The sequence below is a fragment of the Phocoena sinus genome, chromosome 16, assembly GCF_008692025.1.
Source record: "Phocoena sinus isolate mPhoSin1 chromosome 16, mPhoSin1.pri, whole genome shotgun sequence".
In the NCBI taxonomy this organism is placed as follows: Eukaryota; Metazoa; Chordata; class Mammalia; order Artiodactyla; family Phocoenidae; genus Phocoena; species Phocoena sinus.
In genome coordinates this window covers 68,962,099-69,083,994 of record NC_045778.1, presented here as the reverse complement: position 1 = coordinate 69,083,994, position 121,896 = coordinate 68,962,099, and the positions used below count along the sequence as shown (strand labels likewise).

Here is a 121,896-nt window from a genome sequence, read left to right as displayed (position 1 = left end):
AAGACCCAACACAGCCAACAACAACAAAAAAAGCCAAATAATTTCTTTACTGTCACACTTTCACTGCATAATATGCTTTAATCAGTATCTTCATTTAAGGAGGGAGGTGCCATTTCCTGTTGAAAGGAGAGGAACAGAGTTACAAAATGTTGAATTTTTTAAAGTGGGGTTTGTTTTTTGGTTTTGTTTTTTAGGTTTTTCTTTTTGTTTGTGTGTGTGTGTGTGTGTGTGTGTTTTGCCAGCAGTTAGTATCAAAGAAGTTTAACCGAAAAAGAAGTTTTTCTTTATAAACTCTTGAATTGACTTGTCAGAATCAACTATATTCACGCAGGAGTTGTATGTAAGGTATCTTAAAGAACAGCACTTAACTGGACAGAGTAGGTTTGCAAACCCTCCAGACTGAAACTGCTCTCACCTTACTTCTCAGGACGCGATTAGGCAACTATATTGAATACACATCCTCCACCCACCCACCCACCCCGGCCCCCAGTACCCTTTTTAAAGTTTTTTGCTAATTATTGAGCTGCTCCAGCATGTCAACCCCCACGCTGCGTGCGGGGTTGAGGACACTTCCAGCGCTCAAGGCTCACAGTGCAGTACAGGACACGAACGCACCAACAGTTTATTATTAAACAATGGCAGTAGGAACCGCGTGGTGGACTCAACGCGGTGTTCTGGAAACCCCGAGAACCTCTCCCAGAGATGAACTGTCTGACGGGCAGGTAGGCTGCTCCTGCTGACGCCGCCCACGTCAGGTGCAAGACTTACGCATCAAAGCTTGTAAGTCACAATTTTGAATTCTCATTTTTATAACTTTATGTCCCTGACTATGATGAGTAAGGGCCAAAGGGTTCAGAGGGAACATCTCCAAGGAGCGCGCTCTACAGGAAGCAATAACCTGCTTGGGCCGGGGAGGGGCGTGAGAGATAGGTCGGAAGTAGAGGCGGGAGAACCGGTTCGCCGGGTCGACCGGGGATGCGGGGGAGTGGGAGGTGCCCAGCAAGTCTAACTCTCGTGCCTGGCGCTCCCGGGGTAGGAGACAGCGCTGCGCCGGCCCCGCCCACTGCAGACAGGTTACCCAGGCATCAAGGGGCGTCGCGTCACGCCGCCCGCGCGTGCTGATTGGCTTGTCCAGGGAGCCCCGCCCTCTCAGCTGTAGTGGGGCCGGCTTCAGCGTCGCCGCCATCTTTGTTGATGTGTCAGCTCTGCGGGGGCTTGGGGAAGTCGCGGCGGAGGGAGCTTGGTGTCGGCCCTGTTCCTCACCGCTGCCCCCTGCCCCCGCACTTCCTGTTCTTCTGGACCCCGTTATGGAGAAGTTGGCCCCTACGCGGGAATTCCAATGGCCTCTTTAGGGGTGTGGCCTAAGGCTCGAAGAAGTCGGGTAAATGCCTGAGGGATTGCAGGGGCGGGCCGGGGAGTCACGGTGGCGGCGCGGCGGGCTGCTCACCTTCCGCGCCGTCTTGCCCACCTTCCGCGCCGTCCTGCCGGTCCCGGGGCGGCTCCCTGCCTGGCTTCTCGAGGGGGCGAGGCGAGCGCTGGGGGAAGGAGTTCGGAATCCCCTCCTCTCCCTGCCTCCCTTCCTCAGTCCCGGGCGCCGGGGCAGGAGGCGGCCGAGGGGTCGCCGGGGGCCGTGAGGGCCGCGCCTCCAGAGCGGTGCCTAGAGAGCGGCGGAACTTGGGCCGCTTGCCTGGTCTCCTAATGCGAACTGTAGCTAAGCCCTACCTGCTCGGCCATCCCTCATAGACTCAGTCGCCTATTTCTCCTTTCCTCTCCAAGTTCACTGTGTATATGTTTTATGTTGACTGTTAGCGACTTTTTAAACTCTCTTCCAAACACTTCCATTACTGTGATTTTAAGTAATTTAGAGACGATTCTTTGGGATTGTGGATATGAGAGAAATCGTTCTTGGTGTTTATGTTGCCTTTTTTTCAAGGACATCAAGGCATTTGATAAACCTTGGTTGGTAAGGATCATGTTTCAAATTTGAGCCTCTCTCAAACTTGTAAAATGGTAAAACCCCTTCTACATGTTCCCTAGTAGCAGTCTTGGGGAACAGGTGTAATTATTGCTTGGCTGTTAACAGTTTAATAACTTGAGCTAATATTTACATTTTGATATTGTTTTGAGGAAAGAGGCCTGGATTTGGAACATCCGGATTACCTTTGACATGATAATCTTGTTACCTAGGAGCATTGTTTAGAAGGCCATGCAGCCCCAGGCGTTTGGCAGTTTTCTCCGTGTATGCGTGTGTAACGTACCTTTGATGCCTAGCTTTGTTATTTTTTCCGAAATGATAGGTTGGGAGTTTTTCTAAGGAAATTGTGCGGCAAATTAGTGGAAGTGTTTCAAGAGGTGTGTTGGTAGTCACTCAAAAAGAAAAATCTATTAAGTGTTTAGGTATGGTAGTTGTGGGTGCAGCCTTCCCAACTACTAACTACACTGTCATATTTGCAGTGTGTGGGAAAGGTTAAGGTTCAAGAGATATTGATAGTAAAACTGAACTATCTGCTTGTGTATAAAGTCTGCTCGTCTCTGTACAGCTACTTTCCAATTCTTTATCCATCATTACACAAATAGAAAACAGTGATGATTGGCCTCGTTCTTTTTTTTTTTTCTTCCTTTTTGGTCTTTTCCTTTTATTTTAAATTCAGTGACAGTATTGAGTGATTAACAAATTTTGCAGTATAAAGAATTAAAACTCCTTATTACATTGTAATAAGCAAGCATGTATAATTACTGAAGATTCTACCTGGAAGTGCCTGGATTGTGTTTATATTGGTTTTATTCTTTTTAAGACCTTGTCTAATTCCTAATACCTGGATATAAACTCAGAGGTTTCTTTAAACAGCGGAGATTCCTTAGAGTTTCATTGGTATTTCAGAGTCTTGTTCGTTGCTAACAGGAAAGGAGTGGTGTAGCACAGTAACCACTCTTTAACCTTTTAGTTCCTTCAACCATAAACTAAAGAGTTGTTCTTTGATGCTGTACAGTAACAGCATAGCTGATAATGATTACTTATTCACTTTAAAACCATCTATTTACAGCTACATGCTGACATCCTGGAATGAAGGTAAAACAGTGAAGTATACTCACTCTTTAGGAAGAGTGATAGGTTGAAGCAGCCTTTATTTAGAGATTTAGAAAAATCATCTTTCCCTTTGAAGGGAATCATCTTTCCCTAATTTGTGCTAGTTTTTCAAATTCATTTAACAGTTTCATGTTAAAGTAAGACTCCTTAACCTGAAGTTCTGTTTCTTTTCTTTCAGTAAAATTTAGGTCTTTCTTTTATCCCTTATCTCTAGCTTTAAATAATTAAAGCTGATTCTTGAGTTTCTCATAAACATGTCATGCTGCTTGCAGTGTTGGGAATGTTATGCTCAGTGTCGTTTCAGGGCAACCTTGGGAGCATAGATAATTTAAATTTGCAAATTAACCCTGTAATCTTATTATATTATTGCAAATGTCACCTTTGAACTTTATTTCTCAGCTACTGAGATTTTAAAAATCTATTTGGGCTAAGAAGTAAACAAAAGAAAAAGTATTGGCATGAAGGGGCAATAGACACAAAGTGGAAATCAAACCCAGCAAAGTATTGATTGGATTGTGAGTATAGTTGTCGTCGGTCATTAAGGCACATGAACTGTTAGTCTATTTCAGGGATGATTATGTAGTAGCTAATGAATAATTTATTTTTTTGGTAAACTACATTGTACCAAATTAACCAAGCCCAGGCCAAAGGTGGCTTCAAAATTTAAACATTAATCAGAACTTCTTAATATAATATAAGGCAGACTTAAAACTTAATTTTTTTTTAAAGTTATTAGCCTTCCTTTTTGAAAAGGGAGCTATAGGCCAGTTACCCCCCTTTTTTTTAGCTTTCAGATTTGGGGGGGAAATTAGCTGAAAATACTTTTCATGTTTTCTTAGACTTGTTAAAGTTCATTTGGTGAGCTCTGTACAAGTAGCTTCAAACTGAGATTTCTGTATTAAAATGTTCTCTATTTTAAAACTTACTATTAGAGGTACATAAAATTGCATGGATCTAGGATACCAAACTGATAATATGACATATACTTGATAATGTGATGTATGATGTGGCTACTTACTCTCTTTTTCCTGGAATCTTGATGGACTGTAATGTCTTCTGTTTTCATGTCACAGGATTTGGTACTGTTTGGGGTGGGGATGGGGTATCCTGCTGCATCTATTGCCCTGAGTCTTTTCAACATCTTTTTTTTTTTGGTGATATAGTGTACACACTGTAAAATTCACAATGCCCTAACCCTTGGTTGCAAAACTAAACAAATCCCTACAGGGATAATTGACCTTGGCCTCATATAATATGCTTTTTAACCTAGTGGACTAAAGACAACTTTTAAGAGCAAGTAATAATGTTTCACATAAAGGAAACTCAGTATATTAAATTTTACCCAAAAGCTTAGTTACAATGTGACTGCTTTACAAATATATCTTACTTTTGGTAAAACTAGAGTTCTTTGAAATAACCAGCTCAGTTTTTAATTGCTTCTGATTTTAATTGCCATTTTAGAACCTTGTTACAACTGGTCGGAAAGATAGGTCATTATTTTGTTTATGCTGCTTTCAGAGTGTATTCGGGGAGTGTGTAAAAGACCTTTGGATGTACTTACTTTTCCTTCAAAGGACAGTAAACCATTATATTGAAGAACAGGAGTGCCCTCACAGGCTCAACTTGCTTATCTTAATGGACATTATTTGAGAAGCTATAGCTGGTATTATTTGAGACTTGGTACAGTTTGTAAGTTTAGAATTTGTAGTTTGTTCTAAGTAACACTTATGCTGAACTGAGTCACATGTTTCTGTGGGACTTAAACACTCATGCATTTGGACTTAGACACTCATGCATATCTTATATAGCTTCTGATGGAACGCTGACAGACCTTCAAATTTAAATACTGTAAACACAAGAGCAAAAGATTTAACATAGATTTTATATGTTGGTCCACTACACCAGAGTGTAAACTCCAGAAGAGATATCTGTTTTATTCACTGCTGTGTTCCCAACACATAGAACAGTGCCTGAACATAATTATATGCTCAATACATATTTGGTGAATGAATGAATTAATATCTAGTTTAGAAATGTATTTCTGGCTTGGTACTTTTGTATGAGGCTTGTATGTTTGATAATCTATTACCAAATATCTGTGGATTGGATTCATTTGTATTTGCATTTATTGAATAAGCTTAAGTTCTTTTGTTGTTGTTATTTATACTGCTGTTTACTGAGAAACAAGAAATAGTACTAAAAGCTGTTAAAGACAGTGTTTTCGTTTATAAGACTTTTGCTTGGAAATAATTTTGTAGAATTGCTAGTTCTTTGATTAAGAAATAAAATCCAAGGTGGAGGGCTTCCCTGGTGGCGCAGTGGTTGAGAGTCTGCCTGCCGATGCAGGGGACACGGGTTCGTGCCCCGGTCTGGGAAGATCCCACATGCTGCGGAGCGGCTGGGCCCATGAGCCATGGCCCCTGAGCCTGCGTGTCCGGAGCCTGTGCTCCACAACGGGAGAGGCCACAACAGTTAGAGGCCCACGTACCACAAAAAAAAAAAAAAAAAAAAAAAATCCAAGGTGGATAATGGTTGGCTTTAAGGCAAGTAAATGTTTCTTGACCAGTTGCCTACAGCTGACGAGCTCCAGTAAGAGCGAAACCACTTCTCACTCCACTGAAACAATTTTGAAGTGTGAATTGGTCCTGTAGTACTGTGTCAGAAACAGAAACAACTCTCAGGGGGGAAAAAAGTGCTTGAATTAAGAGGAATTTTGTGACTGCTAAATTTAAATACAGTATTTCCCCCTAATGAGTAAGAGTTACTAAAAAGTCAAATAACCTGTGTTACTTCTTACCTCAAAAAAGCAACAGGTATTGTAATCTGTAATTGTAGTCGCTATATCTATATACATGAGTGTGAATTTGATTTATACAAGCACTTCTTAATTAAAACAATCTTGTAAACAAATGTCTAGTTTTACATCCTACCCCTTTAGTCTACTTCTAGGCTATTCAGTCCTCAGTAGCTTTAATGATAACTACCCCCACCCCCTAAGAAAAAACTTGGACAGCAGCCAAATTGGCCTATATCACCATTGCCAACTGGAGGCCCACAAGAGGAGTCAGCTGACTCTTTTTTCCCCTGGTTAATCGTGGACAATCAAGCTCATCATGGCTCCCCTCCCCGCACCATTCTTGTACAGTTATTTACTCTTTAGTGATGGCTTTTTACATATATACACATAAATCTTCTTTAACTTCTCTCCTTTTTCTTTTGCCTCCACTCAGTATTCATTTGAGCATCAGAAAACTATGTTTGCAAGTTAAGTGATTCTCAGATGCCAGTTCATCTGAAGAGTTTTTTCAAAGGTCATGGGCATATTACTGCTCAACAGTATAGAAAGTGCTTGTCTTTTTTTTTTTTTTTTTTTTTTGCGGTACGCGGGTCTCTCACTGCTGTGGACTCTCCCGTTGCGGAGCACGGGCTCCGGACGCACAGGCTCAGTGGCCATGGCTCACGGGCCCAGCCGCTCCGCGGCACATGGGATCCTCCCGGACCGGGGCACGAACCCGTGTGCCCTGCATCGGCAGGCGGACTCTCAACCACTGCGCCACCAGGGAAGCCCAGTGCTTGTCTTTTGAGGTTGAACTAAGCCTTCTTTAATTTACAGGAGGATAATACGTAAAACAGTCAAAGCTGAGGTAATTATAAAAAGTTTTTTTTTTTTTTTTACCTAGATGAATATCCAGCAGAATGAGACCTTTTTGTTATTCAGTACTGTCTTACACATGACAAGTCTTCTTACAACCTGGTTCCCACCTTCTAAATGTCCTTCAACTGCCCCCCCCCCAGCTCATTGTGTAAACCCAATCCCACCCTCACTGAGAACCACTGAACAGCCTTTGCAAGAATGACTGTAAAGGTAGTAGAGAATATATTTGTTAGATTTATCTATTTTTTATTACTATTATATTGCTTGAGATTTAAGAAGTTTGATTCAGTTCAGAGTGTGGTTCCTCTTCTTTGCAAGAGATCATTTAAAAGGCTGTTCAGAAATGTCACAAGGAAAAACAAAAACAAAACAAAACAAAAAAACAAAGAAATGTCACAAGGAAGGCTGCCACTATGTACCTGATGAGTATAAATGAAGTATGTTTTCATTTACATGAGAGATTATTTTTGTACTTCTCATGAGGGAAAATTTGAAGGAAAATGTGGCCTTAGAATATGTCCTTTAAATATAATTAGGCTCTGGATAGACTGAAGGGAAGAACGTTCTAGATTAGAGCAAAGCCATGGAAATGTTAATGAGCACACTGTTTGGAGGAATCTTGAATAGACTGGTCAGGGACTGGCAAAGTATAATACTATAGTGAAGTACTAGGATTTTAGGAATGTGTTGAGAGATAAGATTGGAAAAATACTACAACTGGTTTATTGAGGAATTGCAACTATGAGGTATAAACATGAAATGCTCACATCCCCTCCACTTCCCTCTGAGGTGCAGTCCTTCAATAATGTCTTGGTTTGATGTCATAACTCTTCTGCTGCCACTTTTGATAACCAGAAAAAACTTATTCCAGAAATTAAGACAGGTTTCAATCGCTTACAAAACAAAAGCAACAAAAAATGTTAGTCATAAACTCTGTCATCTCCCTAAAGAAGTGTTGAAGCTGTTAGTTCCCAGCTGCTTGGATTAAAGAAGAAGAGGTGTAATTTGGCTCTAAAATATGTTCCCTCTCCTTTCTCTAACTAGCCCTTTTGGAGTTGGGGGAAGAAAACCAGCCAGTGGAGGCGGAGTTCTCACTCTCTGAAACTTTAAAGAGGGAAGAGATAGCTCTGGCCTTACTCTGGTCCATCTGGTTGTATTTGATGGTGGTCTCTGGAGGTGGTATGTGTGGATTTCTGGGGGGCAGTGTTGTAGCTCCCTGGACCCTTGTGCCATTGAGGACTTGCTTCATAGGGCAGCTCCTGTTCCCCTTTGGCAGAGCCAATGTAGTATACTCTTCAACCCCTTCTCTGGATTGGGTGACACAGGAGGGAGGAATGGAGTGAGACTGAGAAACCAACAATTCAGTGTTCCAGGTAGGAAGTTATCAGGCCTGGGTTGGGTTGCAGGTTGGGGACAGTGACAGTAGAAAGGAGGGTATAATTGCAGGAGACATGAAATTAGTAAAAGAATATGAGGCTAAAGGAAAGGAAGGAGTCATGACTAAGAAAAATGATACCATTGACAGAAATAAAAAAAAGATTATCTGGGGGTACTCAATTTTAGAAGCTATTGTTATGATTTTGGATTTAACCATTTTTGAGTTGAGCCATTGGAAATGCCTGTATTCATTTGAGATTTTATTTTATGTAGAGATAGAGTGAAGACAAAGAGATAATTCATTATCTGTAACTCAAGAGCACAGGAATGAAAATAATTAAAGTGGGCATCAACTGTGAGTTTTTGGTTTAAGTTATCAAAGTGGATGAATTCTGGGAAGGAAAATAAAGTTGAGGACTGAACCCTGGGGAATATGAAAGCTGGATGAGAAGATAACGATTGTTTGTGTAATGCTTTTCTGTTCGCAAAGCATGGTGCACAGGCAAGAGCCTTAAGAGTTCTCAAATGAGAGTTTTTTTTCACTTGCTATCTATGCTGGAGAGTCACAATGCCTTCGTAGACTCATTCTCTTTTAAATAGATTCTTTATCTGCTTTCCATTACATTTGGTCAACTCTGAATTTGACTTCAGTAGATATCACATAGCATTGACTAGTTATGATGTTTCTAAATTAAGATTTCAAATTCAGCAGCAACACGTTCACAAGTTGTATCTTGAAATTAGTTACTTTGAGGAAGGTAACGTAGGCGGCTAATGTCCCTGTTTGAGAATTATTTTATTTTGTCCTAGATTTGGAATACAGCATACTCACAAGGCTTTTTGTTACTGCATTTATTTGTATTGCCTAAACCAAACCTTTATTGCTAGTGTGGACTTTGTCTTAGTATGCAATATATGCAGCAAGATAATAATGATAATTTGTTTGATTGTTTGGAAATATGTTTTACAGGTAGGTAATTTATAGTATTAAGGCCAACGTCTGTATTAGTCGATGCCAGAGTATTTAACAAACAAGCTGGTTTTCTTTTCCTTTCTTAGAATTATTCTTCCCATTTTCTGCGTTCCTAGTCCTCAAATACTGCTTTTCTCATATTACTTCTTGCTTTAATTCCACAAATATTTGAAAACCTAGTATGTGCTAGAAATTCTATGGTATAATCAAGTATACAAGTCTGTCATGATTTATCGTCCTTCTTAACAACCTTCACTCCTGCATATCATTCTGAGGATTCTACCTGACCATCTTCTCTTACCCTTTTTCACCATCCTCTGACCACCACCTTCACCACAGACCAACGTAAACATGTATCTTTCTTTTATTCAAATATTAGTCTTTCTGTTTTCCATTTATACCTTACATCTGGAAGTATTTTTTCCCTAGTTTCTTTCAAAACTATGATCTGCCCACATTTTTATCCAACCTCACATGACTCCAGTACATGCTTGGTTGATGTCTGACAAAAGAAGTTGACAATTCTTCTTCATCAAGATTGCTGGAATGTTTTTATATTTCTGTCTCAGGATAATTTTTAAAGTTGACTAATTTTCAGAAAATAGCTAGATTAGTAACCCTCATAAACAGCATAAAATATATTTTAACATTGTTGAATTAGTTTTGTAAATGTTTCTTTTATGACCTAAGCAATGTATATGAGGTCCATTTGAGTTGTACTGAACATTGTGTGTTCTTGATGAGAGTGTTTGGAAATCGCCATGATACTTCCTGCAACCCTGGGTGAAAAATGAATTCCTGTCAGGGATCCTTTACACCCTGACTTCTTTCAGCTCAGCTCTAGGTGTCTGGACTATAGGTAGCTGTGTTTTGTTATTGTTTAGTTTTCCTTTTGCAGTAAATATCATTGTTAATGTACATTGTTTTATTATCTTGATTTGTAATTTCTTGCCTCGTGTTTTCATTGCTATCTTATTTCCCCAATAGTTTCTTACAAATTCTTTAGGTAGTCTTTTTCCCTTTGTGGAGCTGAAGGAATTCTAAACAATTCTTGGGCACTAATCTTCCTGTTATTAGTATCATTCCATACCCAACGTCTTATGGGGGTGATTGGGGAATGCCAAACTGCAACTGAAGTGAAGCTGTAGGACTGGACTGAAGGAGAAAAGAGAATGAGCCTTTGTAGCACCTGACTGGTTGTGGCTCACGTGGGTCAGCTGTTATATTCTTCCCCCCACCCCCACCCAAGGAAAGAATTTTTAAAGAATTATTAGTGGTAAAATGTGCGGCCTTAGATTTTCCACATCATGGAATGTGTGCAAATACATATGGGGTCTTGGTTTAAAAAAACTTTTTTAAAAAAAGTTTATGTTTTGACTTTCTCAGATGTAAAACGAGGATCAGGAACAGCTTTGAAGAGATGCAAAGTGAATTGGTGCCAGTCAGCATGTCAGAAACAGAGCACATAGCCTCCATTTCCTCTGATCAAAATATTGAGAAAACATCTGAAATAAAGGAAGGCTCATGCAATTCGTTTTCTGGTGATGAAAACAGCAGCTTAGAAAATGAGTCCAAACTGTTGTCATTAAAGTTTGATAAAACTTTATGTCAGCCTAGTGAACACAATAATCAAACTGAAACACAGGAAAATTATATTCCAGATCATGGTGGAGGTGAGGATTCCTGTGCTAAAACAGACATATGCCCAGAAAATTCTGAACAAATAGCTAATTTTCCTGGTGGAGATTTTACAAAGCAAGTTTTGAAAACAAATGAAGCAGAACAAACAGTAACACAAATATTGGCAGAATTAAGGTCATCTACATTTACAGAAGCAGCTAATCAAAAGACCTATTCAGAAAGTCCTTATGATACAGACTGCACCAAGAAACTTATTTCAAAAATGAAGAATGTTTCAACATCAGAGGATTTGTTGGAAGAAATAGAATCTGAGCTCTTATCTACTGAGTTTGCAAAAGAACACCGACTACCAAATGGAATGAATAAGGGAGAAAATGCATTAGTTATGTTTGAAAAGTGTGTGCAAGATAAGCATTTGCAGCAGGAGCATACCATAAAGAAGTAAGTGTTTTATTCTTTCAGGTTATTTTTTTCCACAGGGATTAAAGATTGAATTCTTTAAAGGAAGGTATCATTTTATCTGCTTTTATTTCCACAATAGAGCCATGCACATGGTAGTTGAGCAGATGTCAAGTTTGCCTAGTTATTTAATATATAACTCTGTTTTTTCTTAGAATGTGGTATTGTATTTTCATTATTTTAGAAATAATAGGTAAACAGTGTTTTTTTTTTTTTTTTTGTGGTACACTGGCCTCTCACTGCTGTGGCCTCTCCCGTTGCGGAGCACAGGCTCCGGACGCGCAGGCTCAGAGGCCATGGCTCACGAGACCAGCAGCTCCACGGCATGTGGGATCTTCCTGGACTGGGGCACGAACCCGTGTCCCCTGCATTGGCAGGCGGACTCTCAATCACTGCGCCACCAGGGAAGCCCTAAACAGTGTTTTTATGAGAGTTATATATAATATACCTATGTCAAATACGTTAGCATATATAGAAACATGTATTTATGTATAAAGGCACTGTTTTGAATATGATTCAAAATTTCTGTTTTACATATGTCTTAGTGTATAAGTTTAAAAGAATAAATGTTTTATTAAAGTGTTTATTAAAGATCTAGAAAGATTTATAAAGAGAAATAAATTTATATTCTTTCAAATTTTTCAGTTTTGAAAGAATGTAAAGCATAATGTCAGAATTAAGATAAATTCAAGAGGAATGACAAGTTATAAAATTCAAAAAATTTTCTTAAAATTCCCACTGTAAATTCATTCGTTTAAAAAATTAAAATTAGAACAGAAGAATTGGTTTAGTGTCATTCAGTAAATAAGAACATAGTTATTTTTAGACTTCTCTTGGATTTATGGAGTTAATTTCTATTTTAACAACAGTTTAATTTCATTTTATCTTTTCCTAATAATATTATATTACTCTTTGTTTTAAATTTATATATGTGAGTGATGCATATGTTTAGGTACTCCTATAACCTTTAAAAAAGGAAAATAAAACTTGCTAGCCTTCACTAAAATACAGACATTCTCTTTTTAAAAAAGTGATACTTTAAAAAAATTTTTGGAATGGTAAAAAAATTTTTGGAATGGGAGGGGTGTGTGTAGAGAAAGGGGAGGAGGAAATCTACACGCTAGAGGAGGATGACAGAGGAAAATATACCATAATCCAAATATTGCTTGATATGCAATTGACTTTTAATGATCTCCTTGCTTCTAGTATTTACTCTTCCAGATTATCAGTAGATCAGTCTTCCCCAAGCCAGCTCACCCTTCATTGGTTTACCCAGTGAATTTTAATCTCAGCATCCAGAGCCCTTCTTTTTTCTATTTTTTTATTTTTCAATTGTGATAAAATACACATAACATAAAATTTACCATCTTAAACATTTTTAAATGTGTGCAGTTTGGTAGTGTTAAGTATATTCACATTATTGTACAACCGATCTCCATAGCTTTTTCATCTTACAAATCTGAAATTCTATACCTATTAAACAACAGCTCCCTATTTCCCCCTGCCCCAGCCCTTGGTAACCACCATTCTACTTTGTTTCTAAGAGTTTAACTGCTTTTGATACTATTTGCCGTTTTGTGACTGGCTTATTTCACTTAGCAGATGTCCTCAAGGTTCATCCATATTGTAGCCTGTGTCAGAGCTTCCTTCCTTTTTAGGGTTGAATAATACTCCATTTTATGTATACATACCACATTTTGTTATCTGTTCATCCATCAGTGGACATTTGGGTTGCTTCTACATTTTAGCTAGTGTGAATAACGTTGTTGTTAACATGAGTGTACAAATATCTCTTGAGAATCTAATACTTTTCTTAATACTATGCAAAAACCAATGTCAGCTACTCCTGCTCATAACTTTACTGGAATGCTGCTATTATTGAAAAAAGTGTGATTTTATACTTGAACCATCAGTATTTCTGCCATTCTTGCTTTTTAGGGTAACTTCCTCATTTTCCTGTTATCTGTGCTTATCTCTTAGACCTTCCCTTTGAGATCATCCTTGATGCCTCTACTTTCCTTAGATTTGGAGACTTAACCACTTTCAAGCTTCTCTTGTAAATTATAAGATGTTACAGATTTAATAATAATATCAGGAACACTTAAATGCTGTTAATTATGTGCCTGGCACTTTACATGTATTAACTCATGGAATCCTCACAACAACCCTATGTGGTATGAACTATTATTATTCCCATTTTACAGATGAGGTACTTGAAGCACAGAGAGGTTAAGTAACTTGCTTCAGGTCACATGCTAGTAAATGGCAAAGTTAAACCCAATTAGTCTGGCTTCAGTGGATTTTTTTAATGTGGTTATCTGAAATGAACAAGTTACATGTTATTAAATTTATCTAAAAACATTAGGAATACAGTAGAAAATTAATTCCTTTTTTGTTCCGTCATGTCAGAACAGTGGCCACATGGTAGACTGGGGTGAGCACAGTTCTGGTCAGAAGCCCAGAGTTGGAAGATTCCCATTACTACTTGCACGCTCTGTTTCCTTAGTTAAATCAACCTCTCCAAGACGAAGATTTTTTCATCTTTATGAGGGGACAATACTTACCTGATGGGATTGTTTTGAGGACATTAAAGCATTATAAAAATGTCAAATATTATTTTAAATCTAAGTTAATTTTTTGTTATACATGTAATTTTTTTTTTTTTTTTTGCGGTACGCGGGCCTCTCACGGTTGTGGCCTCTCCCGTTGCGGAGCACAGGCTCCGGACGTGCAGGCTCAGCGGCCATGGCTCATGGGCCCAGCCGCTCCGCGGCACGTGGGATCCTCCCGGACCAGGGCACAAACCTGTGTCCCCTGCATCGGCAGGCAGACTCTCAACCACTGTGCCACCAGGGAAACCCATAAGTGTAATATTTTAAATTTCAAATAAAATGCTTTGTGATTAAGGTTAGCTCTAAAACAACTCATTTTTTTTTCTTTTGCCTTCATTTAATTTTCTGTAAAGAAAACTACCTTTCAGTTCCTTTGGCTTAAATTTTCATGAATGCATCTATTTCCAAATGGCTTTGTTTATACATCCATTCCTCTATTTTCTAACATCAATATTATTGTCCAAGGTCCCAACCAGAATTCTTAATTGAGAAGAGTTATTTGTGTACAGGATATGCATTTGGCATGTAAGAATAACAATTTCAGGGCTTGCTGTTCTTCACTTCTCCCTCCCTAAATTGTTTACTTTCGAGGTATAGTCAGGATTCTTGTGTTTCAGGTTGTTTTTCGCAACAAATTGAGTGTACACCTTAATCATGTACATAAACAAAGTTAAACCCCTGTGCCATAAAAGGCTTGAAGAAACTTGCATGCTACACATTTTTTTCTTTTCCCAAACATTTTCATGACTTTCCTCCTCACTGCATTACTGTCCTCCTCAGAGAGGTCTGTCCTGGTTACCTTATGTACAATCACAGCTCAAGTCACTCTCCCTGTCCTCTTGCCCTCCTTTAGTTTTCTTAATAGAACTTAATCACAACTTGGTATTTCATTATATATCTATTTATTGTTTAATTTCTCTGTTAGAATGTAAGCATCATGAGGGCAGGGACAGTTTGCTGATGTACCCCCAACATATAGACTAATATAGGTACATAGTAGGTACCCAGTGAGCATTTGTTGAGTAAATGAGGGATCTTCAAAGGAGAAGATGGCAAGGAATTAGACCTGGGTCCAAATCTCAGTTCAACCGCTTACTAGCTATATAACCTGGAATAAGTTCTAGGCTTCAGTTTTGGTTTGTTTTCAAATTCATAAAGCATAATAATAATAATTTCATAGACTTATTAATTTATAGACCTGAGTGTTAAATAATGCATTTAAAGCTAAACTTAGTAAATAGTAATTGTGCAATAAATGTCAAATAATATCTGTTGCTAGTAATCCTAAAATATTAGCTGTTAACCCTCTTAGGTATCTTACTTTATAGTTCTGAGTACTTTTACAGGTAATTTTTAAGGTTTTATTTATATTTTTCTAAGGAACTCAAAATGAAATTTCTGCTTAAACTTTATTATTTTACATAGACTACTTTTGTAACTATAAGAATATCATTAAAATATTTTAGAAATCTAAAGCAAGATTTCTCAACCACAGCACTATTGACATATGGGGGCAGATCATTTTTTGTTGATGCTGGGGCTATCCTGTGCATTGTAGGATGTTTAGCAGCATCCCTGCCTCTGTGCACAAGAAGCCAGTAGCAACCCTCACCACTGTAGTGGCTACCAAAAAGTTTCTCAAGACAGATGCCTGGAGGGGAAAAATTGCCCCTGGTTGCCACTGACTGACCTGAAGGAATTCCAGTGCTGAAGGGATGAACTACATAATTAATATGCCTGTAGACATAAACTTAAAAGTGTGTGGTTTTCTTTATCTGATTATATTTATCTTAATTTGAAATAATACAAATTTCTAGGAAAAAGTTAATAGCCTGACTGGCCAGAGAATGTTTTGTAAAGTATAATATATCATTACAAAAGGACTACTTGGGAATTTTCATTTCTTAATCATAGGTATCTACACCCTAGTCTGCAAACAGAGTATATTACACATTGTCATTTTTAATTATGTTTTACTGATACTGCCTTTTTATATTTAGGTTAATTAAAGAAAATAAGAAGCATCAGGAACTTATCTTAGACATTTGTTCAGAAAAAGACAATTTAAGAGAAGAACTAAAAAAAAGAACAGAAACAGAGAAGCAGCATATGAACACAATTAAACAGGTAAAAAGACAAAAATCTTTAAAGTCTGTTCTTCAATATATAAAATGAATACATTCCTGAATATTTGTGTGTAAATTGAAGTTCTGTAAGTTAAATCATACTTTAAATGGAGAAGATTGCTTGGTATGTGAAGCATTCTCTTTTATGAACTGGGAATCATAGTTGATCTTTCTGTTTTATATAAATTAATATTTCTATGTGATATGTGTGAGTGTATTCTATATATAATAGAAATCTGAGCGGGAAAGACTATTTGTTTGGCAGTCAAATAGATTGTTTTGGAAGAAGCAGTATATACTTAAAAGTTTATATCTGGCATTAGAATGTTTTCAAGCTTATAGTTTAATATGTTTCCATTCTCAGTATTTTGTGAACTATACTGAAGACTGGCTCTCTTCAGACTTTATCTGGTGAGCTAGCTTCCCCAGCCTTGCCTTTTCTTTCTTTGTTTCTTTTCTTTTATTTAAATGTACTGTGATGCTTGGATTGACAAAGTTCATCTTTGTTTCTTTTTTTTTTTCTTTCTCTGTTTCTTTTTTTTTTTTTTTTTTTTTAATGTACTGTGATGCTTGGATTGACAAAGTTCATATTCAAGACTGGTAGCAAAGCTCAGCTGCTGTTTATCTTTCTGAGCTGCTTTTTCTTCTGTGGGAAGGATTAGAAACATTGTAGCCTTAAAAGTCTGTCTTTTTGCCTCATCTTTCACAGAAAGCTATATAATGAAAATAAAAGTAAACAGCTGGTAGTAATATAATAAAAAACCAAGTTTCACTTACCTATGCCTTGGTATACTTAATGAACATTTACATAGTTGGAAGGTGACCATATTTGTAAAATTTTACATATTTAATCCTGATTATTGTGTGGAAAGGGCTACTGCATGCAGACCAAACTTAGAATTTTAAAGTGTGAAGGTGCCTTAAAAGTAGCCTGAATCTATATTTTGGTAGGCAGGTCACTGCTGATGACCGGAAACTTCAGACTAAATAGATGGAGGTGAACCAGAGCTGTTCTTTTCATAAACTTGTTAGTGGTTGTGCCTTTTTAAAAGAGAAAATTCGATTCACCATTCTTTTGCTAGCCAGTATAGCAGAGTTTTCTTTCCTAATTTTATCTGTGAATCTGCACCACTTAATATGGCAGCCACTAGCCATAGTGCTATTGAGCACTAAAAGGTGGCTAGTCCAAATTAAGAGGTGATGTAAGTGTGAAATACACACTTAATTTCAAAGACTTAGTACAAAAAAAGATAAAATGGCTGTTTTTCATGTTGATTACACGTTGATATGATATTTATAGGGTTTAATAAAACATTTATTTCACCTGTTTCTTTTTGCTTTTTAAAATGTGGCTACTAAAAAATTGTGGCTTAGGGGCTTCCCTGGTGGTGCAGTGGTTGAGAGTCCGCCTGCTGATACAGGGGACACGGGTTCGTGCCCTGGTCCGGCAGGATCCCACATGCCGCGGAGCGGCTGGGCCCGTGAGCCATGGCCGCTGAGCCTGAGCGTCCGGAGCCTGTGCTCCGCAATGGGAGAGGCCACAACAGTGAGAGGCCCGTGTACAGCAAAAATGAAAAAAAAAAAAAAATTGTGGCTTATATTTTTATTGGACAGTGTTGCTCTAAATAATTTTGTCATAAGGATAATTAGTAAACATGTACTATATGTAAACTAATATTTAGGGTTTTTTATAACAGCTTTATTGAGATATAATTCACATACCATATAATTCACTTATTTCAGTATACAGTTCAGTGGTTTCTAGTTGTGCAGGGTTTGTCACAATTTTAGAAAATTTTATCATACAAAAAACTCTGAATCCATTAGTAGTCACTCCTCATTTCCCTCCAACACCTTGCAGCTGTCTCCCCCCAGCCCTAGGGAACAACTAATCTACTTTCTGTCTCTCTATATATTTGCCAATTCTGAACATTTCATATAAATGGAATCCTATAATATGTGCCTTTTCCTTCGTATAAGTGGAATCATATAATATCTGGCTTCTTTCACTTAGTGTAATGTTTTCAAGGTTTCAATCAAATTGTAGCTTGTATCAATACTTAAATTAATGGCCAAGTGGTATTCTGTTGTATAGGTATACAACATTTTATTTCCTTTCATCATCTGATGGATATTTGGGTTGTTTGCACTTTCTGGCTATTATTAATAATGCTGCGATGTAGAAGTTTTTGTGTGGACATATGCTTTCATTTCTTTTGGGTGTCTACCTAGGAGTGGAATTGTTGGGTCAAATGATAACTATGTTTAACTTACTGAGGAGCTGGCAGACTGTTTTCCAAAGTGGCTGCACCATTTTATATTCCTATCAGCAGTGTGTGAGGGTTTCATTTTCTCCACATCCTTGCCAATGCTTGTTATTATTGGACTTCTTTATTATAGCTATCCTAATGGTTGTGAAATGGTATCTCGTGATTTTGATATGCATTTCCTTAATCACCAATGAAATTACACATCTTTTCCTGTGCTTCTTGGCCATTTGTATATCTTAAATAGATACTTCTAGGGAAGTATTTTCTCTACCCATTTTTAAACTTTTTTATTGTTGAGTAGTGATAGTTCTTTTTATATTCTGGATTATAAACCTTTATCAGATATATGATTTGCAAATATTTCCTCCCATTCTGTGGATTTGTTTTCACTTTCTTGATAGTGTACTTGGACAAAAGTTTTAAATTTTGATGATGTCCAGTTTTATCTATTTTTTCTTTTAATTGCTTGTGCAGTTGGTGTCATATGTAAGACTCCATTGGCAAATCCACGATCATGAAGATTTACTCCTATGTTTTCCTCTAAGAGTTTTATAATTAGGCTTTTATATTTAGGTCTTGATTCTTTTTGAATTAATTTTTTTATATTGTATGATATACAACTTCATTCTTTTGTATATGGCTATCCAGTTGTCCCAGAACCATTTATTAAAAAGAGTATTCTTCCTCTATTGAATGGTCTTGGCATCCCTGTTGAAAACCAATTGATACATCAACTTATTTCTAGACTCTCAGTTCTGTTTCATTGATCTATTTGTCTTTCATTATGCTAATACCACACTATCTTGATTTCTGTTGTTTTGCAGTAAGTTTTGACATTGGGAAGTGTGAGTTCTCAAATTTTGTTCTTCTTTTCCAAGATAGTCTATTCTCAGTTTCTTGTATTTCCATATGAATCTTACTATCAACTTGTCATTCTACAGTGAAGCCAACTGGGTTTGTTAGGGATTGCATTGAATCTGTAGACTTCATTTGGAGAGTATTGCCATTTTAACAATATTATGTTTTTCAATTCACAAACAAGAGATATCCTCCCATTTATTTAGATCTTTAATTTCTTTCTAAAGTGCTCTGTAGTTTTCGGAGTAATTTTTGCAATTCCTTCATTAAATTTATTCCTAGGTGGTTTATTCTTTTTGATGCTATTGTAAATGGAGTTGTTTTCTTAATTTCATTTTCAGATTGTTAATTACAAGTGTATATAAAACTTTATTTATTTTGCTGCATTGACTCTTCGTTGCTGCACGCAGGCCTCCCCTAGTTGTGGCACGCGGGGGCTACTCTTTGTTGTGGTGCGTGGGCTTCTCATTGCGGTGGCTTCTCTTGTTGTGGAGCATGGGCTCTAGGTGTGCAGGCTTCAGTAGTTGTGGGTCGTGGGCTCTAGAGCACAGGCTCAGAAGTTGTGGCGCATGGCTTAGTTGTTCCGCAGCATATGGGATCTTCCCGGACCAGGGCTTGAACCCGTGTCCCCTGCATTGGCAGGTGGATTCTTAACCACTGCGCCACCAGGGAAGTCCCAACAATTTTTTTATATTATATTCTGTAACTTGGCTGTACTTGTTTATTAGTTCTAAAATTTTTTGGCAGATTTCTTAGGATTTTCCATATATAAAATCATGTCCTCTGCATGTAGAGAGTTTTACTTCTTCCTTTCTCATCTGAGTGCTTTTTATTTCATCTCCTGCCTGATTTCCCTGGCTGGACCCTCCAATACAATGTTGAGCAGAGGTGGCAAGAGTAGATATCCTTCTCTCATTTCTGAAGCATTGTCTTTCACCACTAAGTACGGTGTTAGCTGTCGGCTTTTCATAGATGCTATCAGGTTGAAGAAGTTCCTTTTTATTCCTAGTTTGTTGAGTATTTTTATCATGAAAGAGTGTTGAATTTTACCAAATGCTTTTTCTACATCTGTTGAGATGATTATGTGTTTTTTGTTCTGTCGATATGGTGTATTACATTAACTGATTTTTGGATATTAAACCAACATAGTTTTACTGTGATAAATCCCTTTTGGTCATGGAGTATAATTCTTATATATTGCAGAATTTTTTGCTAGTATTTTGTTGAGAATTTTTCTGCCTATATTCATAAGAGCTATTGCTCTTGTAGCTTTCTTTTCTTGTGAGGTCTTTGTTTGGTTTTGGTGCAGCATAGTACTGACTTCACAGATTGAGTTGGGAAGTGTTCCTTTTTTTGGAGGGGGACAATTTGTGAAGAATTAGTATTAATTATTTAAATGTTTGGTAGAATATACCTATGTAGTCACGTGGACCTGAATTTTTCTTTGTGGGTAGTTAAAAATTTTTTTTTTTTTTACTAATTTAATCTCTTATTACAAGCATGCCTTTTTTAAAATTGCACTTCACCATATTGCACTTCATAAGATATTGTGGTTTTTACAAATTTGTGGCAACCTGTGTTGTCAGATGGTGGTTAGCATTTTTTAGCAATAAAGTATTTTTTAATTAAGGTATGTACAGTTTTTTTTAGACATAATGCTGTTGCACACTTAAAAGACTACAATATAGTGTATACATAAATTTAATATGCACTGGGAAACCAAAAAATTTGTGTGACTTGCTTTATTGCAGTACTTGCTTTATTACAGTGGTCTGGACTAAACCCGCAGTATCTCTTGAGATATGCCTGTGTAGGTCTATACAGATTTTCTATTTCTTCTTGAGCCAGTTTTGGTAGTTTGTGTCTTTCTAGGAATTGTGCATTTAATCTAAGTTAAATTGTTCATAATATTCATTCATAATTATTTATTTCTATAAATTTCATTTACTTCTGTAAGGTCAGTATGTCCCTCTTTCATTTTGATTCTTGTGATCAATCTAGCTAAAGGTCTGTCAGTTTTGTTGATCATTTCAAAGAAGCATTTTTTGTTTTGTTGATTTTTCTCCATTTTCCTATTCTCTATTTCATTACTTTCCTCTCTAATCTTCATTATTTCCTTTTTCTTACTGGCTTTAGATTAGTTTGCTCTTTTTTTTTTTTCCCAGTGTCTTAAGATGAAAGTTTAGTTTTGATTTGAGACCTTTCTTGTTTTTCAATAGTGATGTTTATAACTACAAATTTCCCGCTAAACACTGCTTTAGCTGCATCCCATAAATATGTTGTATCTTTATTTGTCACCTTATTTTCTACTTTCTCTTTGATTTCTCCCTTGGTCATTTAGATGTTGTTTAATTTTTACATATTTATGAATTGTCAAGTTTCTCTCTGTGTTACTGAGTTCTAATTTCATTCCATTATGGTTGTCAAAGGAAGATACTTTGTGCGATTTCAGTGTTTTAAATTTATTGAGATTTGCTTTAAGACCTAGCATAGGTTCTGTCCTGAAGAATATTTCATGTTCACTTGAGGAGTAGGTGTATTCTGTTACTGAATGGAATGTTGTATAGATGTGTTAGATTTAGTTGTTACATAGTTGTGTTCAAGTCTCCTGTTTCCTTGTTAATCTTCTTTCTAGTTCTGTTCATTACTAAAAGTGAGGTATTGAAGTCTCCAACTATTATTATTGAATTGTCCACTTCCTTCTTCATTTCTGTCAGTTATTGATTCATGTATTTTGGTGCTATATTACTAGGTGCATGTATATTTATAATTACCATACCTTTCTGCTGGATTGACCCTTTTATCATTATGAGATGAATCTAAAGTACCTTATTTTTTTTTTTTTTTGGCTGTGCCACGTGGCTTGTGGGATCTTAGTTCTCCAACCAGGGATTGAATCCGCGTCCTCGGCAGTGAAAGCACAGAGTCCTAACCACTGGACTGACAGGGAATTCCCTAAAGTACCTTTGTAAATAGCATTTTGTTTTTTATTCTAGTCTGGATCTTGTTTTCTATTCCAGTCTGAAGATCTCTGCCTTTTGATATGATTATTTACTCATTTAATGTTACTGTTGACAGTTCGATTTTTGTCTACCATTTTTTAATTTTCTATATCTGTATTTTGTATATGTCTTTCTGTATGTTTCTGTTTTGTTTCCCTGTGTCTCATTTACTGCTTTATTTTGCATTAAGTAAATATGTAACATTAAAATTTTTTTCATGATATTTTCTGAATTATTTCATTGGTAATTACTCTAGAGCTTATCATCCATCTTATCAGAATCTGCTTCAGATTTATTCTGACTTAATTCTATTGATATATGAGAACATTGCTAACATTTACTTTTGATTTCTATGGCTGAAGTATATTCATTGCCATCTTTATGCTTGTTTACATTGTTTATATTTATTTGAAATATTGGTGGTCTGTTTGTTATAACTAAAAATAATCTGGAAATAATTTTCTTTACAGTTAGAATCAAGAATAGAGGAACTTAATAAAGAAGTTCAAGCTTCCAAAGATAAAGTACTAGCTCAAGACATTGCAACTAAAAATGCAATTCAGCAATTACACAAAGAGATGGCCCATCGGATGGAACAGGTATTTTTCAAGGCATTATTATTATTAACTTTCTGATGATTCTTTGTATATTAAGTAACCTTTTAGACAGTTTTGGACATTAGTATTAGGATTAGGATTTAAAAAATGCTAAAGCAGGGGGCTTCGCTGGTGGCACAGTGGTTGAGAGTCTGCCTGCCGATGCAGGGGACACGGGTTCATGCCCCGGTCTGGGAAGATCCCACATGCCGTGGAGTGGCTGGGCGCATGAGTCATGGCCACTGGGCCTGCGCGTCCGGAGCATTTGCTCTGCAACGGGAGAGGCCACAACAGTGAGAGGCCCGCGTACTGCAAAAAAAAAGAAAAAAAAAATGCTAAAGCAATACATAAATGCATGCTAACAACAAAAAACTTCAACCTTTATTCCTGTGATTCTTTACAATATGCTTACCCTGAGCATTACGAATGTTATATATTTAAAATTTACACTATCAGTTCTCAAACCTTTTATACTAATTAAAGAGAAATGTAGAAGATAAGACATTAAGAAGTTGTTGGTTTTAGTAGACCCAAACATAGCTTCATTAGAATAACTTAGTGAGCTTTAAAAATATATATATTCTTGGGGACTTCCCTGGTGGCACAGTGGTTAAGAATCCACCTGCCAATGCAGGGGACACGGGTTTGATCCCTGGTCTGGGAAGATTCCCCCATGCCGTGGAGCAAATAAGCCCATACACCACAACTACTGAGCCTGCGCTCTAGAGCCTCCGAGCCACAACTGCTGAAGCCTGTGCACCTAGATCCCGTGCTCTGCAACAAGAGAAACCACCACAATGAGAAGCCCAGGCACTGCAACAAAGAGTAGCCCCCGCTCTCCGCAACTAGAGAAAAGCCCGCACACAGCAACAAAGATCCAGTGCAGCCAAAAATAAATTTATAAGAGAAGAAATGTGTGTGTGTGTGTGTGTGTGTGTGTGTGTGTGTATATATATTCTTGGGGACTTCCCTGGTGGTGCAGTGGTTAAGAATCCACTTGCCAGTGCAGGGGACACAGGTTCGAGCCCTGGTCCGGGAAGATCCCACATGCCCCAGAGCAACTAAGCCCATGTGCCACAACTACTGAGCCTGCGCTTTAGAGCCCATGAGCCACAACTACTGAGCCCATGTGCCACAACTACTGAAGCCCACGCAGCTAGAGCCTGTGCTCCACAACAAGAGGAGCCCCCGCAATGAGAAGCCCGCGCACCGCAACGAAGAGTAGCCCCCGTTTGTCGCATCTAAAGTCTGCACGCAACAACAAAGACCCAACGCAGTCATAAATAAATAAATAAATTTAAATATTTATATATATTCTTTGGAATTATATTTTAAAATAGAAACAAAATGATAGTAAAATGTGCATAATAATAATTCAAACAGTAAAACATGTCTTCTTCCAAACTTCTTCTCCCACTCCGCACCCTTCCCAGAGGCAACCATTGATGCCAGTTTCCTGTATATATCCTTCTCAGAATCTTTGTTGCATGGACAAGCATGTATATATTTCCTTTATTCCTCCCATCCTCCCCCCTGTTTTTAAACAAATGGCAACATACTACACTCAGTACTCTATATCTATTTCCTCTCTCATGATGAGTGTAGGTGAGGTTAATGATAGTAGCTGAAAACGGTTTACAAGTATTCACTTATTTAATATTCAGGATAACCCTAAGAGGTGGGTATTATTATGTAGATTTTGGAGATTGTTCCATTCAGTTGTTTCTAGATTGGCTTCATTCCTTTTCTCCCCTAACTTTTCCTCTCAACTTTTTGATTTGAGAATTTTTAAGCCTGTAGAAAAGGTAAAAGAATAGTAAAATGAACACTTGTTTACCCTTCACCTAGAGTCACCAAACCTGGTGAGTTTCATTTAGAAATAGCTTCCTAGCATGAGTGTGCACACGTTCCTGCACACACATGTGTACACTCCCCAGTTTCATTTTCCAGCTTGAGGTTTCTCCATTTCTCAGAACAGATATGTAGAATGTATCTGAACCTCAAATTTACAGGAGGGTAGAGTTAGTTATAAATTCTTAGGGACTTTGTAGCATGTCTCCCTCAGTCCCACATGACCTCATATTGGTAAGTATTCAGCCCTAACGAAGCATTCTGGATTCCTGCTGCTTCTTAGATTTTTTGGCCCTGAAATTTCCCATACTTTCTTTCTTTTTTTTTTTTTTTTTCTGTATGTGGGCCTCTCACTGTTGTGGCCTCTCCCGTTGCGGAGCACAGGCTCCGGATGCACAGGCTCAGCAGCCATGGCTCACGGGCACAGCCGCTCTGCGGCATGTGGGATCTTCCCGGACCGGGGCATAAACCCGTCTCCCCTGCATTGGCAGGCGGACTCAACCACTGCGCCACCAGGGAAGCCCTCCCATACTTTCTTGTGAGCTCAACTCTGCATTAAAAAAACATTTGTTGTACTTCATCTAAAATTTTAGGTGTTTTGAATGGGGAGGGTTCATCTGCCATACTTGGAGAAGCAGAACTACTTCCACAGTTTATCATAATTTTAGTTGACTATTGAATCCTATCAACTATGTTATTCATATCTTCATCCAAGTCAATGGTAAACATCTTAAAACTAGTCAAATCCGAAGACTTTTACTGACTCCTCTTTATCTGTGCCGTAATGGACTGACTTTCAATAGAAGCTTAAAGAGTAGTCAATTATCTCATTTGATACTCCCAACAATCTATGAAGTAGGTGCTGCTATTATCTGGGGTGGGATATAGAAATGTGAACTCTTAGCACCCCAGGTTATTCTTTTTTTTTTTAATACATTTGTTTTATTTATTTATTTAAATTTTAATTTATTTATTTATTTTTGGCTGTGTCGTGTCTTAGTTGCGACAGGCGGGCTCTTCATTGCACTGCGCGGGCTCCTCTCTAGTTGTGGTACGCAGGCTTCTCTAGTTGTGGCACGAGGGCTCCAGAGCGCATGGGCTGTGTAGTTTGCAGCACACGGGTTCTCTAGTTGAGGTATGCGGGCTCAGTAGTTGTGGCGCACGGGCTTAGTTCCCCTGTGGCATGTGGGATCTTAGTTCCCCGACCAGGGATCGAACCTGCATCACCTGCATTGGAAGGCAGATTCTTTACCACTGGATCACCAGGGAAGTCCCACCCCAGGTTATTCTTTTGCAGCTGATTCAGGGATGACTCTGGGTAACAGGACATTCTGGTGCATATCCCCTCCTGTAGTAAGAACCTTGTAATACGTTATCTCATGTATTATAATTATCTGTTTTCTGCTTCTTATCTCTTAACTTCAGTGAAGTTTCCATGTTGCTACCAGGTATCTTTTTAAAACACAATTTAATTTAATAAAATTTAAAACACCTTTTATTAAATCTGTCTTTGGCTTCTCTTTGCCTGTAGGATAAAATCTCAAATCATTAGCATGACAAGAAGAGAAGTCCTTCTTCCTTTCAGGATCTGATCTCTACCTCCTTTTCTGTTTTATAACTACTTCCTCTCCACTGCAATCAACACACCAAATTTAATCACTACAGAATAATTTAATGTCCTCTAAATATATCATGCTATTTTATGCTTTTCGGCATTTGAGCCTAAAATAACCACATGATAACCACTCTAGCTTGAATTCCTTTCCTTGACTGATCCCTTTACTGAGTCCTTCAATGTCTAGCTCAAGTATAGCACCTAGTTCAAGTACAAATAGCATCTTTTACCCTTCATGCCAACCCTTCCCAGGGACTGTTAGTATTTTTGTATTTTCAAAGAACTTTGTACATTCATCCACTAGAAATTGTTTCATAATCTTCGTTTATGTGTTGTTCTTACTAGGTAGTGAGCTCTTCCAGGACTTACCATGGCTTATTCTTCATTGTGTTCCCAAAAGCTAATCCATTATCTAAGCATTAAGTTATCATGGAACTGGACTTCTTTTAAAGTTGACATTACCATTAGTTGACTTTTTCTAAGTACAGTTATTCAATTGTCTAAAAATCTAGCTAATTCTGTCAGCCAATTCCATCACGGTTTTGTCAATCATTTGTCCACAAGCATGTCATCAAATCCTCAGGGATCTCTGCCATCCCTATTCCAGTGTTTTCTTTAATTTCTCTTGAAAATTATTAGGCTATTTCAATGGGGGGAAAATCCCAATTGGATGATTTTTTAAAATACTTATATGTATAATATTTTGAGTGGTTACTCGATGTGCTTATCAGCTGTAGCAGAACTTCATGAAACATTTTTTGTCAGTCACTTTCATCAGAGCATAGGAGGTTTCCCCACATTATCCTAACGCTAAACCTACTTCAATTCAGTTATAGTATTAGTTGGAGTTTACCACTAGATGCCATTGAAGGTCTTAAAGTTTAAGGATCCATCTTCTGTAAAATAAGTATGTGCTTCATCATATTTGCGAACTATGAATTTACTTAAATGAAGGGCTATCTGTAGAAGTTTTCATTGTATGAAATTTCACAGTATGGAGTACCAGCTTATAGTTACAGAGAATTTTAAGTTAGTATATAGATAGATGTCACACCTAATCCAATTAGGTATTTCTTGTTAAAATGCCAAATACTTTTCATACAGAGGAACCCAGCGATCACTAATTAGCATATTACTTACTTTTTTGTGAGGGAGCTAAGATTATAGATTTTAGAAATTGTTAGCCATAGACTCAGGATCCTGACAGAAAAGAGAAACTGGTGATTTGGGGAGAATTTCATAAAAGGACTCTTTACAAAGGTATGGGTGAGATTTAGGGAGTCCAACCTGGGAAAATGCAGGATCCTGGGGCTGCTGGAGGAGCCATCATCACTCTTTGGGCTAAAGGAATAAGGAGACGGTGCAGGTAGTACAACCCAGAGAAGGTAGTTGCATAGAGAGGTCACCTGACAGGAACAGTGTATGATTCTGGAGGAGCCAGATCTCATTCTCTGCCTACCCTCCTAATCTTCTGCTTAGTGCCTCCTGTTGGCCAAACCCAACTGGAAGTATGAGGGCAAAGAAACTTGTTGATATGGTCCCTGATGGTCACTTTCCCAGAGCACAGGGTGGGCTAGGAAAGAATGGAAAAGTGATCTGAAGGAGTAAGCAGAAAATAGCAACCATATTAGCTAAAGGAAAAGGAATAGGAAAGGGAAGAAGCAAATATTAATGATATTAATTTGTTCATTGTATCATTTCTCTTTTTTAAAATTTCATGACACAGGTCCTGAAAATCTTGTGTAAAAGACCAAAAAATACATTGGTGATATTATAGGAAAATTTTGTTTTAATTAATTTTTATTTGAAAAATATTTTTTATTAATGCTAGATATTATTTTCAAAGGCTAACAAGAAATGTGAAGAGGCACGCCAGGAAAAAGAAGCAATGGTAATGAAGTATGTAAGAGGCGAGAAGGAATCTTTAGACCTTCGAAAGGAAAAAGAGATACTTGAAAAAAAACTTAGAGATGCAAATAAAGAATATGAGAAAAACACTAACAAAATTAAGCAACTTTCTCAGGAGAAAGGACGGCTGCACCAGCTGTACGAAACAAAGGTATAACTTTTGATATTGTATCTTATTTGAAACTTACTCTCTTTGCTTTTCCTTATTTAATCAAATAATCATAACTTAACATGGTTAAACCACTGTTAAACATAAAGTTGTTTTTCTTAGTTTACCTTCAAAGAATGCTTTAATAATTCCAATATCTTGTTACTTAGCTGCAAAAAGGTTTTCCTATGAAAAGATGAGAAACTGACGTGTTGTTTATTAGACAGATCTTTTTAAAAACTTTCTTTTAAAATCTACATGTTGAAGAAATGACTTTGTGCTTCAAAGGAAGATTTTATTTTGGTAAAAGATATACATGGTGTGTCAAAATGTGAGTAGTTTTTGAGCCAGAAGTATACTTTGACCAGAATCTTAATGTAACACTTACTTACATATCATAGAATTCATATTTTACTTGTAGAAAAACATGTTCTTACATGCTGTCCAAGGAGATTTAATTACTGTGCTATTTAGAATCCTTGCTATTAGCTAGCATCCTCATGGCGTAGTCTTGTGTCCAGTAGGTTATCATTTCTTGGTAATCAATGGTATTTTTTATTAATTAACTTTTAGTTCAGGAATGTTGTCATTGTTCTCAAGAATTCTGGCAAAACCAATTTAATTCATATTTCACCTTAATGTCAGCCAGTTGAGAAGAATCAGAAAGGTATGCTTATACTCACAGTGTACTAGTTGGTTAAGATATAAATGTTAATCACCTTATGTCTGTTAATTGGTTTTAGGCTTTTACTGTCCTCTTATGAATTGAACTTTAAGTCAGTTTATAGGCCATAATGTGCTAGCCCTGAATTATAGTGTTATTGCATTGATTATCTTGAGATATAAAAGATACACAAATGATTGGTTGGTTGTTTAAATGAAAAATATGACCTGGTGATATTATTTTAGGAAGGTGAAACTACTCGACTCGTCAGAGAAATAGACAAATTAAAGGAAGATATCAACTCTCAAATCATTAAAGTAAAATGGGCACAAAACAAATTAAAAGCAGAAATGGATTCACACAAGGTGAGTACTGTAATACAGTGGAAAAATTATTAGAATCAGTTTTAAGAGCACATGAAGTAATAGTTATTAATGAGGCATAAAGCTTAGTGACTCCTGTAGGATAGCTTGGGCCTGAATATTTGGTGATCATAAAAAGATACTTCCTTGCATAATTTACATATTAAATTGGATAGAATGTTGTTTTATCATTCATTGTTTTTAACCCCTCAATGACTTTGTTCTTTAAGCATTTTTAGTGTTCTATATTTTATATTAAACATTGTCAGGTTCGGGGGAAGAGAATATGTAGGTTATCAAAATTGAAAGTAAACTCTGGAAATTCTTAAAAAAATGTTAGTGATGATACAATTCTTATAATCAAGAAATATGAATTTTTATTTAAATATAAACATAACAAAGTAAGTTTCCTTATCTGTTTATTATGAATATAATTCTATTGGTATTGTGTATAATGAATATCATATTATTAAACAATATAATAAAAAGTGGTGATAAAGGCTGGTACCTGATGCCATAATTTTAAGCAGTAACTGAACTGGTATAAGCAGTAATAAAAATCTGAAGATGATAGAATGTGAAGTAAAAAAAAAACTTTGAAATATGATTTAAACAAAAGAGCCATGTTATTTATAACAGTTACCACGTTTTCAAAAATAGGCTTAATGATATTGTTTAAATTATCATTGGCATCTCTTTAAATAATCCTAAGTCGGTAGAACTGTTAACCTTCGGATATTTGTATATTATAATATCAGAGAAAACTGTAGGGAGAAGTGTCTGTTGACAGTGGTCAGAGATAGGTTAGAGAATGGTAGGTTTCTGAGCTAATTGCTGATCAGCAAATGAGTGTTAGGAAACTATATGGGCAGAGAAAGAACTGCCAGAAGGAGTAGGGGCAACAATCCTTAGGGCTCACACAGGGCTACAAACCATTTGAAATTGTATTTGACACAGGAATCTCTCAATTGCTATGTTTTGAATAAATGAAGTGAGTACCTACTATGTATCAGGCTCTGTTTTAGTTATTGATGATATAGAAGTGGGGGGGTAAAACAGATAAAGTTCTGTTCTCTATCTCTCTCTCCTTCTTGTTGTTGAGCTAATATTCTCATATTTTAAAAAACAATATTTGAAAAAGCCTTCAAATGTTTAAATTTTAAAAGTAACACAGTTTTAATATAAGTGAAATTATTTTTAAAAGACCTGCAACTGAAAGTATGTAAGTAGGCACTTAATTGTATGGTAGGTTTATCCAAAACCAAAATGATGTATAAGAAGCCGTGTGTGAAGGATAGATGCAACTTACATTAAGAGATGACAGGAAAGGCATTCCAAGTGGAGGAACAGCAAGATAAGAGAGAAAAGGGAGATGAATATTTGGTGTTTGAGAAAACCAACCTAACTAGAACAGAAGGTTTATGTTAGGTATTCCTTCGTTAATTCAACATTTATTACATGAACAATTAATATGTGGCAACTACTGAGCTAGGTGTTATCCAGAAGCTGTATCCTCAGTGGGGGAAGCATGTAAGCTGCTGTACAATGTATCAAGTGTTACAATCTAGGGATTCCCTGGATTCTATCTATGGGAAGGCAGAATAGCAACTTCTACCCCTTTCTGAAGGGAAGCTACTAGGAGGAGATGATACCTAAACTCTCATTTGAAATCCACATGATAGCCCAAATTATGGGACTGGATGGGTACTCTGAAGGAGAATGTTGGAGCTACAGGGTAGGGCTGTACTGGGACAGTCACCACAGGAAGTCTAGCTAGTCAAGGAGACAGCGAAGGCAATGATGAAGTGGGCAAAAACAGGAGTATGTTGTCTTGTAAACAGAGGAAGGCTATTCAGAGTCAGGAGTGATCAGAACTGGAACAGGTAAGTCAAGAAGACGAAATGAGAAAAAGCAATTGGATTTGATGAGAAAGTAGTCCCTGCAGACCTTCAGAATTGTTATTTTAGGAGAGTAGTTAGGAACAGAAACCAAATTGCAGCATGAATCTGTAAAAAAGTTTTGGATAGATACCTTGGCCATAAACCAAACAATTGACTTTTATATGGATCTACAAAGAACTGCTTAAACACTTTGCTCTTTTTGTCTTTTCAGGTTAGTAACTTCTAGTGATTTGATGAAAACTCTATCAAATTTAACTTTATTTAATGACTATCAATTAACTGTTCAGGCCACATTTAGTTTTTTGTCAGAAGCATAAAATGTTATTACTAAAATAGTATCTGACTCCAGTGGCAGTGCTACGACAAGAGCTTTCTCTACTGTCTGGTCATTGTTCTCACCATTCATCACATCACTATGCCAACCTTGTTGCTGTCTGTAAAGGAAAAACCCAGTTTTCCTTCATAGGGAAAAATCCAGTTCTCCCTACTGTGGGTTTCTTCCCTTTGTGTCTCTTTTACTTTTACACAGAACACTTCACTTCTGTCACTTCTGGTTACCAATGTGAGAAGGCTTTACCCCACAACAAGCAATTCTCTGTGATACCAGCTGAGTGGCCTGCAACTTAACTCAGTTTTGACACTATCGATCCAGAGATAGTGTCAGATCCCACAGGTTAAAGGCTCAGTCCCACAAGACTTCCCCCACCTCCCACTTCAGGCACCAGTCCCAAGCCCAGGTTATCACCTGTTCTTCTGATCAACTGGCTATAGATTGAAGGTTCTAACAACCCCCTTGCCTTGGGTTCAAAAATTTGCCACAGTACCACACAGAACTCAGGGAATGAGTACAGTTATCTACCTTTACCAGTTTATTAAAGGACATTATAAAGGGTCAGATGAACAGTCAGATGAAGAGATACATAAGGTGAGGTCTGGGAAGGTCCCAAGTGCAGGAGCTTCTGTCCCTCTGGAGTTAGGGTGTGTCACCTTCTCGATATTGGATGTGTGCACCATCTGGAAGCTCCCCGAGCCTCATACTTTTGTTTTTTTGTGGAGGCTTCATCACATAGGCTTGAGATTGATCATTAACTCCATTTTTACCCTTCTGCCTTCTCAAGGGAATGGGGGACAGGGTTGAAAAGTCCAAGCTTCTAACCATGACTTGGTCTTTCTGGGGACCAGCTGTCATCCAGAAGTCCAGTCAGAGTCACCTCAGTAGAACAAAAGACACTCCTATCACTTGGGAAATTATGAGGATTTCAGGAGTTCTGTGGCAGGAACAGAGGTTAAAGACCAGTATTAGAACAAGAGATGCTCCTAATGTTTTTATCATTTAAAAAATTACAAGGGTTTTAGGAGCTCTGTGCCAGGAACTGGGGACAGAGACCAATATATATTTTCTATCATCTCACATTGTCTTTTTGTCAATGCAGGAAACCAAAGATAAACTCAAAGAGACAACAACAAAATTAACTCAAGCAAAGGAAGAAGCAGATCAAATTCGGAAAAATTGTCAGGATATGATAAAAACATATCAGGTATGCTTAAATTTTTGAATAGATTAGTAACAAATTATGCCAGATATCAGTACTCTTGTTTCATAAATTTTTGTATCTACAATATTCGAAGTGTGGAATGGATTTGGTAGGGCAGCTAAATTAAATACAGGCTATTTCCTATGTTAAAGTACTTGCAGGTTAAATAGAGATCTTACTAGAGAAGTTTTTAACCAAATAAAAACACTAGAAAACGTTAGAAGAATGAAGAGTACAAGAAAATGTATAACTTAAAAAAAGAGCCCATTCTATTATGTTATATATGTTAAGTATGCTCTTCTAGTTGGTGCAAAATTGACGTATTTAAAATCTTTGAATACAGTCATCAATTTTACATACATGAGCTATGTATTTCACGATGAGGAAACTTAATTGCAAAAGCCTTCTTCACATTTCAAAGCATAAAACTTTAAAAATTGTCATACTTTTGTCATTTCTTTCCCATTAGGAATCAGAAGAAATTAAATCAAATGAGCTTGATGCCAAGCTTAGAGTCACAAAAGGAGAACTTGAAAAACAAATGCAAGAAAAATCTGACCAGCTAGAAGTGAGTAGCTTTGTTCTTTGTATACCTTGGATGGTATAATATAGAGGAGAGAAACAACAAGTACTTATTGCCAGCTACTTTAAGGCCTTCTGGAAGGAGCAGGTAATAAATTTTAGATCTGGTTTAGTATATAATGATTTGTGGTTTCTTTTAAACTTTTTTAAAGATGCATCATGCCAAAATAAAGGAACTAGAAGATCTGAAGAGGACATTTAAGGAGGGCATGGATGAGCTACGAACACTGAGAACAAAGGTAATTCAGTCTTTAGGCATGACTCCAGAGGAAGGATAACTATCTTTAATTTTGTACTCATTCTGATTTTTAAATCTTGGGGAAAGGATATTTATATAGAAATATTCCAAAATCAAATAGTAGCATGTCAATTCCCTAGCAACAAAATTGACTCTTAGAGAAATAAGTGTCTTCCATTTCAGTCCCTTTAAAGTGTTTGCCACACATTCCTGTTTCACAGCACATTTGCTTTGTCTATAAGTTATCCTTGGTCCTCTGTTACATGGGCTTTAGAGCTGTGTCAGAAAATAATAGAAAGGGACTGCCCTGGTGGTGCAGTGGTTAAGAATCTGCCTGCCAATGCAGGGGACACAGATTCGAGCCCTGGACTGGGAAGATCCCACATGCCATGGAGCAACTAAGCCCGTGTGCCACAACTGCTGAGCCTGTGCTCTACAGCCCGTGAGCCACAACTACTGAGCCTGCGTGCCTAGAGCCTGTGTTCCGCAACAAAGAGAAGCCACCACAATGAGAAGCCTACACACCGCAACAAAGAGTAGCCCCGCTTGCTGCAACTAGAGAAAGTAGAGAAAGCCTGCACGCAGCAATGAAGACCCAATGCAGCCAAAAATAAATAAATAAAATTAATTAATGAGAAAAGAAAAGAAAGAAAATAATAGAAAACGTTTACATTTCTCTAGGTATATTTAATAGTCTTGTATACAGTTTTTTAAAAAAAATGCTTGCTTGCTTGTTTATTTATTTATTTATTTATTTGACTGTGTTGGGTCTTAGTTGCAGCACACAGGATCTTCGTTGCATCATGCGGGGTCTTTCGTTGTGGCATGTGGGCTCTTCATTGCAGCGCGCAGGCTTCTCTCTAGTGTGGCACGTGGGCTCAGTAGTTGCAGCATGCAGGCTCTCTTAGTTGCAGGCTCTCACGTGGGCTCTAGAGCACGCAGGCTAAGTAGTTGCGGTGCATGTGCTTAGTTGCCCTGCAGCATGGGGGATCTTAGTTCCCTGACCAGGGATTGAACCCACATCCCCTGCATTGGAAGGCAGATTCTTAACCACTGGACCACCAAGGAAGTCCCTTGTATACAGTTTTAATTTCTAACAACCTCTTAAATCTTTTCCAGTGTTATGGTTCTCATTTTAAGAATATTTGCCCTTTTAATATAAGTGTGAAATATGTTATCATTATATATCTTTCATTTATTTAGAAATAGGCTTTTAGGTAACCACCTTGAATTTGCGATCACTTAATAATTTTTAAAGTGTCTTTCATGTACCTTTCTATTTGTTCTTCATGCCAGTACTTTGAGGCAGATAGGGAAGGTACATCCTCTTTTCAGACGAGAAAATGGAGATTCAGCCAGAATGAAGTGGCATGTTAAAAATCCCATGACTAAATCATGAGAAATCTGAGACTAAAACCCAAGACTGTTAACTTCCTATTATATTTTCTTCATGTTAATTAATATTGCTTCAGAATTTAGCTTAGATTATTAATGTATAACCACTGTCTGAAATAGCTAATAAAGAACAAGAAAATATTGTTTGTAGTTTAACTCAATTATGATGATTTGATAGGTAAAATGTCTAGAAGATGAACGATTGAGAACAGAAGATGAATTATCAAAATATAAAGAAATTATTAATCGCCAAAAAGCTGAAATTCAGAATTTATTGGACAAAGTGAAAATTGCAAGTCAGATACAGGAGCAGCATCAAAGGTATAAAATGAGCAACTTCTGTTTATGCTAATCAACAGGCTTTTTGATTCTATCTTGTTTCTGTTTTTAAATGCAATTGTTGCATTAAATAAGAGTAATTTTATATTTTACTAGATAAAAAAAACTTTAATTCCTGTCTTCATTTGAACTTATTTTGGGTTTTCTTTGTAGTTCCCATCACGGCTTCTAAAAATCAAAGTTTATATTCCCTAAATATTGGCAGTAGTTTTTTTTTTTTTTTTTTTTTTGGCAGTAGTTATTTATAAGACAGAATGGATTGTAGTTTTTTATCCATTCCTTAGCTTTCAAATTCTATTACTTATACACAGTAGGTTTTCTTCTAAAAGATAGATATGTATCTATGTCTATATCTTTGCATGCATGTAGCTCAAGGTCAGGAGGTAACATTATTCCTTGGCTTCTTTTCTTTTTTTTTATAAATTTATTTTATTTATTTTGGGGGGCTGCTTTGGGTCTTTGTTGCTACACACGGGCTTTCTCTAGTTAAGGTGAGTGGGAGCTACTCTTTGTTGTGGTGCGCGGGCTTCTCATTGTGGTGGCTTCTCGTTGCAGAGCACGGGCTCTAGGCATGTGGACTTCAGTAGTTGTGGTGCGTGGACTCAGTGGTTGTGGCTCGTGGGCTCTAGAGTGCAGGCTCAGTAGTTGTGGCTCACGGGCTTAGTTGCTCCACAGCATGTGGGATCTTCCTGGAGCAGGGCTCGAACCTGTGTCCCCTGCATTGGCAGGCGGATTCTAAACCACTGCGCCACCAGGGAAGTCCTATTCCTTGGCTTCTTATAAAGCCATTTAGCTAAATTCTACTTACGACATTACCTGAGAGAGCCTGGATTCAGGCTGGATCCAGATACCTTCTTCTTCATACCCTACCAACACCCAGGCTGCTGAGTGTTGCTGAAGAAATCACCAAGATCATCCAGATTGATGCTGCTATAAATTCATGGTTAGCAACCAGCCTCAACCGGGAATCCTAATGCACCTCCAGTCCTACCATATGTCCTTAGTCAGAGCCTTCTCCCCATCTTAGCATTATTCCAAACCTTACTGCTTTCTTCACACTTCTGATCTTCCCTCTCACCTTGCTCTTTACTCTTGTCAGGCGATTACCTCTTACTTCACAGAAAAAAAGGGAGCTGTCAGGTGACAGTTCTCTCAGCCTCTTGCTATCAGTCCTATGAACTTGCCTGCATCTGCAGTCATTTCTCTTTTCCTTCTGTTACTATGGAAGAAATGTTCCTATTCTTTCTGAATCAAATTGTGGTCCCTACTCCTACTGTGGATCCCATGCTCTTCTGCCTTCTCAGGGTCTTTCTTGATTATTCCTTCTTTATCCTTTATCTCTTACCTCCCTCTTTTTACTGACTTTTCTTCTTTCTACATTTAAATATTATATCTTAAAAACATCAAAACTCTTATGATCTCCTTTCTCCCTTTCTTCACAACCAAAAATGTCTTTATAGAATCATCTGTGCTTGTTCTCCATTTCTTCACATTTCTTCTTCTGTTCCTCTCCATTTATTCTAATGCCCCAGCATTCGATTACAAACTGCTAATGCATCCTTAAATATAGTAGATATTTCCCAGATTAAGCCTTGCTTGAATTTTCAGTATGGACACACTAAGCCCATTACCTTTCTTGACATGCTCTGTTCTTTTGGCTTCATTTCCTTGTACTTTCCTGGTGTTCCTCCCCACTTTCTGGCCAATCTTTTCTGTCTCCTTGGCAGCCTTCTCTTTATGTCATAAAGCTGTTTTTTGTTCTTATTTTATTATAACCCTGGGTGATGCTAACTCTTTCAGTAGTGTGCTGCAGGACCGTCAAGTTAATTATCATCAACCCTTTTTGCTGAGCTCCAGATACACAAGTATCAAGGACACCTCAAACTTATAATATGTCCAATACTGATTCATGTATCTTGTCCACAAATATGCTTCTCTGATGTTCCTGAGATGAATGATGAGTGTGACATCCACATGATTTTCCAACCCAGGAACCTGGGAGTTACCCTTGGCTCTTCTTTCCTTTCCCTCACACATGTAACCAGTCACAAAATATTTTTGATGCTAACTCTTTAATATCTTTCAAATTCATTTACTGTTTACATCCCCACTGCTGCTACCATTGTCCAACCCATTATCAGCTCTCCTGGCAAACTGCCAGGGCTTCTAAACTGTTTTGTTTTGTTTTTTTGCTTCCCTTTAGTCTGTTTCCTACACTATGGTTAGGATAATCTTTTTTACAAAGGAAATCTCAAACCTCTCAATGATTTCCCATTGCCTCAAGGATTGCCTAGTGAGTTCAGATGGCTTAACATGGCTTGGAAGATCATTAGTAACCTTGCTTCTCCCTCTGTGCCTTCTCCTTCTTTATTCTGTATTTCAGCAATAGTTGGTTATCAAATGTTAATTAATTGTCTCCTAGATGCCGAGCCCTGTGTTAAGTGCTAGGATATAGTACTGTCCTTATCCTCATTGGTATTGAACATCTGTTTGTTAGTACCAACAAGAAGTCATTCTCTTGTTCCCTTCCCAGCTTTGCACATACTGTTTCCTCTACCTGGAACATATTTTGTTTTCCCACTCACTGTTACTTTCCCTTTAGCTCAGGAATTAGCAAACTATGGCCCAGAAGCCAAATCCAGTTCACTGCCTCTTTCTGTCAATAAACTTTTTTTTGGGAACACAGCCACTCTCATTCCTTTATGTATTATGTGTGGCTGCTTTCACACTACAGTGGCAGAGTTATAAACAGTTGTAACAAAGGCCATATGCTCCAGAAGCTTACATTGTTTGCTGTGTGGGCCTTTTATAGGAAAAGTTTGCTAACCCTTTAAATATTAGTTTACTCATCACTTACACTAGCTTAGGTGACCCATTTTGTGCTTTCATCATCAAAAATGTTTTTTCACACTACTTGACTAAAAGCTCTTTGAAAGCAGGGGCCATGTCAGTCTTGCTTATGTATATTCCCAGCTCTTAGTTCCTAGCATATATTAGGCATTCATAGTAATCCAAATAAATATTTGGATGAATGAATAAAAGTACCTTCATAAAGAATTTCATTTGATGAAAATTCGCAAACCATTAATGTCTTTTAATAGTTTAATTTTTTTCTTAATTGTAAACTTTGTTTTCTAGAGGTAAACAAGAAATTGAAAATTTGAAGGAAGAAGTGGAAAGTCTTAATTCTTTGATTAATGACCTGCAAAAAGACATCGAAGGCAGTAGGAAAAGAGAATCTGAGCTACTACTCTTTACAGAAAAGCTCACTAGTAAGAATGCACAACTTCAATCTGAATCCAATTCTTTGCAGTCACAGTTTGATAAACTTTCCTGTAGTGAAAGTCAGTTACAAAGCCAATGTGAACACATGAAACAGACAAATATTAATTTGGTAAGTATAAGTGTACATTTAACTTTTAAAGCAACATAGCAAGTAGCACAAATTAAATTTCCCTAAAAGCATAAACTTAATGGTAGTTGATTAAACTCTTTTTTTTTTTTTTGGCACTGACTTTCTGATAATTTCAAATGCTATGAGAAATGTCAGTTTTTCCTTTCAACTTACGTAGTTTATAATAAAAATTTTTCCCTAACATCGTTAGGAAGAAATATTTCACTTTTGAAAGTAAGAAAACCAGGGTTTTTGTTATTCCTAACTGGATTTATTATATATTTCTTAAAAGAACTTTAAATTTCTGTATTTTTATAGCTTAAAAATGGTTTAATATTTCCAAGTAGTGAGAGTATCTTCAGGTTACTCATAAAAATAATTTGAGACTTTAAACCAGAAATAGAGACATGAAAAAAAAATACAGAGACCTGTATCACATGTTGTTTTACATGTATAGAATGGCAGATGCATTAATATATCCCCCTGCGTTACTGTATAAAGAATTTGAGGAGCTCAGTAAACAAAACCTGATAATGAGTGATGACAGAAGAATTTACTATGAAAGACCTAGTATTTTTAAGGTTTTAAAGTGTGAACAGTAATTGAAACAGATATTAAAGTTGGTATTTTTTATCTTATTTAATATTTAGGAAAGTAGGTTGTTAAAAGAAGAAGAACTGCGAAAAGAGGAAGTCCAGACTCTGCAAGCTGAACTCACTTGTAGACAAACCGAAGTTAAAACATTGAGTACCCAGGTCGAAGAATTAAAAGATGAATTAGTAACTCAAAGACGTAAACATACCTCTAGTGTCAAGGATCTTACCAAACAACTTCAGCAAGGTATAAAATTTTTCTACACTTAGACCTTGAATGTTTTTGTTTCTTTTCATTGTTAAGGATTTATAGAAAAAGTATATTTTACATCAGTTTCTCCCACATTGATTAGAGCTGTGTGTTCTTTTTAATGTATTAATGTTAATAAACCACATGGCTGACCTTCTTGTAGTTCCATGAATAGTTTATAGCATGTTCTATGTTAAAAGACATTTATTCACAGAACCACAAAATGTAAGAATTGAGAAAGTACCTTACCAAGGCAGTAGTGTCTAGACTTTGTTGATCACATACTGCTGTCAATAAAAAAGTATTTAAGTATTTGTTCTCTAATTTGTATCTAGTTATTTGTAAATTTTAAACATGTATTACTCTAGTTTATGCACATTAGAAAAACATGAAAAATACAAATTTAAAAAGATTAGATTAAATATAAGTATAAATAGAGTTCTGATATTTTCTCCCTACCCTTGTCTGTGAGTTGTTTTGTGCAGCATCTAGGGTACCTGCCCCCACCTTGTAGACCTCTCACTTAGAGATCATTGAACCCTAACCCTTATTCTTAGGGGAAACTGAGTCCCAGAAAGGTTATAAATTACCTGGACACAACAATTAACATCTAGAACTGGAACCCAGATTTCTTACATTTAAAAATTCATACAAATTGGGAGTCTGTGCTATGTGATTGGATACAAAGATGAATAAGAGATGTATTCTGACATCCTATTCTCTACTATTCCCCACTGCTTTATTTGTATTAAAATAGGGTGAAATGTAGTAATATGGTAAAAGAGACTTAGTATTTACTTAATATAAATATATTCAGATATTTGCCATAAGAATTTAGTTTGTTTTCATAGATGTGATTGAAGGGAAATTTGGGGGAAATTTGTGGTAGTGTAGAGCTCTTCGAAATCTTTCAGGACTCCAAAAGTTAGGTTCTGTGTACCTAAGTGATGCCTGTTATCAGTTGTTATCATAATGTTGTTTCCATATATTTTGTATATGACCTGTACATTTCTAGATGTCATTTTATATGAATGACCCTACAGCCCTTCTTTCGAAAGTACATGTTCAAGAAATTTCTCTTGTTGTTTATGCCATTTTGGCCTAAGTGATTTTAGCAATTAAAATCAGAGATAGTGGGGGCCAATGGTCATGACAGTTGTCACAAGTAATCCATTTCTTTTTTCTGCAGCACGAAGAAAGTTAGATCAGGTTGAGAATGGAAGCTATGATAAAGAAGTCAGCAGCATGGGAAGTCGTTCTAGTTCATCAGGTGAAAAACTAATGTTTTTACAGTTGTTTTTTAGTGATTGATTATAAAAAGAAATAGCATTTTTCGGGAATTCCCTGGTGGTCCAGTGGTTAGGGCTCTGTGCTTTCACTGCCGAGGGTGTGGGTTCAATCCCTGGTCAGGGAACTAAGATCTCATTAGCCGCGGCATGGCCAAAAAAAAAAGGAAAAGAAATAGGATTTTTTGTTTAAAAAGTATCGATATGCTTTTCTTTAATTTTGAATTATAAAAAGCAGTAGTTGTACATAATTACGTTGTAAAAAGTATTTCCAGTTAAATGTTTAATCATTAGACAGGGTTTCAAGTTTGTCATGGGTTTCTATACCATCTGTCTCCCTACCTCCTTTTCCGTACCTGCTTCTTTATTCTGTGCAACAGTTTACTCTTCCATTTTTAAATTCAGATTTGTATCCATCTATAGAGAGATTTGGTGTAGTATGCTCTTTCGTTTTCTTTTAATTTTATATTACTTTTAACACCTGAGAGCTAATGAAATGGTCATCATTATATATCAGATTTTATATATATATATGTATGTGTGTGTGTGTGTGTGTGTGTGTGTATTTTAAAATCTTTTTGCTTTTCTCATGGTAAATATACCTATAGTCTAAAGCAAAAATTGAATCTATAAAATTATGATCAGTAGCACTGTGAAAATTATAATTGGCAAAAATATCAGCATATTTACCATTTTTGGAATGCCAGGAACCGTGCTAAACGTTTTAAACATATCATTTACTCACAGAACAGCCATGTGAAATAAGTGTTGTATTCCCATTTTACAGATGGGGAAACTTAAGATTCATAGTGGTTGCATGACTTTCCCAAAATCCACAGTAACAGAACTCTCAGGCTCTGGAGTCTGCACGCCACTACATACACTGCCTCCCAGGAGTTGCACATTAGGGGAAAAAACATCAACTGTTACAATAGTGGGAAAATTGTGTAGTAGAAAGAACATGGGTTTGAGATTACACATTGGGTATTTAGATCCCAGCTCTACCATTTATTTGTGCATGACCTTGGATAAGATATATTACTTGTCTTAAATCTACATAATAGGGTTAGGAAAAAAATGTGTCTTTGTAGGATAAAAAGGATTAGAAATTCTTCTCAAATAATATTGGTAAAAATAATAGCTAACATGTACTTAGTGCATACTATGTATGCTGTTCATGCACTTCAGACATCTTAACTAATTTAAATGAGGATAACAGTCCTACGAGGCAAATCATATTATGATTCACATTTTGAAATGAAGTGACCTTGATACAGAGAGTTAACTTGTCCAAAGTCACACAGCTTGAAAGTGGAGAAGTAAGATTTGAACCTAGGAAGACTGGTTCCAGAGCTTAACCCACTGGCTATATTCTGTCTTCTGTCTTTATCTGTGTCTGTCTCAGTTTAATTTTGGTGTCACTTCAGACTTGTTTTTCTGACTTTTCTGGAATTTCTCATTTCTCTATTGCACTTACTCATTCTGTTCCTGAGAGACATACTAGACCCTTCTTCCTTCCTCCCTCCCTTCCTCCCTCCCTTCCTCCCTCCCTTCCTCCCTCGCTTCCTCCCTCCCTTCCTCCCTCCCTTCCTCCCTTCCTTATTTATGGCTGCCTTGGGCCTTCATTGTTGTGCACAGGCTTTCTCTAGTTGCCGTGAGTAGGGGCTACTCATTGTTGTGGTGCACGGGCTTCTCATTGTGGTGGCTTCTCTTGTTGCGAAGCACAGGCTCTAGGCACGTGGGCTTCAGTAGTTTTTTTTTTTACATCTTTATTGGAGTATAATCGCTTTACAATCTTGTGTTAGTTTCTGCTTTATAACAAAGTGAATCAGTTATACATATGTTCCCATATCTCTTCTCTCTTGCGTCTCCCTCCCTCCCACCCTCCCTATCCCACCCCTCTAGGTGGTCACAAACCACCGAGCTGATCTCCCTGTGCTATGTGGCTGCTTCCCACTAGCTATCTATTTCACGTTTGGTAGCGTATATATGTCCATGCCACTCTCTCACTTTGTCACAGCTTACCCTTACCCCTCCCCATATCCTCAAGTCCATTCTCTAGTAGGTCTGTGTCTTTATTCCTGTCTTACCCCTAGGTTCTTCATGACATTTTTTTTTCTTAAATTCCATATATATTTGTTAGCATAAGGTATTTATCTTTCTCTTTCTGACTGACTTCAGTAGTTTTGGCACACGGGCTTAGTTGCTCTGTGGCATGTGGGATCTTCCCGGACCAGGGATTGAACCCGTGTCCCCTGCATTGGGAGGCAGATTCTTAACCACTGTGCCACCAGGGAAGCCCTAGACCCTTTTTTCTATCATCAATGTATTCAGAAACAAGAACTCAGGTCACGTATGACTTGTGTTCTGTACCCAACTCTGTTAAATTGAATATGTGAAAATGATACTAGAAGAAATAATATATGAGATTAGAGTTGACTCCAGACTAAGTACAATAAGTGGACTTTTTTTGTCTTCAGGGTCCCTCAATGCTCGAAGCAGTGCAGAAGATCGATCTCCAGAAAATACTGGGTCGTCAGTAGCTGTAGATAACTTTCCAGAAGTAGACAAGGCCATGCTGATTGAGAGGATAGTAAGGCTGCAAAAGGCACATGCTCGGAAAAATGAAAAGATAGAATTTATGGAGGATCACATCAAACAATTGGTGGAAGAAATTAGGAAAAAAACAAAGTATGTATTATTATGGTACTGTAATCTGTGTTCAAAATACCATTATTCACATGGTAAAGTTATTGTGTTCAAAATTAGTCATATCAAGAGTTTTTCTTTCAAAAAATAGTTCTTAAAACTATAGTCATTCAGTTCCCAATCTTTTACTGATAACTTATTTATGTTCTAGGTTTTGGGACTACAGACATTAAAGAAAACACAGGTCTTTCCTTTAAGGTGATGCAGAGTTCAGTAGACACTAATTTTTTAAGATACTAAAATACCTTTGGACTTAAAAACAGATAGTGCTCTACTTAGCTTTTTATTTTCAAGATGGTGGTTTTAAGAGATACTGGGGTTGTGGATTATCATTCCTGTTGGGCAGGACATAGTGAGTTATTATTGGGCATCTACTAAATATAGTAGAGAAATATAAATATAAGGCACTGTGCCTGTGACTTAACAGTATCTCATCGATTTCTTAAAACTACCCAGGGAGGGAATGAGTCCTCTAGTTCAGGGGTCCCCAACTCCCGGCAATGCAGGCTCCCCATTGCTCGCATTACTGCCTGAAGTAGCCCACCCCACGCCCCAGGCCGTGGAAGAATTGTCTTCCACGAAACTGGTCCCTGGTGCCAGAAAGGTTGGGGACCACTGTGTCTAATTTGATAGGTTAATTAATTGGGGCTCAGGTCAAATTACTAAATGTTCCAGAGTCACCACTCATCCTGTAAGTGACAGACCGAGAGTTGGAAATCCAAACCCAGCTCTGACTGGCTCCAGAGCCTGTGCTGGGCCAAATTCCTCTCACAGATACCATATTCATTTAAGTAATATTGTGGGTCTTTACCCATAACTTAAAATTTTTTATTTTGAAATAAGTTTAGACTTAGAGAAAAATTTGCCCATGACTTTTAAACGAAAAAGAGTAAAACACAGTTTTAAGTTTAATGACAGGAAAATAGAAAATATTAACTGAAACTGGAAAAATAAATTGCTCACATATTTTGATTTAAAGTAATAAGGAAAAAATAGAAAAGCAATGTTTATATATCTTTAATCTAAATACCATGTTAGAACAAAAATGGGATTGTTTAAGAAACCATCTGAATAAGGAAAACCCCTTTATTTTCTAATATAGTTCTGTTATTAACTAATAGATAATTACTTTATACTAATCATCTTTAAGCTTATGATTAGTTGACTCTTGCAAATTACAGTGTTTGTAATTCTGCAAGGCCATAACTGATAGTGTCGTTTTATTTTGCAGAATAATTCAGAGTTACGTTTTACGAGAAGAATCAGGCACACTTTCTTCAGAGGCATCTGATTTTAACAAAGTCCATTTAAGTAGACGGGGTGGCATCATGGCATCTTTATACACATCCCATCCAGCTGATAGTGGATTAACATTGGAACTCTCTTTGGAGATCAACCGAAAACTACAGGCTGTTTTGGAGGATACATTATTGAAAAATATTACTTTGAAGGTATTTGTATTTCTCATTCACTTACCAACCAATAAACATGACAAAAATGGTGCCTCTTTCATAGTTCGATCCAACACATGGATGGACTATTTCTGTAATGCAGGGTAGCCATTTTTTCCATATATAAAATTTTGTGTTTTTCTCTTTTTGAAAAGTACAATTTTTTAAATTAGCAGGAAAGAAAGAAATAGCAAAAAAATCAGTTTAGCTGTTGGATAGACGCTAAGACGAGTCATTTACTGAGTCATTTACTTTGCAGTGGGTGGCCTTTGACATATATTACAATTAGTTATAATTGATTACTGAGACTTTAAGATTGAGGCATTTATTTTCTAATGTATTCCAGCTTATTTTATTTTTGCAGCTGTTATCTGACCCAGCTATTCTATCTGTGCTGTCTGGGCCTTGATGGTTAGTAATGGATTTAAAAAATAATTTTTTTAATCTGGTAATATTTTTAGGTACTAAAATTTGCTATAGCTTCAGTAAAAAGTGTTTCTGACTCTGAAGCGTACAGGATTACTTTACTGAAAACAGCCGTGTGCCTAGTTTATCTCGCATGGCATTTAAGACTGTCACTGTTTCAGTTCAGAATTTAGGCAAAAATAGTTCAAACTGAATCTTTTTACTTATTATACTTAGTAGTTCTGTTTTCTTTTCCCTCTTTTTCCAATTGTTAAAGGAAAATCTGCAAACACTTGGAACAGAAATAGAACGTCTTATTAAACACCAGCATGACATAGAACAGAGGACGAAGAAAACCTAACACAAAGTTCTTCCTCAGTAAACAGACAAAAGCTACACAAGGAGCAGGTGCCATTGCCCAGTATTGTTGGAAACTTTTCCCTGCTTTGTGTGTCAGCCAGTAAAAAATTTGTTTTGCTTCATCTGTATAAAAAAGTACCTTTTTACAATACAAGTGCATTGCTGTGTATACTGTAAGAATGTAAGCTTTGATGAAACTTGTTTTTGTGTGGTGACAGCCTGTCATTGAATCAGAACAACTTATTTAATTTGCTGATAGTCATATGAAGTGCTGAACATTATGACAAGGGCTTTTGAAAACCCCGTCTCCGTATTTCTTCCCTTTAAAATATATAATCTCAAAAATGATTTCACTTTTTAAAATTATGCATGAAAGGACAGGTGTTAATTATTCAGTAATATGCTATTTCTCCAACATGAAGAAAACTAAAGAAGTGATAAAAACTTGTTTTGACTTTCTAATATAACATTTGCTTGTGTGTTGGGGATGCCAATGAGTTCTTAAACCATTTGATTTTAATGGAAGCTAATAGGAAAGCTAGCTTTTGGTAACTAGCAATGATCAGGCATTGTATGCCCCTGTCAGGTTTCCTTATTTGTGCTAGGTACATTTTTTTCAGATTCGAATTGAGTTAATAGTTGAATTTTTTAAATCTCCAGTTACATAAAATATGATTTTAAATAATCTGCTCATTTAGAGAATTCCTGTGGACTTCAGTTATATTTTAAAATGTGAAATGGATTAGTCTCATTAGAACAGAGAGATGAATAATGAATTCTTTGAAACTGAAGTACTTTAGTTTTACTGACATCAAGTATAAAGATAAATTTAAGATATTTATAAAGAACCAGTTCCCAAGAAAATCCAGCATATGGCACTGTTAACCATTTTATCTGTGTACCATTCTTTACTGTTGGTATAATTATATATTATAGTGGGGTGATCTTACAGTCCCCAGATATGATGTGTTTGGTATATTTATTTAAAATACAAAATAATTACATCTCCGTAACCAAAGGAATTTTAGAACCAAATTTATGTATCCTGTTGGAGTTTTACAATATTTATGATGTACACTTAAATGTTGACAGTCATAGTATCAGTATTTCTGTCATTGAATTTTTTTCTCACCTCTTGTAATTTCTCACTTATTTTAATTTTTGTGTGTGGTTTTTCACATTTCATTATATTCAGATAATTTCTGTAGTAGATACCTTGGCACATACACAGATGTTGCAGCAAGCCTCATTTTCGTTTTGGATTTTCGCCAACTTCTTTCTCCCCTTAACAGAATTAAGCTTTGCGGTGGATTAAAAGCCTTTAAAGAATTGTGTGGCTGGGCTTCCCTGGTGGCGCAGTGGTTGAGAGTCCGCCTGCCGAAGCAGGGGACATGGGTTCGTCCCCCAGTCCGGGAGGATCCCACATGCCGCGGAGCGGCTGGGCCTGTGCGTCCGGAGCCTGTGTTCCACAATTGGAGAGGCCACAACAGTAAGAGGCCCATGTAGCGCAAAAAAAAAACAAAAAAACAAGAATTGTGTGGCTTTAAAAGTTGGGCTGGGCTTATGGTGGCAATTTCCCTTTAATGTGTTTTAACTTTTTTTTTTTAATGAACATTGCTTAAAAAGATCAGTTACTAAGGATTAGATAATCCAATGCAGCATTTTTTATGTATATTGAGTTATATGTTGTCATCTAAAAACAAAATCTTTTCACTTCAGAAGGGAAATACAAGTTCAGAAACATTTTATATTTAAAATAGCTATAAAACTTTTAGCCTTACTGTAATGTATCTTGTTCTTTTTACCAGTAATAATTTATCAAAATAAGGAAATAAGAGGGTAAGTGCAATCACATCTGAATTATTTTCCTAGTTGTTTTTGACAATACTGTCGATACTCCCAAAGACTATTCAGAGTAGTCAACATAACTAAATTTTTATAGCTTCTTATGTGATATAGAGTCATACACTACAATATTTGTTTTTTTCTCCCAAGACACAAAATATATTAATGGAGACTAAATAATGGTCAGAACCATAGTATTCTATGTCTATACACCTTAAAAATATATATACATTTTTTTGCATACATATATTACATATGAAAGTGAAACAAACATTCCAATATTAACATTTGTGCCAGCATTCACTTAGAGAAGTTTAATGGTTAAACAGTTTTAGAAGAATGTAATTATAAGCCATATTTTGACTTATTATTACTTTTCCCACCCATAAATGTATGGAACTGTGGAAAACTTGAAGAAAATGCTTTATTTTCCTTTTGCTCCTTAGTTTCTACTGTATCCTTTTGTATATGGATCAGGACTGAGCAAAGTGTGTACAAAAATGTGCATTTATCAGCTCCCTCTCTCTAAACTGATTCACAGACAGATTCTGATGTAAACATTTAGAGGACCTTCTACCCTTACTGTACTGAATATATGGAGAGAAGAATGGGGTGTCTAGAAAAGGAAAATGGTCCGGATAAACTTGAGATCTAGGAGAAATTTTGTTTTATGTGTTTATTATTAATTGAACACATCAAATGCTGTTTTTGTTAGCAGTATTTTGGTTTCTTTGAGCAGGAAATGATTTTTGTGTGTGTGTATATATATGTATACACTTCACTAGGTTCACTTTTAAAGTGCATACTTGCTGTGACTCCCTTTTTCCCGTACCACTTCAAACATTAGCCTGATAAGTTTTAAGGATTGAAAATGGGTTTGGGCAGAAGAATGAGTTTAAACTTTAGTGTTTTTTTTTTTTTTTAACTTTCTATCCATAACCATTTAAAGCAGATTATCTTGAAATTAAATTTTGTCAGGCTACCAACATTTATTATTATTTATTCATGTAATAAACATGAATAAATTTATTCATGTAATAAACACAGTTATTAGAAACCTCTTATTGCCAGGCACCATACAGGGTATCATCATTATACTGGTAGACAGACCAGACAGGGCAATTCCTGTCCTTACGGAGCTTATGGTCTAGTGAAAATAGCTGGGAGGCAGTAGGAGCGGCTCTTTAAGCCTCTGCAGCTCACAACCAGCCCCTGTTGGAAGAGGGTTAATTCACTGGTGCAAGTCGGTGACCCAGAAGTCTCACTCTGGCGTGAAGCTTTGGGAAATGAATCCTTGCTGAGGTACACTGAGAGCAGATTGCTGTTTTCATGGTGGTTCTGCACATTCCTAACTTTTTCACAGCTTGATGTTTATTCTTTAAGAAGAAGGAAAAAAATCCAAAGACTATAAAATGGTATTTGATTTTTGCCATTTTAGTAAATTATTAATGTCTACTTGATGCTTATAAAGATGAATCTAATCACATTGTCATGCATATTTCCAAACTTTGTTTTGCAGTATACTCTAAAGACTTTTACATATAATTTTAGACCAAGATTTACCAGTAGAAGGAAAAAAGCACTAGAAACCATTAATATTGTAAATGTTATATATGCTACCGTGGTGAAAATATTTTTATCAATCATGTTATTCCATATCATTAATTTGCCTTATGGATGCTGAGTTCAGTGGTCTATCTTCCAGTAACCTTTTTAAAACAAAACAATTCTTTTTTGACACTAAGATTGTGAATTTTTAACACCAGTTGGTGGCACTAGAAACCTGAAAATTTTCAAGGCTGAACGAGAGAAGATAATCCAAACAAAGAATTTTCAGGAAAATAAATGAAAAATATAATTGTATATTAAAGATGTATTTTTCTTCTGGAATGAAATTCTTTTTTAAAATGCATATGGCTGTCCATTTTGACTATGATGAAACTTGTTTACCTTCCAAAGTTCATAGATATATATGTGTGTGCATTGTACAGATAATCTTTAGTTTGATTATACTGTTCATTTTGTAAATATGTTTCTGTATAAAATGAAGCTTTTCAAGAGAATTTTATGTATATATTGTACTTATTAAATAGGTAATGCCTATTTACCAAGTTGTATTTTACTGGCATCTTTGTTTATTTATTTACGCACACCACTTGCTAACAGACTGATTCTCCAGACTTGGCAAAACCTGATACAGATTGCTTGAATTTTCTTTTTTAAACCAGATGAAGAATTTTTGCTTTCCATTTTTGTCTTTACTGATTACCATTAAAAGTCAGTGAACAATAGTAAGCAAACTGAATGCCACGTATTTTAAATTTTTGTTTAAATTATTGATAGCAAAATTCGGCCTTTTATAAAAGGCCTTTTATACATGCCTATGTGAAAATTTCTCATTGAACTTGACAAGCCAGTAATAAATTCAGATTTTCCACAAAATTATGGAACTTACTTGCCCAAATTATCCAGCTTTAACAATAAAGATCTAATACGTTCAATAAAAATATATTGAAATGGCATTAATTTCATGAAGGTAATGTGTATGGTGGATATTTCACATCACAATGTGTTTTCCATTTCTCTTAACAGTTCAAGTACACAGATTATGCAACGTTCCTTAAAGAGTTTACTATTGGAAAGAATCCCCTGAAATCAGGATCCTTGGAATAAAGGTAAAAGTAATAGAATAGAGGAAGCTTTCCTGACATCCTTAATAGTCTGCGTTCAGCAACTTGTAGATTTGTTTGCAAGAGAGGAATATATGAAAGAAGAGGGTGAGCTATTGGAAGAGTATTGGCTTACGGTTCTTCAGTGTGGCCCACAGTCGTAAAAGACCGTTCCAACAAACTTAAATCCAAGTCTGTTTTTTCTTAATAAAGTCTGCTTCAATCAATGAGTGTAGAATGAATGCACACTTCTTCAGGACCAGCAACTTGGGAGGATGCCTTTGGCTGACCAATGCTAATGCTCTTTTAATGATTCTGAGAACAGTGTGACTAGACTTGATGTCCCTGCCCCTGCAGAGATGCACCATTAATTCCTAAGTTACATTTAAGAGACTTGATTCTTATTTTTTAAAAGAAGCATCCACTTAAGCAGTTTTCTATTTCTGAAGAATTTTCAGCCTTTAAATTGTCCAAAGGCCATGCTTCTTGCCAGTCAGACTTGCCAGTCTGCCCCCTAATTGTACTTCAAAAAAAAGGATAGGATGTTAGACCTGAGAGGAAAATCTCTACCATTTAACCCAGTGCAAAAGAGTTCTATTGAAAGTTTAGGATTCACTGAAATAAGAAAACTTAGCTTGTTGAGAATCAACTTCTAGTTACATTTACTTGGGAACTATATTAAATACTAGAATGGCTTTCCACATCATCCATTTCACTGTGTAGTTTTTGCTTTTAATGACTAATTAAAGGCCCAAGGACAGGAAATTGTGTGTATGTGTTTTCAGCATCCTTATGCTTTACTTGTCCCAAGAAATAGCAGTTAAACCTGCCACAGTAGCTATTGTTTCTTTGGCAGTTTCTTCTTTATGAAGTCTGACCAGGGAAGATACCCGCAAATGTCCACTACCTCTGATGCCCTTGATCTAGTCTGCCTGCCCACATGAAACACTTGCAGCTCTATTCCCACCAGAGCCCCCATAGATCCCATCTCCCCCCAAAAACAGGTCCCTAGGAGTCCATGCTAAAGGAGGCTGTTGCTTTGGTCTCTGAACTGACTTCTTCCTGGATTTTGTGTTTTGTTTTGGGGTTAATTTGGGGCAAGCCTGGAGGGATTGGAGGGAGACCCTGCTGGGACTTGCCGGCCAAGAAGAGTCTGTTCCTGGCTTTCCTAATTGAAATTCAGAACCCACTTTCTTATAGAAATCGTATTTTGAAACAGTGACTGACTAAGTCTTATCAAAATTTATGAGTAAAAAGGCTTTGTGTGCTTGCCTGTAACATTTATTACCTTTTTTCTTTATGTGGTTAAATGCCTTCTAAGCTCCAAGGCACCAACTTTCAAAAAAAGTTAAAGCAGAGGCTTGGAAGCATAACTTCATGGCAGAATGGTGCTCCACATGCTCAAGCCCCAGGTGCCTTCTGAGAGATTGGATGATCCAATATCACAGTCTGACAAAGGTGTTGTGAAGTTTAAGCAGTCTGAGTAACTTGTTTGCAAAGTGCACACTCTGAAGCACAAACGTTGCTGATGGTTTTTAAAGATCACACTCTACCTGCAGGCATGACATCGTTCCATTTCAGTAACAGCTTTGGGATAAGCGGAAGAGGACCTTTCCTTTTGTCTTGCCACACTCACTGCCTCCCCCATCACACAACTTATCACACCCAAAACAACAACCAGAGCTCTACCTGTGCAGAGCTGGTTTGGCTGTCTTGAGTTTCCAGCCTCATCGATTCCTTCAGCATCCTGCTTGGATGGGCTTTTATTTACCAAGTCAGTCAAGTGAGAAGAGATTAAAGGGAAAGAGAAAGTTCAGCGACATTCCTTGTCACGTTCAGTTTCCTTGTCAAATTACTATTTCCGCTGGTGGAAGTGCTCCATGTCATAGACGGGCTTGCCTGTGCTGTGGACGATATACCGCAGGAGGCGAGACCCATGTAATGTGGCTGTTTAGAGAGGATGGTCCATGGTGATTCCTGATCTCACTTTGTACCTTTTTGAAATTATAAGTCGAACTAGAGATGTACCAGCTTATCATATATTTTTTTTTTTTTTTGAAGGAGGGGATTCCAGAGAGTTAAACACTGAAGTCCTAGTAGAAATTAACCTTGTGTGATTGTGTGTTGGGGGCATGGTGTAGGGGTGCAGGGTTAAAGGACTGTTTCAGTTTTTAAAAGAATGTATTCATATATTATGTAATTTAAAGTTGACTTCTATTAAAGCTTCCAGAAAAAGAAAAAAAGCCAGTCAATCCTAGGAAACAGAGTATACTGAAATGTTTTTTCTAGATTAACCTCTGTCTTAAATGCTCATTAACAGGTAAATAGGTGTCATATTGTATTGCAGGCTGTGGAGATGAGAGGCAGAGACCTAACAGGTTTGGGGGGTGGGTAGCGCTGGGGTAAGGGACTAAGTTCAAGTAAAGGTGAGGTCTGCGGTGATGGCCTGAGGGCCATGGAGCTCATGGTCTGATAAGCTGGCTACATGATCCATCCCCCAATGAAGTTAAAAGGCCCTCTGATGGTTCTGGACACTTGTCAGTATAAGAAAAGTAGCTACTATATGAACATGGTTTGTCCTGCGAGGTGCTCTAATGTGTTTTAGGAGTTTACCCAATGTTGTATTTACTTAACAGTAGCATTTAGAACCTAGTCTCTCTGGTCAGAAATAAATCAAATACAATGTACTGTATTGCTTTTGCATTTTAAGAACGTTTGCTTTCCCTTTGAAATGATAAGGAACACAGTTAAAGGACAAACATCAAGGCAGGGGCAGGGAACAAACACTAATGAACTGCTTTGAGGGAGGCTGTGACAACCGTATGAGGTAGGAAACAGGTGCACAGTAGTTCTGAGGATCTCCTTGCTAGGGGTTTGTTGAGCTGGAATTGGAACCCGGTTTTGGGGTGCCTTTCACTATCCTCTGCTGCCTCCCAAAAGTCAAAAGTGCTAATACTTCAGTGAGTGGGTTGAAGTCGTATTTAGATTCTTTTTCTTTGCACTAATATGGTTTAAACAAAAGACCAATAATCTATTAAAGAAGATGGATGTGCAAGTTTGTGTGATTTAGCAGACTCTTAGTTGGAGACTTGGTGCCCCTCTTTTCTTCCTCTTTCTGATTGTCTTTTGACTAAGCTCTTCCTCTAACTGCAATCAGAGAAGAACAGAAATAAAATCAGTCATTTTGTTCCCTTTTAAACTCAGTAAAGATTTGCCGGGGACTCACAGTTGATAGATGATATTATAATTTTCTTGACAGTCTGGGCAATGAATAGGTGTTCCTTAAGCTTCTGAATTACCTATGGGTATACCTTTTCATGCTGCCCTGTTGGTGACTGTAATGGAGCCTCCCTTTCCTGCCCCATCTCCATCTAAGGAACCGGAGAATGCTGAGGGCTGTGAAATGATCTGGACATGGACTTGGACAACCCTGCCCCGCCACTGACTGTAAAACCTTAAACACGTCCCTTTACCACTTTGAGCTTCAGTTTTCTCACCTGTAAAATGGGGATGATAAAACCTATTTTTCTGAGGACTAAATAGGATACTGAATGTGGAAGAACTTTGTAAACTGCAAAGCTCTGAGATGTGGACATATAAGCTAAGTCTTTAAAAATAAAGGGCTAATTCCTGTTTTTTTTTAAAAAAACTATTATTCAAAATGTTGAAGGATGCATATATATGTGTATTATAAAAATTGTTGCTTTAATAGAATAACCTTTACAACAAAGTGAAAAAATACTGTTATATATACAACTATGTGTATATGTAAAGGAGAAGTTCTGATTGGATACATAGACTCAACAGTGGCTTCCCCTGAGGAGTGGTATACTTTCATATTTCACTTTAAATTCTTGTTTCCAAAACATTTTTCAATGAGTATGTACTCTTTTTTGCTATAGTTGACTTTTTTTTTGCGGTACGCGGGCCTCTCACTGCTGTGGCCTCTCCCGTTGCAGAGCACAGGCTCTGGACATGCAGGCTCAGCGGCCATGGCTCACGGGCCCAGCCGCTCCGCGGCACGTGGGATCTTCCCGGACCGGGGCACGAACCCGCGTCCCCTGCATCGGCAGGCGGACGCTCAACCACTGCGCCACCAGGGAAGCCTGCTATAGTTGACTTTTAAAATTGTATTCTAAGAATCATATCACATGCTGGTACCGTAGGAGTGCATAGTAAGAGAAAGGGAGGAGTGAGGGGTGGAGATTATACACACACGCACACACACATAGTTACTATCTGGAAAGATCCTATTGTTCAGTTTCCTTATTCTCTTGAAAAAGATTGAGTTTGGAAAGAGGTAGGAGAAGGCGATGTATTGCCAATGTTCATTTGAGCAGCATTCCCTGAGAAGGTCTATAATTAAATTCTTGCTTCAGACCTTTGTGCAGCCTAGAGACACCTGCAGCCTGATGCCATTTCTGAAGGTGGGATGGCGGGTTCGGTGGCTGCGTGATGAAAATAAGTAACGAGAAGAATGCAAGTTACTCATTTTCGAGCCAACCCCATCCTCTTGTGCACAGCCACTGAGGTGTCAGCAGAGGGAGTGTTTAGATGGCTGGAGCTTTAAAATTAATACTTGTTTGACATTGTCACGTAGACTTTGTCCTGAGGGCCTGGTTCTAACTGTGAACATACTGTGAGTGTTTCACCCTTTTGTAGGAAGGAGGAAGGAAAGGGAAAAAAAGCACTATGGGGCTTAGAATTTTACTAATACCAGCCAAAGGGAGGTGTTCACATGAATTGCCTCCTGTAGCCTCTGGAGGTCAGGAGGTCTAACCCGGGTTCCAGTTCCAGCCACCCCCTAGCTAACACACAAGCACTGGTGGGCTGTTGAAGATAGGAAGGCAGACGGTTAGCTGGCACCTAACCACGTGCCACCCCTGCCACGTGGTTGTCGCTCATTTTCTTAGTTTAAGAAAGCTCCATTGTCAATATTTCCTTTAGGTTCTGTGGTGCTTTCAAAGCAATATAGATAACTCAAGCACTGCTCCTGACTCAATGTGTGTTTTGATAGAACTCAGGCTCTGTTTGCTGCCACTAAGACTCAGTCATTATGCTAAGCAAGATACACGTGTAAAATAAATCTTCCATCCTTTTCTAGAATTTCTGCCTGCTTTTGGATTAATTCGTTTGTATGATTCAATTATATCTCCAGTACTGGCTTAGGAGTTAACCCTTTTTAAAAAAATGTCTTGGGGGCTTCCCTGGTGTCGCAGTGGTTGAGAGTCCGCCTGCCGATGCAGGGGACATGGGTTTGTGCCCCGGTCTGGGAGGATTCCACATGCCGCGGAGCGGCTGGGCCCATGAGTCATGGCCACTGAGCCTGCGCGTCCGGAGCCTGTGCTCTGGCAATGGGAGAGGCCACAGCAGTGAGAGGCCCGTGTACTGTAGGAAAAAAAAAAAGTCTTGACGGTTGCCCTGGGGTTTACAAAATATCTTAAAAATATGAAATGCTTCACTTATTGGTGAGTCATCACTGTGCAGGGGCCATGTGAATCTCTGTGTTGGATGCAAATTTACAACAGGTGCTGCTGAAGCAAGCACCTTTTCTAGATTTTCTTCTGCCTGCTTTAGAGTTGGATGATGAGAAGCAAAGACCACAGGGCTCTGTGGAACCGCAGGTCTGAGAGATGAAGGAAGGCTCGAGAGAAAGCATCTAGGCTCAAGTGACCAGACTTTCAGGTCCTACAGGCTAGTAAAATTTCAAAAACAAAATTCTGAGCTTGCAGACTTTTATTTTGCTAAGTGAGAATCAAAAAGAACTGCATGGTTGAGAGTCCGCCTGCCGATGCAGGGGACACGGGTTCGTGCTCCAGTCCCGGAGGATCCCACATGCCACGGAGCGGCTGGGCCCGTGAGCCATGGCCGCTGAGCCTGGGCGTCCGGAGCTTGTGCTCCGCAATGGGAGAGGCCGCAGCAGTGAGAGGGCTGTGTACCGCAAAAAAAAAAAAAACAAAACAAAAACAAAAAGAACTGCAGTTTATCACCATAATTTCATGAAAGACAGGATGTTTTAACACTTTTCAAAAAAGGCTGAAAGATTCCACTTTTCAACTGCATGAGTTTCGTTCTGCAAAACGCTCTGTTTTCTTCCTTCAGTGGAGCCTGGTATTTGAAAACCACTGATTCACTTCAGTCACTCATTATAAGATGAGGGGAAAGGCTCATGGGAGGAAGTGATCTGCCTGAGGTCACACTTCATCAGGCTTTTCTTTGCTCCAGAGGCACTGATGACCCTGGTAGTGCCCGAAACAGTTAATACCAATACCTTATGGTTCTGCAGGTCCTTGGAACCAAATGAGTTAAGGAAGCTCTGAAGATGGAAGTTGTGTGGGTTATTGACTTATTGCCTCTCAGGTCCAAATGCACTCCGAAATATCTGCCCCGTGATCAACAAGAGAATTCCTTTAACCATCTCTCCTTTAAAGTAAGCATGGTGTTAACCTTCCTCGGCAGAGAGCAATAGAAGCAACTTACAGGAGGAAGAAGTTTCTGGAAGTTGCTGGCAGGGGCTGGGTGTCAGCCTTGTGCATAGAGGACATCCAGTGGAGCCTTCCCCAGGCATCCCTCTGCAACTTTGCAGCACTTTATGGTAACCGTTCCATGGCCTTCTCAACATGGAAACCAAAGCCCCTGCATGGCTACACAAAGTTACATGTGGTCCAGAGAGTTACACACAAAATAGCCCGTGCAGGTCCACACCACTGGTTGCTGACCACCTGCTCCCCAGCTGGCACTCCTACCTATTGTTTGCCAAGCAGCTCCAGACCAGCTCCATCCTGGCCAAACCTGCTAACACCTCTGCTACCCAATGGGCTGAACCACACCTTCTCCAGCGCAGTCTGAACCCCTTCCAAGTTTGTGCTTCCTTGGGTTCTCTCCCTCAGCCAAAGGTATCGTACAGAATATCCTTATATCTTATAGTAACTCTTTATCACAGTAATTCTTTGTATTAAGCTTTTGTTTAGCATATGTATTGTTTCTGTGTCCTGACTGGACCCAGACTGCTACTGAAAGTGAGAGTGAAATACGTTGTATGACCTTCTGAAAAGGATCTCCTTTTTTAAGGCTGAATAATACCCCGTTGCATATATATATACTACATTTTCTTTGTCTATTCGTCTATTGATGGATTTTTAGGTTACTTCCATATCTTGGCTTTGTGAATAATGATGCAATGAACATGGGATGCCGATTTCATCTCCTTTGGATATATACTCAGAAATGGGATTGCTGGATTCTATGGTAGGTCTATTTTTAATTTTTTGAGGAACCTCCATACTGTTTTCCATAGTAGCTGCACCAACTTACATTCCCACCAACAGTGCACAAGTGTTCCCCTTCATCCAATCCTTGCTAATATTTATCTTTTGTCCTTTTATTTTTTTTAATTTTTTAAAGGTTTATTTATTATTTTATTTTTTATTTTTGGCTGCATCGGGTCTTGTTGTGGCACCCGGGATCTTCGTTGAGTCATGCGAGATCTTTTTGTTGCGGCGTGCGGGCTCTTCGTTGTGGTCCACGGGCTTCTCTCTAGTTGTCGTGTGTGGGTTTTCTCTCTCTAGTTGTGGCTCGCAGGCTCCAGAGCACGTGGGCTCTGTAGTTTGCGGCATGCAGGCTCTCTATTGAGGCATGTGAGCTCAGTAGTTGTGGCGCGAGGGCTTAGTTGCCCCGCAGCATGGGATCTTAGTTCCCTGACCAGGGATCCGAGCCCAGTCCCTGCATTGTAAAGTGGATTATTTACCACTGGACCACCAGGGAAGTCCCTTTTGTCCTTTGAATAAAAGCCGTTCTAACAAGTGTGAGTTGATAGCTCATTGTGGTTTTGATTTGCGTTTCCCTGATGATCAGTGATGTTGAGCACATTTTCATGTACCCATTGGCCTTTTGCATGGCTTCTCAAAGCCCATGTTCTTTCAGCACACCTGGTTCCTAAAAATCTGGAGGAGGTACCTAACACACTACATATGCTTTAGCTAATAAACATTTCAGTTAGAAAAATAAGTCTGGAAATTGTTATAAATTACTTTAGAGGAAACTGGTGGTATTCTGAAGGCAGTGTGGCACCTCTGCAAGGACTCTGGAGTCCATTTATTCACCCATCAAACAAATATTTCCCCAGTGCCCATAAATGCCTGGCCTGATTTAGACACAGGGATAGTACAATGAAAGAGCAGGTTTTGTCTGCCGATGCATAGAGCTTACAAACTACTTGCGAGTATGAGTGAGGAAGAAAGAGGGCAGAAAGTAAATAAGGGAACAAGATGATTTCCAAATATGCAAAAATTTTGAATTTGGAGCTGGGTTCAAATTCTTAACATTGTGACTTTGGGTTTTGGACCTATATCTATATCTGCTCTCTCTGAGCCTCAGTTTTTATACCTGTAAGAACACTTACAACATATATTTGTTGTGAGGATGAAAGGCGTTTATTTTATAAAGCATATAACATGGGCCTTTTAGAATAAGTAATAAGGTGTTATTACTATGAAAAAATCTTACACATTTCTTGCAAAATATCCATAGGAATCTATGCACCTCTTTTTGTTCAGACTCTATTTCTAGGATCTGATTATTCAGCCCTATAGAGAGGAAATATTAGCTAAATTAATTACTGTGTATAAATGATTTATAATAGTGCCTGGCAAATACTAAGTACCATATATATTTATTAAATGAATAAATGAATAAATTCTACTCTGGATATAGTTCACTGAATCCTCTTCATATCATAAGACCCATCATATAATTCTCCGAACAATCTTATAGTGATAATCATGCCCATCGTACTTCAATTCATTCAGCAAAATTTACAAAGCACATGTCCAGCACTGTTTTAGGTGCTGAGAATACCAGCAGTAAACATTTTTAGTAAAGATTAAAATATTAGCAAAAAGCAAGTAACTTCAGATTAAGGGTAACTTCAAAATAGTTTGAAAAATTATTTCAAAATATTTTGCCCTGAAGAGAGGAGCTTTTTTCTTTTAAATTTAGTTGTTGCAAACTAGTTGTCATCCTATGTCAAGTGGAGTGCTTCCTTGAGCTGCTTTCAGTTGCTAATGGCGGTACCAAGAAACCGTGAGCTGTAAATACTCAGTGCTTTTCTACAATTTAAGTGGCACGTAGTTGGAAGTGGGGATGAAGAAAAATGAGGACAGAATATAAATAAACTAACAAACAAGATGACAACACATTGGCTCCAGCCTGTGCTGCAGGGACCTACAGAGCAGTAAGAGACTCACCAGGGCCTGGTTAGCACATCCAAGCTCTTCTGGCAATCTCTCTGAGCATCATTTGGTCTCATAGTTTTCTCAGAACCATGAGAGCCAATGATGAGAATTCAGGTAATTTCAGGAAGCAAGCAAGTTAATTGGAGACCTGTTTTGAGAGATTATGGCGGTGAGCAATTGCTGTGTCTCAAAGACACTGCAAGGAGTGGGGGTAAGATAGGACAAGGAGCATTTCATGGCTTTATTATTTTTTTTAGAATTTTGGGAACACAAGAGCTTTAATTGTTCTGCTTTGTCTTTGTGGGAGAGGATTTTAATATTTATTTATTTATTTGGCTGCGCCGGGTCTTAGTTGTGGCGGCATGTGGGATCTTCGTTGCAGCATGCGGGCTCTTTAGTTGCGACATGCGGGATCTAGTTCCCTGACCAGGGATCGAACCTGGGCCCCCTGCATTGGCAGCATGGAGTCTTAACCACTGGACCACCAGGGAAGTGGTGGTCCTTCATGGCATTTTGAGAAGACACCTATTATATCAGGCAGAGCAAACAATGGTCGATTCAATGGATGCATCACACCAGGGCACATGGACTATTCTGAGATCAGAGTTTCAGTGGTATTGATTGTGGCCTCGAGCAGGTAAATTTTAATAAAATCAATAAATCTGACAACACTAGCAAACAAATGCCTCCCTGACAAGGACTGGGAGCAACTTCACACCTAACTTTTCTGGAATGCCTCCTCTCTGCCTGTGCTAATCCATTGCTGTATTAATGAAAATGGCAGATGCCTACTATAAACCAGGTACTGTTTTGTTAACGCGTTTGATTCTTGCAAAAAAAATCAATTTTAGAGATGAATAAGCTAAGTAAGTTTAAGCAGCATGCTTGAGGTCACCTGGCTAGTAAGTAGCTGAGTCAGCATCTGCCCCCAGGCCAGCTGACTGTAGAGCTTTTGCTCTCAGCAAGGACACCAAATTCCTAGTCACCCAAATCCTCAGCTCTAGCATAGTCCAGCACCTAGAGAATGCACGATCACCACTTATCAAATAAGTGAGTGAATTATAAATTATTCAGTGTTCTCTTAACTACTATTTACCTAAGCAGTTGCGAGACCAAATTATACAATGCCAAGGAAAAATTAACACAGGCATATAAACGATATCACAATAGATCTCTGTACCGGGTAATTCAGATTAATTTGTGCAGCCCAAGGTACAGTTTGCTCTGCAGGTCATTGAAAAAGAATACACCATTCCTTGATTATTACAGTATACAAAAATGGCATGTATTTCTTGCTAGAGAAATGGTAGAGTCTCTAGGAAAGATTCTTGCTTTTTGCCGGTTTTTGCTCTAGCAGGATATGGGAGAAGGCATTGACTTCAACAAACACAAAGAGCTGTCCAGGCAGTGGACTGCCCTTTGGTATCCGGACACATTTTAGTTGAAAGAAAACAGAGCTTTGTCATTGCATTTTTTTTTTTAACTACATTTTTAAAAAACATATTTATTTATTTGGTTGTGCAGGGTCTTAGTTGCAGCAGGCGGGCTCTTTATTTGTGGCTCACCGGCTCCTTAGTTGTGGCATGCGAACTCTTAGTTGCGGCATGCATGTGGGATCTGGTTCCCTGACCAGGGATCGAACCTGGGCCCCCTGCTTTGGGAGCACGGAGTCTTCTCCACTGTGCCACAAGGGAAGTCCCTGTCATTGCATTTTAATGTGTAATGGAAAACAATATTGTATTAGGACCACTTCAAATTATATTTTAAAACATATCTTCTATTTACAAATATATTTTTATATATTAAAAATATTTGTTTTCTGTACTGAAAAGCTCCTTTGGCAGACATTTTGCTAAAAATCCAACAATATATTAAAATTTTTTTGCATTAACTACTTTGGTTGATTGATTTGCCAACAGCCAAGGTAAAAGCTCTTTGAGCTTTAACGTTTATTGGATGGGAAAGGATTACAACATGTAAAATTCCATCACATATTGTAAAATAAAGATATGGCCCAGATATACCCAAGATTTCAAGGCCAAGTACAGTTAGTTTGCCAGTCGCTGACTTATTGACATTTCTTATTCTGATCTAATTAATCGACATGAATCAAACGTCTGTTGTAAAAGATATGGAGAAGATAGAGATATTCAAGTAGAGAGCTATAGAATTAATCATATGGGTGCAATCAATTACTGTTTGTATATCATTATTAAAAAGGAAAATTGAAAAAAAAACTTTAAGCAACCTCAAATGACATGAGTATAAGTTTTTGTGGAGTATGTTCCCTTTAATATTATTACTTTTGACCATTCTTATTACTCTATCCTCAGCAGAATGTCCTTTCTCTGAATGAAAACTAATTTTAAATGATTTAGGAGCACCCTGAGGTGACAAGAACATCTAACAGATTTAGCAAGACTCGGCCTTAAAACCTCAAGTGGCTTTAAAAATTGAAAGGCACAAAACTGAATGATTTTATTCATGTCAAAGCACTAAAAGACCATGTTATGTTTGCCTGAAAATGTGTAAATTGGAGTCTTTTTTATGCTGTCACATTTTGCTTAAGATTTTAAATTTCAATGTTTATTTTACTTTTTAGCTTTGTTGAAAGAATGATTTTTAGCGATTAATAACATTAGTTTCCCAATTGATGTGACTGCATATGAGGGGCTCAGGTGCCCGACTTTGGATCTGGGCTCATTTCACTCTTTCACACCATCTATAAGTTCTTCCTTTGGAATGGTTCTGGGAAATATTCACTGAGATTTGCTAGTCTGAAATATGCTACAAATCTTTCACATGTGTAATTCACTTACAGGCTTCTGCTTCTGTGCTAAGAAGTCCTCGACATAATGTGACATGCAATGCCAATATGACACCCACCTCCTGGAATAATGGCTGGGTTTTATTATGCTGAGGAGACCTTATATTTGTGCATAGTGATGAGCTTGGACTATTAATCAAGCAATTTGATCAGCTTGAAAAATTTGATAAGTTTCATACCATCAAAAAGTCCAGTAGTGGGGATATGATATGAACTTGAAGGAAGCTGTGGCAAAATAGCTAAAGAGTATACATTCTGGAATCTGACCACCTGGATCTGATCACTTGATGAAACCTTTTGTGCTTCAGTTTCTTCGTAGGTACAATGATGATGAGCAGTAGGTACCTTGCTCGTAGTATTGTCTTGAGATTCAAATGAAATAACAAGTCTATACCATCTACTCTTTCATGCAGTGTGAGCACTGAATTAAAACAAGCTGTTGTCGTGATAGAGAGTTCAGAACACCAGCACTGAACATGGCTCTTCCAGGCAAGGAAGAACAGTGCAAGGTCATAGATACCAGGCAAAAGACTGCAGTCATGCAAATTGGCATGATGTCATTAAAGGCTGGCTTCATCCTTAGAAAAGAATCCCCAAATCAGTACATACAGTAGAGGCCAGTCAGGGAGTTACGGTGGAACTCCTTGTGTCTAGTGATAAAGAGAGCAAGGATTGTGTGTGTGTGTGTGTGTGTGTGTGTGTGTGTGTGTGTCTAGTTTTTGTGCTGTGGATCACATTGTTATGAAGGAAAAAGCTGTTACCTGCTACAAGTTCTTAGGCAAAGTGTCCCTGTAAAGTGGTCATCGCCCCACACACCACCATAGACCTGAAGTCAGTTTTCATTGATCTCTCTGGTGAACCTCAGGAAGGATGTTTTGAAAAGCGTTTGTGTAAAGCATAAAGTTAATTCTTAAAAGTCTTGTAGATAATCCTCCCTGACATAGGAACTCCTAGAAGGTTCTGTGGGACTTACGTGTAGGCTCTAACTGCCACTAGGTGGCAGAGGAACGTTATGAAACCAGCCAATTATCACACACTAGGAAGCATGCATCTCCCTTTCTTTCTCATCACCTGGCGGGAGCCCAGTCTGCAGGATCCTGAGAGATCTTTCCTGTAACTTGGGCTTTTAGTCCCTGTCTTTGCGTATACTCAGCCCCCAGAGAAGTCTGTGACCCTGGATGGCTGGTACTAGCATAACCTAGTGTGTGCTTCTACTGTTGCCCAAATCCCTAAACAGAAAATATCAAAAGCTTTCCAACCTTTGAAGAATTTTCAAGTCTCCTAGAGCTGGACATTTGGAAGAAAGGCAACATTCCTGCAGCACTTGCAGATGTTTGTTAGAGAGAATGAGCCCAATGCGCTGCCGAGCCGTCTCGTTTCCGGCTGGCAGATCCACTTCTCAAACTGCCCACTCCCAGGAGGGGCCAACAACACTACTGTTATCTAAATCTTTAACTTCTTAATCTCAGAAATCACTATTTTTGGATATTGAGCATAGTTTCACACTCCAAAATTTGGGAGGCTAATTTGGATTAAACTTGAGCAACTTAATCAATGGGTCTTACTTTTCTTTCTTTCCCTTTCTTTCTCTCTTTCTTTCTTTTCTTTCCTTTCTTTCTTTCTTTCTTTTCTTTCTTTCTTTCTTTTCTTTCTTTTCTTTCTTTCTTTCTTTCTTTCAGCTAGAAAGCACTACTTTTTATTTCTGAGCTCTGTCTCAGCTATCTCCTATCTGGAGAGAGTTTAGGATGGGATTGATCAAGCAGCATTGCAAGCAGAGAGGAAATGCCCCTCCTGGAAAAAGAGCTGCTTTAATGTCATATCACCACCACATGAAGAAGAAATCCAGCAGGCTCTGCTTTATGACTCTGAATTTTATTACATTCACTATAGATTGCTAAAAATAACAAAACTTTCTCCTATCGTTTATAACCATCCAATTAATTGTTCCAATTTCTGGAGAAAAACTAAAGGTAGCTAACTGAGGCCCTTGGTTTAAGAATCAAGTCCTCCTCTTCTATTTCCACATGACAGATGTGACTGAGGATTGGAACAAGGCTGGAGGAGATGACAGCAGGGCATGCAATTCATATAAAAAGGATGAGGACCTTACAGTCTGAAAAGATACCTTATCGAGGGTGACAGGAAGCTTCGTTCAGAGCAGGCAACTGCGAGTGTGTCCTCTGGTGCAGTCCCCCTGTCTCCTACCAGTGCCCTAAGTCCCTGTCCAGTTAAAGCCTCAGTGTGTCTGGGATCTGTCAGGCCTCCATCTCCAGCATAGGCAGTGCTCTCTTACTGATGAGCTACTAGCCTTTGGTGTCAACTGAGATATTGCCAGACCATTTTTCTGTCCATCCAGCCCTCCCTTCTGCAAGTGACAGTTGCACATATGCTCCCTCTGGGCTGGAGCTTTCCAGCTAAGGATCTGTTCTCAGGTTAGGAAGAAAGTGGGAGAGAAATCCAGCTTTCAAATTAAGGGCACATGAAATTCGGGGCTTCTAAATTAAGTCAACACAATCATTTCCTTCTTTGAAGGAAGCCTAGGCCCCCGAAAGCCTGGCTGGAGGTTCAGCCCCTCTGCTTCCTATAGGGTTGTTGGAAACGCAACCATCTATGAATCAAAGGAAGCCTGCAAGCGGCCCGCCTGCCCGCGGTAGGGGGCGGGGCGGAGGTGGAGAGGAAGGCAGACGAGGAGCCGAACCCGCCTTTCTGAGCCGGCTCATCTCTTTGTCTGGGTGTCTAGGCAGGGCTTTGAAAGGTTGCCCTGGGAGTGGGGAGCGAGCGGGAACAGCTCCCCTTAGGAGCTTCCAGCCACTTTACTCGACCCGAGGCTGTGAGTCCCTTTTCACTTCCTAAATCATCGCTTGAGGATTTCCCACGGCTTGAACCACGGCTCTGCCCTTCTTTTCCTTCTAGGGCCTCACCTCCATCTGCGCCCCTGCTGTCCCCCACCTCCCTGGGTGTAGAGGCCCCGTCTCATCTCCTCCTTGGCCCAGGCCCCTCGCAGCCCACGGGGACACTTATCAGGCTTCCCTGCCGGGAACCTGGTCTCCTTTAAAGTGGTTTTCTCTCTGGAAAGGAAAACCTCACTCATTGCTGTCTTTCTCATTCTAGACGGTTTAACCCTGCTTGACATGTAGGGAATTTTTCTCAGGGAGCTGTTTCCATTTAATGTAGGATAATATTTGCTTTAGTAGCTGGGTATGTTGCTGGAGCTTTGGTAATAAAACTGAGGTGTATCTAGAAATTTGCAAACTTGCTTTAGTGGGGAGTGAAAAATACGGTTTTCCTTAATAAAATCTTTAATAAAGGACTTGTGCCTGCATTGGGAATGCACCAGTTAGTGCGTCCTCTGTGGTGGCTCTTTAGATGGGCAATCAGCCACTGCCCCGGGGTCCTACACCTCATTTTATGATGTTTGGGGATCAGCAGACTTAAATTTGCCTTTACTTCAAAGGCCGCTGGAAGAGAGGGAAGAGCCCTGCATTACTTATGAGCTAACATGTCTAAGATTCACACACCTCCCAAGCCGCCGTATCACCCCCATGTCACAGCCTGGGTGGGATGACAACTTCCCCACTTCCGCATGAAGGTCAGAAGATTTGGAGACTGTTCTTTAGTGGCGTGATTGGAATCTTTGCCAGTTGTGCATATATTGATAAGAATCTATGACCATCCTGGAAACTGCAAAGATGATGATAATGAAGACACAGAGGCATATTTTTTAAGGAATCCAGTTAAAGTACAGTACTTACATTAGTAGACAGGAATGCAAATTCCCAAAACACTTAGGTTTGGGTCCTGGAGCTGGGCAGGGTACAAGGTCACCCAGGTTGGTCTTCAGCCAGAGCATGGCTGGAGAACCCCGATTGTGACTGCCTGCACACATGGCTTATGTCGCTGTCCCTTTCAGCAGTTACTATTTTTAACCAGGTCAGTGCCTGATCTCTGCCTGCTGGAAAGTCAGCTGTGTCCTTCTTCCAGCCTCCCTCCCACCCCAGTGGTAACAAAGGCATCTCTAGCCGGTTCAGCAGGGGGAGGGCTCTGCGCAGAATACAGCTTGGCTCCTGGGCCACCTGTTCCAGAGCTGTCTTTGGGACTGAGGGGCCTTCTCTCTGCTTCAAGAAGGCAGACCCCAGGCGTCAGGCCCACTTGGGACTTAGTGAGCGTCCCTGGGGAAGCAGAGAGGAAAAGAGGAAATGGGCTCATAATGCAAATCATTGATCACGCCCCCAAGTTTCAGTTCTGCCTCGGAATGCAAATGAGCTCTGCCGCCACCCTCCCAGACAGTAATCTGGCAGGGAAAACCTAGACTTAGAAGTAAAGTGGTGACCCCTTCGCAGTGCCCTGGTCACTTTTGGCATGAGCGGGGGGAGCAGTGCACTTCAGTTTTCCCCAAAGGAGACAAGTCAGGATCCAAGGGTCTGTTTTAATTGGAATTATGTCTGCCTGAAGAAGTCTAATTTTTCTCAGGATCTTTGTCATTCTCTGCGTGTTGCTCAATAAGAAATGTGAGTATTAGACAAATAAGGGCAGATAAGAAGGGCCGTTTTAGCTTTTCTTTGGGGGGAAATAGGTGGGTGTGGACCCTGAATTATTTTCCTAGCGCTGCCCTGCCTAGGATCAAATGAACATTTTGCTCTAAGTACTAATTGAACTAAAGTCACCTGAAATGAAAGGACCGTTGGAATTTGGTTTGTGTGTGTATAGCCCTAGGGCACTTAAACAGCGAGGAAGCAGTAAGTAAATCAGAGATCCATTACAGGTTAACAGCCACAAAGCAGGGCATTTTCGCCTAAGTCAATTGTTCTATTTGATAAAGAAGTTTCAAACTGGGGCACGTGGTCTAAAGTTCACACTATTTCTTACAGGTTGTTAACATCTTTGAGCCTGTGCTAGGCTCTTAGGGCCGCCATAGCAAAAGACCACAGACTGGGTGGCTTAAACAACAGACATTTATTTTCTCACATTTCTGGAGGCTAGAAGTCAGAGATCAAGGTGTTGGTAGGGTTTTTGTTTTGTTTTGTTTAGCTTTTTTCCTGAGGCCTCTCTCCTTGGCTTGCGGAGGGCTGCCTCCTTGCTGTGTTCTCCCTTGGTCATCTCTCTGTGCCCCCACAGATGATGTTCTGATGTCCTCTCTGTGTCCTAATATCCTTTTTTTATAAGGACACCGATCACATTGGATTAGGGCCACCCTAATGACCCCATTTTAGCGTAATTACCTCTTTAATGACACTATCTCCAATAGAGTCACATTCTGAGGAGCTGGGGGGGTAAGGCTTCCACACATGAGTTTGGGGGGATGCAGTTCAGCCCATAACACAGCCCCAGTTTCCTCACTGGGAAAACTGGAATAAAACTTCCTGTCCTTTCTTAAATTTAGGCTCAAATGAGATAGGGGTGGGATAGGCAGCTGAGGACAATGTGTCTTATGGGCCAATGTGAAAGTTGCATCCTCAGTATACACCCAAGGTTTGGAGGCCAAGTTTGCCATGAAAAGATGAATTTGCAAAGGTGCTACTAAATATCACGCTTTCTTAGCTATTTGAGCTTAAATGCAAATCATGTTTTCATTTATTTATTCATCACCATTGATTTCAGACCTACTCTGCTGGGCACTGGGTCAGTGTAATCCATTATCTACAGATGATGCAGAATGGCGAGTTGGCTGGATGAATTTTGTAGGAAATTTCATTAAGCAGGAGAAGACTTCTAATTTGTCTTCCTGTGCAGCTTATGGGGAGCTTCACAGAAAATATCTCTTGCCTTCAACAACTTCCCCTGACTCTTCCTTCATCAATCACAGGAGGCTACTTAGGATCTGGAGATTCAGAAGAGCTTGGAGGTCACCCTGGGTTGGGGGCTGGAACCACACAGGTTAAATTCAGGGTGGAAAAATTCAGATTCTGTCACTCTTAGAGACTGAATATCTGATATACTGAGGCAAAGCTGGGTTCTATGAAAAACAAGGGTCAGTTACACACACATACACACACACACACACACACACACACACACAGAGGAGTGTACAGAGGCCAGAAGAGTTTGCACTTGTCCTTGAGTAAAGTACATAGCACTGGTATTTTTAACTGTTAGGGAGTCCCAAGCTGTGCTGAAGTGTGCCCCAAGTTCACAGAGGGTGAAACGACATCATCATGCACCCTTGATCTCTCTCTCAAATTTTGAAACTTCAAAGCTGAATGAGGAGCATAAAATCCAAGCTCTGATGTCAGCTATGGGAACTCCTTCTCTGTTGGGTTCTAGTCATATGACAGGGTGTGGGCAAGATGGGAAATTTAGCCACACTGTCCTTGGGAATCCAAGGGCAAAGTGGTGACACCTTGATTTCTTTCTGGTGCCCGGTCCTGAGTCTGAAGTCTCGCTGTCCAGGAGGAGTCCCAAGAAGAGATAAGAAGTCCACAGCCCCGAAATAGATTCTGTGATAAACGGAGGCAGAAAGGAGCCTGCAGTAAGTACTAAGGAGGAAGGAACTAAAGAGTATTGGAAAGTCCACTTGCTACATGACAAAAGCAACCTGGAAAAAATGGGAAGAGGGACCTCAGGAATTTAACTTTTTACCTTGGGCCAACAGACCATTTTGTAGTTCTGAAACTCCTTTGGACTTCAATATTGCTTTATTTCCAAAACGGGACTGGAAATGGGAATGACAAAGCCAAAAATATCAAACAGCCTTGGATCCTTGGTAAAAAAAACACTAGCAGCAACACATAGCAGAGCTCACCTCCCCCATGCTTCACATTTCATTGTAGGAGGGAAACCACAAGCTGAACCCTGCAAAGGCTATTGTAATTAACTCACAAGTCCTCCTGTGCTTCCTAGTGGTTCCTGAGTCTCTGAGGTGCTGAAGTAATGTGAGATGGGGTTACTTAATGTGTGTTATGGGAGGAGGAAACAAAAATGCATTTTTAGTCTTGTTTGCTGAAAGAGTCCATTATGTCCATTTAATTTACTGTTTCCAGGTTCAAGGGAATCATCTCCATGTGACATTTATCTACGTTAATTTGGGATGAGAGGAGTTAACATGTGTCAATCAAGGTTTTAATGGCAAATAACAGAGACCAAGTCTGGCCCCTTGAAGCAGAAAAAACATTTATTTAAGTGTATTAGATGCTGTCCTAGAACCCAGGAGGGTGGAGAATAAAGCTTGGAGGCTGTATAATCAGCCACAATCCCTGACATCAATTCTGAGGCTGTCCTGAGTGACACTCCACTGCCTTTGCTTCGGGCAAGAGACCACAGCTTGTCCTGGACCACGTCTCACATTGAACAAACTTCTGTCCTCTATAAACTGGCTGCAGTGGCCACCATCCCAGCACACCCCCAAATCCTAAGCAAGGTCCTCCTGGTCCTTGCTCTCCAATGATCTTTATGAGGCTCTCCCCCTGCCTCTTTTGGGAAACCCAACCTGAGCCGATGGAAGGGGGCTCATGCTCTGGAATTATGCCTCCCCCTTGCGGTACCCCCATTGCTTTTGCTCAAGTTGGAGTTGTTCTGTCTGGAGTGACACTTGGGGCTTCAGCTTGATGGTCAGTGATGTTGGAAGAGGTGGTCCAGACCCCTTGGTAACTGAGCCCTCTAGGCTGGGTCCCCTTGTTCTGCTATGGGCATGGGAGGCACTCCTGATTCTTTGAGTACTTGGTCTGTTAGAGCAGGCTCATGCATGTCTGAAGGAGGGACAAGTATGAAGCCTCAAGGGGCAGTGTAATCTAGACTCATATCAGGAAAGAAAATTCTCACATACACTGCAAGGCTCTTTTTCTGCAGGGACAGCGGATTTATTTTTTATGCAGAGTGGTCACCTTGGAGGCCCACCAGATAGTAAAGGACCCCCATACTACCCTCTAGTGGCTACTCCTGTTGACAACTCTCCACAAATGCTCCTGGCACTCTTCCATCCTTTCGTTTTTCTCTGTCTCCCTCTGGGGGGTGGAGGGTGGTACAGGGCCTGGTGCTACTTCTTCTCATGACTAGGTCATGTGTCACCCTCTACAGGTTGGTGGTACGAGGCCATATGTTGAACTTTTTTTTTGCGGTACGTGGGCCTCTCACTGTTGTGGCCTCTCCCGCTGTGGAGCACAGGCTCCGGACGTGCAGGCCCAGCAGCCATGGCTCACGGGCCCAGCCGCTCCGCGGCATGTGAGATCCTCCCGGACCGGGGCACAAACCCGTGTCCCCTGCATTGGCAGGCGGACTCTCAACCACTGCACCACTAGGGAAGCCCCATATGTTGAACATTTAACGTGGTGAAATAACCAGCTTGAGAATTAACTATGCCTATTTTTTTCTCAGCTGTAAGCTCATCAGGAAAGAATGAGAGGTATTTTTTCCTTCTTCTTCCAAAAGAGGAGCCAGGTTCCGTGTCCTGGATGTCTGGACTTCTGTCTCAGGCGAGCTTTAGATGCCTGTGTTTTCAACAGTCTAGGTTCCTGCAGGAGATAGGACTTAACCCACTGCAAGGACGAGGGCTCTGTGGGTTGAAGGGGAGGGTGCAAGGGGTGGAGCCCCAAGGCTGGCCAGATGCAAGGAGTGAGGTTCTGAATGAAGACCCACCTTAGCTTGCAGGCAATACCTTGTGAAAGGGGACACCTTGGACAAGGGCTGGTTACCTGCAGGCCAGTGAAGGATCAGGTGCTGATCCCTGAGGCTCTAACAGCCAAGGCAAGTGTCCCCAGGTACCCAGCCTGGCAGGTGAAGAGTAGAGCACTCACCATTAACTGCCTGCCAGCACCTGGACCAGGCTGGCCTGGGCTCACGGAGCTAGTGAGGCTGGCATCCGATGGATCCACAGCACCGAACAGGTGGCCGTGGGCTTGCACCCCATAAGTGGATGTAAGGTGAACCAGCTGAGCACTGACCCCACGCTGAGAGGGGCCCTACTATGGGCCCTACTAAGTTCCCAGGGTTCCTTATAGCCTAAGACTGGAGGTGGGAGCCCCAAAGAATAAAATGGGTACTGGACTTCTCCCTGACCCTTAAGAAACCTTATTTTGGAAGAATTTAAATTTACAGAAATGTTACAGAGATAGTACAGTGAGTTCATGTCTACTGCTCACTCAATTTGCCCCAAACTGAGGCAAATTGAGTGAGGGGTAGACATTGGGAACAAGTTACTTTTCCATGGTATGTTGTCAAAAGTCAGAACCATCACTGGTACTCTATATTAACTAAACCCCAACTTTATTTTGGATGTAACTAGTTTTTTCCACTAATGTCCTCTTTCTGTTCTAGGGTCTAATCCAGGGTACCGTGTTGTATTTAATCACCATGTCTCCTCAGTCTCCTCTGATCTGTGACAGTTTCTCAGTCTTCTCCTGTTTTTCATGACCTTGACAGTCTTAAGGAGGGCTGGCCAGCTATCCTATAGAATGTCTCCCAGATTGGGTTTGTCAGATATTTTTCTCATATTAGACTGGAGCTATGGGACCTGGGGACTTGCCCTTCTCATCACATCACGTCACATCAGAGGGTACGTGCATGACACCCACATGACATCACTGATCAGGTCAGCCCTTGTCACTCGGTGAAGGAGGTATCTGCAAGGTTTCGCTGCTGTTAAGTCACTGTTTCCAATTCCCTATTCCTATTCTTTATAAGCCATCCGGCCCCGTTTTATTTGCAATAGAAAAATAAAGAATGAGATGCTCCATGCAACTGAGTGTTGTGGAACAAAGTCTTGCCTGGTATATGTATATTTGAACAAGGGTTTTCTTGAAGCCCTCTGCCTCAACCAAAAGTAGCAACTCTAATGGTAGGAATTTCAGGCTCTGTGACAGTTGGGTGTGGGCGTGTGGGCTTGGGCGAGAAATGTAAGCAGACGTTCTCAATCCTACCACTCAGGCAGTACCCTGCTCCTCTGCCTCTATGTAGGGCCAGAGCATGGAGTATTCTGTTCATAAAATCTTAGTACAGATTTGAAAACTTAACACGCCTACATACATATCAGGGACTATCCTTCCACTTATTTTCTAACACAGGGTGTGAGTGCAGATTTCGAAGGGGTGATGATTGTTTACCCAGGACAAATGAAGCATCTTTGGTTGAGGATGTAATTAGAGAGGAACATGGCTCCCCTTCTATTTCTAGCCCAAAGTGTTCCCAATGAGACAGTCATTCCATTTCAAAAGCAAGACCTTCCCTACATCTTTGAAATTGGAAGCTACATAAGGATGAAAACAGGTATACCACCGTCACCTGTGTTCCCGTTCATCAAGTAGAAAGGTGCTGCTTTCAAAGTCTTGTTGTGGCCACTTTCAGCTCCAGGTATCACTTTCAGCACCTCTTATTTTCCCAACTGTTCCAATGAACCTGAGAGTTATGGATTTTCAGGTTTAATGGCTTTAGACAGAAAGTACTTCTGTGCTTGGAATCAGCAGGAAGACTCTATGAATCATTCAGAATATCTGAAACGACAGTCAAGGTAGTTATTGGAACATTGCAGAAGTTGTTTATTGGGCTTCTGACTCGTAGAGAAGCAAGGAATTTAGCAACAGATTTAGAGCAATAAAGCGTGGTAATGTTTATTCACACGTTGTGCTGCCAACATTAAAATTCAGCTCCATAAGTCTCTGACTTAGGTCCTGAGCCGAAAGCATCTCATAATACCCCTCCGACGTGGGCTGTGTGACAGCAGCTCCACAGAAGGTTGGAGTGAGGCATAGATTGAAGAGAAGTCTTTTGAAGAGACTAGAGATCAGGAAGGGGCCTGGAGGGGTTCTGAGATCAGGAAGACCCAGCTGACCCATCCTGAGGCCTCCTCAAGATCGAGGCTGAAGCTCACCTCACACATTCACCTCTACCCGGGTCTTATTTCGAGCTTTCCTTTTATTTAACACCTTTTGCCGGAAGCTGGACTGCTGGGCAGAGGAAGAGAGCAAGATTCTGCCTCGGCTGCTAAGCGGCTCACAGTTTAGTGGGGGTGGAGACAGGGGGAGTGTGACATGAGACAGACAGATGAACAACTGGGCAGTTAAACCAGCGGCCAGAGTTACCCAGGTGACGAGGTGGGGTGGGGAATGGGGAAGGGGTTCTCGGCAAAGACAGCAAGGCTGCGAGAGCTGCGCGTAACTAACCCAGCCAACCTCCATGGAAACAACATGTTGCTGCTCTTTAAAAAAATGACATGGTGGGCTTCCCTGGTGGTGCAGTGGTTAAGAATCTGCCTGCCAACGCAGGGGACACGGTTCGAGCCCTGGTCCGGGAAGATCCCACATGCTGCGGAGCAAACCTAAGCCCATGTGCCACAACTACTGAGCCTCCGCTCTAGAGCCCGCGAGCCACAACTACTGAGCCCGAACACCACAGGTACTGAAACCCGCGTGCCTAGAGCCTGTGCTCCGCAACAAGAGAAGCCACTGCAATGAGAAGCCAGCGCACCGCAACCAAGAGTAACCCCTACTCGCTGAAACTAGAGAAAGCCTGCGTGCATCAACGAAGACCCAACACAGCCAAAAGTAAATAAATTTATTAAAAAAATAATCACATGGTGATTAAACTTCGTTTGGAAAAATAAACATACCAGCAGAGTTAAGAAAGTTTTGGGAAAGCATAATGAGGAGAGGAGGAGCCTTAAATACTAAAGGAGATCTGAAAGCTACTTTGAAACACTATGCTCTAGGCATAAGAATTGATAAGTGGCTAGACAGACAGAACAGTCAACCTAAGAGAGACCCCAAACATTTTAATACTTAGTAGTTCATAAAGGAACCAATGGAGGAAGATTTGGATTATTCGAAAAATGATGGAAAATTTAGTTATTTGTAAAAGATGAAAATTACAGTCTCACCCGATAGATTAAAATACATTACAGTGGATTAGCATAAAAGTAAAACATGAAGCCTTTTAAAATCAGAAGAAAATATCAAAATTGAGCACTTTCTAAGGGCCACATCAATACAATTAATTATTATGAAAAAGAATGAGATTTTCCAACAAAATAAAAGAAGTTCTTAAGTGTCTAAAGAAACAATAAGCACCCAAAAATGCAAATGACAAACTGGCAAAAGTATTTTAACACTGTGATAAAGGGTTAATATCCTTATTTTACAAGCAAACCTTACAAAATATTAAGAAAAAAACTGCACCAGAAAAATAGACGAAAAGGATATGAACAGAAGTGCAGACACCCAATAAACATGAAAGAATGTTGAATCTTAGAGATAAAGAAAGAATGCACAATAAAATTAAAAGATAGCATATTTTCACCTATCAAAATAGCAAAGATTTTAAAATAAGGGACTTAGGCAATAGGTACCATGAGCCTCGAGAATATGTTTATTACCTTTGACACTAAATTCCACCTTTAGGAATCTGTCTGAAAACTTGAATTTTGAAAATAACAGCCCCGTTTTTTAACTTAATTATTTTATTTTTAAAATTTATATATTTTAGTCATATTAATAATGTAAATTCACATGTATACTTTCTTTGTTTTATTAAGTCCTATTTGTCAAGATAGAAAGCTATAATATATTTTAGTTTATAGGTTAACAGTTTGATTTATAACTTTAAGTAGCTGGACATTACTAATTAGCTATGTTATTTATGAAATAGCTTTTCAATATTATCACATTAAATATTATATTTGCTATGCAAAGGAAGCACAAGGTGATCCCTTTGGAAAATTTTTAACTCATCAAGTATTGTAGAAATAACCCCATTTTTAAAAAAGCAAGCTCTCCTTCCATAAATTTATGCTAACTGTGGCCAAAACCCACAAAATTATATCTGATTAGTCTCCTCTTTTACGTCATTTTACAATATTGTAAAGAGAAAGGATTTGCAGTCAACTTGTTGAGTTGCTAGTACTGTGACAACAGGCAAGTTATTTAACCTCTGTGAACCTCAGTTTCTTAAACTTAAAAAAATTTTTTAAGTTTTAATTTCTTAATTTTAATTGAAAAATTTTAAATTTTATATTGGAGTATAGTTGATTAACAATGTTGTGTTAATTTCAGGTGTATAGCAGAGTGATGTTATACATATACATGTATCTATTCTTTTTCAAATTCTTCTCCCATTTAGGTTATTACAGAGTATGGAGTAGAGTTTCCTGTGCTATGCAGTAGAACCTCAGTTTCTTAATCTTTAAAATGGGATTTTGCTGTTAGATTAATTCCCTAAAGTATCAGAGGGCAAATAATAATTGCTCAGTAAATGGTAGTGTCATGGTTTCCATGTTTCCATGAGATCATTCTCTTCCAACTCCTCAACATGCGTTTGCTGATTTGATTTGGATTAACAGGCAAACCACCATTCCGTGTTTAGGAATCTGGTAGAGAATAGGAATCTGGTAGAGAGAAGGAAAGCATTTTAGAAACTTCTAAGGATCTTGGTGTTTGCAGATGAAAAGCCGGTGGGCACCATACAGAATAAACTAGTCCAAGCGCTCAGATGGAAGAAGGAAGCAGGGGCTCATGGGAAATGGTGAAGTGTCGATCAGCCTAGACAAAAAATTTTAAAAAAAGCAAGCAGTTGGCCACACCAGTTTTCAGGACATATCTATCCCGAAGGAAGTCACCAAAAATATTGCTCCACTTGAGCTTGAAAAAAACTGTCCTGAGGTTTTAGGATGTACCTGTCATAGATACATGCCTTCCTGTGAGAGACACTCATCATTTGTATCAAGATAAACTTGCCCACTGGTGCTTCTGCGTGATGCAGGAGACTTAAAACTGGTGCGGAGACTCGGTTAACAGGACAGCTTCTGGGTGAGATGACCTCTAGCTGGCTTCCAGATTCCCACTAAAGAAAGTGGAACAGCCTGTCTTAGAGCTGGAAACTAAGGGTGACTGACTGACACGTGACAGGAACAGGGAGGGATTTCTGTCATCTACAGCTTAGACCCGACCTGATTCAAGGAAGGTGTGATCTAATCTGGGACTGACTCCGTAATGCAGACATCAGGCAAACTCCCTGCCCCCAGAGACCACAGCTTGTAAAACTTCAAAGCCCGACCCACCATATCTGTGAATTCCTGGGGCTTATATTCTCACGATCCCTTCTGCCTCTAGCCTCTCTGTTCCTCATGCAGCCCCTGCTTGGCCCTCTATCAGCCTGGCCAGGAACTCAAACCCTTCGACACTTTCCACAAAGAATTCACTCAACCCAGGCACTTCATGAGTTTAGTTGTCTTAACTCAGTTGTTCTCCACTGGGGGCAATTTTGCCCCTCTGGGTGACATTTGGTAGTGTCCAGGGACATCTCTGGCTGTCAACTCTGGAGGATGTGTGCTAGTGGCATCTACTGGGTAGAGGCCAGGGATGCTACAGGGCATAGGAACGCCCCCATGACAAAGAATTATCAAGCCTCCAATGTCAATAATGGTGACATTGAGAAACTCTACCTTAACTGAAGGTGTGAAGGTCATGGGGCCGGTGGCCTCGCGCAGTGCATGGGTTTCTGCCATCTCTATGACTTCCTTTTCTCCTTTTCCTCTCTCTCCCTCTCTCTTTCTCTCTCTCTCTCTGTTACTTCTCAGGAGCAAAACAAATTCCTCTCCCTGTCTCATGGTCTGCAATCATCTTTAGTAGTAAAAATATGCCTTTGGAGTCTCATCCCCTCTGCCAAGTAGCTGGTCAAGTTATTTCTTCCAAATACCACACTCTCCTTAAGAGGAATTCTGGTAAATACGATTCTACCATCTCATTAAATACACATGTAAAGGGACTACTTACCTGGGAAGTGGAAGAGGCTTAGACCCTCACCAATATCCACCAAATTTGAGGGTGAGGGCTGGAGAGTGTGTGTGGGACAGCGGGGGCAGGGAAGGGAGGGAGAGAAACACCAAGCTTCAGCCAGCCCTTTAGAATCTTTGGGGAGCAGTCAAGTCCAGCTCCAGCTCTTGGAATGGACAGCGGTCTCAGGCAGTGTCAGGGAACGCGGTGCTGCTGGCTCAGAGCACAGCTGCATCAGACAGAGCGTGTATGTCGTTGTGAACGCGAGCACAGGTCTCTGGCATGTAGGTGAAACCCACTGCCCAAGGACCTATGGAGCTGCCTTTCTTCCTTCTTCTCTCCCAGCCCCCTCCATGCTCTCTGACGAAGCTGCTGGACCTTCGACCTAGCAAGGTGAAACTAGAGTCAATCTCTACTTGCGTAAAAAATTCAAACAGGTGACCCAATCATTTTGAATGATTGCACCTCAGCTCCCAAGCCTCCTCTCTCTGTGGAAGGCTCAACTCAGACAGAATGCATGAAACACAGTGGGACTCCACACTTCTAAAGAAGGGGACCCATCCCAGGAATCAAGCAAATATGCAAAATAAACTATGAAATCAACTCAGTGCAAAAAAAAAAAAAAAAAGCTAATTTGCGTTCTCAGTAAGATCCAAGAGGACATGGCTGCTGGGAAAACATTCAAAGCAAATTCAAGGAGATATCTGAGAGCAGAAGAGGCAGCCTGGAGATGAAAACTGTGATTTTGCCGTATTACAAACCCCAGTGGAGGCACTGGGTACCATAGAAATGTAAACCAGGACAGGAGAAGATAAGGTTAGGAAAGTCTCCCAGAACCCAGAGGAAAAATAAAAAAGAGATTATGGGGCAAGTTTAAAAGCAATCAATTTTATTTCAAAAAATGATTGGGGAATAGAAGAAGGTGGAATGGCATCAAAAGGGGGGGAATGATACTCTGAAAAGAGGGGACCAGAGAGGATGAAGATCTTAGAAAGAGTGAATACAGATCTTACGAGGAAATACGACGTATCCCGAGAACAGGCAGAGGTAAGCCTTGTAAAAGCAAGATTCAGTGAAGAGTGAGGCTTGTCTGGGCCCTGCCCACTCTGGCCACCAGCATCTTGACAGCAATATTTAGACAGTGTCTGCACAGCCCACACATTCTCCTCTAACCTACAAGATTTCTCCAATCTGGAGCTTTAGGTAGACAATAAAAAAGATCTGATAGGAATAACTAGAAACCACTGTTATTAAATGAGAATTGCAGTTTACTGCAATTAACTGAAGAATAATTTATATTGTGCATAAGCATTTCATGGACATATGTAACCTGCTCTTCTGATGTAGATGATTAGTGTATTAATTCCCTGGGCGTGGGGGTTTGGTAAAAACCCTGGGAAGGGGTGGCTGAGAAAACAGTGCTTATTTTTCTCTGGTCTGGGTTCCTCTCCTGCCTGTGTCCAGGCACTGCTGGGCCTCTTCTGCAGGTCCCGTGCTGGTCTGAGAACCAGGGTTGTCATTATTAGTCTCGTTTCGCCGATGCTTTTGTTCACAGTTTTTTTCTGTTTTTTAAGTGCAGTCTTCTCACCAAGGCTGGTGCTGAGTCTGCTTGCCTGTTCTTGCGGCCTCTCGCCTGTGTGTGATCTCGGTGTTCTGTCCCTTGTCTGCCTGCTATGAGGTGCAATGTTTAGCTCTTTAGAGTGTGCGTACGCTATGACAGTGGAAGGGGTTAACTGCTTTATTTGATGGGTAAAATCAATTCGTAATTGGAATGTGAGATGAAGACGTACCCACAGAGAGCTGGACTCTGTGACACACCCCATGTAACACCTTAAAACACCCTCCAGGCTGCTGCTTGGTGTTTCCCACCAAGTAACTCGTGCCTGCTCTCATCTGGGCACAGAAGGATCGCTCAGTGCTGTACCAGCATCCAAGGCTTGTCACCAGCCCCTGGAGAATAAGCTCCAGGGTAGTGGAGGTGACCCCTAGCTCAACAGCTCTGAAGTTAACAAAGGTGAACGTAACAGCCAATCGGGAGAAATTGACCAGGAGATTGCATATCCTCTGCGGAGGCCCACTCAATTCCGGCCCACTTTGGCAGACCCAGAGAATTCCTGTGGCTTTGAAGTCCTGAGTGGGAAATGGGAGTCAGATAGTGCTGGAATGCCTTCAGAAGAACAATCGAGAAGAATAGATTATGGAGATAGGGTTGAAGGACTCCTACTTTTCATTTTTATTCTTATGTACTATTTAGTTTATTTTACCAGGTACGTATTTTGTTTTACTATATATTTAAGCTAGTTAAAACAAAACAAAATAAAACAAAGAGGAATTGCTGGCCAGGATGGAAGTGGTGGCAGGCTCAAAGCCTAGGAGGCGAGATCTCTAAGTCATGTAGATTCCTGAGTCCACCAAAGCCTGACGTGAATGGTACATTAACCAGGAAGTAGGAGATAGCCTGGAGCCTTGAGAAGCCCAAGAAGCCTTGACTGTGGTTTTGATGTTAACGCGTACAGCCCATGTCCTTACAAGACCAAGTGTGGTAGATTATCATGGCAGTTGTCCTTAGTGAATTCCACCTCCACACCCTTGGGAGACTCCTCCCACAGTGACTCTGGCTTTGGCCAAATGACTTGCTTTGGCCAATGGGATATCTGCAAACATGATATGGGATGCTTAAAAAGTTTGTATTGAGGTTTGCCTTATCAGGACGTTGCCTGCCTGTTAGAGACACGTGACCCAGTTGACAGCCAACACCAACCTCTAGACATGTGTGTGAGGCCATATTAGACCACCCAGCCCCAGGTAAGTTGCCAGATAGATGACTTCAACTGCAGAAGGGCCTCTAGGCAAGACCAGCACAAGAACCACTAGCTAAGACGAACCCAAACTGCTGACCCACAGAATAAATAGAACGGTTGTTGTTTTAAGCCCCTAAGTTGTGGGTGGTTTGTTATGCGTTAATATTTAACTGATACACCTGTCAAATGACTCCTTACGTTTGCACCTAGTACCTTGCTCTACACATACTATATGATCAATAAATGAATGCTCCTACAGCTTTTATTTAAGGGGGTACAGAATGAGAGAATGAAAAATAGTATAGAATAGTGAGGGTTGGGCCTCTCGTCTCCTGGTGACTCCAGTTTATCTCTAGATTAGAGATCTTGTCTTATATCACCAGGTTTAGGTAAAAATAGATGATATTGATGAGTTCTATTTTTCCTCTAATTGTATTAAGAGGTTAGAAATGTGTTTTCAACAATCGAAGGAGAGAAGTTTACCTGTTCCCTACCTGCATTCTCCCCTCCAATAAGATAGTCTGAGGGCTCTGGGGAGAAGCCTGGGTAAAGGGTCCATGTCACAGGATCCCCCAGGCTACTGGGCTGAGTCCTTCCTTGGGAACACAGCAGGCAGTGCTGGTATGAGGCACTGAGCAGAGCACATGCCTAGATGCCACCGACGAACTCGCAGTGCTTTCCTCCCTTCCCGAGGAGAGGAAAGGAGTGGCGCTGCAACTGAATTTCATGAGGAGAAACATGGCTTTGTAATTTCAAAGTAGAGTCTTTGGTACTCCCAAACAAGTAGTTTGTCTTTCGGCCCCGTGTTTGCATGGCCAATTATTTAAATAATTTGTTAATGATTACGTTCATAATGATTGATAAGTATAATTGAAAAATGAAACAAGCAGACTCTATGTTAACTAGAGCCCTTTTTATCAGAATGATTTATTTAATGAATCATATCTTTCTTATCTCTTCTCTATGGAGAGGCCAACCTGGCTGCAATTCAGCTTTCTCAAATATGGTTGCCCTATTTGCACCCAAAGAAATGCAATGCAGGCACAGATCTGTCTTAACCTCTGAGGAAGGTTAACCTTTTCTTCTTTCCTGCCTTGCCCACAGCAGAAGAAGCAGCAGTCACGTGAGGAAATTTACTGTGTAGGTGCTACTTCTAAAAGTCTTTCAATAGCCACTACGACATCAGGGACAAACCCCAGGACAGTTTTTGCCCAAGTTACCATTGAATGGCATCCCAGATGGAGTACTTTCCTTTGGGGCATCCTAGGGCTGCCATCTGGGTTTATGTCCTTGGTTAGCTTGAGACTTTTGGGGCACATCAGACTTTGCTGTGATTGGACATCAAAGACTTGAGCTTACAGCACCTTTGGATGTTCAGCTGAAAACCTCCTTAATAATGGGTATCTCTGATTGTTACACACAATTTCCAACCTTTTACTTATTCAGTAATGAATCAGTCAAAAAACAACTGCCCATTTTGAATGATCCAGTTTGCTAGGTGTAGTAAGCTACCAAAGAAAAGTAAAGTTTCTGGTCAAGCCCATGAGTGTTCTACATATTAGAAAAATAAAGTCGAATCAAGAAAGGTAAGAGGAAAAAAACCCAAACTGAATGCAAATAGAAACAAATGAGCCCCAATGTATTGAAAAGGAATAACACAACCATGCTGAATAGGCGTGGGAGAGGGGAGAACAAATCCGGGTGATTTTGAACATAGTGACTGTGTACCCTCAGTCCGGGAGGAACAAAACCTGCCAATAGATCTTGAACTCTTTTCAGAAGGTTTGTTTTGTGAAGTGACATGGGTGTGGCAACAGGTGTCATAGAATTGAGCAAATGAGTAAATGTGCCAATATTGGGGGATCTGGAGTCCTTACTGTGGAGGGAGGGGTGTGCAAATATCAAATGGAGGAAAGCAAGGAAGCACCCTATGAGACTGGTCTGGAATCAGGTGCCAGTGAAACTCATGATTTCTACTCTTCACTTCTGAGCTTGTTTTGAGTCCTTGATCTCTTGCCTCTGTATCTCGGTCGATCCCATTCCCATCACAGAGAACTTTCTTCCTATCACTGCAATGTATTCAAACCATTCCTCTTCTCCACCACGTCTTCTATCTTCTCTCTCCCTGGATGGGAGCGATTTCTTCTTCTCTGAACTTCCATGGTTCCATAACTGAAATTCCATAACTGAAATTCATGAAAAAGCACATTCATGTCTGTCTACCTTAGAATAAATTATTTGTGGGTGTATAATCTTACCTACTATAAGCACTTTTTGATGAAGGACCAATGTCTGATTCTTTTTTGCTTCTCACAGGTGCCAAGGAATTCAATAATGACTTAATGACAGAAGAAAGGAATTATTTTAAGGAAAATAAATGTAACATTCTGCAAAAATCTGAAAATCTAATTGCATTTGGACTAGAGAGGGAAGATGTGCCCTGATGACAAATCTTGTTTTTAACAAGCTCATCGTGGGTCCACAGTGTGATACAGCATTCGGAAAGCTAGTGAGGTTGCAGGACACAATGGCAGAGCTGTAGTTTTAGAACAAGGGGGGTGATTGGGCCATTAGCAGACTATTTTCTGATGTTGGATTTTGTGGTGTTGTGTTCAAATATTTTTTAATCATAATTTAAGAGCACTGTGAACAGCATGGTCAAAGCCATGTCATGGGCAGAATAGGATGAATAAATTGTCTGGACTGGAAGTGAGGCTCCTGGGGAAGGGAGGGGGCCAAGGAAAGGGAAGATGCACGAAAATTGTCTTTAAATATCTAAAAAGAAGCTATATGGCAGAGGGATTCAATTTATTTTGGGTCATCCCGGGGAACAGCTATAAGGTCAATTTTGGTGGAGATTGGTGGGAGGGAGGTTTTTGTCTTGGCAAAAGGAAGGACTTTCTGACAAATAGGGTTATCTAACTAGGAATGGGCAGGTTGGGTCAGGTGTTAATGTTCCCCCTCTTGGCAGTGGTTTGGGAGAGCTAGACAGCAATGGGGTACAGGTTGGGGTCAAACTGGATGACTTGTAGATACCTTCCACCTCTAATTTCCTATGACTCTATGATGCCAATGAAGAAGAAACCCAAGAAACACTGAATGAACAAGACAGTATGTGACTGAATGCTCAAACACGATGTATAGCCAGTGAGTAGGAGAGGAACCAGGAAAGGAGCAGTAGGGTCCTCGGGCTGGGTGTCATGGAGAAATTTGGTGGAATGAGTACAGGGAAGGAGGGATGGGACCTTCTGGCTGAAGGTCTGGCAGAAACAAAGGGGAAGGGCTGTGCACAGTGGTGAGGTGGAGCTGGGGACTCGGGGCCAAGAAATGATGTTCTATTAGAATATGGGGTCGAACTGTGCTTTGAAAGTTTATCAGAGGAATTAAGGCAAAAAAAAAAAGAAAAAAGAAAAAGAAAAAATACAACCATGCCTTGGATTTGGAGCTCTAGCTTCTTATTTCTGTCAATTACTAGCTGAGCAACCATGAGTCAGTCACCTTTTCTGGACCCTCACTTCACCACTTTGCAAATAAGGCGTCCAGATGAAATGGCTGAGATTCCTTCTTCTCCACAAGGTAGTGACTCTGAGATACATTATTGGCTGCCATTGCAGATTCATGACTAAAGGAGGGAAATGAGGGGAGTATTTTAGGAAGATTAATGTAATATGCAGGGAAGATTGAAGGCGGAAGAGACTGAGGTGGAAATAACAGCTGAGAGGCAATTCCAGTCACTGTTTCTCAAAATAATATCATTCAACTTTAATATTGTTTACTCAGTTTTATGTCAAAGTGCCAGGAAGCATGAAGTTTGGTTCCTCTATACGACCTGACAACTTGGTTTCTGGGTCAAATTAATTTCCTGTCCTCCTGAGTAATTAAAAAAAAAAATGCAATGCTGGTACGATGACTCTAAACACTGCATCAGGGACCTGAAAGTTCTGCGAGTGTCTCTTTTTCCTATTCTTTCAAGAGCACGGTTTCAACAATGGCTCACTTAGCAGAATGTTTCTCTGTTACCACATCCTGCAAAATATTCAGCACCATCCACAAAAGTATTGAGGCAGACAGAGGAATTTTAGCACGTCATTTTTTCTCAGCAGTTCAGCAGAGATGGCCTAATCCAAACCTGGCTGGCCATCAAGCTAAGAATACTGAATTCTTCTCTCTGTCCTTTTTCCAGCAGGCACTTTGGGGATGAAGCTTCATCCTGAGTTAGTGAAGAGTTATGGTCATGACACTTCGCTCTGGTTCTTAAAATAAAACGCTTTCCACAGGGAGCTGAATGCCTGGGGCTGCTCACTGGAAACAGAGACTCCTCTCAGGGTCACTGGCTTGCAGTTGGACAGACTGAGAGGGAAGGAAAGCCACGGCCACCTTACAGTGGCTGTGGCTGGCAGGGGGCGTGGGTGGGAAAGAAGGGGAGGAGAAGAGTCTTTGATTGCCGTGACTGGACGCTTCAGTGAGCTAGAAACACTAATGAGAGAACCATTAGGTTGTAGGTCAGTGGCTGGAATGTCTTCAGAGCAGGGCCTGACCATGATGTTACGTGATGGGTGCCGCCCAAGGACTCACCAGGGAGGTGTGGGAAGCCCAAGGTGACCTAATGAGCTGAAGAGGAGAGCCTGGGAGGGCCGCTGGGAGCACCTCTGTCAACCACTCTGGATGGGGAGCAGCCACTCCAGTCTCACATCTGCCTTTCTTCCTTTTCTGTCTTGGTTTCTTCCCCCATCCAATGCTTGAACGGAGAACAGATTTGGGAGAAGGAGGATTTGGGAAACAGTCAAGTTCAGGTGGGGTTTGAGGTCTTTCTGATGGTTTCAATTTCTTACTTGCATCAAGCCCCAGACTTGGTGGGTGAAATCAGAGTGAATTGTGGGTTCATACACTCTTATCATTTTAGGCACAAAGTATCCTCTTTTTTTTTTTTTTTTTTTTTTTTTTCGGTATGCGGGCCTCTCATTGCTGTGGCCTCTCCGGTTGCGGAGCACAGGCTCCGGACGCGCAGGCTCAGTGGCCATGGCTCACGGGCCCAGCCGCTCCGCGGCATGTGGGATCTTCCCGGACCGGGGCACGAACCCGTGTCCCCTGCATCGGCAGGCGGACTCTCAACCACTGCGCCACCAGGGAAGCCTCAGTATCCTCTTTTTAATTTTTCTCTTATTGACAAAGTGTGGTCCATGGACCAGTGCTGATCTGTGGGTGTTTTTTGTTTGTTATGTTACTACTCTACAATGAGATAACCACAGAACTTAGGATAAAGCTTCTAGAAATGTATACAACAATTTGGCATTGTTATGACATCTACACACACTTTTATTGTGTTCTACCAATGCATTGGCCCCCAATGGATTGGAAACTTTAAAAAAGGTCCTCTACCGCAGATAATGTGAGGAGCACTGCTCGATGCTCTATGACTTCATCTATAAAATGTTTCCTTAGGGCCTATTACCTGCAAGTGTCAGTTCTAGGGGCAAAACCCCCCGAGAAGTTCACAGTCCTGGCTTTGTATGGCTGGCTAATGATTTGAGGGTGATGGTCCAGTCCTTCCCTGCGTCAAGGTACATTCTGGAAGGAAATGTGCCATATCTTGATCTTCTTTGGTGTGTACCTAAGTCTCTGGCACAGTGCTGAGAACAGAGTAGACACACACATGTACTTGTTGAATGAAGTTATTGCTCTGCATTCGTGGGAAGAAAAATGAGATAAAAATTTCAGAGCAGTATTTGGCTACAGCAGGTAGGTGATCTCTTGCCTTTCTGCCTCCCTGCTCTTCCTTTTTTTTTCTTTTATTAAAAAAAATGTTTTTGGCTGCTCTGCACACCTTGCGTGGCTTGCACAATCTTCGTCCCCAGACCAGGGATCGAACCCAGGGCCCAGGCAGTGAGAGCGCTCAGTCCTAACCACTGGACCGCTAGGGAATTCTCACCTCCCTGTTCTTCCTACACACCCATTCTGAGATAAACTTCAGGGCACACAAACAAACATGGACTGGAAGTGGCTCTACTGCTGACCTGAAATAAAAACCCAAATCTAAAAATGACTGGAATCTATAACGAGTCATCAAAGGAAGTTAAACTCTTGCTAGGCAACTCATATGGTCTTGTTTACCTGTTAATTATTTTAAAAAATTCTGGGGGGTGACTGGAGGCAAGGGTTCCTAAATAGATATGTACACCTTTGGTGCCAAGAAATGGTACATGAATGATTTCATTGTGCTGCTGAATGTCAAGAGCACCCAACAGTCTCGATAGGAATCAAAGCACAGGAGAGCCTTAAAGAGGCCTTGGCAGTCAGCTGCCCCTCTGATTCTCTTATTTCATAGAAGAGGAACTGAGATGCTGAGTTGCCTTTTGGCAATAAATTGTTACAATTTTCAAGGATTTATGATGCAAACGTAACTTACTCTGAGCTAAAGTTTGATAATACAGAGTCTCACCATTAAAAGGAACTCAGACGCAAAGGAAAACCTCAACGATTTGACATTTATTTAGGTCAGAAGAAGGCCAAATACGTAAGTTAGCAAGAGTGTGCGTCTAAACTTGAGAGAGAACTTATCATGGGAAGTATCAAGCCGAGAGCACGAAGCTATGAACCCTAGGGCAGACTGAAAAAAAAGGGTTTAAGATCTACTGGAAATTGTTTCCTAAGTCCATTTTTATTAGTGTAAATGTAATATAGCATGAAGAGCTCCCCTAATCTTCAGGGTGGCCCGTGTTTGAATCTTTCTGACAACACTCTAGTGCAGAGTTTCTCAACCTTGGCACCGTTGACATTTTGGGATGGATGACTCTTTGTTGTGGGTACTGTCTTGTGCATTGAAGGATGTCTAGCAGCATCCCTGGCCTCTACCCAGTAAATGCTACTAGCGCTCCCCCGTTGGGACAACTGAAAACGTCTCCAGACGTTGCCAAATGTCCCCTGGGTGACAAAATTGCCCCCAGTTGAGAACCACTGCCTAGTGGTGTGGTTACTTATAGTTGTGGTAGAATTAAAACCTTTCCAGCTTAGCATCATTAGTCATTAGGGAAATGCAAACTAAAGCTACAGTGAGGTATCACCCCACACCTATAAGAATGGCTACGTTTAACAAAAAAGACGATACCAAGTACTGGCAGGGGTGCAGGAAAACTGGAAGTCTTATACACTGCCAGTGGGAATGCAAAATAGTGCAACCACTTTGGAAAACAGTTTGGCTGTTTCTTATAAAACTAAATATACTAAAAACTAATAAAACTAAAAAAAAAAACCTAGAGAAGAACTAAAGAGAAACTGAGAAGTAAATGCTGAGCTGTTGTTATCACTTATTGTGTAAATTTACTGGCAAGAGCAAAAGAGCTCTTTAGCTATTCCCCCCCCAACAATGTTAAATTATATACAGATATATGTGAAAAGGTCAAGGGAGCATAAGCTTGTGAACCTGTACTTTTCAGATTTCTTTTACCTATACACTCAATGTTCCTACGAGGCTTTGCTTAATGACAACAAGAAAAAAACCTAAACATACACTTATTATGTGAGCCAGAGGTCCCACTCTGAAGTATTTATGCAAGTAAAGTGAAAACTTACATTCACACAAAAACCTGTATGTAAATGTTGATAGCAGCTTTATTTGTAATTGTCAAAAAAATAGAAACAACTTGAATGTCCTTCAACTTCTGTATGGATAAGCACTTTGGGACATCTATACAGTGGAATACTACACAGCAACAAAAAATAACAAACTACTGATATATACAACAACGTGGGTGAATCACAAATACATTATGTTAAATGAAAGAAGCTACAGAATGTGTGATTCCATTTATAGACATCCTGGGAAAGGCAAAACTGTAGGGACAGAAAATAGATCGTGGTCACCAGAAGCTGGAGCTGAGGGAGAGGGTGGCCTACAAAGGGCCCAGGGAAATTTTTTTGGGTGATGGAACTCTGATATCTTGATTGTTGTTGTGGTTACCTGGCTGCATGTGTTTGTCAAAACTCGCAGGACTATCTACTAGAAATTACATGGAGGACTATCAACTTCCTCCATGTAATTCATACATTCTACTCTATGTGTTAATTTTAAAGCATGAAACAGTGTGCCAGGGTTAAGAGAACTAAGTAAGCTAAAACAAATACAGTTCTCAATCTTTTCTAAGCTGAAAACTCATACTGTTCTTAGTAAACTAAGTAGAACACAAATAGCAAAATGTTGTTTCCATAGTAAAGGCCCAGACATTGTGCTGTCACATTCCCCAGGTACACCAAGTGGCCTGGACAGTACGTGGCACACACAGGAAAGAGGCAGTCCCTGTCCTACAGGTAAAACAAACCTACCGTACCAAGCTCTGGCCCATTAACTGGCCTCAGGCAAGTCTGGCTCCTTTCTGGTTTTGTTTTACGTCTTTGTTCACACATTTCTCCTTGGAAGAAAAGAATGCCCTTCTCTCTCATAATCTCAATACTGTATTTCCCAAGTCCCACCTCTTTACTGAGATCATTATTTAAAATATCATAGGCTGTATCTTCTCTCCCTTTCCTAAACTCCTGCAGTATTTATTGCCTGCATGGTTGAGCAGACACTTCCCATATCATTTTCCTTAAACCTATTTATTTTTCCGTTCTGTGCAAATACATGCATGTCCTGTATTCACATGTTGTTAGAGGGGGTCCTGAGCAAGTGTCTAGTAAGTGTTTCACGATGACGACGATGATGATGATGGTATCAAAGCAGTGGACGGCCTGGTTCTTTTCCGGTTTAAGGATATACTTCTGCTTACATTGGGGTTTTTTAAAAGGCCAGATTTGGCTGCGAGAAGCAGTGGAAAGTGGATCTAGAGGGACAGAAGGAGAATATCCAGCATTCCTCTTAATTACCTCAGTGTGAGAAAGTTATGCACATGAGAAATCAAGTATCTTAATTGGTAAGTGTACTCATCTTGAGATAAGAGTGTATGTTTCCAGCCCCGCTAAGCTAAATTTAGGGCTGGGGTTACGGTTCCCCAGACAGAATATTTTCTCCTGTACCCACACTGAGCTGCCAAGAATAATGATTTCAGGTGTAAGGCTAAAAAGTTCTCCCAGCAAGCTGTCTTCAAGGTCAAGGGGACCATCTGGAGCTGAAATGAGAGATGAACTGACAGGCAGGGAAGGGCTGAGTGAGGCAGAGCTCACTGTGGGGGGCGTCTGGCCCCCCATGTTTGAAACTCTTCCCCTTATCCTTACTGTTCTCCATTTATTTTCTTAAAGATTAAAATGCAAAGAAAATATCAGTAAAACAAGCTGCAATAAGAGAAGCTATAATAAAAGATAATGTACTAAAAAATAATTTCAATACAGTAAAAAATGAAAGTCCACAAAGGTCAAGACTTCTGTCGTACTGGAAAGTCTAGAAGATACAAACCAGTGACCTAGGTTGTTGAAGCAAAAAATCCAAAAAAGGGCTTCCCTGGTGGCGCAGTGGTTGAGAGTCCGCCTGCCGATGCAGGGGACGCGGGTCCGTGCCCCGGTCCGGGAAGATCCCACATGCCGCGGAGAGGCTGGGCTCGTGAGCCATGGCCGCTGAGCCTGTGCGTCCGGAGCCCGTGCTCCGTAACGGGAGAGGCCGCAACAGTGAGAAGCCCGCGTACCGCAAAAAAAAAAAAAAAAAATCCAAAAGGATTCTTCTTGGGTGAAACTTACAGGGCGCCAGGTAAAAGGTCCAGTCAAGGCCTAGCAGAGGGCTTGGTCCAAAGGGTCTCTGGCTATCCTGGTTCTTTGTTGCCCAGGTGGGCATCTGAGGCTGGAAACACCCACAAGGTTGTGTTCAGGTGTGTATGGTCAGGCCACTCAAGATGGCTGTTCTCTTGCTCTCTGTCCATCCCCTGCTCCACCAGTCCCGGCTTCACTCACATGACTATCCAATGCTCTTAATTATAGGGCTTAGTCCCGGTAACTGATGAGCCCACCTGACGTCAATTCCCCTATAAATGGGAGCTTCCTTCTCCCCCCACCCCGCCCCCTCACTGTAGTAAAGACTGCTGCCGTGTCCTGCCCGTTGTCTGCTGCGCATGGTGGGGTGTCGCTCCAGGACGCTTTGTGTAAGATCCCCTGTCCGATAAATGATTGATCTCTGTCGCTTTCTGTGGGTTCTTTCTTTGGTCTCATGGCTGGGCAACGACAAGTCTTGTAGGCCTGTGCTCTATAGCCCAGCAAGATGTTTTCCCCAGAAAGCCAAAGATCAGTAAAACTCAACTGAAGCTGTGATCAGGCCTCTCCCTTTCTCTCTAAGCGGCTCTACCCCAAGCCAGGGTAGATTAAGCCCACGTGAAACCTCTCATACATAGGACGTAACCCTTTGGATTTCCAACAGGCAGAGTGCTGTCTTTGCTGACTTCCACTGAAACCCCCATGGCCTTGGTCAGAAGTTTGCGGGCAAAATAAAAAGTGGATCATAGAAGGAATTGCAGAATGTTACCTAGAAGGATGAGTTTAAATGCCTACAAATATTTATTCTATTTCAGTTCCCTCTGGTATAATTCCGCAGAGGTCAAGTTTATCAAAACTCAGGGGTCTTCTTCCCTCCAAAGTGGATGACACGCTGAAGATGTTTTCTTGAAGCAAGAAGGGGTAAGTCTGTCCTCTGAGTTCCAACTCTCACGAAATTTAAAAATGATAAAGTGACACACTGGAATTCAAGCTTGCAGATCCCACATTTACTAGTTACTAACAGATAATAATGCTGGAAGGATTGTGGCTTCAAAGAACATGTTTTGGAAATTATGTAAGTATTTATACAATGGATTATGAAAACCTTTTAAAAACAAACTTGGGTATTTACATCACAGACCTTCAGACTCCAAAAAAGTTGTTAAGCTCTGTATGTCAATTGCCATTCGCTAGCACGAAGTCTTTTAAAAAATATTGCCTTGCAATGAAGTAATGAGAGAAAACCACAAGAAAAATAAGGTTCATGAGCTCTCCCTCCAGACCACTACTCTGCATAATTTAAGGGGTAGAGAAAGAATATCTATCAGTGTAGGGAAATTACAAACTGTGACAAGAAATAAGGATAGAAAATGGAAGCAAGCCCTAACATAAGTAAACTGAAACTTCATAAAAAGGGAAGAACATATTTACTTTTTCCCACTTTAATAAACTTTGTGGGACAAGGGATGAAATGACTTAATTCTGGGAGGAAAAACATGCACTTTTCATCTTCAAAGCACTTTCATTTGAATAAAATAGCTCCACGAAATTTAAAAAGTATCTAGTTTGATTAGCACGCATTGTAATTTTTAAAAATGTTGTGCTTTTTAATTTGATAGATCAGAGGCCCTCATGATACACTTGGAGGTTCAATGAAGTGCTTTTAATGTCTTTTGTCCATAATAATCATCACTTTAATCTTTCATTATCTAATAGGGACACTTGCCTATGGGAATCATTCTTTTTTCTTTTCTTTTTTTTAAAAAAATAGTTCTCTAACTAGAGGTCACTGGGACTCTGTAAGATGTAGAATGCTGGATCTCAAAACAGATTGGCTGGAAAATAGCAGGTTGTAGATTAATACCAATAATATAATGCCTGTAACATTCAAAAAGTAACAAGACAATATTCTATGATGTATCTATGCATGGTATCGGCACAAAATCTCGGGAAAAGGTGCTTGTTAGATTCATGATAGAAGTTGCCTCTGGGGAGGGAGAGGGGGGAATGGTGCTGGGCTGGAAAGCAAGGGGCTTCAACTTTATTTTATTTATCTTTTTAAAAGCTCTTGAAACATGGTCCAGTGTTAATATTAATACATTCCAGTAGCTAGTGCCATATAGATATCTGTTGCCAATTATCTTTACTTTTCCATTTTTCTTTATCCTCCTGTTTAATAAAACGTTAAATTTTAAGGAAATGGAAAAAGCCCAGTTGAGTTCAGTTGAACTCTATTATGGATTTGCCAACCATAAATGAAGCAACTGTTTTGGGGAGGGAAGCAAACATAAACTCCAGTGATGGAAAAGTCAAATCTGACCCTTTGTATAAGGTCCTTCTGTTTCATTCTTGGATGAGAATGAGTCTGACTCCCCAAGAAAGAACCCCCCAGGGCTGCTGTCAGCAACAGCACTTTCTGTTGGTTGCACCTCCATGGACCCAGTTTTCCCTTTCGTTGCTCTTGTTCCCCTTTCCCCTTCCTGGAATCCCCTATCCATGTGTTTGTTGGCATAATCAACATAACAGTTCGTAGTAAAATAATTTTTTACTGCACTACCATATAAGGTTTGGGAATATAGGCTAAACACATCAAGGTAATTAAAGATAAGATTCTACCCCATTTAGTCAACTTATCTTTATTCAGTTGAACTTGCTAATCAGGCCTTTATTCGAACATCAGCTTTCTTTCTCCTGCTCCTGTCTATAGCTGAAGCCAGGACTCTCTTAATTCTCTTGGCCACTGGGCAGGTGAGAGCTTCCTGTCTGGCAAGACCCTATACCAAACGGTTATCCCCACGATCCACTTGATTTAGCTGCCCTTGTTTTCTGAGCATGCGTCTGCTAGGACACTCTCTCAGCTACTGCCATTGTCTTTTCATCCTGTTGTACCTCTGCCAGTTCATGTATTTATTCTGTTCCGGTCGGTTTTCTAGGTCTTCAGTTTGGAAACTACTCATCCTGTTTCATGGGGGACTGGTAGAAGGATTTTTCAAACCTGCATATATTTATGGGAGATTTATAATAAAACAACAAACATGCTGGCATTTTCAGAAGTATAGACGTTTCTATAGAGAAAAGAAAAATAGAAATACAGAGGAATGCCTTAGCCATAGGGATGAGCCAAAAAATCTATTTCTAGTTCAACCTATTAGCAATCCATTTTAAACCTGTTCCTTAGAATCTATCCACACCACCCAGGGGAATAATCACCAGTGAGACGATGTTCATATTCAACTGCCCTTATGGGACAGGGACGTGCAAAACATCTGACTCAGGGACTTCAGCTCAGCTGCTCTGGAAAACAGGCTTTAGAGGTGAACAATTCCAACATGAGATTGGTGTTTAGACTGGATGACTGTTAAGGTCCTTTCAACTCTGGGATCCCATGATTCTATGAACATAAATTGTTTTCTAGAAAGAAATGAACACATCAAGTTATATTTGCACCCATTTATACAGAGTCACCAGACTCGACAGAAGTTCCAGTTAGTTTACGGACTTATTAAAAAAAAAAAAACAAAAAAAACAGGTCCTGCAGCAACAGGGGTTGGACTGCTTCATGGAAAAACTTATCTGCAGCGCTACAAACTGTAAAAGGAATTTAGAAGGCCTCTGTGTACGGTCATCTCCCAGCTGTGCTTGTCTTCTCTTCTTCAAAGTCTGATGTTGGCTGTAAAGTTTATCAAGTATTTTCTCTAGCAGAGCTTTGAGAATCCTTTCTGTGGCATCAGGGTTCCCAGCAGATGAATTTCAGGGGATGGAAGGGGAGGGGGTCATTGTTATTTGGATTCCAAAAGTAAAATCGTAAGAAAACTATTGTCCTAGAGAATACATTTTCAAAAGGACATCTAAGGGGCAAGTAGGTAATGAGAAAATCATTTTGATTTGCAACAAAAAGCCCTGTTGTGGCTATAGTGACTGCGTTTCGTATTGAATAATTCAAGAATATTAAAATGAGGTTCAAATAAGAGGAAAGCCTAAATGCCAGGAAGAAAATGCTGACTGATGTCTTTAGCCTGACATCATAGCTTCCCATAGAAAATTACGGACTTTTGTCTGATTTTTAACCAAGAAAACGGTAGCTCGCTTGATATTGTAGATGTGTATCTGAAATGTGATTATACAATAGACTTTGATCAATTGAATCACCTTCTGCACACTTTAACACTTGATGACTCATCACATTTTCCTCTCATTATCCTTTTGAGTGCAATCAGAAGGTGAGTTCTTTGGAAATGTTTTTGTATGTTAGTATTCAGCCCAGGCAGATAGATAGGCTTCAATAAACATTTAACAATGTGCGTTTCCAAGATGCTTTGTATTAATTTCTAAGTGATTGTCAATTAGCCAGGACTTTATTGCCCTCCATAATCCGCCCTGCCCCCCGCAGTGGCTGTTAATGATGTGTAATGCAATGTACTAGGGACAGCTATTTAAAGGTCTTCTGCTCAATTGAATTCAATAGTCTACTTCATCCTAGGACTCTGTGGATGTGGAAGTTTTGAATTTTCATAAATCAGGGGAAATGGTGGAAAAATACTGTGGGGGGTAAGACCATGAACGTGAGTTCGGTAGGGTACGCTCGGAAAGAAAAGCACATATTCCATCGTGCACGAGAACAGAAAAAAGTCATGGCCTGAAAAAGGAAATTGGGTGAAACAAAAGAAGATACTAATATTAAAAAAAGTGATCTTGAATCAACAAGTGCAGATGTGTCCTTGGATCTTACACCTTTGGACGTCTTGAGTATCTGCGATTACCCAGGACATCGTGGTACCATGTGGAGTTAGGGAGAATGAGGCCATGGAATAAACCCCAGCCTGGGCTCCCCAACTCAAGCTGGGGTTTGGAGAGTCACTCTCTTGCCTGAAACCCAAGCTGCCACCCACCAGACAAATCATGGCTTGAATCAGAGAGCCCAGTGGGAGGGGGCTGGGGAGGCGGAGTGCCCATTTCAGTATCCATAAAAGGGCATTTTGGTGTCCTAGGTAGAACAGTCATGTGAGGAAGAGAGGGCGGGCTCTGGAGAAAAGTGCTTGGGTCCCCAGAGCTCTGACAGCCACTTCCCAGCTCTGGAATCTTAAGCAGGTCATTCGCCCCACCAAGCCTCAGTTTCTTCATCAGTAAAATGTGCTGGTACAGGACTTGTCTCACAGAGTTCTCTCAGATCGAGTGATGTGATCCATAAGAGCGTTTAGTGTAGTGCTAAGTAAAATAAGAAACACTAAAAAAAAAATTAGCTATCATTTCAAAGCATTTTCCCAAGTTATGCGTTGTTCCTGAGCTATTACCCTATTTTTCCAATTCCTACTCTAAGACAGACCCCTCTCCCCCAATGCATAGGTATAGTTATTAATATGAACGGAATGTCCACAGGGATGTAGCTTCTTGTGCGCCAGTAGGACTGCTTCTGTTAAGGGCCATAACCCTCCATTTCCTTATGATTTGCCTCTGACTGTGGCCCTCTCTTCCCCAACTGAGGTGTAGTAATGAATTCACATAATTAACGTCTCTTGCTGTCACTGGCTTTTCCTATTGTTTATGGTTTTCTGTTGTCTAATGACTACATGTCTGGGACTCCTATTTTTAACAAACATTTAAAACCTGACAGATGACAGCTCTTGGGTTATAGTTGTTCAATAAAAATAAGATTCTCGGGCTTCCCTAGTGGCGCAGTGGTTGAGAGTCCGCCTGCCGATGCAGGGGACATGGGTTCGTGCCCCGGTCCGGGAAGATCCCACATGCCTCGGAGCAGCTGGGCCCGTGAGTCACGGCCGCTGGGCCTGTGCGTCCGGAGCCTGTGCTCCGCAACAGGAGAGGCCACAACAGTGAGAAGCCCGCGTACCACAAAAAAATAAAAATAAAAAAATAAGATTCTCAACAGGTAGCTGTTAAAACAGAAGGGAGACTGACTTCTTAGGGAAGGTCACCTGATAACGGCGATTATTTTGACACAGCTGGAAAAACCGTATAAGAGGGAGGAACAGAAAATGCCTGGTCAACACCAGTGCTCTCAATCAAGGGAACTAAGAGCCATAAATTCTGCAACCGACTGATGCAGCGGTGGCAATGCCAGGACTCTGCTTCAATCTGCCTTCACCTTGTTCTGAAGCTGGGTGACCTTCTTGGAAGTGGGTGAATTGACCCGGCTATTTCTGGCAACAGTTCCGGTTCTCAGGCTCTTTATTCTAACAGTGCCACTTCTAAAGTAAGAAATATGTTGTCTGCCTGATACCAAGTCCTCAGGGCCAAACACATTCTTTCAATGGTGGAGGGGAAAGTCTTGCATACATTGGACAACAAACTAAAATATAAAGAAGCAAATATAACTTTTTCCTAGCTATTCTTGGGCAACTCACCTGGCTTGAAGCTGATGTACCATCTTTTCCCAGAATGAGGAAGGACACACACACACACACACACACACAAATGCAAAACACACATTTGCATGCATATGTATATATATTTAAAAATTCTAGAACCTATATTTTTCTTACCTATTATTATATAATGTTGGAATTGGCTATAAAAAAGAAATGTTTATCTGTGAAGATATAAGAAATAAGTCTAAGGAAAACTGTAGACATTATTTGTCCCTTACCTACCATTATTTTCTTACTTGTTCTGTTGTATTTTTGTTAGTAGTAGTAGAAAGTTTTCACTTTTCACTTCTTTCCAGTGGTGTGCCAACAATTCCTACATCTCTGCATCATGCCATACACTGAAACCCAAATCTCTTTTCTCAGCTGCTTGTAGACTTCTTACCCTGCGTGTCCACGTCAAACTCAAGAACCTCCAACCACACATCTGACTCTGTTTCCTTGAACTTCCCCCACCCCAACCCCAACAAGACATGCTACTGGTCTTGCCTTCCTTTCTGTGATTTATGGCCTTCTCGCATCATCTTGACTCACTTAATGCATCTCCCCTTTTCCAGTTCTACTCACCTGTCCACCCCCCCTGTTCTTGTCAAGTACATGCAATGGAACTCACATCTGACTCGAGAATTCATTTACTTAAAACCTTCCATGACTCTCTTCGCCCTTCAGAATGAACTCCAAAATTCCTGGTAAGATCTATAAACTCCTTCCCGGTCTAGCCTTTTCCTGTTTATCGGGAGTCGTTTCCCACTATAGTGGCCTTGGCAGGCGTACGCTCCAGCCATACAAATGTTCTTGCTGTCTTCGGAATCCAGCCTATTCTTTCTTGCCTCCCTGACTTTGGAAAGTTCTCTCCTCTGCTTGGAATGCCCTTTTCATCTTGGCAAAAACTACAAAATCAACCAAGTTCCAGCTCACTTGATACTTTGTAGGAGATGCTCTTCCTAATTATCCAAGCCTGTTTTAGAATCTGTTCCCTTTTTGGGGGTCTCATGGTAAACCTTGCATAATTCAATTAGGGACTTGCGTTGGCTGCTTCCTCCATCAGGCTGTGAGCTCCTTGGGGGCCAGGATTGGTAACTGTGTGTTTCCATTACCCAAGATGGTACCTGGCTTCTAGTTGGACTGCAAAAAATGTTTCTGGACAGAAAAATATTAATTAACCCATAAAGTTTGATCTCTTGAAAAACCCATTAGAAAGTTACTGGGTTTGCCTTCTAGGAGAGCGTGAACTTTCAGGAAAACACCCTTGGTTAAAAGTAGGTAGTTAACAGCTCATCGGGGCTAGGAAAAGATCTTAGCTGTTACCCTGTTCAACCAGCAGCCTTTTTCAAATTCAACATTGTGGTAAAGAGGTATAAAATTATTCCCCCAAACTTACTGGGAGCAGAGGGTATTAGAACCCATGCAGGTCCCTATACCTAGTTTGGGGGCCTTTTTTTCTGATGCTTCCATTGGAAGTGTCCAGAATAGGAATTATTTGCAATACTCGCCTGTCATAGATTTAACCTGCCATATAGATGTGGGTAATTCTACAGGTCAGACAAACTGCTAGTTTATATAAATAAATACTGAAACAAAGACTGTCGTACTTGAGCCCTAGGCAGTAAATCAGGTTGAAGGGGAGTAGCTAAAACTGTCAACGGCTCTGCCCATGAAGGATGTTGGAAGTCATAGGATAGGAGAAAAAGCAAGTAGTCAGACAGAGAAGTTAGGCTTGATGAGGTTCAGATTATCAGACCTTGGGGCTGCCTATTTAAATAATGTGAACCTTTTTGGCTTAAACTCTGTGGGTCCCTCAGGTCCCAGGGGATTTTATGTCCTTCCTCTGAGCAGGAAAGCTCCGGATGCCATTGGAAAGGCTGCTTTCTCAGCATCCCGAGAGCCACACCCAGGTCCTCTCTGAAGATAAGGAACAAGTGCAAAACAAAACAAAAATTCATCTTTGTCAAGCCTGAGAAAAGGAATTGAAATTAGAATTTGGGAGCATGGATTTATTAATTTAAAAGATTAGGTGAGTATGTACTGAGTGCTAAGCATGGCCATCCTTGTTTTATAGGTGAGGAAGTGAGGCTTGAGAGGCAAATAATTGGCCTAGGGTCAGATCCAGTGACAGAAAACCTAAGACCCAGGTCTGTTGGCATCACAACGATTCTGCTCTGCTGCTTCTTCATTCAGTGTGGCAAAAAATACTTGGGACTTTTTACCGTGGCTGAATTCATTTGCCTATGCCAGGAGAAGTGGAACCCAACCCAATCACGGAAAGGGTTCTAGAAAGCAAGGCAGAAGACTTGGTTCTAGTTCTGGCTGAGATTCACCATCTAGGAGCAAGTGTTTAGTGGGAATGCTGGTGAGATTTTGGGAGAAAATAAAGGATTTGTTGGGTGTAGGCCATTGTTATGTGCTTGACATATAACCATAGTACCTCTGAGGCCCCCTACATCACACGTGACAGAACTCTTAGGGCCTGGAGCTGAGACTACCCATGTCAACATGACTTGCTTGTTTGTTCCAGGAACCCTTCCCTCAGAAACGATAAGATTGTAAACCAATAATAACTGCACAGTTTGCCTCAGGAAATTCCTGCAGATCAGTTTATCCAGAGCAACAGGTAAACAGCCGGCTATTCAAACAACAGTTAGTTAGTCAAGACTTGCTTCAAGCCCGTCGCCCTGTTGTTTCCACTGACCCTATGATGCTACGAAATCTGCCCAATCTCAGTCAGCTCCACCTTGAAAGACCTGCTGTAAGTCACTTGAGACCAGATCCTAAAACCCTATAAATATCCATTTTGACTTTCTCTTCTGAGAAATTAAGACTTTGTCAGGATGGCATTCTCCCTTACTGCACCAAGTTCTGATAAATTTAGCTTTGCTGTTATCAACAAGTGGTCTGGTGACCTTTTGCGGACTTCCAGGCCCATTTTATTGATGTGGAAACTGAGGTTCAGAGAGACTGAGTAAATGCATTCAAGTCACACAGGCAGTAATGTAGACTAGTGGTAGGCCAGAATCTGGCAGAACCAGATTCAAATCTGGTTGTCTCCTCTCAAGACCAGGTTACCCCGAAAGCCTTCACTTCTTAGCTGTAAGATGAGAGAATTGCGTTGGCTCATGAAGACTGAGATGCTCCCTTGCTTGCTTTCAACTTTGATAAAAACAAATTGAACTATTTTCAAAGCTAGAATAAATTTTCTCCTCTTCTGTCTTTTGTTGAAATATTTTCTCCAATTTTCGTCTTATATGTTTTTGTCTACAGAAATAAAAATGCAAGCCTAGTAGAAAAGGACCCCATCACATTTCTTTTTATTGTGGTAAAAAACAAATACCGTAAAATTCACCATTTTAACCACTTGAAAGCTCACAATTCAGTGGCATTTAGTACATGTAAAAAGGGGCAATCATCATTCCTCTCCAATTCCAGAACATTTTCGTCACCCAAAGGGAATGGTGCACCCAACATCCTCCATGACCCCCTACCCCGGCCTCTGGTGACCATTTATCCACACGCTGTCTTTATAGATTGGCCTATTCTGGACATTTCACGTAAATGGAATCATGTAACATATGGCTTTTGTGTCTGATTCGCACTTAGCATAAAGCTCTCAAGATCCCATCGGATTTTGTCTTTTGTAATATTCATGGTATATCTTTGACACTGAATGGTAGCAAAGGAACAAGCCAAACACATGAATTATTGTGATTGAGAGTTTTTCTCCTACAGGGAGAGGCAAAGAAGTGGTCCTCAAGGGCAACAATGGGAAGGGAAACCGTTCACATCCCTTGGCCACTTGACCTAAGGATTGCTCTCCATCACTTTCCCTGGGACCCGGGCTGAGTCTGATGGTGAGACTACATGCAGGAAGGGCAAGGAGCCCATCATCTGACTTGGCCGTGATTTTGTTGGCCTGCCTGGTCTTTTCCTTGCATAGTCCTTGTGTGGACATGAGGACAGTGAAGCAAGCTATTGGAAGATGCCTAGTAACAGGGTGAGATTCCAGCTGGGCTCCAGCTGGCCCTTAGGACAGTTTATGTCCAATTTCACCAGACTAACTGGAAAGAGGCTGCAGGACACTTTTTCTATCCATGCCTAGCAGAAACCATTGCTCTTAGTTTCGTACACAAAGAGAAATCAGTCTTTTTGATGTGATTGTGGAGTTCAGGTACTCCTTCTTCGGGCGTGCCAAGGGGTTGGTGTTGGTGAGTCAGTCTCCTTGAGACGCTTGGATCGAGGAGGATGCTCTTGATGAACCGTTCGGATAAGCGCATAGAAGGAAGTTTCTACTGCAGCACACGCAGAATCCTCTCCTATCAGACGCCTAAAAATGTCAAAGAAAGGAAAGGGTGTGCCTAATACTGACAGATCTAAATCACGATTTGATGCCAGAGGCTAAGATAAGTCTTTTCTCCCATGACAGCTCCACACTTAGAAAAATTACTCCATCATTTCCTATTCCAGTTAATGTCAAATTGAAAATTTTGCTTGATAAATTATTAGCAGGAAATTTTATGTTTTTTCCTTAGAGGATTTTTTTTTTTTGCTTTTCCTATTTATTTTAAAAAAAAATCCAGAATGGATCAAAAAGAACAGTCATCAGGGATACAGGTGCCAGACACAGGCCAAAGGGTAGCTAGGAAAGTATGCCTTCAGAAAGTTTGGGAGACTTGTGTTTTAGAAGCTGGACCTCACATAAATAGCTAGCTTAGTTTTCCATTGATTTAGCTTCCCCTGCCCTACCTCCCAACATGGCACAGCTGGCTTGCCTTGCAAGGCCTCAGCTGAAGAACTCCATATACACACAGGCTGGTACAGCAGTACTTAGGTAACTAGAAGGATCTCATCCCCCTATGGTCTCATTGCAGACCTGTCTTCAGTGTGTGAGATGGTTTCACCCCTTTGAAAATACAGCCACTTCAGCACAAAACAACGTTAAATCTTTAGAATGATCAGTAAATCATCTTTCCCCCCATTTTACATGCAGCTGAAAAGGAATGACAGGCTAGGGACAGAATACTGTGAACTTTGTACTGTTGGGAATTATCACTTGTTAAATGATCATTAGCTAATGGTCACGAAATTTACATATTCAGGAAATTATATAGAGAGTACTGCAAAAACACAGTAGAAGACTGAAGTTTTGCCCATTTCAGCTCAGGAGATCCCTTCACTCCCAAGCATCATAATATGTTGTCCTTTCGACTCCAAAGTTTACTGCCTTCCCGCTCAGATGCCATCTTTTTGTATGCCATTTCGAAGAGCTTCAGTGATGCTTGCTGAAGCGAAGATGCTGCCTGCCTTATGTTTTCTCCTGTTTCACTGTCTTTTCGAGCGAGCAGCGCCCTCATTTTGGAAATCTCTTCTTTTAGCTTGTGGCACTCATCAGCAGGCAATTGGTCCTTGAATTCTTCCATCTTGGTTTCTGTGTCATGAATGATTCCTTCAGCCGTATTAACTGCTTCAACTCGTTCCTTTCGCCGGTCTTCCTCAACATACTTCTCTGCATTTTTAACCATATTTTCAATATCATCTTTGCTTAACCCACCGGAAGACTGGATCGCACTCTGCTGCTCGCGTCCTGTACCCTTATCTTTGGCAGAAACTTGTACAATCCCATTGGCATCAATGTCAAATGTAACTTCAATCGGAGGGACTCCACGAGGGGCTGGGGGAATCCCAATCAAAGTAAACTGTCCAAGAAGTTTGTTGTCTCCAGCCACCTCTCTCTCACCCTGACACACTTTAATCTCCACTTGAGTCTGTCCATCAGCAGCTGTAGAAAACACCTGGCTCTTCTTGGTTGGAATAGTGGTGTTCCTGTTAATAAGCTTGGTGAAGACACCTCCCGGAGTCTCAATACCCAGAGACAGGGGAGGGACATCCAAGAGTAGCACATCTGTGACATCACCAGCCAGCACACCTCCCTGAACGGCAGCTCCAATGGCCACAGCCTCATCAGGATTGACAGCTTTACTTGGGGCTTGGCCAAAGAGAGCCTGCACAGTCTGCTGAACCTTGGGCATCCTAGTCATGCCACCAACCAGAATCACTTCTCCTATGTCACTTTTGCTGGCTTCTGCATCTTGCGTGGCTTTTTGGCCTGGAGCTGTGGTGCTTCTGATTAGATCAGTAACAATCCCCTCAAACTGAGCCCGGGTCAGCTTCATATTCAAATGCTCGGGTCCAGAAGCATCCATCGTGAGGTATGGCAAATTGATGTCAGTCTGCACAGACGAAGAGAGTTCACACTTGGCCTTCTCAGCGGCTTCCTGAACCCTTTGAAGCGCCATGTTGTCTTTGGTCAAATCAACCCCTGTCTCTCTTTTGAACTCCTTCACAATGTGACACAGCAAGGCCTGGTCAAAGTCTTCACCACCTAAAAAAGTGTCTCCATTGGTGGATTTCACCTCAAATACTCCTTTCTGAATTTCCAGTATGGAAATATCAAAAGTTCCACCACCTAAATCATATACGGCAAGGATTTTGTCTTCTGATTTGTCTAGACCATAGGCCAGAGCGGCCGCTGTGGGTTCATTAATTACCCAAAGCACATTTAGTCCAGATATCTGGCCAGCATCCTTATTGGCCTGCCTCTGAGAGGCACTGAAATACGCTGGGACGGTGATCACAGCATTTTTTGCTGTGTGCCCCAAGTAATTTTCTGCAGTCTCTTTCATCTTCATCAACACAAATGCTCCAATCTGACTTGGGGAATAGAGTTTTCCATGAGCTTCAACCCAGGCATCGCCATTAGAGGCGCGGACAATTTTAAAAGGAACATTTTTAATGTCTTTTTGACCTTCTGGGTCATCATATCGCCGGCCAATGAGACGCTTGGTAGCATAGAATGTGTTGTTTGGGTTGGTGACAGCCTGTCGCTTGGCCGGCACGCCAACAAGTCGCTCACCATCTGCTGTAACGGCTACAACTGAAGGGGGTGGTTCTGGCACCTTCAGCATTCTCTAGCACCTTTGCTTGTTTACCTTCCATAACTGCCACACAGGAGTTGGTGGTACCCAAATCAATACCAACAACTGCTCCCTGATGCATAGTCCCGCCTTGAAACAATTCTAAAAGCTTCATGACTAAAGCCATTCCAGCCATCCTGGTGGCGGGCGGCTGGGGGGCCCCGGGAGGCTGCGGCGCCGACAAGACGGGCTGCTGCAGCTCGGCTGGCGCTTAGCATGGCTGGTTAATGGTGGAAATACGAGGCAGCAAACATGCGCTCGGACCATCGAGAATTGCTGGGCGCGGTGATGCTAGCGCTTCTGGAAACCTCCAACTACGTGAGGTGGGGGGCGGGGTTTGATCGCTGCGGCCTGGAAGCCAGCTCTTCCGCTGAGGCGCCACCGCGCTGCCTGATAAGAAAATACCTGAACGCTGCTTCCGGAGTCAGGGCCTATGGCTAATACGCTTCGGGGCATGATGGTAGGGAAAAGCGTGTCCTCCCGTGCCAGCTGCGGCAGGTCTGGGCTCCGTGACAGACCAGGAGGCTAAAAGCGGTATATCGAGGATTTCTTTTTCTTTCTTTCCCCCGTCTGAGTTATGTGTGATGTGGGATGTAAAAATACAAAAAGAAAAGCCAAAAAATGTCATCATGTTTCCTCTTTTCAACCTTTATGGTAAAGACAAAGGGTCACAGTGAGTTCAAAAATATTTATCTTGGGCTTCCCTGGTGGCGCAGTGGTTGAGAGTCCGCCTGCCGATGCAGGGGACACGGGTTCGTGCCCCAGTCCGGGAAGATCCCACATGCCGTGGAGCGGCTGGGCCCGTGAGCCATGGCCGCTGAGCCTGTGCGTCCAGAGCCTGTGCTCCGCAACGGGAGAGGCCACGACAGTGAGAGGCCCGCGTACCGCAAAAAAAAAAAAAAAAAAAAATTCTTATAAATACTGCATAGAACATCATAAGTTGAGATAAATGTCACAGAAGCCATTGAAACATATGACCACAGTCAATTTATGAGCAACTTAAAATATAGAAGCTCTCCAGGGTAGTAAGATTGCTGTGAAATTATAAAACATTAGCTTTCTTTTCAAATATGGCAAGCATCTGGGCAGGAATTCTGAACTCGGGGTCAGTAGATCCCTTGGAAATGATTGTGACACTTATCATGTATGTGCATCTTTCTGGGGTGAAGATCATAACCTTTTTTCCCTTTTCTTTTTTTCTTTTGTAACTTTAAGGGGTTGGTGACCTAAGGATAAGAAGATTCTTTGCTCTGAGAGGTGGTTGGACTACAGTGATTTTAAAGTGATTCCAATCCTGAGATTCTTTGAAATCAGCCTTGAATTAATGAAGGATATTTTCATAGCTGATATGTTGCCACTAACAAGCAATGGGTTGGCTGTATAACATATTGGCTCTTGTTGATTGTTTGCAAATAAGTTGCCCACCAATCACTATCGAGCCTTTGGACATTCTTTTATTTTTCTTAAATATGCATTTATTTATTTATTTGGCTATGCTGGGTCTTAGTTGTGCCATGCATGTGGGATCTAGTTCCCTGACTGGGGATCAAACCCAAGCCCCCAGCATTGGGAGTGCGGAGTCTTAACCGCTGGACCACCAGGGAAGTCCCCAAGCCTTCGGCCATTCTTAATGTCCGCTAACAGGATGTAGCCTATTATATCAAATCTCCCTGTAATTGTCACTGTTTAAATAACTGTGTTTATTCCTCATTGGACAAGTATCTATTGAATAATATTATTTGAAAATTAATTGATTTAACATATTTGGTAGGTTTAAATATGTTTCATTGCCTTCCCTAAAGAGTAGATGACATTCTATGAAGGAATATTTCATAATACAGGTCCACAATTTCTCACTCTCAATTCCCAAATCTAGAAAGCTCTGAAGATAGAGTTTTTTTCCCATAACTCACTTGAGAGTAAATGCGACCTGAATTGAACTCATTTGGCAGTAAGATCTGACCTGAACTGGCATGAGGCTTTTTATAGTCATTATTTATCTACTCAGTATGAACAATCATACATTTCGCTGCAGAGACATTAATGTTTGGTTATGGAATGCTGACCTGGGACCCTGCTTAAGATGTTCTGTAATATGTAATCTATGTACCATATTTTCTTCCTAGAATCCCCTAAATCCTGAATTCTAAAACATAACTGCCCCCCAGGCTCTCAGGTAAGAGTTTGTGGAGCTAGACCCTATATTTTTGCCTGAGAAGCTTTTGTAATTCTGTGTGTATGTGTCTATGCGGTCACGTTTAAAAGAAGAACAAAGCACCTTTCTCATCTCTCCCAACCGGACTGACACACAATAAATTATTTCTGATCTTTGAGAAATGAACTTTGAAAAGCACTCATTCACAGTTACGCCAGCAGGCAGAGCACGGGCTCTGCCCCGCAAGGCGCTGCCTATCAGGGCGTGAACCAAACATGAAATGCTGCACACGGATCAGAGAGCCAACCATGAAGGCCCATGGCCTTCCCCTGGCACACGCCAGCCCCCATATGGTCCTTCTGCCCCCGTGTCCCCCATGACGAGGCCCCCTCCATCCAACTACCAGCCCCCACCGAGCACGCAGAATCACATGCTCCCCTGCCCCGGCCAATGGAGAACCGCAGCTCTCCTAGCAAGTCTCCATTCCTGCACTCCGGGAAGAAGATGCAGAAGCCAGGTCCCCCAGTACCTGCCTCACGCATAGCACCTGCCCCTGTGCAGCCCCTATGGTTCGGCGGGACATCACCTTCCCACCTGGCTCTGTTGAAGCCACACAGCCTGTGTTGAAGCAGAGGAGCCGGCTCACGACGAAAGACATCGGAACCCTGCAGGCGTGGCGGGTAATGATGTCCCTCAAGTCCGGGCTGCTGGCAGAGAGCACGTGGGCATTAGACACCATTAACATCCTGCTGTATGATAACAACAGCATCATGACTTTCAACCTCAGTCAGCTCCCAGGGTTGCTAGAGCTCCTTGTGGAATATTTCCCACGTTGCCTGATTGAGATCTTTGGCATTTTAAAGGAGTATGAGGTGGGTGACCCAGGACAGAGAACACTACTGGACCCTGGGAGATTCAGCAAAGCGTCTAGTCCAGCTCCTGTGCAGGGGGAGAAGGAGGATAGACCTTCTAGGTCCTAAACTAGAGGAGGAAGAAGAGGAGGAAGTAATTGAAAATGATGAGGAGATGGCCTTTGCGGGCAAGGACAAAGCCACCTCAGAGAATCGTGAGGAGAAGCTGATTAGTGAGTTTGACAGGCTTCCAGGAAAGCTCGTGCAAAAGCCGTCTGTGGTGGGCTGCTCAGATAAGCTAGGGCGCGTGCAGGAGTTTGACAGTGGCTTGCTGCACTGGCGGATTGGTGGGGGGTCACCTCCGAGCATATCCAGACCCGCTTTGAGAGCAAAACAGAGCTGCTGCCTTCCCGGCCTCATGTACCCTGCCCACCAGTCACTCGGAAGTATGTCACAGCAGTAGAGGGTACCCCAGGGACAACAGAGCAGGAGGGCCCCCCGACTGATGGCCCTCCAGAAAAACGGATCACAGCCACTATGGACGACATGTTGTCCACCCGGTCTAGCACACTGACCAAGGAGGGAGCTAAGAGTGTAGAGGCCACCAAGGAAAGCAGCAAGTTTCCATTTGGCATCAGCCCAGCACAGAGCCATCGGAACATCAAGATCCTAGAGGATGAACCCCACAGTAAAGATGACACCCCACTGTGTACCCTCCTGGGCTGGCAGGATTCCCTAGCCAAACGCTGCGTCTGTGTCTCCAATACCATCCGAAGTCTGTCATTTGTGCCAGGCAACGACTTTGAGATGTCCAAGCACCCGGGGCTGCCGCTGATCCTGGGCAAGCTGATCCTTCTGCACCACAAGCACCCGGAACGGAAGCAGGCGCCACTGACTTACGAGAAGGAGGAGGAGCAGGACCAAGGGGTGAGCTGCAACAAAGTGGAGTGGTGGTGGGACTGCTTGGAGACGCTTCGGGAAAACACCTTGGTCACGCTCGCCAACAGGTCGGGGCAGCTGGACCTCTCCCCATACCCCGAGGGCATTTGCCTGCCTGTCCTGGATGGACTCCTACACTGGGCAGTCTGCCCTTCAGCTGAAGCCCAGGACCCCTTCTCCACCCTGGGCCACAACGCCGTCCTCTCCCCGTAGAGATTGGTCTTGGAAACCCTCAGCAAACTCAGCATCCAGGACAGCAATGTGGACCTGATCCTGGCCACAGCCCCCTTCAGCCGCCTGGAGAAGTTGTACAGCACCATGGTGCGCTTCCTCAGTGACCCAGAGAACCCGGTGTGCCGGGAGATGGCTGTGGTACTGCTAGCCAACCTGGCACAGGGTGACAGCCTGGCAGCCTGTGCCACTGCAGCGCAGAAAGGCAGCATCGGCAACCTCCTGGGCTTCCTGGAGGACAGCCTTGCTGCCACACGGTTCCAGCAGAGCCAGGCCAGCCTGCTCCACACGCAGAACCCGCCCTTGGAGCCAGCTAGTGTGGACGTGATGCGGCAGGCTGCCCGTGCGCTGCTGGCCCTGGCCAAGGTGGACGAGAAACACTCGGAGTTCACGCTGTATGAGTCACGGCTGTCGGACATCTCGGTATCACCGTCGAGGAACTCACTGGTTTCACAAGTCATTTGCGATGTTCTGTTTTTGATTGGTCAGTCAGGACAGCCGTGGGACGCCTCCCTCCCTGTGTGCGCGTGCGCGCGCGTGGAGAACTTAGAAACTTGACTGTTGCCCTTTACTGATGCAAAACCACCTCAGAATCCAGTTTACCCTGTGCTGTCCAGCTTCTCCCTCGGAAAAAAAGTCTCTCCTAGTTCTCGTTCCTCCTCCTTCTCGCCCCTTCTTCCTCCCGATCTTTCTATTCCCTGTCCTCACTTTACTCCCCTCAGGACCCTGCCCTATTTGAAAAGACAAAGCTCTGCCTACATAGAAGACTTCTTTTATTTTAACCAAAGTTACTGTCGTTTACAGTGAGTTTGGGGGAAAAAAAAATACAAATAAAAATGGCTTTCCCAGTCCTGGCATCAAGGGGATGCCACATTTCATAATGTTTTTTTGTTTGTTTGTTTTGTTTTTTTGCAGTACGCGGGCCTCTCACTGTTGTGGCCTCTCCCGTTGCGGAGCACAGGCTCCGGATGCACAGGCTCAGCGGCCATGGCTCACGGGCCCAGCTGCTCCACGGCATGTGGGATCTTCCCGGACCGGGGCACGAACCCGTGTCCCCTGCATCGTCAGGTGGACTCTCAACCACTGCGCCACCAGAGAAGCCCCATAATGTTTTTAATGGTTAAAAAAAACAAACCAAAAACAACCCTGAAGGACAAAAATGGTGACTGCTGAACTGTGTATGGTTTATTGTTGTACATTCACAATCTTCCAGGAACCGAGAAGTTCGCAGTTGTGGACAAACCCTGTTCACTGGAGAGGCGTGTGCAGTAGAGTGTAGACCGTTTCATGTACTGTACTGTACACCTGATACTGTGAACATATTGTAATAATAATGTCTCACATGGAAACAAGAGAAAACGCTGGGTCAGCAGCAAGCTGTAGTTTTAAACAATGTTTTTAGTTAAATGTTGAGGGGGCAAAAAAAAGAAAAGGCTTTTCCCCCAAAGTATCATGTGTGAACCTACAACACCCTGACCTCTTTGTCTCCTCCTTGATTGTATGAATAACCCTTAGAACTGGTTTTAACCTTTAGCTGCAGTGCTTGCGCTGCCACGTGTGTATATATATGATGTTGTACATTGCACATACTCTTGGAGCCCCACAGTTTGGTCCCCCTCCCAGCTACCCCTTTATAGTATGACGAGTTAACAAGTTGGTGACCTGCACAAAGTGAGACACAGCTATTTAATCTCTTGCCAGACATCTCTAAGTTAGTGAAATGGAATCTGATTCTCTTAGCTATGTTAACTGTTGGGGGGTCTAGGGAGAAAACTTGGGGGTGGGGAAAGGGACTTTTTCCCTTGTAAAGTCCAGTAAGAAAAATGGCTACAAATCTTCCAGTTACAAAAGAGAGAACCCCATTGAAAATAGAATACAATAAGTGACAAATAAATCAAGTATTTTACACATTGATAACTGAACCTGGAGCCTAGAACATGTAGTTCTGACTTAACAATTTTAGAGAAATGCCTATTTTTAAAGAATAATGATGTACATTTTCATACAGTGTATGCTCATTGAATATATGTTGCTAAAATACATTCCAGCAATCTAGGTGCCATTTCTAGAAATAAATCCATTTCTTAGAAATTTCTGGGAAAGAATCTCATTGTTTCCTGTGACACTAGCAAAGAATGCCCCATATACGTTGCAATTTGAGGCTTAGCACCTTTCTTAGAGAAACTATTATTTATGTCTGCTAGTGAAAATCTGAATTTCAAAGGAAATAGAGGGTTACGTCACATCTTCTTGCAGTGCAGTGCTCTAGTGAGGCCTGTTATCACCCTGTGCTTGGACTGTTGCAGAAGTGGAATTCACTTCTGCAACAGTGGAATTCAGCCAATGAAAATTTAGAGTTCATACCTTGTGCCAGGCAGTGTGTTGGAGCTTCCAGTCTTGTGGGGAACAGACAAGCAGTTTGGTGACAGGAGTAAGAGATGGACTTAGGAGTCAGGCACCTAGACTTGATCCAGACTGCTTACCTGTTGTCTTGAACAAATCACCTGAGCTCATATGCCTTACCTCTAAGGGGGCAGAACCTTCCGTCATTGGCCAGGCTGTCAGCATTATGCACTCAGAAACCTGGGTCGGCTTCTCTGGGCTGCATTTCTCTGGGTCGGCTCCTGGGGTTGATATATGAGAACCAGAAAGCCAGTTTAATAATGAACTCATATTTTTTATATGAGATTATATAAATATTAGTCTTTTGATTTATAAAATATGATTATTGAATTTACTTAACTCAATTATTTGGAAGATTAAGATGTGATATCCACCTGTCATGCCTCTGATGCCAGGTTAATCTTTCTAAAACACTGCTTTTCTCATAACACTTTTTTTTTTTTTTTTTTCTCATAACACTCTTGATCTTCAATCTCCAGGCTTCCGGGAAGGTTAGAGTTCAACACTTTTGCATTAACCTTCTGGTCTGTTCCCGAACTACTTGTCCAGTTTCATCTTCTAATTACTCCATCAACATGAACCGTCTGTAACTGGCTACTCATTGTCTAAAAATTCATCTCAACTACCTATATCCCTATGCTTTTGTTCATGCGGTTTTCTTCCCCCAGCAACTTCTCATGGAATGGCCTTTCACACAGGTTTATCGCCTTATCCAAGATCTACTACATCACCAAGCCTCTAGATTATGCCACCCTATCCATCCACTCCTACCCATCCATGTCCCCTGAACTCTAGAGCTGAAGTGTCAGGACAGTAGCCACCAGTCATATGTGTCTGTTGAACACTTGAAATGTGGTCTCAATTGAGATGGCTGTAAGATGTACATCAGATTTCAAAGATTTAGTATAAAAAAAGCATCTCCTTCATAGAGTTTTACACCAATTCTATGTTGAAATGATAACACTAGCTTCACCTGTTTTTTACTTTAAAAAAACGTAGCTACTAGAACGTGTAAAATTAAATATACAGCTTGCATTGTATTTCTATTAGAGCCGGTCTAGAGCCCTTACTTTTGGCCACGTGTCTGGCATGCAGCCACACCTGTCTCATTCTTTGTCACTTTTCACTTGTGGATGTCTGATCTCCCCAGCCAGAGTGTGGGTGCCTTGGGGACAGGCCCAGTGTTTTCAGCTGGTTGTATCCCATACAGCACACTCATTCAGGACACAGTACCCTCGATCTTTCAGGAACAGGTAAACATATGAATCACAACTTAAAAACTAATCACAGAAAGCCTCCAAATAGTTAAGCTCCCCAGGTGTCTTCTGAGCATCTCTAATGTATTTATCTGTATAGGTATATTAACACTCAAAAGGTTTGAAGAGACTTGTAAACATTTGCCGCTTGAAGAGGGAGTTCTATGGGTTGCCTGTTTTGAGTAAAATTTATATTGTCCTGTGCTTGCAAGAATGCTTTTTGCAGTACTGTAAGGACTTACAATTTTCATGTTACCTTTGTCACTTGGTACCGTATTTTTTCAGATCCTCGGAATTTTGTGACTCGGAGATGTTTAAAAACATTAGCAACACAGTTACAGGAAGGATGGCATGTTGATGCCACCAGGCCTGGTGCCACACTGAACACTGCACAGTGCCGTATTTCATTCCAGTCTCCAGCCAGGAAAAATCCCTGTAACTGGGATGTAATGGGACCCCCATTTGAACAACAGAAAGAATGAAAGGATTTGAAATGAAATGAAAGTTGTTTATAAGAGGAAATGGATTTAGCACATAGAAAGCTGAGGGGGAGGGCACTGTTTTTCATATGTATCACTGGAAGGATTTTACTACAGAAAATAGTGGCTCAGTCATTAGTTTTCAGATTCCATTGAGATTAATCATGAGTCAAAACAGTAAGAGGGATCTGGGTTAGCTACAAAGGAAACATCTGCTGATAAGACTGGTAATTAAATGATGGGTCAGGTCTTTACATCTCAGATTATGTCTCGTCAGTCTTGGTGGTCTGTACTGATCTAGTTATACCGTTGCTTGAGTATAGTGGTGTTTTTGTTTTTGTCCATTTCCTTTATTTATTTTTTAAATTTAATTTAATTTTTATTTTATATTGGAGTAGAGTTGATTTACAATGCTGTGTTAGTTTCAGGTGTACAGCAAAGTGATTCAGTTATACATATATATACAAACCATTCTTTTTCAGATTCTTTTCTCATATAGGTTATTACAGAATATTGAGTAGAGTTCCCTGTGTTATACAGTAGGTCCTTGTTGATTATCTGTTTTATATAGAGTAGGGGTGTTGTTTACTAGACATATCTAGGTCCTTCCCATGCCGAAAATTCTGGAGTTTTTCTGGGTGACTCAGTTTTATTAAGATATGCCTATTTTAAGGGAAAAAAACCCACACATTATTTCAGGACTGATCACTGAATCATTTAAACACAAGGAATTCTTTAAAAAGAGCATCGTACTAAACTGTTAACTTTAATGGCTTTAGAAAAAACTCACTGCAGAAAATGTCATTGGAACATCTATTAATGTTTACTCTTTAAAAGCATTTTTAACTAGGACCTCAAGATCACAGGTGAGTTTCTTTAGTTAACATAATAGATATTTTCAGTCAGTGAAGTTCCTGTAGATTTGCCTCTGTTCATTAAGTTGGGAACAAAGAAACCCAATGCCCTGCAAGCCACAAAAGAGAGGTAAGCAAAAATACGAACTGCCATTGCTCTCAGCACTTTTCATCTCTGAATTGCTATTCCAGGAAAAGGAGAACAATCTAGAGAGTTGCTTTTAGTGTTTACAACTCAATGCAAAATCGTGGAGTTACCTTCCAAATTGACTTACTTTTCTCAAAGTGGCCGTGGGTTCAGAATCATTAAACAACCACTTTTGCTTAGCACAGAGCAAACGGGTTTTTTAATCTGATGTTTGTTAACGGGATGTTTAATCTGATGTTTTAATCTGATGTTTGTTTTATTCAGTTGTGGTTTTTGTGGAATTTTTTGTGTGTATGGAATTTTAAGTATAATAATAAGTGAAGGACTGTTTCTTGGGATGCATGGGGTATTTTATATATATATATATTTGCTATTCTTAGTCATTCTTTTCACTTTAAAAAAAAACAACAGGGATTTTGTGGGTGGAGTTGCAAGGAAAGGGAAAAGAAGGTCAGGAGGAAGTATTCGAAATGATAGACTGTGCAAAGGTATAAACTCCTTCTATCAGAGCATCTCAGAGGGATTTACAAACAAAGGCTACTGATCAGGATTTGTGGGAAGTGAACCCGAGTAGCAGGGAAACCAACTGACTTCTCCAAGCTCACTGGGCACAGCAGCAAACACAGAGGAGCCAGAGCAGCCAGTCTTTGGACTGTCTGCTTGAACACGTTTTCTGCTCTCCTAGAGTAAAAATTTACCCACAATTCCCACAAATCAGCTAGCCTAATGATTAGGAAAACTAATTTACAAATAGTTGAAGGTGTAACAGCTCATGTTATCCTTTGCAATCAGGATGCTGAAAAACGGACAAGGTCATACAGTTAAGAACTGAAAAATAAAGAAAAACAGGAAAATAAAGCCTGTTAAGAAAGCCCCACACCACAAATATTAAACTCAACATGAAGACTTTTTATAGGAAAAGTACAGAGTTTAAAATGTTTTTCTCCTCATAATTATGAGCAATACTGAAATTCTCAGGAAGAAGTCCAAACTTAAGACATTTAAAATGCATCATAGGTAAGTTCTGTCATAAATAGGAAGAAAACAATGTGATCTTGCTAATATTAATTAATAGCTATGAGCCAGGGGACATGGAGAGAGAAGAAAACAAGAATCTTCAGTATTGAGAGATGTTGAAAATCAGAGCTTTCGGAAACTGTTCATGAAAAGTTAATGCTCCCAGGAAGACAATTTATCGAGATGTTCTAGATGGTTCTAGTTCATTCAAGAGGAAATGAAGATGTGCTCAAGAGAAGGGCTGGTGAGTATAGGGTATGTCCAAGGCAAGAACTGGCTTCAGGTACCAGGAAGGTAGAGATGTGCTCAGAGTGAAGGCAACATGTAAGTGAAGACAAAGGTTTAAAGGGTGTAGACAGTTACTTTCCATGCTTTCTTGGGTGCTGCTAAGATGACTGCCAAGATCATGCTCTAATGTTGTCAGCTTCTCCTTTGGGCTGCTGTTTTCCAGTCTGTCGTTAGAGCGATTGGATCTGGAAGCCTATTAACTGCTCCATCAAATGACCAAGTCTTATTGATTCAGAAACTATCTCCCACAAAAGGTAAAGAGACTATCAGGAGGTAAATTAATCCACGAAGTATCTATTTATAGTATTAATACGTCTTTGATGACATTATATGGACTATTTAGTAGAGACCCTTTAAATGAGAACAGAGTAAAAGTTGGAATTTTAGGAGAGGTGTATTTCTCAGAAAGTAGTTTGATAGGATTTGCTTTTTTTTTTTTTAACATCTTTATTGGAGTATAATTGCTTTACAATGGTGTATTAGTTTCTGCTGTATAACAAAGTGAATCAGCTATACGTATACATATATCGCCATATCTCCTCCCTCTTGCATCTCCCTCCCACCCTCCCTATCCCACCCCTAGAATTTGCTTTAAAATAATTGCAATGTAGCAGTGCACTCTGGGACACATTGAATCACAAATTAGGAGATTCACAAGCAATATTCTAGATGGAAATTTAAATAATGTGGAGGGTGTGTGTGAAGGAGAAGAAAGAGAAATTAATTCCATTTGCTGATGTGACTGTAGTACAACTATTTTTAGGTATAATCCAAACAGTGCGTATCTTCTCCATTTTGATTAGTAGCAAATTGGCAGGGAGTCAAAAGAATTAGTATTTCTCAGCACATAATGCCAGAAATGTACACATAAAACTAAATTATCTGTGCCAATGTGTTTAATTTGAATTACGGCTAAGGTTTTAAATTGTTTTCCTTCCAAAGAACTGATGGGTCCTGCTTTGTTAAAAAAATTTTTTAAGCCTTTCACAAATGGCAGTAAAACTTAATAATTTTCCTTTTGACCCTTGCTTAGAAGCTCTTGCTAAAAACTTGAATGCTAATATCACCCTGAGACTTCGAATGCAGAATTTCCGTCTGGCAATTTTACATATTGCCAGAGGAAGTCAGCACGCTCAACAAAATGCGAAACTAGGAAAATGTGCTTAACAAGGAAAGGTTTCACAATAGCCACTTAGCGGTTATTAATAATTCCAGTTCCAAAGAAAGCCTGGATAGAAAAAATGAGCTCTATTTACAAAGTTTTACATTGCCAAGTTCACCAAGGGATGAAGCTATCTTCTATACCAATTATAGATTCCTACACTGGAGGGAGAATTATGGATGCTGGAATATCTTGTTACACATAGAGAACTTTACAGCGTGCAACCGAAACATAATTTCAAATGTAGCAACTAAGTGACTCTTGGTCATATGTTCACTGTTTTAATTTTAAGGTTTATGCCTTTGGTACTGTTACACACAAACCGGCGGGGTGAGGTTGATTTTCTGCATACTCACTGCCCTCCTCCTGTCACTTCTACTGTGTATTATCTCACCAGATTAAACAGGATCGGCAGTTTTCTCCTCCCACTGATGTAGCTATTGGGATTGGCAGCTCAGATTCCTACATTTCTATTATAGATCAATGTCTTCTTCAAAACAACGAAAAGCAGTTTTCCTGGGTAGTAGGAATCACTGACAGGGTCTGTTTCTGAATCCCCATAACCCTCAGTTAGAGAACTCAAGAGATCACAGAAAACTCTTTTTTTCTATTTCCTACAAATACATATAAACTGGCCCCAAGATTATAGTGGTTTCCTCTAATTCACTAAAGAGTTCAGACCTAAGTAGTTAAATTATATATATTTGTTATTAAAGTTTATAGGACTTTCATGACTTTGAGACCTAAGGTTTGATGGGTCTATATGTAAGTTTGGGTCTGGGAAAATTTCTTTTTATTTAAATGTAAAGACTTATCTAGACAAAATAGGAAAGTGAAGCATTACCTGGTACTTGAGTGCTCTTCAGATGAAACTGTAGACATTAAGTCTATTAATTTTCTAGTATGATTTAAAAACGAAGAGGAACAAAACCCCTAACAAAATGCAACTTACATATTCAGGTGGGGGAAGGGAGGATAGAAATGGACTCTATTTGTTCCTAGGGGAAAGGATAGTGAGATATCACCCTGGCATTTTTACATTCTCCAAAATGAGTTTCTTTAGGTACGTATCTGTATTTTTAAATAACTTTTGCTATCTCCTGCCTCTCCACTTTTTTCTTTGCTGGACAAAGGGGTTAAACTTCACAGCAGCTTTTGTTGAAACTGCTACTGTTCTGCTGGTCTCTAAAACATCGGCAACATTAATCTTTCTCAGAAGACTCTCGTCTTTCCTGGTTTTTAGAATATCGCATTGCCAAAAAAAAAAAAAGGATAATCGGTCTTGACTTTTCCTTGGTAGCGAAGAGTTTGTTCATGTTCAATCTCGGTATAAGCCAAAACTTTATACTCTTCACTTTGGTTTCTTTACTGTACCATCATGAAATGAAAAGCTTGTTTAAAAATAAAAAGAAAGAGAAATACTTAAACTTATTTTGGAGAATGTAGGATTAATCCCAAGATAGAATTTCACTATATTTTCCTTAGGAACTAACTTTAGGAAAACTATCCTATCCATTGGGGGGTGTCATAATCTTGTTAGGAAATTTGAAAACTTCACATTTACTTTTACCTGTTACCTGTCCACCCAGAACTTCTGCTGAAATGGTCTACTTAATTACACAAGAGAAAAAAAAAATTACTTAAGTGCTCTTTTATAGATTTTTGCTTAACCATGAAAGCATTTTGCTTTCTAAACAGCCCCTGGAGAAATCTGCACACACTGTGATTTTGATTTTCTGTTGGAAAACAAAAACAAGCCGTGGATGCCACTTACCGAATTCCAAGTAGGCAATGCCGGTTCCACGACTTAGTCTTCTTTCCTGCATTTCTGTGCAAAGTTGCAGCTGAGGTACCTGACTCAATCATTTTTTCTTAGAAGATGCACAATCCCAAATATTACTTCTTAAGGCAAGTACGGCAGATGGGATCTTGAAAACACCTACAAGGAGTCTAGGATACTCTGGATCTGGCTGTGAAAATTTAGGGCAAGCATGCAGCTCTCAGTAGGTGCACGCCTTATTTGGTCTAGAGGCATTTTGCTATACTATTGAGTCATGAAAAGCTATTAAAAGAGCTCTATGGGAAATCCAGCCTAAATTTTGAACAAAACAAACTGTCTTTTCCATTATCACTGAGCCCTTACAGACACACAGTACATCATCTTTTTTGTGCTTTATTGGTATTTATTGCACATGGATCAATTCCTCACATAGTAGTTGCACCAGAGTATAAATACTTGGTAAAACACAGAGAGGAAATAGTATTTACACACAAGTGCTAAATTTTACCAGCAGATTCACGTGGGCCCTTGGACATAAAAAAATAATAAAAAAAATCCTTAAGATAATTATATTTATAATATGGATACAGTTACAGTACCATGATAAAAGAGTATAAAAAGGTATTTTTCCAATAAATCATTAGCTCAGTAACATAATAGACGACAGAAGCAGAGTTTGAGTTTTATTTTAGTTCTTAAGATCTGCCCCTACCTCACCCCACCCCCGTTAAAAAATATTTAATTTCTTTTTGTGCAAGTAACATCTTCAGCGGACTTTACAGTTCCTAATACTGTGCAAAAATGCCACTTTGAATCACGCCTTTTTATTTTGTTCTGTTTTTCGTTTTTACCCACATGTGCAGTAATCTGAACTGTTTCCTCTTCTTCTTTTCTTTTTCTGTCCTGTCTTCAATGGACAGAGTCACACGTCACAGAGGCTCAGCGCCTGGTCCTTCCAACTAATATTGATACATAAATAAGCTGTTTAATATAAACAAGTCTTTCTATCTTGCTGTGCAATGTGCACAGTGTGAGGTAGGAACCCCTCGGCCTGACCACCGAGGCTCTCGGGGACAGCCGGCTTGCCCTACAAGAGGAAAGCAAGGTGAGGCTTGTTCCAAGAATAGCTTAAAATTTCCTGAAACGCGATTTTTGCATCCATCCTTTCCCTCTGCTTTAAGAACAGGAGAAATCATTACTCAGCAATTCAAATGAAATTTCAACGGAAGGCAAAGGAAACACGTCCTCATCAACTGTCATCCTCTCCTCTTTCTCCGGTTGACCGCTCCTGTTCCCGAGAACGGGATAGAAGCCAAGTCAAGAGACTTATCTCCTAACGCTTCTCCCTTCCCTTCCCGGTCATCGCAGAGAGTGTTAAAAAACCACCTGGGAGAAAAAGAAAAATCTAAAGACGTATCACACGCACCCACAAAAGGCCGGACCACAAAGAGAAAAAAAGAACCCAACAAAAATCAGCAAGCCGCTCTCCCATCCCTCCCCAAACCTTCTTTTCTGTGCAACACTGTCTGTGGCTTTTCTGTTTGCCTTGGATGATGCAGACGAGGTTTGCGGGCTTCGAATTCACCTGCTTTCGGTCTTGAGTAAACACAGATCTCCTCTTCCCCCAGGAAGCCATTCAGGGACGCCCGGGTTCTCTTCCTCTCGGGGCGCAGAGCCCGCGCCCGGGCTGGGGAGGCGGGGAGGCGGGGAGGGCGCCCGGCCCTACACCTTGGATTCCGAGGCACAGCCCGGGCGGCTCGGCTCGTCCGGGCTCGAGTCGCTGTCGGCCGCCGCCCCACCGTTGTAGTCGGCCCAGGGCTCCAGCAGGCGCGCGGGCGGCGAGGCCCCGACGTCGTCGTCGTCGTCGTCGTCTGAGGCGGCCCCGGGCGACGGCGGCGGCCCGGCCACCGCCAGGCAGCCCGAGGCGCGCGGCGGGTCCCCGGCGGCCGCGTGGCTCCCGCGGGCGGCCCGGCGCGCGCAGCAGAGCAGGCGCTGGAAGGCCTTGCGGAAGTCGGGGCTGCGGCAGTAGATGATGGGGTTGAAGGCCGAGTTGGCGTAGCCCAGCCAGTTGAAGAAGACGAAGAGGCTGTCGGGCACCAGGTCGCGGTGGAAGGCCTTCACCACGTTGGCCAGGAAGAAGGGCAGCCAGCAGAGCGTGAACACGCCCATGATGATGCCCAGCGTCTTGAGAGCCTTCTGCTCGCGAAGGGCCACGAGGCGCGAGGGGCGCCGCTTGCTGGCGCGCCCGTTGGCCACCGGGGAGGCGGCGGCGGCCGGGGGCGCGGGCGAGGACGCGGGCGAGGGCGAGGGCGGCTGCGTGGGGCCGCTGAGGAAGCGGCGCTCGCAGCTGTCGATCTTCTTCACCTGCTTCTGGGCCTCGCGGAACACCCGCAAGTACACGAAGGCCATGATGCACAGGGGCACGTAGAAGGAGACGACGGACGAGGCTATGGCGTAGGCCCGGTTGGTGACGAAATCGCAGCACTTGGGGTCGTTGTAGCAGCGGCGCGCCTCGTCGCCCTCAGCCCGCCACCAGTGCATGAGGATGGGCAGGAAGGACACCAGGGCCGAGATGGCCCACACGGTGCACACGAGGGCCCGCGCCCGCGCGCGGGTCAGCAGGCTCTGGTAGCGGAAGGGCGATGTGATGGCGAGATAGCGGTCCAGGGCGATGACACACAGGGTCTCGATGCTGGCCGTCACGCACAGCACGTCCACCGAGGTCCAGAGCTCGCAGAAGAAGGAGCCGTACTCCCAGCGGCCCCACACCACGATGGTGGCCCCGAACGGCACCACCAGCAGCCCCATGACCAGGTCAGCGCTGGCCAGGGACATGATGAAGAGGTTGGTGAGCGTCTGCAGCCGCGGCGTCTTGGCGATGGACACGATCACGAGCACGTTGCCCGCCACGATGAGCAGCACGATGAGCGCCATCAGCAGGCCCATGCCGGCCGTCCACTGCTGCGACAGCGGCGCGGATCCCTCGCTGGCGGGGGTCAGCAGCGAGGCGGGCGGCGACGCGGGCACTAGCAGCCGCGCCGCCGTGGCCGCGCCGTCGGGGAGCGGCGAGGCGGTTGACAGGTTGCAGGGCTCGGAGGCGCCCAGGGCGAGCGCCCCCGCGCCCATGCCGAGCTGCGGAGGCCGGGGGAGGGGGTGTGGCGGAGTTGGGCCGCGGTTGGGGAACCCCCCCAGAGGCCCGGGCGGCGGGGCGCACGGAGGGAGGTCGCGGCCAGGTCAGGACAGCCGAGGCGCTGCGCCGGAGGCATGGGCGCCGGGCGCCTTCCCAGCCGGAGCCGTGCGCTGTCGCCGCCGCCGCCGCCGCCGCTGCTGCTGGAGCCGCTGTCGCTGCTGGAACAGCTGCCGGGACCTCAGCATGTTTCTGAGCGCGCGGAGCCCGCAGCCCCGGCACCCAGCACCCAACCCACCCCAGTCCCACTCCCCCGAGCCAACCCCCGGGGCCTCGCGTCAGGCTCCTGCAGCCAATCCGGGCGAAGGCACGCCCCTGTCTGGTTCCCCCCAGCAACTCCCCGCAGCCCCCCCCTCCTACCGGCGGTTCCGCGGCTCCGAGGAGTGAGGCAGAGGGCCAAGCGAGCGTCTCCTCGGCGCCCGCGGGTTCCTGCGCGCGCGCGCGCGCCTTCCTGAGTCCGCTGGTTCCAGCGCCCAGTTCCCCTTGGCTCCCTACGGCGCCCGGCTCCCACCCTGCCCCCTCCCGCGGACCCCAGTCTCTCCTGCGCCCCGTTTGCCTCCGGCGTTTGGCTCCTTCCTGCGCTCGGGCTCAACTCGCCACCCGTCTACCTCCGGTGCCCAGGATTCCTGCGGAGCAGAGCGCGCGCTTCCTTTAGCGGGGAGGGGACCTCGGTGTTCTCGAAGCACCAGAGCGCCTTGGACGGTCTGTTCACTGGGGTTGGAGGAGTCTGGCTGCAAGATTGTTTCTCGTGTTGGGCAGCCTAGGAGAGTGCGTGTAAAAGCCTTCCTCCGTCAAGAGGGGACCCAGCCAGCCTGCGTCCTGCCAGCTCAGGGGATCGGAGGCGGGTGTTAGCGGTTAGAGGAAACTTTCCAGCAAGCGCCTTGCTCGAGCAAACCGCGCATCTGTCAGCAACGTTCTCTGGGAGCTATTCTTGCACGAAGCTTCTGTTGTTCCAGGACAGCAGATGCAGAAAGGAAGGGAAGGTTTGTGCATCTGACAGCTAATGCTGAGGACCAGTTGGAAAAACACACACTCCCCAGTCCCAGCTGATGGATGTGTGAGTATGATGCAACAGTGTGTGTCGATACTATGAAGAGAGAGGCTTAAGGAAACACAAATGTTAACGTGGAGTGACACCGCCACGAAGACAGAGCACGTTTAATTACATTTCAGACTTTTCACATTCAGTTATAACACCAGGATTTTGTGTTTTATATTACTCACGTGATTTTACAGTTTGAGCTGGGTCAGTGCAAACAGAAAGGTACATTAGTTTTGGATGACATAGTGAATTGAGATTTCAGATTTCTTGGTCTGCCCAAGTTGTTTTCTCCTTTGCCCAAGTTCCCAGATTCTCAAAACTCTAGGATTAGTTTTAGAGGGATGAGAGAAGAAAATATGTAAATACTCCAGAAGATTAAAATCTGATAGCATTTAAAGTTATATCAGAGACCCCTGAGTTGGCAGCTGAATGGGTTTAAAATTAGTGAGTCAGCCCTGCAGTCGGCGTGCTTATATGTGGGGACCCACCTACAGGACGGGCAGCAGAAGCTGTTCAGGCCCCCTGTCTGATTCCACCACAGTAAGGTCCTCAGCTCAGCCTTGAAAATAAAAAGACTTTAATCGAATCTTTGAGAACAAGGACGGGTAAACAGCTTCTAATTACCCATGTAAGGGTGCATGAAAGTGTTATATAATGCTCACACATCTTTCTAGCATTGGAATAAAAAGCATAGCATCTGCGGGGGCTTGCCTGGTGGTGCGGTGGTTGAGAGTCCGCCTGCCGATGCAGGGGGCACGGGTTCGTGCCTCGGTCCGGGAAGATCTCACGTGCCGCGGAGCGGCTGGGCCCGTGAGCCATGGCCGCTGAGCCTGCGCGTCCGGAGCCTGTGCTCCGCAACGGGAGAGGCCACAACAGTGAGAAGCCCGTGTACCGCAAAAAAAAAAAAAAATAGCATAGCATCTGAAAGGAACAAACTCATATTCTTACCCTGTAGAGAAAGACTGACTTCCACAGCTACCCAAGTCAAGAGCTAAAAGCAATGTTTATTCAGTTTATAAAGCCCAGCAGTTTAAACCACTTTCTCTATATCCAAACATATAAATTTGCTTTAGGCCCGAACTTGATAATCAGTGCTACAAGGTGGGTGGGTGTGGATGTGGGTGATTTATTTGTTTATTCACCCCTGACCTAGGACTTTTCAGCCTAGTTCTGCCCTAGTTCTGCCAACTTGGGAAGCTTGAGAAGGGGGAGCAAGGAAAGGAGAGGGCTAGAAAGAGGGGGGGTTGGAGGCCTGCGCCCTGAGTTCAGTGTAGGCTCCCAGAGAGCCCTAGGTACCCAAGTCACTGCAAACCTGTCTCCGCTTCCGACTTTTTTCTGTTCCCACCCTCAAGGGACAGTCTCAAAATAGCCAAGGGGTTGGA

General features: G+C 41.1%; 4 protein-coding genes and 1 non-coding gene across 5 annotated transcripts; 2 read left to right on the top strand and 3 right to left on the bottom strand.

Moving 5' to 3' along the window:
- The first annotated feature begins 1,155 nt into the window (after positions 1–1,155).
- CCDC186 (coiled-coil domain containing 186) lies at positions 1,156–49,610 on the top strand. Its single transcript, XM_032608732.1, has 16 exons — positions 1,156–1,381; positions 10,480–11,175; positions 15,806–15,932; positions 22,532–22,660; positions 27,970–28,182; positions 29,089–29,208; positions 32,540–32,644; positions 33,111–33,209; positions 33,376–33,462; positions 35,035–35,177; positions 38,334–38,589; positions 39,240–39,429; positions 40,622–40,702; positions 43,199–43,409; positions 44,659–44,878; positions 45,561–49,610. Exons 2-16 carry the CDS (start codon positions 10,514–10,516, stop codon positions 45,642–45,644), a joined length of 2,727 nt encoding a protein of 908 aa, XP_032464623.1. The 5' UTR covers positions 1,156–1,381; positions 10,480–10,513; the 3' UTR covers positions 45,645–49,610.
- A 5,989-nt stretch (positions 49,611–55,599) lies between these two features.
- Positions 55,600–55,704, bottom strand: LOC116742101. Its single transcript, XR_004346371.1, has one exon. It is a non-coding gene; the product is annotated as a U6 spliceosomal RNA (small nuclear RNA).
- Positions 55,705–100,002: 44,298 nt separating this feature from the next.
- On the top strand, positions 100,003–107,456 carry LOC116741333 (AT-rich interactive domain-containing protein 1A-like). Its single transcript, XM_032607599.1, is given in 6 exon segments — positions 100,003–100,015; positions 105,153–105,305; positions 105,308–105,436; positions 105,439–105,838; positions 105,840–106,081; positions 106,084–107,456. Coding segments are annotated over 6 exon segments (2,310 nt in total).
- LOC116741892 (stress-70 protein, mitochondrial-like) lies at positions 100,935–102,940 on the bottom strand. The gene is given in 3 exon segments (XM_032609060.1): positions 100,935–102,689; positions 102,691–102,796; positions 102,798–102,940. Coding segments are annotated over 3 exon segments (2,004 nt in total).
- Positions 107,457–118,007: 10,551 nt separating the features above from the next.
- On the bottom strand, positions 118,008–119,411 carry ADRB1 (adrenoceptor beta 1). The gene has a single exon (XM_032608636.1). It carries the CDS (start codon positions 119,409–119,411, stop codon positions 118,008–118,010), a length of 1,404 nt encoding a protein of 467 aa, XP_032464527.1.
- Positions 119,412–121,896: the final 2,485 nt, after the last annotated feature.

What these genes read in the sequence shown, in the direction of transcription:
- CCDC186 (XM_032608732.1), top strand. Translation starts at nt 10,514, where the DNA reads ATGCAAAGTGAATTGGTGCCAGTCAGCATGTCAGAAACAGAGCACATA. An exon ending in TACGAACACTGAGAACAAAG is followed by an intron (nt 33,463 to 35,034) that starts GTAATTCAGTCT and finishes ATGATTTGATAG; the next exon opens with GTAAAATGTCTAGAAGATGA. An exon ending in AAGTCGTTCTAGTTCATCAG is followed by an intron (nt 40,703 to 43,198) that starts GTGAAAAACTAA and finishes TTTTGTCTTCAG; the next exon opens with GGTCCCTCAATGCTCGAAGC.
- ADRB1 (XM_032608636.1), bottom strand. Translation starts at nt 119,411, where the DNA reads ATGGGCGCGGGGGCGCTCGCCCTGGGCGCCTCCGAGCCCTGCAACCTG.